The 124,413-nt window shown below is 45.3% G+C and overlaps 1 protein-coding gene across 2 annotated transcripts; it reads right to left on the bottom strand.

Annotated features, from left to right (window-relative positions):
- Nucleotides 1–13,938: 13,938 nt before the first annotated feature.
- Nucleotides 13,939–121,211, bottom strand: ETFQO (electron-transfer flavoprotein:ubiquinone oxidoreductase). 2 transcript variants are annotated; one of them, XM_086784778.1, is made up of 17 exons: nucleotides 120,793–121,211; nucleotides 120,451–120,527; nucleotides 120,186–120,292; nucleotides 119,847–119,928; nucleotides 119,392–119,503; nucleotides 118,364–118,410; nucleotides 118,194–118,268; nucleotides 117,967–118,083; nucleotides 98,094–98,162; nucleotides 97,851–97,943; nucleotides 97,646–97,748; nucleotides 81,021–81,157; nucleotides 55,015–55,064; nucleotides 52,553–52,699; nucleotides 52,273–52,401; nucleotides 43,165–43,226; nucleotides 13,939–14,169 (listed from the first exon to the last, which is right to left on the bottom strand). In XM_086784778.1, exons 1-17 carry the CDS (start codon nucleotides 121,073–121,075, stop codon nucleotides 14,162–14,164), a joined length of 1,698 nt encoding a protein of 565 aa, XP_086640904.1. In that variant the 5' UTR covers nucleotides 121,076–121,211; the 3' UTR covers nucleotides 13,939–14,161. The 2 variants fall into 2 exon arrangements, with proteins under 2 accessions (XP_086640904.1, XP_086640903.1); XM_086784777.1 differs by having other exon boundaries at nucleotides 43,160–43,226; nucleotides 120,793–121,210.
- Nucleotides 121,212–124,413: the final 3,202 nt, after the last annotated feature.

The following is a 124,413-nucleotide window of genomic DNA, read 5'->3' as shown; positions in this document are numbered from 1 at the left end:
TATGGTCTTGCAAAATTTATGCTAGATCTAGTCTGCGAGGTGAGCATAAGGAGTGATATTGATCCACTCGTTAAGGCGACATGATTAGCCATGATGAGCATAAGGAGTGATACTGCAAGTGAATGTAAAGTTCAAATGAATGAACCCACTAGTATTTATACATATTATACTTATAACTATACTTATATTAAAGGCAATGTGATTAGCCATAATGAGCATGAGCACAAGAGATCAAGGTAGAATCTAGGGAGCGGAGAGCAAGTGAATGTAAAGTTCAAATGAATGAACCCACTAGTATTTATACTTATAACTATACTTATATTTATTATAAATAGAGTACAAGTATAGTTATATGTATAGTTATACTTATATTTGTACTTAAAAATAAAGTGACTTATAAATATACATATAATTAAAATTCTTATAGAAGATAACAAAAATTACATGTTAAACATAGATTTGGCTTGCACTTATTTTTAAAGAATTTTAAATATAGTTATAAATTTTATAAAAGGTAAAAATATTTTTATTACTTTTAGCTGGTGACCACAATGACTCCACAATCTCAAGGATATGGGGCTGATACATTTCTTGCACATTACAAAGTTTTCACATCTACTCCTAACCTTCTTGGAATCTTCAAGTCAAGAGCTTACCTTAGCCTTGCCAAAGCATATGTCATTGGGCCTTGTCCTTCATGATGGTTCTCTCTGGGGGATAAATGGGGAAGCTAATGCAAGTAGAAACCTACAACCAATCCTATTGAGAAAGCATCCATTAAACATGCAAGATTCAATAGCATACATGCAAGCAAGAAGAGGAAAGAGGAGAGCTCACAAGTCTTCTATTGCAAAAAGAAAATGATTGCCCATCATTTTTTATTATAAAAATGACATATATAAGTGACTAGTTTTCACAGTAGGTCGACCAAACTTAAAAATGGTATGGGATATATTACTAATCTTAAGCAAGTATGTACAAGGAGTCTGTAGACTTTCCCTATTTATCGTTAAAAGCACAAGGTAGGGCTGTCTTACATATTCCACCACCGTCTTACACACAAGGTAAGTCCTCGTTCAATTGGATAAGATAGCAAAGGGCCTTATGGTAGGTTAGGAAGGTGAAACCACGTTAACCTATAGGGTGGTTTAGCATAACCCTCTTCCGTGTCCTTGTGTCAACCCAAGTTGGTGTGGTGAAGTTTCTCTAGTAGGGTGGAAAGGTGTGGATGTTCTCGAATACGCCATGAAGTTGTTATGTAAAGTTCGGTTATATGGTTTTGTTCCGATCCACAGTCCAATGAATGGTATATTGGTGAGAAGCTTTGGGTACTAGTGGTCGGCATCGTGTTGGGGTGGCATGCAAAGTGATAGTGATGAAGAGGTTCTTCATGTGAGGCCTCCTTTTGTTGTGCAAATGATTGGGACCCTTCAAAATTAAATAGTTAGTAGAAGCAGTGTGCACCTTGTGATTAGCGGAATGTGTGCTAGGACCACCACGAAATTATTGGCATGGGTAGCCTAGATCTTCATGGCATGACATGAGAGTATGTATCGATCTCACAGTGTGATGCTTAGAGATGAGTTTTCTTCGTGGCAAATACATTGGCCAGGGCCAGGTTACATGCATTGAAGCTCTTTCGAAGTACTTGTAAGATCAAGGGTTCTCTAGGCGGTGGGTCGTACCATGGGCTAGGCTTGCGGCCTGCGATGGTCCCTCCATCGAAAGATGGACCTAGAGGATTCTCCAGGTCATACCATGGGCCACACTTATACCCCCACCATTGTCCCCCCTTCCATAGATAGACGTAGAGGGTTGGTGTTGAGGATGTTAGTTTGTAGGTGCATGTGCTTGTGGGTACTATGAGATGCGAGAAGTGAAAAAACTATGATGCTAGTAAAATATGCATGGGCAATGGGGAGAAGGGTTCATGATCCAATCTAAAATAGTGGAGCATCAGGGGAAGATCATCTTCCATCCCCAGAGGGTGCTTGTCATCTAGAATTTTAGAAAGGTGGTTGGCATGGGCATGCACATACCTTTTTTGCACAATGAAGGTAAAATCAAACTCCAAAAGAATGAGCAATCATCTAGTGATGCATGTCGTGGTGCAAGGCTTATTCACTAAGTATAATAATACTTGATGGTCGATCAAGATAACAAATTTGCTAATGCTTATACTTCTTCATATAGCATATACCATGACTGTCTCTCTTTTTTAGTGGTTGCATAATTGTGTTCAGCATCATTGAGTTGATGGCTAGCAAAGGTCATAGGGAAGTCCATGTTGTGCTCCCCCGACTAGGTTAACACATATCCAATAAATGTTGAAGCATTGATATGCAAATGGAAAATGAGATCCCACTTAGGACATCTCAGAATGTGCGTGCTTGCTAATGCATTCTTCAATTTATCGTATGCCCATTGGCATTTGTCTATCTATTCGAAGATAAAATTGGTAGCTTATACAAAGGTTTAGAATATATGGCAAACAAGAAGATGAACCTTCTAACATGCCCCTTAAATCTATTCACCCCCTTGGATGGGTGGTGGTAAGTCTAAGATCACATGGATATTGTTCTCATCCGTGGTGATGTTCCTGGAGACGATGTATCCATGATAAAGTGAGCATATTTTTGTGACACAACATATGCTTAGTAGAATGAAATTAAAAGTGGGAAGCTACAACAAGAGAACTATGTATCTTTCCCAAAGCATTATTATAGGTTTGCTGAAGTTCAAAGTAGATGGAATGCATAAAGTATGTGAAGCATGCCAATTTGGAAAGCACTCTAAACATGCATTTCCACATGATAGGAGTGTAAGTCAAAAACCATTATGTGGTGCATTTTGATGTTTGGGGACTAATAAAAACTACATCAATTTTAAAGAATGTAACATCAATGCATCCTTCATTGATGTCCACACTAGGAAGGTGTGGGGTTACTTCATGAAAGAGAAAAGTGAAGTGTTTACGCACTGTCAGAGCTTCAAGGTAATGGTTGAGAAAGATAAAGGCATGTACATAAAAAGCATAAGATTAAATGGCATGGGAGAATATTTCTCCAATGAATTCAATGAATATCTAAGAGAGCATAGGATAAAGAGGCAATTCACACGCATGTACACCATGCAGGTAAAATCTCGGGGGGGGGGGGGGTCACTCGTGTAAATATGTAAGTATCACGTGGGTTCAACAGAAGGACATTTTAAATATTTACAACTTACAGAAATATATTTACAGAGGGGATTTATTTATTGTATTTTAAAAAAAAATTACAGATTTGAATAGAAAAGGATACATTATATTCACTAAAAAATTCACAGATAAGGGACTTTTTAAATAGGCCTTGAACGCACGTGATATAGAGGATTTACAAATAGTGACCCCCCCCGAGGGTAAAATGGGGTTGCAAAAAGGAAGAATAGATATATTACAAAAATTTCTCGTGCATTGATGATGAATGAGAAAGGAATGCCTCATTATTTTTGGGATGCCTCATTATTTTTGGGATGAAGAAGCAGTAGAGAAACTACATTTTACATTATGACCAAAATCCCCCACTTTGCAAAAGTTTATTACATGATGCCTGAATAGAAGTTTACTTGCAAAAATGAGATTTGGCACACTTGAAATTTCCTCATTGAGAGGCACAGCCGTTGATTCTTTTCCATAGAACAATTTTTATCCGGGATTTAGTGTTCTCAAGACTACTTTGGCTCTTTATACACCTAGTGTAACAATAGTTATTAGGATATGTATGAAACTCCTCATCAAGGCTCTGTTCAGAGCTACCATCCTCATCAATAGATGAATGGCCTACTGAAACATCAGATATTATGAGAGGCTGATCCACATTCTCTTTTTCCTTTCATGATACATGTGATACCACCAAATGCTATATAAAAATTCCTAGCATTCTCTCTCAACCTTCCCGACCAAGGTCTAACAATAGACCCACTGTTAGAAGTCTCTCCAGGTCCACTAAGAACATGTGATTTGTACTCTCCATTCGTAGCCACATTGTTGTTTATATCAGCCTCTATCAGGCTGGTGTACACCAGCGATGCATATAAAAAACAACATACTCAATAGACCCACTGTTAGAAGTCTCTCCAGGTCCACTAAGAACATGTGATTTGTTAGTCTCCATTCCTAGCCACATTTTTGTTTATATCAGCCTCTATCACACTGGTGTACACCAGCGGTGCATATAAAAAACAACAGCCTCTATCTCATGAGTAGTGGGGTTATAACATCTATAATGTTTCTACTCAAGGGAATATCCATAAACGTACCATTTTTTGCCTTGGGATGATCCAAAGTGTATGCAAGTCTACAAGGGTCAAATATCCAGTGGACATGTTAAGATATAATGGTTATATAACCCATCATTATGAAAAACAATATAGCACGTAGAGCCCACATGTTTTGAGGAGACACTTGGACATAAGTATTGGGAAGATGCCATGGATGAAGAGATGATCACATTGGATGCAAATGAGACATGAGAGTTGGTGCCTTTGCATAAGGAGAAGAAGGCAATTCGATGCAAGTGGGTCTATAAAGTAAATAAAAATTTAGATGGGTTTGTAAGAAAGTACAAGGAAAGATTGGTATAGCCAAGGAATAGGCACAAACCTATGGGGTTCAATATGAGGAGACTGTCAGCCCAATTTCTAGGATGACAAAATCATGAGAGGAGTCATGGGGCTAGCTTAAGAGATGGTATTTACATCAAATGGATGTAAATAATACATTTCTACATGGTGATTTATGGGAGGAGGTCTACATGGTCTTTATGGGAGGAGGTCTACATGGTCTTTATACCATGGTGCAAGCACCATGGTATAAAGACCATGAAAATCTAGATTTTGTTTATAGGTTGCATTAAAGTCTTGTAGTTTGAAACAGGGACCTAAAGCATGGTCACACAAGATAGGAGAGTAGATTATCATTATTAGATAGATTTCATATATCTACAATAGATTTATGTGAAAAATACTTATAGGGAAATTGTTATGATGACTTGATTCACACGAGATAGTGGTCATGACATTTATGAGGTGAAGATGCTCCTTAGGAGGAAGTTCGAAAAGAAGGATTTGAGTGAGTTGTGATACTTCTAGGTATAGAGGTGATTAAATCACATGATGGCATTTGGCTATTATTATAGAGATATAATGCTTTGGATATGTTGTCCAAGTATGGAACGACATGTTGGAAGCCAATCGAGTGCCATTGGATCAGAACACGAAATTTTCTTTAGATAATGGTGATCTTTTGGAGGATCCTACTATGTACAAGCATATTATAGGGGCAAGAAACTCTTATTCTTATATCTAACAAGACTCCTCCATTCCTTTTTTTTGGTTGTCTTGTGGGTGATGAAGGTTGAATTCTTCACCACCCACAAAAACATTGGAGTGACAGTTGAATCCTTCACTCCATTTTTTACATAATGTGTTAATTCATACCATAGAGAAGTGAGAGTAATCATAAGTGGAAATCTGAGTAGGGGTTGACAGTGCCTTATGGGAGCTTTTCAAAGTTAAAAGCAAAGTGGCAATGGGGTAAGCTCTGAGCATGAACAAAAGGGAGCACATGGGAATTGGGCATATTGAAAATCAAGGCAAGGGACCCAATTAGATAATCTACAATGTTGCATCCATCACTTTTGTTTGGATGATAGCATGTAGGGCTCGAAGATGCGAGTAAACATTTGATTCCATTAAATATAAATAAACCATATTTTGTACTCATCTCAATCGATTGTTAACCCCTTTGTTTATTGAGCATCTATTGTCTACATCATGTGGCATGACCTTGGGGAGTATCAATGCGCCTTCTTGAGTGTCTATCATCTATGTTTGTCTATCTTCTGATGTGAAGTCTTCTACTGGTAGTATTTCTCCTTTCCTAGAGAATTATTTTGTTTGAATAGACACATAATAGGGGGTCCTAGAGAATACTAGTAGTATTTCTCCTTTCTTGTAGAAATCTCTTAATTGTATAGAAACATAACAAGGGGTCCTAGTTTTAATCTAACCAAAGCCTTTGAGTAGGAAAACTTCTTGAGGAGAAAATAGTATACTGCTATGTAGGCATCTCGTTGGCTACATATGTATTTGAGCCTACATATATATAGCATATGCATCTCTTCATACTACAGAGAACATCTTGCTCAAATGTGACCTGTATAGCATGGCCACTCCTCGACCCCTTGACTTCTCTAGACATTACTCCCTTGTAGATCCCAATACATGGGGTAAGCCACTTCTTAGGCTTTGACGAGTCTATGCATAAAAGGTAGTGCCACAACCCTTATAAAAGTCTATGTGAAATTATGTAGTGTGGGAACCATCATGTGCCACTAAATCTTATAGTGATGTGGAGATGACCTTTTTGGTCGCACATGTCACACGGCCCTATTTGGTATCTTTATTGTCTCTTTTATCCAAAATGATAACTCTACCATAGAGGTCTACAACCCACTTGTTTTGATCTTTTTTTGCTTGCACTTATTTAAGACATTTTTTCAGTGTGCAATCTACATGGGTGTCAAGTCTCCATCCATAAAGAGAGTTGGTCTTTCTGGTCACACATTTCACACACCCCTATCTAGTGTCTTTATTTTCATGATGCTCTCTTTTATCCAAAATGATACTATACCATAGAGGTCTACAACCCACTTGTTTTGATCTTTTTGTAATTGCACGTGTTTAAGACATTTTGCTGCTTGCATGTATGATATGTCCAAGAGAACCTACCTTTATAGCCCCGTCCGTAGCATACCACTCAGAAGGAGCTATCACCAACACCACCACCCAAACAGAAAACACCAAAAACAGGGCACCAACACACCCAACTGACATCCCCCTGATCCTCGGCTGACACGATTGAACACTTCAATACCCTCCCAACCTCCCTATTCAATCTAGCTTCTTACTCAAACTGTTCTCTCAAGTTAGCTCTCACCTCTAGCACCTCTAATTTTCCAACTAAAGTCCCTCCTGACCTCAAGTGACTCCCAGTTGACCAAAATGTTCTCTAACTGCCACAAAACTTCTTATAAACTACCTTCGAAGTCCTCTACTTGTTCCTAGTTAGAAATCCAACCTCCAAGCTCCCAAACTGACCTCCTATGTTAGCTAGCCTCAAAACCTTGTAGTAGAACTCTCTGAATTAGGCAGCTACCCTCAACTGACTAGTAGGTCACCGCAAATTTTCCTACCTGCCTCAAACAACTCAGATACCAATTGTCCACCTGCTTCCGAATTTGGATAGCTTACCTCAGTCCAAAATGGGTCCTCCAGTATCCTCTATGATCGTCCAGCGTCAACCGACCTTATAGCCACACTCCCTAGACCTTCTTAGATGACCTTCTGACCTTTTCTCTAATCTTCACTTTCTGTGTTCTTCCTTGCTATCCAAATCTTCATGCATATAGGCCTGCTAATCAGCTTCACCGTCACTTGTGTCATCAGAAAAAGGCAACTCTGACAGGCTCTCCACCTCACACTCTTCCACACATCAAACAAACATGTAGGTTCCACATTGGCATCCCCAAACAAAGTAGTCCTCATATCAGGCTTCTGTAGAATCTCCAGCATACTACGGACCTCCTGCCCCTCCTCTACAATAGATTCACCATCTGGGCATTCCTCCTCCACTTTGGGGTTGTTGCAAGATCAGGGTGTCCAGTTTTGTCCAGTTTATGCTGGACTGAGACAATTCTTGGACAACAAATTTGGGGGGGAAAGGTACTTTAAACGAGATCAAGAAACTAATAGAAAATGCACATACACTCAAATTTAACCCCAATATAACTTAAATTAGTATAAATTAGTCCAATTTATCAAAATTAACCAAAAATATGATAAAACAATAAAAAATCATCTTTCCATACTTAGAGTGATCTAATTTTTTTCCCATAGATGCACCAATACAAGTACACTATTCCCTATAGGTTTTAGATGATTTACATAAAAAATGTAATTTTACTAATTAGATTATTAGTATTTGCAGGCCTTCTGATAGCCTGGAAGAATTTTAGAAAAGAGATCATTAAAAATCAAACCATTGGATTTGCAATTTTGACTGACCACCACATTCTACCAATGTCTCACTATCTACCACTCTTTTGATCTACAAGATTATGCATTTTTAAGTGGTAGTTATTGTGGGTGCAAAAAGTCGCATATATTATAACACTTTAAAGACCTTGAAATATTTAAAGAAAATAGACAAATAGCTTAAAAATTTCTCAAAAATCAAGTTAAGCTCTATATTATGTGAAGATCTAAGATGCAAAGTGGAAATCTCATATGAGTTTATATGTGAAAGATATTAGCATTTTATGGAACCAGCCCAAATTTGGGACATGGTGTATACATTGAGCTTGTACCTAAGGAAATGAGGACTTTTAACTATCTAATGCTTAATTAGATTATGCAACTATATTTCCAACTTTGCATGTGATGTTCCAACAAAAGAACTTGAAAGGAAATTCCTTCATTAGCTAGGAGAGATTGGCCACTAAGGTAAATAAATGCCTGTTTTTTACTTTTTACAGGGTGCCTGAGTGGACAAAACTGGGCACCCTGATCCTGCAACCACCCTTTGTTAGCATCTACCATCTCCAACTCTAGGTCCCCAGTCATACAAATTGCATTCACTTCAACCTCAAAAACACACGGTTCCACAGCCTTTGTATCTTCTGTTATACAGGGATCTATACCCTATACAGTGCTCCTAGTAGGACACATATTAAACAGGAATCTATAACCTATACAGTGCTCCTAGTAGGACACATATTGCAGCACTTATACAGGGATCTATAGCCTATACAATGCTCCTAGTAGGACACATATTAAACAAATCAAATGTACCGACTTCACCTAGTGCTTTCCTAGGCTGCCTCTCTTTAGACTCCTGAGTTATCTCTTCTTTTCTCCTGACATCTTGTATATCTTCACTTCTAAATAGCAGTGGAAAGCTATAACCACCCATCCTCCTGGTAGGTATACCCTACATTGATGAGACTATTGGAGTAGTCCTTCCTCCTGCTCTCCTCTCCCTATGCATAGCTGCCCTTTCTTCAATCTGAATTGCCCTCTGCTTTAGAGCCAACCTCTGTAACTTCCACTCCTCTCTAGCTATCCTCAGGGCCTCTTCAAAGATTGTATGTCTCTTCAGCTTCATCTTCTCCTTCAGATCTATATGTAAGGACTAGATAAACATATCTTTCTTAATTAAAGCCGACAAATGCTCTGTTCCCAAGAAAACATCCCATCTGCCCCACAAGTCCTCAAAATGTTCCACGAATATATCAAACACATCGGTCAAATTATACCTTAGCTTCTGAATTCACCCTTCTTGTAATGTTGCACTAGAGACCCTTTGACATATTCGTATGCCATCGGTCAAATTATACCTTAGCTTCTGAATTCACCCTTCTTGTAATGTTGCACTAGAGACCCTTGATGTGGCTGGCCTCTCCAAGTTTTGAACCACCTTTTTGCATCTCCTTCCACCAACATGGACAACAGTGTCAATTTGTCCTCATCTCTATCTTTCCCAAAGGTGAAAGCTACTAGCTCCATCCCTGCCAAAAGATCCTTTGGGTCCTCAATAGCATGACCGTGGGAGGAATACGGGATAAGGCATCATTGTAGCCATCTCAACACCTGACACTTCTGAGCTCTACCAACATTCTGAAGGGTGCCTTGAAAGCCCTCCTCAGTGGGGGCACCAAAACAATGATGTGTCCAAGAGAACCTACCTTTATAGCCCCGCCGTCCGAAGCACACCACCGTGAGAATGAACTATCACCAGCACCACCACCCAACAAAAAACAACAAAAACAGGGCACCAACACACCCATCCTGATGTCCCTTGATCCTCAGGTGACACGATTGAACACTTCAGTACCCTCCGAACCTCCCTATTCAATCTAGTTGCCTACTCAAACTGTCCTCTCAGATTAGCTCTCACCTCCAACACCTCTGATTTTCCAACTAAAAGTCCCCTGACCTCAACTGACTCCTAGTTGAGCAAAATGGCCTCCAACTGCCACCACAGAATTGCATGTAAACTGCCTCCAAAGTCCTCTACTTGTTCTGAGTCAGAAATTCACCCTCCACGCTCCCAAAATGTCCTCCTATGTCAGTAGCCTCAAAACCTTGCAGCATAACCTCTCAAAATTAGGTAGCTACTCTCAGCTAACTAGGTGACAACAAATTCTCTTGGCTACCTCAAACAACTCGGATACCAAATGTCTACCTGCTTCCGAATTCGGATGGCTTACCTCAGTCCAAAATGGATCCTTGAGTACCCTCTATAATCCTCCTATGTCAGCGAACTTTATAGCCACACTCCCTAGACCTTCTTAGATGACTTGCCGACCCTCTTCCAACCTTTTCTCTTATCTTCACGTGTTGTCTTCTGCCTCAAAAAGCTGGCACAAAACTGTCTATCTCAGAAGCCTAGAGTGAATCAGAATTTTCTCCAAATGTCTTCAGACACCCATAGACCTTCAGATGCCTCTAAAATTGAAGGGATATCACACAATTATCTTATTGCTAACTACAGCTCGCTTCTAGTTGCCTGCAAAGTGACTATTCCCAACCAACCAAAATAAATTGATACAGCTGATGTGGGTATCCTCTCCTCTACATCAGATAGAACTTCTAGAGCCTCAAGAAAGTTAAACCAAACCAAGACCCAACCTTATAATGACTCAAACCAAACCAAGAGGCAACAAGAACAAGGGGGAATCCACAACAAGATTGTCCTAAGTCTTCAATTCCACAAAACCAGACTCAAAAGGCTCTGCAACCACACCTGCAAGCCACTTTCAACAAACACAGCAGCAGAGAAAGAATTGAGCAAGGTTCAAGTTCCAACAGAGCTGCAGCACCACATAAATCCTAGGGAACCCATCATCCTACAAGATCCTGTATCTCCTTTGCACTCTTCTCTGCTCTGAACAAGCCGATTTATCCCCATTTCTATCTTGCATCGATCGAGACAAACCAGAACAAAACTAGCAAATTGCACAATATATGCTATACGAATCAAAATCTTAGGTCTCCCCACCCCTTCTCAATATTCTCTCTTCTCACTCTCCCCTTCAATTGTTCCTAATCTCCAACACCCTCATCCCCACATATTGCGTCTCGCAACTATTACGTATTTTTTGTCAACCACTCCCACCATATGCACATGCAATAGTCCCACACTTCACTTCACTACAGTTGGCAATAGCTGTACACCTGACGTTGGTGGCCATGCATCATCCCTTGTTCCTAAGGTTTCATACATACTCGACAAGCCTTATTATGTTCGTGGGGTGTGGGCAGGCACCTCCATTCTTGGGCGACAAAAAATTCTATCAACGTGTTTTAAGACATTTTGCTACTTACACTTGTTTAAGACATTTTTTCAATGTACAATCTACATTGAGAAAGCCACTTCTTGATGACAACCATATTGTTTTTTAGAGATAGTATTATTTGTGCAACCACTTGGTTCATCATATTGTTAAGTCCTTTGTCTTGGTTGATAAGATTATACAAATACTTCAAGTAAAAATATTTTAATTTTACATTTTCTTGATGATTGGATGTCTTAATAGACTTGATTTACTCATGCAAGGCATCATTGGTGATAGCTCTCATTTTCCTCCCTGTTGTTCATCAACATCATGGTCGACGTTATGTAAAGAAATGCTTTTTATTTTGTTAATAAAGGCTTCTTTTATTTTGTTTTATAGGCTTGTGCCATACGATTAGTTCTTTTCAAATGAGAACATCCAAGTTAGTCATGTTAGAGAGAGATTGTATCATCATCCTTGCAAATCAAAATATGGTGTATGGAACCCATATGTTGAGTACAAAGAGCATCTAGAAAGTTTAGTACACATGATTCTCTCTCTCTCTCTCTCTCTCTCTCTCTCTCTCATGTTGGGATACTTAATGCTTAGACAAAGGAGACACAAGTATATATGTATGATTTCCATGCAAATTCAGCCATGCTTTCAAAATAGACCTTATGGAGATGGGATGATAGCACTCATCACAAGATATCATTAATTATGGCATGTGTTTCTTTGGATATGGGTGTCATGCACGAGTTGCGATACATCACATTGGTGACATCAACTAGCCTAGTCATCTTTCCACATGGAGCTAGCTAAAGTAGAGCAAATTATTTAATGGGGTCTCTTGCTCTTATAAGACATATATGATAATTCACCATTTCAGCACCACCCATTGGGGCAAACCACACTCACAATATCTTCTATTAACACTAGATCCCTCTATATTCGGCATCCACTTTCACCATCATCTTGTTTTGGCTACATTGATCGTGCCATCGCCACAAATCTCACAATCATCCTATATGAATCTACCCAAGCAATCCTCCCACACACCCACAATGAAAAAACCAATGGGCTCATTGTCTCAACATCAGTGGTGTGATGATGAGTACAAAGTCTCACGGTTTCACCTTCTTTGAGAAAAGGTGACCAAACAAATATGTGCATGTGATAAGAAGAGACTTATGTTGCTTCACTTATATGAAGAAGTAAGCATTCTTAGTAAACCATGCGACAAAATTGTACCAACTCTTCTTGCGCGTAGATAGCTCATATGCATGGCATGCCTTGAAAAAAAGGACATGCACTCCCATTACATACCCCCTTATATGTAGGAGATATGTGCTTGGCATATTGCCATTGCTTATATGACATGCCAAACCAACCCCCACCTAACTTATCTTGCTTCACTTGCCCTGCCAATCCTTTCAGCGCAACTAATCTCACAAAGACCTAGTAGAGCCAAGGACCATGAGGATCTTCACACGGAGCACTTTGCACTTGGTTCCAAAACGTCACATGCATGCATCATATCTACGCAAAGATCGCCTTCCACGGATGGCTTTGGAGTCCTCTAGATAATTGGCTCACCAAGGTCATAGAAGTTAATGGTATGCACACTCTACCAATTAGTTTGTCACATGGCCTTCACATATGGATTGTCTCCCTCTCTTCGACTATGGCTTGGAAAACCCTTTCAAAGGAGGGAAGATCAATTGCATCGTTCACCTATAGGTGACCAATGAGGATATACGCATTGAATATCCTAGATATACCTTTCACAAATATCTGTCCCACACCATGAGGAATTCCATTGGCCAATTAAAGACTAACATGCGAGTTCACCACTGAGACACCCACTAGCTTGTCGTACACATGGAGTCACCAAAAATCGAGTGAAGTCCCCTCAGAGATCCAAGCACCTCCACCCCTCAAGATATACTCCATCCTCTCAACCTCCAAATGTGGGAGATGCTTTAGCACCATAGAGCAAGACATTACCTCCTTGTATATAGGAAGTTTTCATACAATTGCACAGGCATAATAGTACGTTAGCCCTATTTTTCCTTTAAAATTTCAATTTTTTTTTCTCATGATACACTCTACTCATGCAACGTTTTTTTTTTTTTTTTTTTGGGGGGGGGGGGGGGGGCCGGGGGGGTCTCAAACCCTTCAGCCCACAGTGGTAAATTTGAAGGTTGTAAACAACCCCCTTAGAGCCATTTTAACCGTCAAGCAAAAGGCCACAACGAGAAATTGGGTTTCAATCTCAGGCCACTATTAGATCCACAAAACTATAGTAGTAATCGTCCATGATTCCTTAGTGGAAATCGAAATTGAGGATAATAATTAAAGCTCAATATCTCATTTTAAATCTAAAAATAAGGATTTTTTATAACATTCATTCGACGACGGAACTCAAAGCACAGTATGTTAGAAATTCTCACCATTATTATTTTAATAAAATGGACTCATTTTTCATAACTTGACACTGCAGTTGAAATAGAAATAAAGATAATACCATCAATTTTTTTAATAAAAAAAGATGGCACACGATCCTGTTTACATTGATTACAAAAAAATTTCCATTCAAATGTACATGAATATCCAATTGGGAGTTGTTCATCATTACTTGATACAATTTATATAACTTGACCCCAAAAACATTGAATTTGCATGGTAAGCTTGAAAAAACAAAGATTTACATGATAGAATATCTAGGACCACCGCCACCTTCAGGCACAGTCCATTCAATATTCTGAGAAGGATCCTTGATATCACACGCCTGTTAAGACAACACATCCAAATTTGCATTTTTGTTGACAACAATTGTTTGTAGCAACGCACTATGAATCTATCAAGATTAGCTACACAATTTTATGATGAGAAGCATATTGAACGAAGACTTTATATTGAGGAAATGATAAGACTGATGGAAATCCTGGATGAGCCCACATACAGGGTTGATTGACTGTTTTTATTCAGCTCTCCCATATACCATCTAGATTTTTCATCTTGTATAAAAAGAGAGTCTGAGATCTTAGCTTTCAGTTTTCAGTTTTAGTTTACTGTTGTTTTTTCTTATTTCATCCATGACGAGATTCATGGACACTGTACACATCATTTTGGTCTCATAGTCTTTTTAAGATGCTAATATAACTCTCTCTCTCTCTCTCTCTCTCTCTCTCTCTCTCTCGCTCGTTGCTGTAGCATGACCTGCTGCTGTAGCACGATATTTCTTAGAGCTGGGTCTCGTTATCTATAATGAGATGTCCCGATGGCCCTCCTCCGGAGCCCTCACCTCCTCCTCTCACTCAGGAGGTACTAGCACCGTGGACTACCTTATGGGATCTCCGGCTTTGGCACCCCCTTATAAAGCTGACCATGCCTACCTCTCTTTCACTCTCACCTACACACCACCCGTCCCTCTACCACCACCCCCCATCTCACATTACACTCGGGTCCTTTTTGATCACAAGCTTGACCTTGTTTACTCCAACCACATCTACCGCCAACTCCAGGATGTGGAACCTGCTGTCCCCTGTCCACCCTCACACCACAGCTCACCACCATACTCCACACATCCGCCACCGCTTCTTTCATCTGCACGCGGCGGTCTACTGCCAAGCCACCTTGCAGTTCCATGCCCCAGAACTGTTGGTATGATGACGAATGCCGGGCCACACGCTCCTGTCTTAAGCATGAGGTACGGATTGGGCAAATCACGAAGCGCCAAGCACAACGGATTTCTCAACGCCTCACCCAACGCAAGAAACGGGAGTTCTATGCTCGGAAAGAGGATGAGTTATACCGACTTTTCTTAGGGCCGACTTTTCTTAGGGCCAAACTGCAAAGAGGCCTATTGGAAACTCCGAGAACATTGCCCTCCCACACCTATCACCTGCCCAGACACATGGCACTCCTATGCACGCTCCCTCTATCATATCCCCCATTAGCCACCCCTACCCCTACCCCCACCACCAGATCCCCATCCCACCACCTCCATCGTCTTCACAAAGGGCATGATCCTCAAGGCCATTCGTAGACTACGCAATGGGCGAGCCCACGATCATGAGGGACTCATTGCCGAGTACATCTCGCATGCCAATGATACCCTGGTGCCCCTACTAGCCTACATGTTCAATAGAGCCCTTTGTGAAGGATTTCCACGCTCTTGGTCCACCAACACCATCAGCCCCATCCTCAAAGCCGGAGATCCACTTGATCCTAATAATTACAGGACGATCATGATTGGCCAAACTCTATGGATCAATGCTAGAGGCAGAGCTCAGTTCATTTGTAGAGAGCCAGTGATGCAGAGCCTCACGACAGGCTGGCTTTCGGAGAAGCCATTCTAGCCTTGACCACATCTTCACCCTCCGTGCCATCATCGAGGGTAGAGCACGACATCAAAGGGTTTACTGCGGCGTTGTGGATTTCTGCAAAGCTTTTGATACTGTACCCCAAACCCGCCTCCTACACTGTCTACAGGAGATCAGAGTCCCATTTGACATGGTTTGGAGCATCATCGCCCTCTATGAGTCCGTCACCAAACGAGTGAAAGCCCCAGGAGGTACATCACAGGAGATTTCCAGCACTATAGGAGTGAAACAGGGCTGCGCTCTATCACCCACTCTTTTCGGCCTTTACATTGATGAGATTTCGAGCTTCATTGACAGATTAGGCGGGGCTAGTCCCACAATGGCAGGCATATTGATCCCCATACTACTTTATGTAGATGACATCGTCCTCCTCTCAGACTCAGCCGAGGGGCTTCAGATATAGTTGGATGCCTTAAATGACTTTTGCACTCAGCGGGACCTCTCTGTTAACCTTGGTAAAACCAACGTAATGGTCTTCAATACCTCTCACCCCTCCACATCCAGATTGAGCTTCACATATAGAGAGGATCCTGTGGAGATTGTCTCATCCTATGTCTACCTTGGTGTAACTTTCAGTGGCCCACGCTTTACCATGGTTCCCACAGCACATGCCAGAGTGACACGGGGATATGCAGCCTTGAGCTTACTTGAGCAGCAGTGCTTCCAGGCACATTTCCAGGAGCCAAGGACGAAGAGCTGGCTTTTTGACAACCTTGTCACAAAACCCTTGATGTATGGAGCAGCCTTCTGAGGCTCAGATTTATCCGATGAGGATTGGCAGCGAGTTGAGAGGCCTCAGGTCATGATGTTCTCCCATATATGATCTGCAGCAAACCATCAGTCCCACACCAGATTATCCAAGCAGAGTTTGCTACAGCCCCAATGGTAGTGGATGCACTCTTCCAGACAGTCACATACCTCCATCGCATTAGTCACATGGATCCCCACAGGTACCCAAGGCTTGCCCTAGAGTCCTCAAGACAGCTAGCACTTGAGGGCCACTTTGGAGTATGGTATGCACTAGTTTCCACTTGGTTCTTAGTATATGGGCTCCGCATGGACCGCCTACCCCCCCTTCAATACAATTTGCACTCCCCTTCTCTCCGGCTCTCTCACGAGGATACCAACCGGGTTATCCAGTTAGATCTTCTCAGCCTCTACACCCATTCCACATGGATCACACCTCCAGAGCTCCCCACGAAGATGCACTTCTACAAAGATCACTTCCTCACACACTGAGGATGGATTCATCCAGCAGCTGGGCTACTTGAGTGTTCACATGTCCCATGCCATGCGGATTGCGATTGGCTAGATACGGGTTTCATCCCACTACCTCAGAGTGGAGATAGGTAGCTCAGCACATCTTTAGAGCCGGGAAGCTCATACGGAGACCCAGAGAGGAGAGGATCTACCGATTATGCCCCTACCGATTATGCCCCACAGAGGTTGAGACGGAGGAGCATTACATATGCCATTGCCCAGTATACTATGAGATCTGCGGGAGGTTTCACTGCTATTTCGTGAGGGATTTGGTCCACTCTCTAGGATCATTGCCTTCCAGGACCAACGTTGCCTAGGCCTCTTCCTGCTTGAGCTCTGCAACCACAGGGACACCTTCTTGAGGGAGCTTCGGCCCCAGCCACCCCGCCCCCTCCCTCGCCAGCCAACCATCACTAGTTTCTTCCGGACCCAACAGGTGCAGGAAACCAACATAGTGGATCTTGTGGACCCTCCACGAGCTGCTCTGGACCTGCGTCCCCCGAGAGTTACCTCGGACTGAGCCTCCGTACTCCAGCGTGCCCGACGCCCTCGGCCACCCCGTCAGCCACGATCACCACATCAGCTTCAGATCCAAGACATGCTCAATCGAGATACCTTTCCACGTGACATAGTTGAGGGAGACCTCTCGGTCATACTCCTTAGCCCCATGCTTGATATTTTGGAGAGTAGTATACCATCTACTCAGAGCTGATGTTGCTTTCATGTTTCTATTTTCTTAGTATTCCATGATGAGTTTCCATGGACAGTTTTGTATAACCCCGGTGAGATAGATATGTTTATGTTTTCTTTCTATTTTATTTTCCATTCCATTGTGAGATATGCCATGGACATTATTGTATCACTTTGGTCTCATAGGCCCATTGGCCTTTTGAAGGCGTTAATATAACATTTCATCTCTCTCTCTCTCTCTCTCTCTCTCTCTCTCTCTCTCTCTCTCTCTCTCTCTCTCTCTCCGCTGCCCCTTTCTCTCTCTTCGCCCCCCTTCCTACAGTCGTTCTCTCTCTTCGGCTAGCTCCGCCTATCTTCCTCTGTGCACCAGTGACCTGCGCCCTTGCCTACAGCACTCACTCTCTCTCTCTTCGCTGCCCTTCCTGCTATATTTCTCTCTTCCTGTTGGACTCAAAAACCAGCCACCAAACCTCACTAATCACGGAGCTAGAGGCCCAAGTCGTCACCCTTAAAGTGGAAAACGATACCTTGAGGGCATGTACTCAATTCGAAGAAGAAGAAATTCAACTATCCCTCAATGATGAGCTGAATACACTTAGAGAGCAAATGAAGACCCTCCAGGAACAAGAGGAGAAGAAGGCAAACGAGGCAACCACATGGGCCGAGGTGACTAAGAAGACACAGAAACAAGTGGCAGAAGTGGGCAGCTGGATTGAGGTTACCAACAAGCAACGGAACCCACCATCATCCCCAAACATCATCAATGACACACTCAAAGAGGAGAAAAGAAGGATTAGGGCATTGAATGTGAGAGTGGTGGGATGGAAGGAAGGAGCCTTGCCGAACGAGGACGCCATAGCACTATGCTTCTAGAAAGCTGGAAATTGCCGATAGAGGCATGGAGGGTGGGCAAAGACACCACCAAGGAACGCACACTCATCCTCAAGTTTGCGGGCTTGGAGGCGAGGCAAGCATTCCTTACCAAAAGGCGGGCACTAAAAGGAGAAAAGACTTACCTCCAAGACGATCTCACACTAGCACAGGTGGCACAGAGGAGGGAGTGCATGCCACGCATCTTGGATGCACAGAAGGCAAGGAAATGGGCAGTGTACAGAGATGGGAGGGTGATAATCACCGAGCGATGTGCCAAATGACGGTGCGAGATCTGTGAGACCAAGCTAGAGATTGCGGTTTGGAACTGCAATGGTGCCTTGAGGACAGATGCAGGTCTGTTCCAGGAGACATTTAGAGGGAGAGACTTGGTCGTATACATAGAGACACATGAGTGCCAGGGGAGTCGGCTTCCAGAGGTGAGAGGATACAGATGGGAGTCTGTTCACTGCCCACACCCCCACACAGTAGGGGGTACCCGGGGGTCGGAAGGGGTGGCTTTACTATACAGGGAGGAGCTTCAACATGTGATACAAGTGGTAGAACGGGATGAGGCCGCACGGTTTTTGTGTGTGAGGATCCAGACAGAGAGGGCCCGAGACATCTACCTTGTAGTGTGCTACTTTGCACCCTCCAATTCTATGGCGAGTCCCCGTACCTGCCCCTTTATGATGACATTATGAAGTTTTCCAGTCTAGGGGACATCCTCCTGGCTGAAGACTTCAATGCCCGCACCGCAGGTGCATAGGTACCCTTCTTTGAGACAGATGATCCCATGTACCATGAGATCGACACGGTGGGTACGGATCTGGAGCGGACATCATAGGATACAGCAGCCCAGATAGACTATGGAGAGTATCTCTTAGCCCTCAACGGGGCTCATAGGCTAGCCATTTATAATGGCCCGGCTAGATGGCCTAGATCCAACTCCTTCACCTCCGACCCCTTCGGACATGGAGCCAATACAGTGGACTATCTAATGGAATCCCTCTCTCTGATCCCACTCATTTTGCAGTTTACCATCTCTCCTCGCCCCATCGGTGTTGCAGCCGACCAAGCATACCTGGCCTTCTCCCTCACATGCCGATACACCATCCAACCACCTGCTTTTCCCCATCACCGTCCGAGAATACCACTTCACCAGAGAGACCTCTTCCATCTATTCTGATCACGTCTACCGCATCCTCTCCGACCTCAACCCCCACATCCCACTTGATGAGCTTACCACACACCTCTCAGCCACCCTCCATACGTCTACTGCAACCGCCTTCCCGCACTCCAAAGCCACCCCTACACAGGAGAGACTGCCCACAAAATAGCTGGTATGACGAGGAATGTCGTAATACCCGAGCCCGTCTACATCGGAAGATGGCGCTAGGATCCACGACTTGCCAACAGGCGTGAGTGATCTTCCTACCTAGCCACGCTTGAGCAGGAGCTATACCGACTATTTCTTGGAAGGGACTGTAAGGAGGCCCGGAGGATCTTCCAATATATATACCTAGATGAATCCAGGAACATGCCCAAATTCACCTTTTAGGAAGCTGCATGTTATATACTCATGGTAGTCAACCCACAAGTCTATACAACTACTATCAACTCCATTATGCATAGTATGGACTAGATACTACGACATCCCCACTAACGTCATCAATGCCCAATAGTGGGTGTAGAACTCTATATCAAGATATGCTCTCACACGCACACTCCACACACACACACACACACACACACACACACACATAAGAGCATATATTCACACAAAGCCCTTCGTACTGAGTTTCTATCAAACCTCCGGAGATGCAGGGCACACTCAGCCATAATGAAGCCTAGCACTAAGGGGAGTAGCGAATAGAAATAATTAGTACAGCAAATAAGTAGTTGATAGGGAAAATGCACCGCTAAAGATAGAAAGAATAAGCACAATATCAACTGGCCGCATCGCCTTCCGACTCCGATTACTTCACCTGGCACCTAGCACACTTATGCCACCTCTCTCTACCATGTCCCCGAGCAGCCACCTCTCTCCCATCTACCTGAACCTCGTCCCCCACACTCTTCCTTCTTTCACCTCAGCATGGTGAGAGATGCTATTGACAGGATGGAGACTGGGAGAGCATAGGATCATGATGGACTCCTCACCGAGCATTTCTCTCATGCTAGGGACACGCTAGCCCCTTTACTAGTTCACATGTTTAACAGGGCTTTATGTGAGGGCTTCCCCGTCAGCTGGTCATCGAATACTATTGTACCTATCTTGAAAGCAGGTGACCCCATGGACCCCAATAACTACATGACTATCATGATTGGTCACACCTTGGCCAGGATTTATGGTTCGATTTTGGAGCATAAGCTTAGTAGATGGTTCGAGGAGCAGAGACTCAGAGCACCGGGGTAGGCAGGCTTCAGGAGAGGGCACTCCACACTAGATCATATCTTTACACTACGGGGGATCATTGAGAAGGGGAGAGCTCATGGGCATCGGATATACTATTGCTTTGTGGATTTCCGCAAAGCATTTGATACCATCCCACGGGCCAGACTAATGAGGAGACTATAGGATATGGGAGTGCCAGCAGAGATGCTTTGTGGGATCAGTACACCCTATGAGTCAATCACAAGCAGAGTATGGGCTCCAGGAGGTGACTCAGAGATCATACACAGCACTATCGGGGCGAAGCAGGGCTACCCCTTGTCTCCTACTCTATTTTGTCTATACATTGACAAGATCTCAGATTACATAGACAAACAGGGAGGACCAGGAGCACATTTGGCAGGAGTCCTGATACCGATCCTCTTGTATGCAGATGATATTGTTCTTATTTCTAATTCACCAGAGGGGCTGCAGAGGCATTTGGATGCATTACGGGCCTTTTGCGAGGACCGCGACCTCACTGTGAATGTTGGAAAGACCAAGGTCATGATCTTCAACACCTCCTCACAGTGGATAAGTAGATCTGCAGTACAGTTTACATACAGTGGAGAGCCTGTGGAGTATGTTACCTCATATGTATACCTTGGGATCACTTTTGTTGGACCTCAGTTCCCGATGCGGAAGGCGGCCGAAGCTGGATTGATGAGGGGATATGCAACCCTTGGCTTGCTATAAAAGCAGTGCTCACAGATACAATTTCAGGAGCCGAGGACAAAGCTTTGGCTATTTGATACTCTAGTTACACCTGCACTCTTGTATGGTGCCCCCATCGGGAGTCCTAGCCTATACCACAAGAGGAGACAGAGGAGAGAGCCGGCAGAGACAGATACTGAGGACGTATATGATGGGTGGAAGCCGATGGAGAGGCCCCTAGTGGCAATGATCTCACACATGATTAGAAGTAAGCAATCAGTGCCACATTAGATTGTGCGGGCAGAGATGGGGGTTGCATCGATAGTGACAGAGGCTCTATTCTAGACAGTGACATACTGGCACAGGCTATGGGAGCTTCCACTTGATAGATACCCCGGCTAGTCCTGGAGTTCTCGAGTGAAACTCGCGAGTGCCCGGGGGACTATGGCCTTTGACACACTTGTTGATACCATCAATGCATATTAAAACATTTAAACATGGCCACAGCCTTAACACATATCCATAATCACTTTGCATAAAACATTAAAGCTGGACAAAACATCCACAAATGCTGAAAATGGAGCTTGCACATGTGACACCGCATAGAGGTCGGAATGGGCCGACCCGCCCCCCTTGGAGTATTTTATTACCCAAGGAGAATAATATCATGTACAAGCTTTGAGGGCCATAACACAGCCCAACACAAGGCTACCAAGCCGGAACACAGGCTGTAGAAATGCCAAACCGACAATATAATCCATATACCTCCGTGTGGGTACTGATTCTTTCCCAAAAACCACAGGTCTTCATCTGGTACAGCAAGTACAACTCTCCATTCAGTCGGTATAAGTACAATGGCTGGTACAGCCGGTACAGTGGCTGGTACAAGTACAAATGCTTGTACAACAAGTACAATGGTTGGTACAGTTGGTACAATGGCTGGTACAAGCTGGTACAACAAGTACAAGGACTAGTACAATAGGTACAACAAGTACAAATGCCGATACAACAAGTACAAGGGCTGGTACAACCAAGTACCATGGCTAGAAATCATAATAAATGATTAAATACCCTTGCCTTCAGTATTTCTTCGCGATGGAAGCCTCCAAAATAGTCCCCAACAGCCGGTATTCTTAATGGGCAGCCTTCAAGAGAGAGAGAGTAGACATCATTAGAGCAGCCTGTATTGGTGATAGAGGCTAGTGCGCCGCAAGAGAGCCTCCATTAATGAAGAGAGAGGGCTCCAAGTTATAGATTTGGGCCTCCCATGAGCTAAAAAGGCAAGAGAAGGCTACAATGACAAGTGGAGAGCCACACAATAGCTGAAGTGACAAGTGTGAGGCCACTTGTCTCACTTTGATCCACTTTCTAACAAGTGTCAGGCCACTTGTCTCACTTTGGTCCAGTTTCTTGCCACATGTCCCAATCTAAGAGATGGGTCCTTACATAAATTTTCTCTCTAAAAATATCCCAACTAGTAGACATTCTGTCATAGGCACTTTGTCAACTCTTGGTATCTGCTCAATTCAAAATGTAATGACGCGAACAGAATTTCCATCGGAGTCGGGCCAAAAATAGCAACTCTCCTAAATTTTAGGAGTGTGGTCCTTTGTATTCAAGGATAATCCCCCATTCCCAAAGCTTGTACTTTCCAAATATTTAGACATCCTAGAGTCCACCAGACCCCTTTCATACTCGGAAATGTCTAGGCTGGTGACATCAAGACAGTTGACACTCGAGGGAGATACAGAGTGCTGGTATGCACAGGTAGGCACTTGGTTTGGCATGCACGGTATGCAAATAGAGGCACTTCCCCTGTTCCAGTACAACATAGAGGCTCCGTCATTTTCTCTCAGCCGCACAGAGCGGAACAGGGTTATCAGGAAGGACATTGTCAGAGTGGATACTCAAAGGACATGGAGTTCACCTAGTCGTCCACTGGGGCCGAAGATGGCCTTCTACAGAGATCACCTCCTATGCCTGACAGAGGATGGGTTCATCATCCGCCCACGCTACATGGACACACACCTATCCTTTGGGGTGAGATGTACGATCGGCCAGATCCGCACCTCGTCCCACCAGTTGAGAGTGGAGACTGCCAGATATGGCCCTAGGGCGGCCGCACCAGAGGACAAGATATGCCAACTCTGTCACACAGAGCCCGAGACAAAGGATCATTACATATGCTAATGACCTGTATACTATGAGATTTAGGGGAGATTCCACGGCCTCTTCCGAGCTGGGTTCAGACCACCTTCCAGGATCATGGACTTCCCAGATCAGAGATGCCTGGGACTTTTTCTTCTAGAGCTCCGTAGACACAGGGAGTCCTTAGTGAGATCCAGATCAGCTGTACTTATTCGAGCACCAGCACAGAGAGCTCTCACCGACTTCTTCCATACCAACACTTCGAGGGCCGATCCACCCATCATACCCAGACCACATGCTAGTGCAGGAGCTCGGCTGACAGGTGTGACACTCAACACAGCCACTGAGTTATGTAGAGCTCGACGCCCCAGACCCCATGGCCCTCGCCCACGGCCACGCCACCACAGGAGGATCTAGGCCATCATCTCCCATCATCGCAAGACCTTCTCGCGCCAGCTCAATTTTACCACCTTGAGCCCCATGTCACAGCAGCCCATGAGGGATGTATTAGGGTGATATGAGAGCTCTCTGCTCATGTACCTAGATCAGATCTAGATTTTGGTTATCTTTCTTTATTACTATTTTGTACCCAAGATGATGTACCTCATGGATATGATGTAACCTTTTGGTCTCATAGGTCATTTTGGCCTTTTGAAGACGTTAATACAACTTTCTTTCTTCTTTCTTTCTCTCTCTCTCTCTCGTACACAAGGCCATATGTTAATATCGTATGTACAATAGACAAGTGATAGGTGTTTTTCATTTCCTTTCAACTACTTTTTCCATGGCTCAGTATACCCATGGTATCATCGCATCACTCGTTATCTCATACACCCTTGGGGTCTTTTCTAGACGTTAATATTACTCTCTCTCATGGCGTGAAGCTGCGTAGACCCCCCTCCTCTGTTCGCGCTGCGCGCTGGTGGCCCTGGTTGCTGCTTCCTGCCGCGCTGCGCCTTTGTTGCCCCGCTTCTGCCTCTCAGTTTCGAGCGCGCAGACGCTCTTTGCCGCGCTGTGCCCCTGCTTCCGTACTGTACACAAGTGCACTTCTCCTCCGCCTCCCTTGCTCTGCGCGCTGCTCTGTGCTCGTCAGGCTACACGTTTTCCCACCCGCCCTTGCTCAGGCCCCCAAGGCAGCAACTAGGGGAAAATAGACAATGAACCTACAGGAGCTAGAGGCATACATCAAGACAGTGGAGGACAACACCAAGAAATTACTGGGCGAACAAAAGAAGGTGCTGGACAGGGTTCTTGGAAGGCCTCCGCAATGAGATACAGGGAAAGAACAACAGGATTGAAGAACTGACAGCCCAACTGAACCACCAGGAAGAGGTGATTCAGATGTTGAAAGAGACCCAGCTGCAACAAACAGGAATGCCAAAAGCTGCCCCAATGATAGGGGAACTCCGGGCAGAAATGGAAGCCCTAAAGGCTACGGTCAAGAACCATACAGTGGAGGAAGGGCAACTGAATATTCAGGAGGGTTCAAGGACTGACTTGGAGCAGTTGAAAGCTGCGAGTGATAAGCTGCGGGAAGAATTGCAGACCACTAAAAAAGATTGGGTGGAGGTGGTGAAGAAGCACAAACCCCCGCAGAGCATCATACATGAGACTCTCGAGGAGGAGAAACGCAGGAAGGATAGGGCCCTCAATGTGCGAGTACGGACAGGCAGGGGCTTCCCGAAAGGAGGATGCCATGACACTTTGCCAAATGCTAGGAGTGGACGGGATCGCCCCCCCCCTTGCAGATACATGGAGGGCAGGAAAGGATATGACACGAGAGTGACCCCTCATCATTAGATTCCCTGACGCCACCAGCAGACAAGCCTTATTAGACAGGCAGGCTGCCCTCAAGGGCACACAGGTGTACATAGGAGATGATATCACTCCAGCACAGGTGGCACACCGGCGTGAGGCGATGGTGACTGTTCATGAGGCCCACAGAGCAGGCAAGTGGGCACTACAATGGCATGCTGTGGTCGAATCCAGGAGACTTGAGCGAGATTCTCACAGGCAGGGATGCCGTTTTTTATACAGAGACTCATCAGAGCCCTGAGAGGAGCTTACCATACACAGCCAGGTATGAGTGGGAGTCAGCTTCTCGAGGCGACACCCTCACATGAGGAGGAGTACGTGGCTCTGGGGGGGTAGCTGTCCTTTTTACATCCCATCTTCAACAGATTCTCAGCATCGTCCGGAAGGACGAGGATGCACGATATCTTTGGGTGCAGCTACAGCTTAGCAGTGATAGAGTCATCCACATTGCTGTGTGTTATTTAGCACCACGCCACTCCCCTTACGCCGCACAGCATGGCCAGTCACTGTACTTACCATTATATGAGGATATCATGGATACCATTACGCCCCACCACCTCCACCTTCTTCACAAAGGGCATGGTCCTCAAGGCCATTCGTAGACTACGCAATGGACGAGCCCTAGCTCATGAGGGACTCATTGCCGAGTACATCTTGCATGCCCATGATCAATGCTCCCAGTACATTGCCGAGTACATCTAGCGCCCCTACTAGCCTACATGTTCAATAGAGCTCTTTGTGAAGGATTTCCACCCTCTTGGTCTACCAACACCATCACCCCCATCCTCAAAGCTAGAGATCCACTTGATCCTAATAACTATAGGACGATCATGATTGGCCACACATTGGCCAAACTCTATGGATCAGTGCTAGAGGCGGAGCTCAAATCATTTGCAGAGAGCCAAGGATGCAGAGCCTCAAGACAGGCTGGCTTTCGGAGGAGCTACTCTACCCTTGACCACATCTTCACCCTCCGTGCCATCATCGAGGAGGGTAGAGCACGACACCATAGGATTTACTCCTGCTTTGTGGATTTCCGCAAAGCTTTTGATACTGTACCCCGAGCACGCCTCTTACACCACCGTCTACAGGAGATCGGAGTCCCCCCATCTGACATGGTTTGGAGCATCATCGCCCTCTATGAGTCCGTCACCAGACGAGTGAGAGCCCTAGGAGGTACATCACAGGAGATCTCCAGCACTATTGGGGTGAAACAGGGCTGTCCTCTATCACCCACTCTTTTCGCCCTCTACATTGATGAGATCTCGAGCTTCATTGATGGATTAGGCCGGACTGGTCCCACACTAGCAGGCATATTGATCCCCATACTACTTTATGCAGATGACATCGTCCTCCTCTCAGACTCAGCCAAAGGGCTTCAGAGACAGTTGGATGCCTTAAATGACTTTTGCACTCAGCAGGACCTCTCTGTTAGCCTTGGTAAAACCAAGGTAATGGTCTTCAATCCCTCTCACCCCGTCACATCCAGATTGAGCTTCACATATAGAGGGGATCCTATGGAGATTGTCTCATCCTAAGTCTACCTTGGTGTCACTTTCAGTGGCCCACGCTTTACCATGCTTCCCGTAGCACATGCGAGAGTGACGTGGGGAAATGCAGCCTTGAGCTTACTTGAGTGGCACTGCTTCCAGGCACATTTCCAAGAGCCCAGGACGAAGGGCTGGCTTTTTGACACCCTCGTCACACCAGCCTTGGTGTATTATGGAGCAGCTTTCTAGGGCCAGATTTATCCGATGAGGATTGGCAACGAGTTGAGAGGCCCCAGGTTATGATGTTCTCTCATATGATCACCAGCAAACCATCAGTCCCACACCAGATTATCCAGGCAGAGTTTGCTGCAGCCCCGATGGTAGTGGAGGCACTCTTCCAAACAGTCACATACCTCCATCGCATCAGTCACATGGATCCCCACACGTACCCGAGGTACAGTTTGGACTCCCCTTTTTTTCGGCTGTCTCACGAAGATACCAACTGGGTTATCCGGTCAGATCTTCTCAGCCTCTACACAGATTGCACATGATCACACCCCCAGAGCTCCCCACGAAGATGCACTTTTACAGAGACCACTTCCTCACTCTCACTGAGGATGGATTCATCGAGCAGCCAAGCTACTTGAGTGTTCACATGTCCCATGCCATGCGGATTGCGATTGGCCAGATACGGGTTTCTTCCCACCACCTCAGAGTGGAGACAGGTAGAGCTGAGCGCATCTTCGGAGCCGGGAAGCTCGTACGGACACCCAGAGAGAGGAGGATCTACCGACTATGCCACACAGAGGTTGAGACGGAGGAGCATTACATATGTCGCTGCCCAGTATACTATGAGATCTACCGTCTATTTCGTGAGGGATTCGGTCCACTCTCCAGGATCATTGACTTCCAGGACTAGCGTTGCGTGGGCCTCTTCCTGCTTGAGCTCCGCAGACACAGGCCCCAGGGACACCTTCTTGAGATACAGGCCCGAGCCACCCCGCCCCCTCCCTCGGCAGCCAACCATCACCAGTTTCTTCCGGACCCAGGAGGTGGAGGACACCGACATAGTGGATCTTGTGGACCCTCCACGAGCTGCTCTGGACCTACCTCGCCCGAGAGGAGTTACCTCGGACCGAGCCTCTGCACTCCCGCATGCCCCCCCCCCCCCCCCCCCACACGGCGGCCACGATCACCTCATCAGCTCCAAATCCAGGACATGCTCAACCGCCATCGAGCTACCTTTCCACCCAACATAGCTGAGGGAGACCTCTCGGCCATACTCCTCAGCCCCATGGTTGACATTTTGGAGAGTGGTATACCATCTACTTGGAGCTGATGTTGCTCCCATGTTTTTATGTTCTTAGTATTCAATGACGAGTTTAGATGGACAGTTCTATATCACCCTAGTAAGATAGCTATATTTATGTTTTCTTTCTGATTTATTTTCCATTCCATGATGAGATATGCCATGGACATTATTGTATCACTTTGGTCTCATAGGCCCATTGGGTCTTTAGTAGACGCTTAATCTCTCTCTCTCTCTCTCTCTCATGGATGCAACTGGAGCACAAAAGATTATGCATGCCGAACATCAAGGCGGCACGCAAAGAAGGGAAGAAGGCACATTATAGGGATGGTCACATCTACATTAATGGGAAGAGGGTCGAATAGCGCCATCTGGCCTATGAGACACGGAGGAAACAACATGAAGACAAAGAGATACACATAGCAATCTGGAACTGTAATGGAGTCCTATGGACACATCCAGGGAGACTTGAGGAGGTGATGGAGGGCCGGGATATCATCTTGATGACAGAGACACATGAGAGCCCGAAGAGGGGCTTACCACGGGTTGAGGGTTATCAGTGGGAGTCAGCTCACCGACAGGGGATGAGACAGGCCACCTCCCGAGGTTCAGGAGGTATTGCAGTGCTTTTCAGACATGGGTTACATGAGCATGTTCGAGTCGTAGCACGAGACTCGGAGGCGAGATACATGTGGATTAGCTTACGCCTCTCGGAGACCAGATGGATTTATATCGCCCTTTGCTACTTTCCTCCGAAGGGGTCGCGGTTTGCCACCACCGAGGAGCCGGGTGGAGGAGAGGCTAGTGAGTCTCCATACTCTGTCTTATCTGAGGAGATCTTACACTATTCGACACTGGGAGAAGTCTTCTTGATGGGGGACTTCAATGCACGGACTCAGAGCAGACAGTGCGGGATCTATGACTTTGAGGATCCCTTGAGACTAGAGCCGCTAGCTACAGAGGATACAGGGACCACTCGGATCTCCGCTAATGGAGGAGCTGACAGCACTGGATATGGGCAACATTTGCTGGAGCTTGGGGCCCGACACCCTCTCGTTATTTATAACGGGATGACTCAGTGGCCAGATTCAGGTGGGTTGACTTGCTTTCCAGTGGGAGGCGGCAGTAGTACAGTGGATTATGTGATGGGATCCCGGGAGGCAGCAGATATGGTGTCTCACTTCACCGTACCACCATGCCCCATTGGGGCGGATCATACATACCTATCCCTCACTTTCAGGAGCTTATTGGAGACCCACCCACCCATCATACAGCCACCACGCACTATTTATCACTTCACTCAGGACCTAGCCAAGGTGTACGACTATCATGCGCGACAGCTTGGCAGACTACTACTAGAGCTTCATAGTTCTCGAGAGAGACTCCTCCAGACACCCACTCCCACTAGGGGTGGGAGACGGTCCCAGCTCACAGATTTCTTCCAAAGAGCTATGCCAGTGCTAGCTGATGTACCACGTGGGGTGACCGCACAGAGAGCAGAGGAATTGAGAGCCAGGAGAAGACCTAGACAGACTGGACATAGAGCACCCCGACTCATAGTTACCACGGAACGGGAACGTTCCGGGAACGTCGGATGCTAGAACGGGAGCGGGAACGGGAACGGGAGCGGATCGGGAACGTCGCGGAACGCCACGTCATATGACATGTCAACATATGACACAAAAAAATGTAACTTTTTGTATACGGATAGCCAAATATGCTTCCTAATATTTGCTCCCCCAAGACATGAATATACAATTCTGCAAGCAAAACAAACGTTCCGCAAAAAAAAAAAAATAATAATAATTTTTTTTTTTTTTTGCGGAACGTTCCGGCGTTCCGGGAACGTGCCTTCGCCCGGAACGGCGTTCCGGCGTTCCAGGAAGGCGGAACGACGTTCCGTGGTAACTATGCCCCGACTCCGTCACCGAGAGAGAGCAGCTATCCGAATGAGACACCAGATGGAGACACATGAGAGGCTAGCTCGCTTTCACTCAGACTCAAGGTACATGTTCATGCCATTCACAGCCTCAGCATCGACGATGTATGATATCTTATATCCCTCTTATGGCACTGGATGGAGTTAGACATAGATCTGCATAGCATGCTTGTACTACCCCTTCAACATATAGAGATGCATCTTGCCTTAGCACTCCATCCACATCCCCACCCCCCCTTATATTGTTTGTATATGGGCTCCACCGATCCATGATGATTCACAGTTGTATCCAGACACATGCACACTTTTTCTTTTGTTTCTTTTCTTCCGATGACCGGAAGAACACAGTTGTATTATTTTTTGTCTCATAGGCCGACTTTGGCCTCTCGTAGACGTTAATATATCTTTCTTTCTTTCTTTCTTTCTTTCTCACTCTCTTACACACACACACACACAAACAAACAAACATTTGCCTTTTGTATTAACCCACCTCTAAAAAGACCCTAAATATGAAGCAAACACCTACATCCATAGGGCTTGGCCAAGTCTTTTGAAATGCATCAACTTTTTTTGTTTTTCGAGCCAGGGTAAGAAGCGAGCAAGCTCGTTCCAAGACTCGAAAAAAGAAACGCTTTTGTCATTAGCTTCGTCGTCTCTATCAACATAGAAGGTTTCACTACTTCCTTAGGCATGACCCCGGAAGATCCATGAACTAGGCACGACTGCGACCAAGAACTCCCAGAGGAGCCTAGGTACTGTGGGACTTGTCCTCAGGCTCACCCACTAGAAACTCTGTATACTCGGCGGTTTCTGGAGAGGAATTGCCCTGCCCACAAAAGGCATCAACTCTATCTTTAATGTAAAGACTGATTAAATGGGTTGGTGTAAAAAGTGCGTCCACAAGCATCGGGCCTGGAGAGAACTCTACCTAAACGATCCCATGTAGGACCAAAGGCTTGTTGCGAATCATGCGAGAGAACATCATAACCTGGGGCCTCTCCACACACTACCTATCTTGCTCTGATACATCTGGTCCCTAGAAATGTGCTCCATACAGCAAGGCTAGTGTGACGAGGGTGTCCAAGAGCCAACCCTTCCTCTTGGCCTCCCGGAAATGGGCCTAAAGGCACTGTCGCTCAACTAGGGCAAACTGCAATTGCTTCAATGTGCAATCAACTACCCAATTTTCACAAAAGCCCCAAATTTTTGCAACTGAAAGAGACTCAATTTACTGATTTTGACCTCAATTTGGAAAACCCCCAAAATCCAAGCAAAGCAGCATGTTCAATTTTGCCAATTTTGCATCAAATTGGAAAACTCCCAAATTCTTCACACAATACTGCTCTTAATGTGCATCGAATTGCTCTAATATCAGAAAAGCCCCAAATTTCTGTACCTGCAAATTGAGCAAACTGTAACTTGTATGAGGGAGTGGTAACTGTCGAGTGCAGGGGGTACACAGAACAAGTGAGTAAGCCAACTTTACATTTGGGAGATCTGCTATTGTTTACGACAGCAGGGTATTGCCAGGGGCCACTGATGGAACTGCAGAAGGTTTGGTTGGCTGGTGATGGTGACGGGCGAGCATGTGACGGAGACGGTGGCAAGGGAGCTGCAATCGTCTATGTGCGAGCTGCAGCTTTCGTGTGAATTGCAGACGGCGGGTGTCGAAGGCGGGTACCTTCCGGTGCAACTTCGGCTGGCGACGGGGTTGGACAGCAACGGCAAGTAGTGCACAACCTGGATCTGCCTACGGCAGCGAGCTGCAAGCTAGTCGACGACGAAGCGTAGACAGCCGACATGGGGACGGCCGGTGACGGCCCCAAGTACCCAAAAAATCACGAATTCAGTCCGATGCCACCTAAGCCACAGGTGTGGTCGAGCTCCGCTGGGGGCCGCCCGCTGTGGTGATAGCACCACCAGCGGTTGGCTGGGCGGAGGCGGAGCACTTAGCACTAGTGCTGCCGCCTATGGAGGCAGAAACGAGCTGAGCTTGGCCGGTCGAGCAGCGCACAGAGGGGGCGGAGCAATCGCGGGCGGCGGACGGATCGCCTGAAGGAGTAGCCGGACCGGACTGTCAACGGAGGCCTATTGCTGGAAGGAGCAGCACCCGTGCAGGAGCAGGAAGGCTCTGATATCAAATGTTGGGACTCACATACTCGCACACAAAGTAGAGTTTCCTGCAGACTAGGGTTAGTTGCAGAAACAGGAAGCTCACATAAAGAGAGAAAGAAAGAAAGAAAAAGAAAGAAAGCTGTATTAACGTCTACTAGAGGCCGAACTCGACCTATGAGACAAATCAATGTACAACTGTCAATGTCTTCTGGATGTCCTGAAAAAAAAGGACAAAATGAACATGAAATAAACTATGAAAGTATTGAGCTATTGTGGGGGTGTGACGGATGGAGCACTACTGCTAGAGGCTAAGTATGCAACCTATATGCATAGGGTATACAAGAATGCAATGCAGATCTGTCTAGCTCCAACCAGTACCATAATGGGGGTGTAATATGTGATACATAGGCGATGGCGAGGCAAAAATACCTCGGAGCATGATCTTTGGGTGTGAGTGTAAGTGAGCTAGCCGCTCCTGGATATGGTGCTGATGTGGAGCCCGTATCTCTGTGATCTCCCTTTGATGTAGTCTGGGAGTCTGGTAGCCTGGTGCTCTTGGTCTCCGTCTGGCTTTGAGGTCCGCAGCGCGCTGAAGTGTAAACCCCCTCCTGTGTCAGGGTAGGCACTGGGATAGATATCTGGAAGAAATCAGTGAGCTGGAGCTATCGCCCACCTCTCCCTGTGGTATGAGTCCGTATCAGTGTCTCTCTGTGACGCTGTGTCTCTAGCAAGAACTGGCCAAATCTCCGCTGGTCTGCAGACTCCATGATCTGGCGGAGTGAGGGATGTCCATTGACGATGGTGGTGTATCTCTCTCTAATGACACTAAATGCTCTGCATCTGCATACATAATGTTCCTCACTCTCAACCTCCTCCTAGCATAGTCTGCATATCCTCTCTGCTCTGGGGATCCGTGTTGCCCTACTTGCCTCAATCTCAAGCTGGTGTGATGACACTCTGAGCTAGCCAATCGCCACTCGGGCACTGTGAGGCATGTACACATCGATGTATCCAGGTCTCTGTATGAATCATCCGCTAAGATACACATAAACTGATCTCTGTAGTATAGCATCTTCGGCGGTAGAGGCTGACTGGGTGTAATCCAAGTCTCTTGAGTGTATCGCTGCCATAAATCTTGCCGAAGGACTCTGTTCCTCTCACTGTGAGAGAGCTGGATGTGTGGTGCATGTATATCATACTGGAAAGGTGGCAGGTGATCTATGTCGAGACCATGCTGAGTGAGCCACTGTTTCATCTGTGAATACCATGATCTCCTATCTCCACTCTCTGCGAGCTGCCTGTATGTCTCAAAAGCTCTATGTGAGAGTCGATCTGATGGCATATCTATGATCCTCTGTATGAAGCATATCGTCTAGAAGAGGGCCTCTACTAGCATAGGAGGTGCAGCAACCTCCGTCCGGACAATGTCATGTGGAACGGAGGGTTTGCTGCGGATCATCCGTGGGAGCATGAGAATCTGAGGCCTCTCTATATGAGACCATGTGGAGGTGGCGAGCCCAGGTGCCCATACTGCTGCAGCATACATCAAAGCAGGGGTGACTAGTGTGTCAAACAACCACCCCTTCGTGCGGGGCTCCTAGAAGTGTGCCTGGTGACACTGTCTCTCTAGCATGGCCAGAGCCGCATACCCTCGTGTGAGTCTATCCCTGGCTGATTGTGCCATAGTAAATCTTCCTGGCAGAGTCGTAAATGTAATCCCCAGGTACACATGAGTCTACCACCTCAACCTGTCCTCCTACTAGTGTGAAGATGGCCTATCGTCGAACTCGCACTAAGGTGTGGAAAATCATGGCCTTGGTTTTCCCAAGGTTCACTGTAAGCCCCCTCTGTGTGCAGAAGTCATCGAGTGCATGGAGATGGTGCTATAGTCCCATCCGCGACTCAGAGACCAGAATAATATCATTTGCATATACCATAACGTGGACTGTGGTACCTGAGATGTCTACCCAGTCCCCACCACCGTGACCAATGAAGTTAGCCACCTCATCGATGTATAGCCCAAATAGTGTAGGAGAGAGTGGGCATCCTTGCTTCACACCTATGGTGCTAGCAATAACATCAAATAGCCCCCCAAGGCATCGTATGCACCCGAATACCTGCTCAATAAGCATAGATGCCCCAAACCATCTCTGATGGGATCCCCAATGACTATAGGCGCTGGAAGAGTCTCTCTCGTGGCACCGTGTCAAATGCTTTGCGGAAATCCACAAAGCAGCAGTATAATCTCTTCTCCTGCGCCCTAGCCTGGTCAATCAGACATCTCAGAGTGAATATATGGTCAATAGTGGAGAAAGCAGTCGGAATCCAGCCTGCCCTAGTGCTCGCAGTCCCTCCTTCTCTACATATGAGCTCAACTCTACCTCAAGCACTGCACCATAAAGTTTGGCCAATGTATGACCAATCATGATAGTCATGTAGTTGCTGGGGTCTAGCATGTCTCCCGCTTTGTGGAGAGGCACGATGGTGTGCATAGTCCACTCAACTAGTAGGCCCTCCACTAGTGCCCTATTAAAGAGGTGAGCAACAAAGGGTCCCAGTGTGTCAGCTGCATAAATAAGATGCTCACTCTGTATACCTGTGTAGTCAGCCGATCTCCCATGCTGTAACCGACGGATAGCTCTCTCTACCATCGAGGCGGTAAAGAAAGTAGAGGTGGTAGGGCGGGACTCCTGTGGGGGGCTGTGGTATGGGTGGCTGCTGAGGGATATGGTAGAGGCTCTTTGCATGTGTGCCATGTGTGTGGATCCTCAATCGGGGTACGAGGGCAAGGCTCTTTCATCCTGCGCCATGCAATGGCCGCATCTCTGCTCATGAGTAGGTGGTATATATCCCAGTATTGTGCCTCCTCATATGCACGCCTCTTACGGCGCGTGAGAGTCCTCATCTGTCGGCTCGCCTGTCTCCAGTGCTCTCTGGGCACAGAGATGTCTATATAGCTCTCTGCACTCATCATCATACCAGCGATTCTGGGGCACGCTCCCAGATCTATCTGTGTGTGCAATGTTTGTATGATGGGGAAAGCTGTGGGTGGCGGCCGTATGTAGTAGAGATGATAGCTGGGTGGTAAGTGTGTCTAGACGTGACAGGGGATCCATCTGGAGTAGCCCGTCATATACATGATGCTCATATATGTCTGCCAAGTCATGGGTGAGGTAGAAAGTTGTATGCAATGCCTGTGTGGGCTGTGTGGGTGCTGGTGTGGAGCTCGCCAGTGACAATAAGAACCAATAGGACAGGGGGGGATGGTGAAAGATGCCACTGCCTGTGTGGTCTCCATGGACCCCATGATGTAGTCCACTGTGCTACCTCCCCCTGATCGTGGAACGCATGTCAGTGCTCCTGAATCCTGCCACTGTTTCATCGCGTTATAAATAACGAGATGGTGTCGCGCTCCCAACTCAAGTAAGTGATGACCATCATAGTCACAAGGAATGGGCATTTTTAGTCTTGGGAATGTTGGGGATGGCAGCATCTTCCCGTTCCCATTCCCATCCCATGTCACTCTATAGTCACAGGGAATGGCCATTCTCAATCTTTTCCGTCCCCATTTCGCATCCCATGTGACTATGATGACCATATCTGGTGTTATCCGGCCCCATGTCCTTTGACACCGTGCAAGCTCCCGTGTCCTCCACCTCTAGTGTGTGCATCACCTCGGGGTGCTCGAAATCATAAATGTCGCACTGTCGGCCCTGTGTCCGTGCATTGAAGTCCCCCATAAACAGGACTTCCCCCAAGTTGGAGTAGTGATCTCCTCTGAAAGGGCTGCATATGGTGACTCTCCCAATGAGCCTGTGTCCTCCTTCTCCCCTCTACTCTCCTCCTCTGCTGTCATGGCATATCTCGATCCTCTAGGAGAGAAGTAGCATAGAGCGATGTATAACACCCTGTCTGCTGAGAACTGCAGTCTAATCCACATGTATCTAGCCTCCTGGTCACGTGCTACCACCTGTAGGCGCTCCTGTAGCTCTCGCTTGAAGAGAGCCGCTATACCTCCAGATCCTCTCGATGTGCTCTGCCGTGTGGTTCCCGTGTATGTAAACTCCCACTGATAGCCCTCTACTTTGGGTAGCCCTCTCTCTGGGCTCTGGTGCGTCTCTGTAAGCAGTATGATGTCCCGTCCCTCCATGACCTCCTCCATCCTCCCAGGATATGTCCAAAGTGCTCCATTACAGTTCCAAACTGCTATGTGTATCTGTGAATCTGGATCCTCCATAGCCGATGTTCCATAGGCCGCCTGGTGCTAATCGGTGGCCTTGCCATCGATGATGACACGGCCATCGTGATAGAATGCTCCCAGATCTATCTGTGTGTGCAATGTGTGTATGATGGGGGAAGCTGCGGGTGGCGGCCGTATGTAGTAGAGATGACAGCTGGGTGGTGAGAGTGTCTAGAGGTGACAAGGGATCCATATGGAGTAGCCCGTCATATACATGATGCTCATATATGTCTGCCAAGTCATGGGTGTGGTATTTACAAATGCAAGTCAACCCTTGCGTGTGAGTCACATCCATATAATATCCAAGTACAAAAGTTATATGGATAGAGTGTCCTTTCACTTGATATCCAAGGGGAAAAACCACATGGAAAAAAGTGCCCTTGGTTAAGCCATGTTCACATGTAGCACTACTATAATTGATATGCCTACAATTGTATTAACATATACTACATACCCCATGGATCTGTGAGACCAAGTGTTACGTAAGTTCCATGTGTAAACTCAAAATCATAAACATGGAGATAAAAAGTGCCTAAAGAAAAATGGACCCGCGTAGCGTAGTATACGAGTCCTACATATATGTGAATGTGAGGTCAGTAAGGTGGGTGGTGCTCATGTTGTGTCATCCTTTTCTATGAGAAAGAAAGATATATTAAGTGTCTACTAAAGACCCAATGAGCCTATGCGCCAAAGTGATACAATAATGCCCATAGCATATCTCATCATGGAACATAAAATAAAATAGAACAAATCAAAACTATCTCACTAGAGTGGTTCCTCCTCCTCTGTCTATGAAGTCCGTGACCTCATCTATGTACAGGCCAAAGAGTGTCGGGGAGAGTGGGCAGCCTTGCTTCACCCCCATAGTACTATGTATCTCCTCTCACAGACCACCTAGGCATGTGGTTCGTCCCGTCAACCTCTCATATAAAGCAATGATCCCCTAGATCAAATCTCAAGGCACTCCAAGAGTCTGCAATCTCTGTAGGAGTTGGTCCCATGGCATGCTTTGCGGAAATCCACAAAGCAACAATAGAGTCTCTGATCCCATGACTTGGCCTGCTCAATCAGGCTCCCCAAGGTGAAGATACGATCCAGTGTACAAAAGCTACCGTGGAACCCAGCCGGTCCTGGAGCAGGAAGACCCTCTCTCTCGACTAGAGAGTACTCATCCATATATCTTGGCCATAAGGTGGCCAACCATGAGAGTCCTTTAGTCCCCGAGGTCCATCGGGTTACCTGATTTGTGAATGAGGGTAATGATATTCATGCTCCATCTGTGTGGGAAGGCCTCTACAAGTGCCCTGTCGAAGAGATGTGCAAGAAAAGGAGCTATGGTGGTAGAGGGCATAAGAGAAGTGCTCACCTCGTATGCCTGTATGATCTGCCGATCTCCCATGATGTAGCCTCTTAAGAGCTTTCTCTACCATACGCAAAGTGAAAGAAGTAGAGGTGGTGGGTCGAGGATCAGATGGAGAGGGTAACGGGGGCTGATCTAGTACATGATAGAGGGACTTTCTATAATCATGCCAGGTGGTCGGATCAATGATGGGTGTGGGTGGTCGTGGCTCACAAAACCGCTTCCAAGCCTCTTTCGAGTTAATGCTCAAGAATGGTTGGTACAACTTCCAATATTGTTCGATTTCGTGTTTCCTCCTCTACCGACTAGTCAGAGCTCGGTTTAATCTTTGAGCTTCACGCTCAAGGATCGTGTTTGAGGTGAGCACGAGTCTCACGACACTCGTCGTCGTACCAACCATTCTGGGGCATCATACCTACTTTAGCTTTAGAGGGGGTATGGGTGGTATGAGGGAAGCTGGCAATGGTAGAGGAGGGGAGTAGATCAGTCAACTGTGATGTGAGTATCTCCAAAGGTGCCGCGGGCTCCACGTCAAGTAAAGGGTATCCTGATATATGTGATCACATTCATGAGTGAAGTGGACAGTGGTGTGATGGGTGGAGGTGGGTGCTGAGGCGGGGGGAGGGGGGGGTGGTGAAAGATAAGTATGTGTGATCATCTCCAATGGGTATGGGGAGTACTGAGAAATCATGTATGAGCTAAGCTGTCTCCCGGGAGCCTAGGATGTAATCCATTGTGTTACTTCCACCTCCACGTGGAAAGCATGTAAGTCCTCCTGATTGTGGCCATCTCTCCATCCCGTTATAGATGAGGAGACGGTGACGTGATCCTAGCTCCAGAAGCTCCCGTCCATAGTATTTGACTGCCTTAGTATGTGCACACCCTGAGTGATCTAGAGTCCTAGTCCTCTAGAGTAGGTAGCTGTATGGGATCTCCCTCAAAATCATATGCAGTGCACTGTCTACTTGTCGTCCTGGCATTGAATTCTCCCACTAGTAAGACCTCTCCCAGTCTGAGGTACTGTGTAATCTCATCTGAGAGCGCACTGTACGATGATGTAGCTCCTCCGGTCTCCTCCCTCTCCTCCACCTCCTCTATCTCCTCTCCATCCTCTATCTCCTCTATATTCGTGGCATAACGTGAGATGTCTGGTGGAAAGTAACACACAGCAATGTACATAGTCCTGGCCTCTGTTAGCTGAAATCTTACCCACATAAAATGGGCCTGTGGGTCTCTGCTGATAATGCTGATCCTCGATTGAAGTTCTGTTCTGAATAGAATGGCCGCTTCTCCTGATCCTCTAGCTCTACCTGCTCTCCGTGTGCTCCCTCTGAAAGCTGATTCCCATTGGAATCCTGTACACGTGGCAGACAGCTCTGGTGTGTCTCTGTAAGGAAAATAATGTCCCTGTTCCTGATCACATCATCCATCCGGCCTAGGTCTGACCATAGTGCTCCATTGCAGTTTCAGACTGCAAGCTATATCCATGTCTCACAGGCCACCTATCCCTATGCGATCACCTTGCCATCAATGATGGCATGGCCATCTCTGTAGACTGCTTTCTTCCCTTCCACTGGGGCTGCCCGTACTTTTGGCATGAACTGTTTCCGGTGCTCCACCTAGGCCTATGTGAGGTCCTCATCTAGGTGAATGGGGCTGCAAAAGAGTAATATTAAAGTTCACAAAAGACCCCAAGGTTCTATGAGACCATAAGTGATACAATGATACCATGGATATACTGAGCCATGGAAAAGTAACTATTACTAGTGTATACATATGTGATATCGATATGTGACCTTGTAGAGGAGAAACTAGCCATGATCAGCTAATAACGATGCCCTTGTCAACCAATACAGTTTTGATGGCCGAGAGAACTAGCCTATGTGATGGAAGCATGTTATAGCATTGAAGAATGTTACCAGCTTGGACATTGCCCAGTATGAAAGGAGTCTAGAGAACTCCATGACGTCTAAATATTTGGAAAGTATAAGCTTTGGGAATGGGGGATTATCCTGGAAAACAAAGGATCACAATCCTAAAATCTAGGAGGATTACTATTTTTCGCTCGACTCTGATGAAAATTCCATTCGCGTCATTACGTCTGTAATTGAGCAAATGGGCGGACATGTCAAAGCACATTTGGCAAAAGGTCTACCGACTAGGATATGGTATTTTTAGAGTTTATGAAAGGACCCATCTCTTAGATTGGGACATGTGGCAAGAAAGTGTACCAAAGTGAGACAAGTAGCTTGACACTTGTTAGAAAGCGGATCAAAGTGAGACGAGTGGGCCTCACACTTGTCACTTCAGCTATTTTGTGGCTCTCCACTTGTCATCATAGCCTTCTCTTTTCATTTTCACTCATTGGAGTCCCAAATCTATAAATTGGAGCCCTCTCTCTTCAGTTGGGGAGACTCTCTTGCCACACACTAGCCTCTACCACCATTACAGGTTGCCCTAATGATGACTACTCTCTTTGTCTCTCTTTTGAAGCCTGCCATGAAATATATCAGCTCTTGGGGACTGTTTTGAAGGCTTCCATCACGAAGAAATACTAAGGCAAGGGTATTTATTCATTTTCTTATGATTACCAACCGTTATACCTGTTGTACCAACTGTTGTACCTTTTGTACCAGCTGCTATACTTGCTGTACAAATCGGATGAATGGGGGGCTGCACCGGCTGAATGGAGAGTCGTACTGGCTGCACCAGCTCTATTGCATAAAGACCCGTGGTTTTTGGGGAAGAATCAGTACCCACACGGAGGTATATGGATTATATTGTTGGCTTGGCATTTCTACAGCCTGTGTATTGGCTGAATTTATGGTGCCTCGTGTTGGGATGTGTTGTGGAATTTGTATATGGATAATCCGGCACCTCCCATGGGGAGAGTTAAGGCCCTCAAAACTTGCACATGGTATTTTTCTCCTTGGTTAATAAAATACTCTAAGTGGGGGGGGGTCGGCCTATTCAGGCCTCTATGTGGTGTCAACTGTGCACACATCTCTTTTACACTTTTGTGGATTCAGTGGCATATGTTTAAGGCTATGGCCGATTTCAGTGTTTTTAATTGCATTAATTTTCAAGTGTTTTGCAAAACCCCTCGGCCCTTCGGAAGTTACATAGAACCTCCAATATCCGCATATGTCCGGTGGTGGATGGTCGTGATGCTTTGGGTTAAATGACTAGGAACGCTTCTAAGGCAGAGGGGGCTGGACCGCTAGTGTGGGTGGTGAGCTCTGATGTGGATGCATGAAAAGTTAGAAATCTATAATGACCCTCTGGGAAGTATCATGTTGGGTCTACCTCTTGGTATATTGTCTCAATACAGCGTCCCTATGACATCTGAGCTCCAGTAAGTACATGCCCATGCATCTCTAATCATCAAACTGAATCACCTGTGCGAGTGGACCAAACCCTTTATGGAAGAGGTAGTCCCGCATATCTCACAATAGGCTGGGTAGCTAAGCATGTAGTGGGCCTCACCTTCCACCTACATCTGAGCTCCAGTAAGTACATGCCCATGCATCTCTAATCATCAAACTGCATCACTTGTGCGAGTGGACCAAACCCTTTATGGAAGAGGTAGTCCCGCATATCTCACAGTAGGCTGGGTAGCTAAGCATGTAGTGCGCCTCACCTTCCACCTGTCATGTAGTGCATACTCTGTATATCCGATCCTCGTGTGGGGTATCATCAAGTCCCCCACTCTCGACTCTGAGACGGTGAAAAGACGCCCTGAGATGGCCAATCACGATACACATGGCATGTAACATATGGATCTGTACGTATCTGAGATCACAATGAAACCATCCTTGGACACTCTCAAGAAGTAATTCTGTAAAACTGGGTTTTCATACGAAGCTCAGAGGAAGGAGAGACACCATCATTATCCTCACCAGCATGGTACTCAGAGGTAGTCAACTAGTTTGATGCACATGGCCTCCAGATGGATCGTTTTTCCCCTTTTGAGGATAGTCTAGATTCTCCATTCTTGGACATCTCACCGTAGGAGATCAACCAAGTCATCTGGTTGGATCTACTGCAGCTTTTTATACATCACACGTGTGTGTGGAAACAGCCTCTAAAAAGGCTGAAATGTGTGTCATGAAAAAGCGAGGACCCATAGAGGTCACTCCGAGGTATACATACCTCTTGACAATCTCCACAGGGGCATCCCTATACAAGAAGGATAGCTGTGATGCAACATCATAGGATGTGTTAAAAAACCATGACTTTGGACTGGCCAAGTTTGACAGTAGGGTCTTTCTCCCTGCAAAACCTCTCCAATGCATCCAAGTGTCTCTGTAAACCCTCGGTTGAATGTGAGATCAAGAGAATGTCATCTGCATACAGCAACATGGGCTCCACTACATTAGCAAGACATTACGATCAGAGTCAAATGTGCCTCATGGCACAAAAGACCCTTCTCGGTCTCTGGAAGGCATTGTGACATGAATTGGAAACCTTATTATTTCTAATACATGTTAGAAACCCTCATCCTCATCTTATTAGAGAAGACTTACGGATTCTAGTGTTTCCTTATCTTTTTGATCTTTTCTAGTAGGATTTTATTGGTGGCTTCAATCAAAACACTATCGTTCATTATGTAATTATTTGGGACCCCTTTTCACACCCCCCTCCCGCCCCCCCCCCCCCCCCCCCCCCCCCCCCCCAAAAAAAAGAAAGAAAGAAAGACTGGGCATCTCTTGTTCTCCCTTAGTTTCCCTCTCCCCCTCTTGTAAGATTTGGATACTTACTTCAAAGGATATGCCAAATCGCACAACATAAACAAGAGTGTAGGATGTAGAACTCAACGGTTGAATGAGCAAAGAAGAAATCTCAGAAAGACTTGTGGACACATAATATCACGGCCCAATACCTCTACCTTCATTGTCAAACTTAGAAAGAAATTATTGGGAAGTAAAGCTCATTGGGTTCACCAATGCAAGCAAAAAAAAAAAAAAAAAGCCTCGTATATTTTTCACAAAAATATTGATCAAAAATGATTATGTTGTTAATCATAAAAAATCAAACAAATCAAAGAGAAAATATCGATGTGCACAAACCTTACAATGAAGGCAATTTTGAGCATTGATGTGCAGCTTTAGTTCCCCATCATCATTTGTGGCATACCTAAACAGGCAATAGAAAGATATTTAGCTCCAAGGATAGAAAGTTGAAAAAGAACCCTCGCTCCATCCCCCCCCACCCCCCCCAAACCAAAACACAAACCCACCTGACGTTGGGTTGAGGTGAATGTATTTGATGCTTCGCATCATAGCTTTATTAGATGATGATTAGTAGGACTTTTGAAGCTTCTTTTTTGCTGGCCTAGGTAATTGGGTTAAGACCTTCATGGTCTTCATATTGTGTATTTGGTCTCAGATGCACAAGTAACTATGTGTTTTGATGCCCACCCTACTATAAGATCCGAGGGAGATTTCATTCTCTTCCACAATAGATTCAGCTCCAATACACCAGTTCTGTATGCATCTCGGATGTTTGTATGGCGGGTATGATACCGATTAGACTACCTGTGTCATTGGCCATCCTTGCTTGATCTTCTGAAAGCTTCTGTACAGTTTTCTTCCTCTGTCATTTCTTCAAATTGCTGCGATGATCTGGCTTCTCTCTGCATTTGATCTTGTCTTCTTTTCTTGGCTATTTGTTCTTCCAAAGGCTTCCATGTCTTTGTTCTCTTGTTACATCTTCTCCTTTCCTTTGTCCTTGCTTGACTTTTCACTGCCCACGGGTGGTTCTCTTCCTGAATTGTCTTGGCCCTGATCTTTGCCTGATCCTTCACTCACATTGCCTCAGTTGGAAGCTTCTTGGAGTTCTGAGGTGCCTGTTTTTGGGCCTCGAACCCTAACCCTAACAATATGGAACTTCAATGGCATGCCGTGATCAAATCCAAGAGATTTGAGAGAGATTCTCACAGGCAGAGATGTCATTTTCTATACAAAGACTCATCAGAGCCCTGAGAGGGGCTTACCATACATAGCAAGATACGAGTGGGAGTCAGCTTTCCGAGGTGAGACCTGCACATCAGGAGGAGTATGTGGCTCTGGAGGGGAAGCTATTCTTTTAAGGTCCCATCTCCGACAGATTCTAAGCATCGTCCAGAAGGACAAGGATGCACGGTATCTTTGGGTGCGGCTTTCAGTGAAAGAGTCATCCACATTGTTGTGTGTTATTTTGCACCATCCCACTCCCCTTACGCTGCACGGCATGGCCAGTCACCGTACTTACCATTATATGGGGATATTATGGAGTTCTCGGGAAGTCCTCCTGCTCGAGAACTTCAATGCCAGGACGGGAAGTAAGCAAGCCCCACTAATCTATTTGGACGACCCTATAAGATTACAGGACGGGAAGTAAGCAAGCCCCACTAATCTATTTGGACGACCCTATAAGATTACAGGAGCTCGACATCACTGACATGGGGCTGCAGAGATCATCACAGGACCGTGAGGAGGTCACAGTGTATGGGAGATATTTCTTAGAGCTGGGAGCTGCAAATTGTCTCATTATCTATAGCGGGATGTCCTGATGGCCCTCTTGCGACAAACTCACCTCCTTCCCTCACTTAGGAGGTACTAGAACCATGGACTACCTTATGGGATCTCCAACTTTAGCACACCTTCTCCCCGACTTCTCCATCCTGCCACCCCCTATGAAGCTGACCATGCCTACCTCTCTTTCACTCTTATATGCACGCCACCCGTTCCTCCGCCACCACCCCCCGTCTCACATTATAGCCAGGTCCTTTTTGATCACGAACTTGACCTTGCTTACTCCAGCCACATCTACCGCCAACTCGAGGATGTGGAACCTATTGTCCCCTACCCACCCTCACATCACAACTCACCACCATACTCCACACATCCACCACCACTTCTTTCATCTACACGCGGCGGTCTACGGCGGTCTACCGCCAAGCCACCTTGCGGTTCCATGCCCCAGAACTATTGGTATGATGACGAATGCTTCCCGTCTTAAGCATGAGCTACGGATTGGGAAAATGACAAAGCACCAAGCGCAACGGATTCCTCAACGGCTCACCCAACGCAAGAAACGAGAGTTCTACACTCGGAAAGAGGATGTTATACCCACTTTTCTTAGGGCCAAACTACAAACAGGCGTCGAGGAAACTCCGAGAACATCGCCCTCGCACACCTATCACATGCCCGGACACATGGCACTCCTATGCACGCTCCCTCTATCATATCCCCCATCAGCCACCCCTACCCCCATCACCAGATCCCCGCCCCACCATGTAACTTGGTTGAACACAATGCTAATCAATACACTTAAATACACTAAGATTTGAAGGACACTTGCTCAAATACAAGAAGTAAATTGCTGAATTGACAAGAGGCACACAATGAGCCGGAACGGCCGACCCCTCCCTTGAGTAAATTGTATTACTATTGGAGAAATTCAATACATAGCTTCACGGGCATCCATTGCCAAATCCTCCATGCCAATGCATAAGAAATTCAGCATTTAGAAAACAATGGTATGTCGATGTAGATCACCAAGGAGCTGCCTTGATGCTCGGCCCGACTTCAGTGCCCATATTCTCTACCATTGGCTCTATGTTCTACCAAGCAAGGTAGCAACATCTTCAAGAGCACATAGGACAAGAGAAATACTACACAGGGCGGCTAAACAAGGAGTCCTGCCCTTCTACTGAGTAAGTAATGACAATACATTGTCCAATTACCTTACCAGTCTTCATAGAAGTTGTTGCAAGCGGAAGCCTTCGCGTTGGAAGCTTTAGAAGTGTTGATATCTTCGATTTGCCACAATCCTTCGCGACAAAAGTCTTCAAGAGGATGAAGGGAACCTTGGGAAAGCTTCCCCTATGGTTCAACTTGAGAAAGGAAGGCTGAAATTAGGGTTTTCAGCAAAAAGACCAGAAATTACAGCAAAAATGAGAGCTGTTTTGCTGAATTTCAGTCATTGGGAGTGAGTAGGAGAGTGATTAGCACTTGGAAACACTCTTGGAAGCTTGGAAAACACCCTAGCAAGTTGGGTATGGCTATGGAGAGCTTGGAAATGGAGAGAAATGGTGGAAAAACAGAGTTTTCAGCCTCCAAAAATCCTCATGAAGAGAAAACACGAATTTCTCTTAATAAGTTAGTGAATTGGGGTCCAATCAAGTGAGTGGACATGGGAAGATGCCCATTTATGAGTAAAAGGGGAGGATCAGGTCCTGGACATCGAGTCTTGTCCGCCCGGGACTTCAGTGAGTGTGAACTTGGAAGCGGTCATAATTTATAAGTGACTTTTGGGCGCCCAAACTTTAATGAAATGGGAACGCACTCACTTATAAATATTGGCTAAGTCCTAAGGGCTATTTGAGCCTAGATTAGGAAATACTTACCACCTGATCACATGCCACACAACCATGTCAGCAGACAGTTTCACACACACGGTTCACGGGCGGGCGTCCCCTTACCCGGAACTACACATAGGTCATGCACGCATGAAAACAGCATGCAATTTCATTTGCAGGCAAGCACATAAAGATGCTATGCAATGCAGCATTGGCATGAGCGATTTCCGTTCATGAAACCATATAATACCAGGCGTTTCCAAGCAAGTATGTGCGATATCAGACCCAGTGGAAAGCCAATCCTCCAGGCGTTTCCGGGCATGTACACAAAGGCACAAGTCCCAGCGGAAAGCCAAGTCCTCCAGATATTCCGGGCATGATAACATCAAGTCCCAGCGAAATATCATATCCAACTATACAGCATGACACGTGTCAATCACCTGCATAGGCACATTCCATAAGCCATGGACACCAATCCAATATGTACATAGCGTGAAAGCAAGAGTGAACCATTCGGGTGGCCAAATGGTGACACACCACCTCCACCTTCTTCACAAAGGGCATGGTCCTCAAGGCCATTCGTAGCCTACATAATGGGCGAGCCCAAGATCACGAGGGACTCACTGCCAAGCACATCTCGCATGCCGATGATACCCTGGCGCCCCTACTAGCCTACATGTTCGATAGAGCCCTTTGCAAAGGATTTCCATCCTCTTGGTCCACCAACACCGTCACCCCCATCCTCAAAGCCGGAGATCCACTTGATCCCAATAATTACAAGACGATCATGATTGGCCAAACTCTATGGATCAATGCTAGAGACGGAGCTCAATTCATTTGCAGAGAGAGAGGGATGCAGACCCTCACGACAAGCAGGCTTTCCGAGGAGCTAGTCTACCCTTGACCACATCTTCACCCTCTGTGCCATCATCGAGGAGGATAGAGCACGACAACAAAGGATTGCTTTGTGGATTTCTGCAAAGCTTTTGATACTATACCCCAAGCCCGCCTCCTACACTGCCTACAGGAGATAGGAGTCCCATCTGACATGGTTTGGAGCATCATCGCCCTCTGAGTCCGTCATCGGACGAGTGAGAGCCCCAGGAGGTACATGACAGGAGACTTTGAGCACTATTGGGTTGAAACAGGGCTGCCCTCTATCACCCACTCTTTTTGGCCTCTACATTGATGAGATCGTGAGCTTCATTGATGGATTAGGCGGGGCTGGTTCCACACTGGCATGAATATTGATCCCCATACTACTTTATGCAGATGACATCGCCCTTCTCTCAGATTTTCAGCTGAGGGGCTTTAGAGACTGTTGGATGCCTTACAGAACTTCTGCACTCAGCGGGACCTCTCTATTAGCCTTGGTAATACCATGATTGAGCTTCACATATAGAGAGGATCCTGTGTAGATTGTCTCATCCTATGTCTACCTTGGTGTCACTTTCAGTGGCCCATGCTTCTCGCAGCACATACCAGAGCGACACAGGGATATGCAACCTTGAGCTTACTTGAGCGGCAGTGCTTCCATTTCTAGAAGCCCATTACGAAGGGTTGGCTTTTTGACACCCTCGTCACACCAACCTTGATGTATGGAGCACCCTTCTCGGGACAGATTTATCCATTGAGGATTGGCAGCGTGTAAGCCCAACGGGGCGTGCCGTGACAGATTCTACCATGTGTTCAACAGATAAAGATATCAAGAGAGAGGGGAAAGAGAGAAGGGAATAGGGATCTCACACAGTACACCACACTGAGCGGGGAACAAGCCCCGCTCCCTTTTAGGAAATTATTTAGAAACAATCCAAGGGCATGCTGGCCAGGACCAATACAATCAATGAATACAAAACAAACAAATATGCCGATGTAGGATATCCAAGTCGAGGTCAATGTGAATGTCGATGTCGAGGCACGAGATCTTTGATGTCGAGAACACCACGAGAATGACCCACAAGTATCTCTCACCGGGCTAGTACCAGATCCAATATCCAGATCCAACAAATCTAAGTCCAGATCCAAGTCCAAATCCAAGTCTAGATCCAAGTCCAAGACCAAGTTCTATGTTCATGTCCAAGCTTCATGCCCAAGTTATATGTCCAAGTTCCATGTTATGTCCAAGCTTCATACCCAAGCTATATGTCCAAGTTCCATGTTTATGTCCAAGCTTCATGCCCAAGCTATATGTCCAAGTTCCATGTTCAAGTTCCATATTCAAGCTCCATGCCGATGGTCTATATCCAAACTCCATGCCCAAGTTCCATGTTCAAACTCTGTGTTGAAGCTCCATACGAGGAACATACGTGAGGTATGTATAAATAACAAACTTCTAGATGTCCAAAACAGCTTTGTAGGAGACGGCGGTGTTCCAAGAGGCAGCAGGCAAAAGGGGCAACGGAGCTGTAGGAGGCAACAGGCCGATTTTTTGAGCGGCGACAGCAGGAGGTGGTTCTAGGCAGTGGCTCAGCCGGCGGTGGCGGCGGCAGTGACGACAGACCCAGGAGCGGCGGCGACGGCGGCGGCGGATCCAGGCAGCAGCTGCTTAGCCAACGACAACGGCGAGGGCGGTGGATCAACTGGACAAAGCGGCTCTTGGGTGGCGGCTCAACCGACGGGCACCGGTGGTTCTGAGGCAACAACGGCTCTATAGGCAGGGCAAAGGCAGAGAGTGGAGAGAGAGATTTTGATGATGAAGATGATAATCAAGCCTTCCAAGATGGCTTATGATCTTTCCAAGCTTCTTATATACTTGATAGGGATGCTTGCTTTTCCCAAGCTTTGCTTTTGTTCTATCTTCTTGCTTTTTCTTTTTCTTTATTAAATATTATTAATAATAGCCAAAGTTCTTGATTTGTGCTTTTACAACTTCAGGGCCTTGCTTTTTGGCCCTAGAGCTGCTTTTTGAAAAAGTGGCTTTTAGCTTTTTGATCCAGTTCAATGTCCACTTTCCAATGGTGCCCTCAGCTTTTGGTCAACACAGTTGACTTTTTTGCTTTTCTTGCTTTTTGACCAAGACTAATGCTTTTTCCTATGCCAACTTCAAGAACCACGTTTCCATGTGTCTGGGCATGAGTTCCTCATGTGAAAAAGAGCTCACACGGCCAAATAGTTACATAGCGAGTTGAGAGGCCCTAGGTCATGATGTTCTCCCGTACGATCTGCAGCAAACCATTAGTCCCACACCAGATTATCCAGGCAGAGTTTGCTACAAACCCAATGGTAGTGGATGCAATCTTCCAGACAGTCACATACCTCCATCGCATCAATCACATGGATCCCCACATGTACCTGAGGCTTGCCCTAGAGTCCTCACAACACAGCTAGCACTTGAGGGCCACTCTGGAGTATGGTATGCACTAGTTTCCACTTGGTTCTCACTATATGGGCTCCGCAGAGACCTCCTACCACCTCTTTAGTACAGTTTGGACTCCCCTTTTCTCCGGCTCTCTCACGAGGATACCTACCGGGTTATCCAGTTAGATCCTCTCAGCCACTACACCAAGTGCACATGGATCACACCTCCAGAGCTCCCAACGAAGATGCACTTCTACGGAGATTACTTCATCACACTCACTAAGGAAGCATTCATCCAACAGCCGGACTACCCGAGTGTTCACATGTCCCATGCCATGCGGATTGCGACTGGGTGATACGGGTTTCATCCCACCGCCTCAGAGTGGAGAGAGGTAGAGCCGAGCACGTCTTCAAAGAAGGGAAGCACATACGGAGACCCAGAGAGGAAAGGATTTGCCTATTATGCAACACACAGGTTGAGACAGAGGAGCATTACATGTTGTTGCCCAGTATACTATGAGATCCGCGGGAGGTTTCACTGTGTTTCATGAGGATTTGGTCCACTCTCCAAGATCATTGACTTCCCGGACCAATGTTGCATGGGCCTCTTCCTACTTAAGCTCCGCAGACACAGGGACACTTTCTTGAGAGAGCTTCGGCCCCAACCATCCCGCCCCCTCCCTCACCAGCCAACCATCACAAGTTTCTTCCATACCAAGGAGGTGGAGGACACCGATACAGTGGATCTTGTGGACCCACCTCGAGCTAATCCGGACCCACCTCGTCTGAGAGTAGTTGCCTCGGACCGGGCCTCCGCACTCCAACGTGCTCGACGCCCCCAGCCCCCAAACCGTCGGCCACGATCCCCTCATCAGCTCCAAATCTAGGACATGCTCCACCACCATCGAGCTACCTTTCCACGTGACATAGCTGAGGGAGACCTCTTGGCCATACTCCTTAGCACCATGCTTCATATTTTGGAGAGTGGTATACCATCTACTGGGAGCTGATGTTGCTCTCATGTTTCTATGTTCCTAGTATTCCATGATGAGTTACCTTGGACAGTTTTGTATCACCCCACTGAGATAGCTATGTTTACGTTTTGTTTCTGTTTTGTTTTCCATTCCATGATGAGATATGCCATGGACATTATTGTATCAGTTTGGTCTCATAGCCCATTGGGTCTTTGGTAGATGCTTAATATATCTTTCTTTCTTTCTTTCTCTTCTATAAGCTAACCCCATGCTCAATATCCTTGATGGCCCCCTCCCCATTTTATGATGGACATTTCAGTTGTATATACCATCCTTTTATAATGTTATTTCGTCTGCACTCTTTTGATCTTTGTACTCAACATAATGTAATCAGTGTTCTGCACTTTTATATTCATTATATATCAGCATATTGTAACCCCTGCATGCATGCATATTCAGCATACTGTAATCACCCCATCCTGCATAATCCTCATCTCACGCAAGGACGGTGAGCACTCTAGTGGTGGGCGACCTGTAGCCACCAAGGGTGCCCACAAGCCTGGACTGTCCACCGAGATGCAACCTGTATTGTCCACCAATGTGGACTGTCCAAGGCAAAGCGTGACTGGTGAGTCAACAGAGGCGCCAAGCATGGATCATCAAGTGGAGATGCACCACCACACAAGGAGGTACATTGAAGGCTCCAACGGCACCGACTGACACTCCACCACATCTCCAGAGATAGGAGATTCCACCAAAGGCTACGCTGCCACCCAAGGCATCCACTAAGAATAGGAGATGCCACCGTCTCGACCTCAGCCATATATGGCCCTCATCCCACCTTAGAGGACATCCTTATCCTCGGCATCATCCTCTCACCTTGAAGGACATCCTTACGCTCTTCCCTCATACCACTTGTACCACTGTCATACCACTCGTACCTCTGTGTTAGTCATCCGTCTTTGAGCTGTGTCGTCCTCTTCACTGTGACCTTTGTTGAGTGTGCATGGCACAGTGAGGGACCTGTATCAAGTGTTCTCCGATTAGTGAAAGCGTTTTCTTCCTTCCACAGTCTCGTCTCGTCTCTTTGTCTTGTGTTTGCTACGTAGGGTCTCGTGTGTTGTGTTGTGAGCTTATGTGATGCTGTAAGCATAGAGGACTCCTCCAGACATACTGTCCAGAGGAGAGCCACCACAGTGTGTACTGGGCAACCAGCCTTGCTACAGTTTAACTTCTTTTGTTAGTTTTTATTTGGACTTCTTCCATGTCACTTGACACATACTATTACATCATCTTTGTATTACTATCAGCTCAGCATTGTACTACTATGGTCTCACAGATCCTTGTGGTCTTAAGTTGGATGTTAATATAATCTTCTTCTTTTTTCATGCATTCAATAACTTATTTGTTTCTCATACTGTAGAACATGTTTTGGTCTATGGAAGAGATCGACCTGCAGTGTACATGCCAAAATTTTCTAGCACAAAATTGACAACCCCAAAAATTCTAAGAGAAAACAGTCAAAGATGTGAAAAAACGCTCCGGGTTTAGGAAGAGTGTTACTTACTCATACACACGTGCAGGGCAATAGCGTGACTCGAGGCCTGCAAACTTGGGAACATTCAAACTTTCTGGTATACTTGGATCCCGCAAGCGTAGATGTGTGGGTTGGTCATGTTCATGGTTGGTGTTGCTTCTGGTATGAGATAGTGAATAGTTAGCGCTCCACTTGGTCCAATTTTAATGTAGAAAAATTCAGTCAAAAACAAAAGCCTGTTCGTAATCTGGAATAACACTTTTGAAGTATTGCCACTGATAATATATGAAGCAAGACCAAAGAGACGAACCTATACAAAGAAGTTAGCAAGTCAAAAGAGATCTTTCCATCAGGTTTTGGATATATTATCTCTTCATGGAGATCTGCAACCTGTGTAGCTGCATTGTCAGGCTTGCCATGCTTCAAAGTCCAGGGAAGCTGCCCTCGGGAGATATACCTGTCCCACATCAAAGAAGGGTGTAGCATCTTCAATAGTAAGCTTAAATAATGAACTTTCTCAAATTAAATTTAAGAAAACAACAGTCCCCTCAACTTCTGAGTTTGAAAATGAAAAGAATCACCCACGGCATTAATGCTGTAAGCTTCAAGATACAAAAGGAAACCGTCACTTGATCAAGGACATTTAGAGAGACAATTGCCTTACAGTTAGGCTGGCTGCTTCGGGACAAAGATTTAATACAAGTGGGTGGGGGGGAGACTGAAATTAGGGCAGACAAGGAAGGTCCCTGACACTCTGGTGTCTGTTATGTTCAAATTACCTTTTGTTATTAATTTTTCAACAGATCCTCTTGGCACGTCCCTTTCTAGTATTCCACGGGCAATGTATTGTTTTGGTTATATAGGTTATTGCGGCTGCAATTCAAAGCAGAATCGGCATAGTAGCATGCCAACCAGCTGGCCAGCCCCACGTCCAGAAATGTCTCTCTTTGAAGTCCTGCTGAAAATCCATTGTACATATTCACATTCAGACACCAGTCCCACAGCACCAATGCACCCCAAGAACTTAGCATCCCATCTATAGTGCCCTAGTCCTGGAAGTGAATTTCTGCATTCTAGTAAAAGAAATGGATAGATTTTCTTTGTTCCCAAAATTTTACACCTCTATTTCAAGGTTGTTAGAGGCGTCAAAGGCGTTTGGTATGACGCGGGTATGGTACGCGCCTCGAAAGACTCGTATTTTTTAGAGACGTTAGAGGCGTGTTAGAGGCGTCTATCATATATATATATATATATATATATATGGAGGTCTTACCAGAGCCCATAATGAGCTTCTCCGCCGCAACCTTCTTGGCCACCAAGATGTCCACTTTGTCCTTCTTGCCTTTGCGTTTTCTCTTCTTTCTGTTGCATCCGGTTTCCTCCTCAACGTCTGACTTAGATTCTAAGTCTTTTGATTTTAACTCACTTCCAAAGTTGCTATTTAAAGAGTCCTACTTCTTGTTTTCTTTTTCTTGGACTTCTTTTCTAAGCCCATGTTTTGTTCCGCTTGTTTAGCCACTTCAATGAGCTTATATATATATATATATATATATAGTGAAAGTTGAGAGAGAGAGAGAGAGAGAGAGAGAGAGAGAGAGAGAGAGAGAGAGACTAGACTGTGTATGTATGAGCCTTGAGGGAGGGAGAGAGAGGGTGTGTATGAGAGAGGGAGAGAGAGAGTGTGTGTGAAAGAGAGAAAGCTGTATTAAACGCCTGCCAAAGGCCAAAATGACCTATGAGACCAAAATAGTCCATCCTCATCATCTCGATACATCATCAAGATTCAAGGGTATAAAGTAAAATGAAATGAACTCAAATGAACTGGTAGAGTATAGAGAGAGCTCCAAAAGTGGGTATAAAAAACATCATCATCCTAGTGTGTTTGAAGTTTGAACTTTGGGTCTTGAGAAAGGCTTAAGGGAGGGAGGGAGAGAATGAGGGAGAGAGAGTGTGTGTGAGAGGGGCTGCCTTGGGCCCTTAAACTTTAAAGCCCCCCTCTAAAGACTCACACCAGCAAAATAAAAATAAAAATAAAAAATAAAAAAATTTGTGGACACCTCGATTAGGCAGTCGTATGCCTCGAACTGTTAGAGGCGCGCCTCGTAACAACTATGCTCTATTTGCAATTCTATTAGGAGAGGAAATGATGTTAGACAAATGGTTACAATGCACTATACAAGAAAGGACTAAGGTGGAGCGGGGGTCACTTTAATCTTGAGGGAGGTTACACATATGGGGAAGGGGGGGAAAGCCACACTGAGGATTTATAGCACCCACCTAGGCTCATCAACTTGGGCTCTGTTCAAGAAAGGGCCCACGCTCCAAAGCCCATACAAATGGCCCTAATGCGAGAATTTCCTTGAAAGTGCCCCCATCAACTGAAGAGCACATGTAGAAGATGTTCATATGAAGAGCACATGTAGAAGATGTTCATATGACCCAGATGATTTACACAAAAGAGGAGGGGCACAAGTTGCAATTGTAAAATTCCCTGGTGAAATAAAAACATAAAAAGGTTGCAGCGTTTGTTACTTCTTGGAATGCTGTTTTGCTTTGGATATGCATAGTATGCAACACACACGACCAGGAGACAGAGGAACCTGCTATTCTCCATGGTGCACCATTCAACAATGGTATCAATGTCTGTTCAAAGAGGGGTTTGGTCCTCCCTAGAGACACTGATTCAACTTTCTTTTTTTCTTCTTCACCCCACACCACCCCACTTCCAAAATATATATTTGTATTTATTAATTTTTTCTTTCAAGTACTTACCGCTCAAATGCAGAAACTGCCAGTCCTGGAAACAGCCCATAATGAAATGCCTGCAGAAAAAACATAATACATCATATTGAGTTTTTTTTAAATGTAGTTAAACTGCTGACAAAATGGTTTATTACAAATACATCTTATTTAGATGAATGAAATTGAGTAATATGAACTGCTCTCGTCTGTGGTACTCACTCAAACTCTTTACAAGCATCGTTTGTGCTCTTATCGTGCCTTTACCTTCTCAGACTAGAGACTGGCCTCTATACAGAGCGACACTCACAACCTAGTACATATTACATGCCACTTATGTGACATGGGAGAGGTGGACTGAGAGGAGAAGATGCTTATTTTACGTAAGAACTAAGTACTTAGATCAGAGATCTGGACTGAACAAGAAAAAAAGCCATTCAGAGGCAACTGGGCATTTCATCCGGCAGCATAAATTGTCCCACATCCTCCCATCAGAACAAACTGGCTGACAAATTCGAGTGCACATGTCATATGCTGGGTTCTCGGCCTCGTCTAGCCTGGGGACCTTTAGCGGCAGGCCCAGCACGTAGTTTTGGAGACTGGCAGGCCTTCTGCAGTCTCCGAGAGGAGATCCAGGTGGAGAGGCTGAGTCACTTCAGAGGGGGGTTGATTATGAGGGATGATATTCAGGAGGCACTCACAGAGGAGTGGTTCACGCCTTTCAAGCCAGTGACCCCACGGTGGATGGGAGCCTTTACACAGTTGGAGATCCTGATTGCTGTCAGAGCTTGCACTGAGGATGGCAGATGCCTCTACTATGAGATCCAAGATGAGGGCAGACTTCAGAGAGTGGAGATGGAGTCGCCTTTGGTTGCAGAGTGCACCTTTCAGAGGATACGGGTTGTGGCCGCCGCTTCTCGGAAGTGGCATATTGACCCCGACCCTGCTGATGTGCTCCCGGATTGGCGCATATGGGCATATGCAGCGCGCCCCTTGGCCCGGCTACAGTGGGACCCTGGGGAGTACGAGTGGCATGATCCTTATGCATCCCTTGAGGCCACAGAGATCACCTTTTTCCAGTATACTATTCGGCTGGGGCGGCATATTTTGACGGCGAGGAGGATGGTCTCTCCAGCTGCAGCAGGGCATTGGCGGCTACAGGGACTCTCACAGGAGTTCCTGGAGGATTTTTGGGCTCGGCTCTGGGCTAGTCGACAGGCCCGCAGGATCTGGACTTTCCAGTGGCTGGTCGCCCACACGGTCTCAGCAGTTGGCACCTGGCTTGTTTACAGCGGTCTTCCGGCGGCCTGCGTCCGATGTGGCTACCCTATGGAGACACAGAGACATTGCCTTTGGGATTGCCCTCAGGCGCAGCAGATTTGGCTGCGGATGCTGCGTATTCTGGCCCCCCTCTCTCCAGAGGGTATGTTTACGTGGGGTGCCGCTGCTTGGTCGACTTTGTCAGGGCCTGCTATGGGCTATGAGATGGAGCAGGACAGTCAGGCCATCAGATTCATTAGGGGCAAGGCTCGCCTGGTTCCGGCACCGGATTTCTCGTCCGCCAGCTGGACACAGGAGAGGGATTTACGATGGGAGCTCCTCAGCAGCCTCACCATCTGGTTCACCTGGAGGGCCCGGTGTTTCACAGCCTTTGAGGGGAGACTGGAGCCACCAGCAGAGACTGTGCGGGGGATTTGGCAGGAGTTGATCCACACCCTGCGAGGACAGTATGACCGCATCCGGGGCGACTCGGATGAGGCGATCTTGCGGCGCCAGGCTTTTCACACCACCTGGCGCAAAGGCCCCTTTTACACCTTACACACGGGATCCCCCCGTTGGCATTACAGGCCACCTGTTTGGCTTTCCCCCCCCCCCTATTGTATGATCTAGCCCTCAGTCCTCTGTACTGATGCTTGTATTTTGCAGCACCTAGGGAGAGTCTCCTAGGCTGCCTTGCTGTATTCACTGCTCTGTTTCTCTTATGAGCAGGAGAGATCTTTTGTAGCCCTACGGGCGTTTTTATTTAACTAATGAAAGGATCTTTTCTCGGAAAAAAAAAATTCGAGTGCACATTAATGTAGCCTAATAACGAATAGCAAAAGCTAGAGTTCACACACTCTCCCAAGTTGCCTCAATTTAAGCGATCTCTCCACTTCATCAGATACTTGTAATAGATGGCATCTCTAGACTATTTCATGCCTTGATCTAGAACCAACTTACGCTTTAAAGAAACATATCTGGTCATCCTCGAGGTTAGGATTCTCCTCCACAAGAATAACAACATCAACCCTCACCCAAGCATTCTTTCAAACGACTGATGTGGAACACCGGGTGAATCCGGATTCCTTGCATAGTGCCAACTGATAAGCCACAGCACTTATCTTCCTCATGATTTGGTAAGGCCACAACACCTAGAAGGCAACTTGTAATGTTTACTATTCCTCATTGTCTTAGAGTCCTTGGGAGATTTGAGGTATACCCACATGCCCTCTTGTTGCAAGACACTCGAGTTCTTCCTTGATTAGCATAATAATGGACTCTATCTTTAACACTCTTTACACTTTCCCTTGCAATGTTCAGCATGCCTTGCAAACCTTCCAAGAAGTCCCTTGTTGATGATAGCATGAAGGGTTCATGGTAAAACTAGGTTCTTCCCCGTTTGAAAGAAAGCTATCCACTCATGTGAAAGACTAAAAGCATGCAACAAACTAGATTCCATCATAGTTTGGCAAAGACCTCAAAAAATTAAAATTGTTACTTAGGGGTTGTACAAAAAGTTATGTGAAAACAAGTGTCATGACTTAAGGTCTCTGAAGTCAACACTATTGAGCCATTCCTAGACCCACCAATGTGTTGTAGGGATTGAGCTGTTAGGGTTAGGGTTTAGAAGGCACTTCAACAAGAGGCGTGAGAGTCAGAGAGAGGAACACGACTGCTCATGTATTGAGTGTTGATAAAATGAAGTACAATAGCCACATAAAAGATGTGACCTAAAAGGTGTGTTCTCATGGTCCGGCCATAAAGTGTGCCAGGTGGACCAAATCACTTATAAATCATTATAAGTGAAACTAAGCTAAAACTGGGGGAAAAAACCTCCACTAACTGAAGTAAAAAGTGCCCCAGTAACCTACTGATGATCACTAGCACTCCTCTGGGTGCATACACAGCATAAAACCCAACAAACCCCCTTGGAGTGATATGTGATCACTGTACATCATCCACCAAAAGGAAACAAATTCAAAGCAGTGCGGAATGCTTTGAATTTCGGACGTGGTAATGCCTTGGTGAAGATGTCTGCCACATTCTGATCTGTAGGGCAATAAATCAGACTGATATCACCTGCCTGGAGTCTCTCCCGAACAAAGTGATAGTGAATCTCAATGTGTTTCGTGCGAGCATGAAACACAGGATTCCTGGCCACGGCAATGGCACTCTGACTATCAGTATAGATAGGTGTAGGCTCCTCCACTGAAATATCCATATCAGTCATGAGACGACGCAGCCAGACACACTCAACGGTAGTAGTGTAGGCTGCTCTGTACTCTGCCTCACAAGACGAAGTGTGGTCTGTTTCTTGCTTAGCCAAGAAATACATGAAGAGCCAAGAAAGAAACAATTTCCACTAGTGGAATGTCTGGTATCAAAATCACCAGCCCAATCTGAATCGCTGTAAGCATATAACTGCATGTCACCTCCCTCAGGATAAAGCAATCCAAGAGACAAGGTACCCTGCAAATACCGAAATATACGCTTCACAGCTTGCCAATGTGACAATCGTGGGCTGTGCATGAATATGCTCAACTGAGATACGGCATACTGAATATCTGGCCGTGTAGTACACAAGTAAATAAGGCACCCAACAACCTGAGCATATGTAGTGGCATCAAATAAAATACTGTCATCCTGTAGTGACAGTTTCATCCCAAGCTCCATAGGAGTACTAATAGGCTTGCAATCCTGAAATTTAAACTTCTCCAGAAGTTTAGCAACATACCGAGATTGCAACAACCGAATGCCTCTGTTATCCTGCACAAACTGTATGCCCAAATAGTAGTGTACGGGCCCCAAATCAGACATGTCAAAAGTCTATTGCAGTATCTCTTTAAAAGCTGCAATTTTGTCATCATTTGATCCCATGAGCAAAAGATCATCTACATAAAGACTGATGACCAGCAGATCTTTCTCTTCTTTCTTTACATACAAAGTGGCTTCTGATGGACTGTTCACAAAACCTTGAGTGAGCAGGAAAGCATCTATCTTTGCATACCAAGCTTGTGGAGCTTGTTTCAAACCATACAAGGCCTTTTTCAGCCTGCATACTTTCCCTTCATGACCATGTTCTGCAAAACCTATGGGCTGATGTACATAAACTTCCTCCTCGAGGTCCCCATGTAGGAAAGCAGTCTTGATGTCCAACTGATGAACAACCCAACCACGATGTGCAGCCAATGCAATGACACACCTAAGTGTCGACATACGGGATGTAGGAGCAAATGTCTCCTCATAACCAATGCCCTTCTTCTGTGCATAGCCCTTTGCAACTAGACGGATTTTGTACCTGTCAATGGATCCATCTACATGTCTTTTCAACTTATAGACCCATTTAGTACCAATGGCTTTCTTGCCTTTGGGCAGATCAACCAAATCCCATGTTTGATTATTTTTAATAGAATCAAGTTCATCCTGCATGGCTTTGTTCCAATGCACACTGTCTCGTGCATCCACAAATGAATCAGGCTCATCATCATCCTGTAAACTGGCTGCCATAACCAGATTTAAATCCATGATGTGTGCATGCTCATTGGTACGTGTCTCCCTACGAGTACGGCCAGCAAGAGGAGTCTCTAGATGGCTGTCCTGTAATGTCCTCAAATACCATCTAGGTATATGTCTGACCTATGGAGCCTGTTGCCCCATATTTGGCTCAACTTCTGGCTCAATCTCCTGCTGAATTTCCGCACCACCTTCATGATTAGCTGGCTGTCCTGCACCCTCATGGATTGGATCACCAACTGTGGAATGAAACTCCATAGGTAGTAGACCTTCAAACACATCATTTTCAGCCTGATTTGAATCATAACCAGCCATGGATATTTCTGATTTTTCATCAAAAATCACATCCCGACTAGTGAATATCTTCTTGGACAGTGGGTCATATAACCGGTAGCCCTTGCTCTCACAGCTATACCCAACAAAAATACATTTTGTGGCTTTATCATCCAACTTCCTCCTCAACTCTTTGGGTATGTGTGCATATGCAAGACACCCAAAAGTACGAAAATGTGATACCGAAGGCTTGCGGCCATGCCAAGCCTCAAAAGGAGTAATGGAAACCAATGCCTTTGTGGGACATCGATTCAGAATATGACAAGCACACATAACAGCTTCCACCCAAAAGACATGTGGTAGCTTCTTTGACTTTAACATACATCTGGCCATCTCCATGAGTGACCGATTCTTCCTTTCTGCAACCCCATTCTGCTATGGAGTATAAGGAGTAGTATATTGATGCTTAATACCTCTACTCTTAAGAAAGGAATTCAACATGTGTGACACATATTCCCCCCCTCGGTCAGAACGGAGAGTCTTAACCTTGCATCCTGACTCTGTTTCAGCAAGTGCTACAAAGGCAATAAATGCATCATATACCTGTGATTTCTGTGTCAACGGATAGACCCAGTATATACGAGAGAAGTCATCAATAAATGTAGCAAAGTAGAAGCAACCTCCTAATGACTTCGTCTGCATGGGCCCACAAAGATCACTGTGTATAAGCTGCAACTTTGCAGTTGCTCGTAGAGCATGATCACGTGGAAAGGAAAACCGATGCATTTTTCCCAAAATACATCCTTCACATATGTGATCTGGAGGCTTCTCCATAAGAGGTAGGTCTGTCAACATGTTATGTCGCTGCATAAGCATAAGACTACCAAAATTTACATGCCCCATGCAAGCATGCCATAACTCCGCATCAACCATAGCTGGAGTAAGAGTGAATGCATTATAAGCAGACCGATCCACTGGCTGAAATGCATCCAACTGATAGAGTCCATGACATAATGTAACAGTAAGCATCAAGGTCAAAGCATTAGCTTTGTCTCTGACCATGCATTTGTCATCATCAAAGTTGACTTGCATACCACACTGTGCTAAAGAACAGATTCTTCTTTATCCCTGGTACATATAAGGCATCTGTAAGGCGAAGAATAGAGCCATCAATGGCTGTGAGCTGAATCTCCCCAATGCCACGAACTGGATATGAAGCATTATTGGCACACTGAATAGTCTTGCCAACAGGGGCAGGGCATACATTACAAAACAAATCCCTGCGAGATGTGATATGCTTTGAAGCACCACTATCAAAATACCATGTACATGCATGCTCAGTCACAGTGAGTGCCTGTGAAGACCAAGAGGCATCATAACTGCATGTGTAGAAACAGTAATCCCTGTCTTCAACAAAAGAAGTAGTCTCCGGAGGAGCTTTAGAGGCATCATTTACAGACATCCCAGATTCCTTTGCCTTCTCTTTGGCAATCCTCTTCCTACACTCTGTGATGTAGTGACCTGGCTTCTTACAGTAATGGCATTTGCCCTTCTTCTTGGGCTGTCCATCACCTTTCTTGGTGTCCTGAGATGAACCACCATCACCTGAATTCTGATTTGAACTCTTTGGCTGAGATTTGCCTTTCCCTTTGTGACCTATCGTAAATGCTTGTTCAGCACTTGTGTTCATGTTCATGTTCTTCCTGATTTGCTCTTCCTGTAACAAGAGAGCAACAAGTTCCTGATACTTAAGGGGCTCAATAGCATTCCTCATGCTGAGGTTCAAAGAGGTATGAAAAGCCAAGTAGGATCTTGGCAAAGAGTTTGAGATGGTGGATACAAGCTGTGTCTTAGGAATAATCTCATCCACATTGATGAGTTGCTCTCTCAAATCCTGCAGCTTGTTCAAGTGGCTAGACATATCATCTCCTTCATGCATTTTCTGATTTTCCAACTCTCTTTTCAAAAATGAGATCCGTGCCTCATTACGAGCAGCATACATCTGCTCCAAAGTCACCCATGCATTCCGTGAAGAGCCAGCTGAACGAATATGAGGTATAATAGACCTCTCTACTGACAATGCAATAAGTGACAAGGCTTGTGCATCTCTGGCATCCCATGTCTTCTGAGCATTTGTTCTTTGAACAGGCAATGGCTGACCTGGTGCCTGTACCTGTTGTCCTCTTCCACGAGCACCCCCTTGGGGAGGAGTCTCTAGAGCCAATGGACCTAGACGTGGTTCATCACTACTAACAAAATCCCAAAGACCTTTTGCCACGAGCACATTTCTCAGCATAAAACTCCACAAGGAGTAATTCATGCCATCCAACTTGTCTTCCTTAGACAAGTACGTGAACACATCACTCTACTGTTGATTTGCCATCATTATGCCAATGCACAATGTTGTACCTATGTATCAAAAAACCCAAAAGCAACAACCCTGAAAGCAACTGTACTCCACTGAATACAGTTTACCCAAATATGCCTGCACTCTCAATCCTCTGAATGTGCAACACAATGCACCACTGACTGAGTAGAGCAACAAAAATGGCTCACACAATGCCAAAATGCCCAAAATTACTGCACCCAAAGCCTTGCAAAAACTTGTAGAGATTTCTTGGCAAGAAAACCTCCCTGTATCTGCCAAAAAACTTTCACAAAGAAAATGCCCAAATTTCAAAACATGTAAAGCTTACCAAAAATGTGATTTTGCAGGTACAGGCAGCTGTAGGCTGTACAGAACAAGTGTACGGAACAGTGCAGGTACAGATCGACTGCTGGCTGTACGGGACAGCAGTACGGAAACAGGTCGACTGTACAGCGACTGTACAAAGCAGTATTGTCCAGAGCACAGTACTGGTCAACTGTACGGCGGCTGTACGGAGCTGCAGGTACACGCAGCAGGTGCTGGTCGCCTGCTGTCTGCTGTACAGAGCAGTGTACAAAGAACAGCAGGAGCCTGTACGGACAGCTGGTGGCGCTCCTGTACGGGCAGCTTGTGGCAAAATGGTTGTACAGGCGACTGTGTACGGAGCAGCTGTGCAGGGTACGGAACAGAACTGCAGGGGAACTTGTACGGGCAGTCGATGGCGACTGACTGAGTGGCTGCAGAGCTGAACTGAAAACAGGCGAACTGATGGCTATGGCCTGGACGGACAGCTTGACTAACCTGCTCTGATACCAAATGTAGGGATTGAGCTGTTAGGGTTAGGGTTTAGAAGGCACTTCAGCAAGAGGCGTGAGAGTCAGAGAGAGGAACACGACTGCTCATGTATTGAGTGTTGATAAAATGAAGTACAATAGCCACATAAAAGATGTGACCTAAAAGGTGTGTTCACATGGTCCGGCCATAACGTGTGCCAGGTGGACCAAATCAATCATAAATCATTATAAGTGAAACTAAGCTAAAACTGGGGGAAAAAACCTCCACTAACTGAAGTAAAAAGTGTCCCAGTAACCTACTGATGATCACTAGCACTCCTCTGGGCGCATACACAGCATAAAACCCAACATGTGTGTGCAAATTCAGACATGAATCCCACTTCGCAAAAGCCTCCTTACACCACTTAACAACCCCACGGTCATTGGTTGGCGATGGCATGGAGCACTCATCAACCTTGGGTCCGACACTATCCTCCCTCCGAGGATCCTGGATAACGCGCTCATGTTTATCTTCCAACCTTACTGCTGGTAATGGCTAAAATCTTGGCCGTCCCAATGACTTCACTTGCTCAAAGTTATCATCACCAACCGACTCCACCTTGTTACGGCCAAATGACTTTACGGAATCGTTATCCATCGACTCCATATATCTCCGATGCACACAAAATCCTGCATCCTAACTTGGAGAAAAGCAATAACGGCTTACGGCCCGGAATAAGTGAAAGGTAAAAGAAGTATTTTAGTGTGGATGAGAGGACTACAGCCAAGTTTGCAACTTTCGGAGACAGCTTGGAGATGGCATACGTAGACCTTGCACGTGTATGTATAAGCAACCAGGAAGGGAGAAGCAGAGAAACGAGTTTAAAAAGCACACTTGCTTTAGTTTTGTGCTTTTTAAAAGCCAAAGCCTACGTAGACCTTGCACAACGTGTATGTATAAGCAACCAGGAAGGGAGAAGCAAAGAAACGAGTTTAAAAAGCACACTTGCTTTAGTTTTGTGCTTTTTAAAAGCCAAAGCCTAAATATAAGCCCCCTCCTGCTTTAGCACTTCACTTAGGCTTTTTCTTTAACTCATTCGTGCTTTTTCATGTTTTAACATGCATGTCTCTTTTAGCTTTCCTTGTCCCATATGACCCCCTACATCCTATGTGCACATCAAGCGTGTGCACGTCCTCCACCTTCTCTACAGTCCCTATTACATCTCAACCGGCCTAGGGTAAGGGCTAGGGCCGTGTGTGCTAATCCAAGATTAGGCTTAGGATTAACCCATGATTAGGGTTAAGACTTAGCCAAGGGCATGGGGGCTTGGAAGGCTCACACGTGGGCTAAGGGCGCTAGCACGAAGAGGTCTAGATTGGTAAGAGCTTATAAATAATAGCCTAGGCCTAATAATGGCAAAAAGCTTATAAATAAAGCAAGAAAGCTTTTATAAATAAAGGCAGGCCACTTATAGTAGGGTTATTACTATATAAGTGACCCTGGGGTCACTTATTAGACAAGAGATCAAGAAGCCATGGAGCTGTCAACGGGTGGCTACGGTTTGGCGGTATGGGATGCCATGTTGGGGTCATCCGTGACTGGCATGCTCGCGCTCGCGGCAATCTGACCACAAGCTCAAGTTCGAGGTACCGAACCTACGATTGGGTGTTGCTAGCCACAATCTATCGCCGTCACGCAACGTGTTCGACGTTCATGTCTTTCTCCTACCTTGATCCACAATGATTTGATGTTAGATTATCCATGGGCACGGTCTAGTGAAGACCTTACATTGGTATCCAAGCCTTAGTGAACTTACATTGGTATAAAAGCCTAGATGATCTTACAAAGCATGAACCAGTCCATGGAGAAAGTACAAGATTGTGCTCTCATGCAGGTGTGCAAGAAAAGTAGGCGAGAAGAAAGAAAGTTTTTGTCCTCCTTGGCTGGTTGGTTCGTGTATGCAAGGGGGTGTACTGCTCTAGGCATGTGCCATGAATTCTGCCTTTTGCATAGGGCCTTGGGAGCCTGAGCAGGCCATAGGCAGGCTTGGGCTGACCAGCCTAATTAGGCTGTGCTATCCTTGTGGCAGCATGGTGCAGCAAAGAGCACAGCCTGGGCAGCACAAGCAAGCCAGCACACAGCCCGGGTAGTGGGTGCAACAGGACAAGATTGAGGTGGCCAGCAAAGGCGGCCAGGCCCCATGGTGGTTGGGCCTAATGGTGGCCAAGACCAGCTCTCAAACGGCCTTATCCAGAGCAGCCAGCACTCTGGCAGGCCGGCTGGCAAGGACTTTGTGCACAGTAGGCTGCGCAGGGCAGCAGCATGCACAGGTCCGCACCCAGACCAGGGCTGCATGGTGGACTGCACACAGAGGCCTGGCACACACGCAGGGCAGTGGGCAGCCTGGCAGGCAGCATACATGGGCAGCAGATCAGCGGCACACAACAGATCGGTTCAGGCCAGAACGCGAGGAGAGAGAAGAAAAGCTCTATGACAGGGGGGAGAAGCCGGACAGTGAGACTCATGCGCAGGAGAGAGAAAAACGCATGGATGCACTTGCATAGAGAGAGAATACAGTGAATAAAAAGGTAAAAGCACGGTATTATGTGTTGTTTTTAGAAAAGCAAGGGGCCACAATTTTTAGCAAAAGCTGAGCTTTAGTTTTTTTTTTTTATAAAAGCTAAGCACCATGCTTTATAAACAAAGCAAAGGGTTAAGCTTTTAAAAAAACTGGAGACCAAACCTTAAATAAAAATCAGGAAGCCATCTTTTTTAAGAAAAAGCAAAGCTTTTTTTTAATCCCGTATAAAAAGGTCTGGACTCTCAATGTTTGAGACTCTTCTGGAGCAAGGTGGTTGTGCCGGTCTTCACCCAAGCTCTCATTCACGTGGGATTCGTTTGCCTCTTCTCGACCCTTCTCATGGGCAATAACTCCGTAAAGTCCATCGAGAGTAAGGACGTGGAGTTGCGTGTTGTGCATAATGTCCACCATGTTGTGCTCTAGCCCCTCTCAAATCATTTTGTTTGCGAAAACAATCACGTATGGTGACTTTGAGCACCTGAAGCCACCCGAATGGCTTGGATTTTATCCAACACCAGTTGCACAGCTGCAAACTGCTCAGGAGCGTGTTAGCCACGATCCCCTCAGGGAGGATAGCATCGGGCCCAAGCTTAATGGGTGCTCCTTCACCAGAAGCAGATGACCATGAGGTTATCCAGTGATGTCAAGACGCTATAACTCAATGGGATTCAAGTTTGAATTCGCACATATTGGTGGGTCCATGAATGGCTCAATAGACTTGAGTTCACGTAACCTAAGTCGTGACGCTTGTTTTCAAGTACTTTTCCGTGCTTTTTTTGTAAAACCTCTACTTAGTAATTTTAAATTAAAACAAACGAGGTCTTTGCCGAACTTCCCTGCCCCGAAAACATTGATCCAGGGCAATCCATACTGCGATGTCCAAATCCTTGATAGTTATAGCATCTGATTTGTTGCATGCTTTTACTTTTCCACGAGTGGATAGTTCTTTTTTAGAAACAAGGCTTTACAAAAAAGACATCCAAAATATTCAGATTTTGGGAGATTTCCTGGGCAGAGAACCCTCTAGAAGATGATTCTCGAGTTTGAAAAACTCCCCACACTGGTGCAATGCCGATGAAGTTCATCTTTTGACGTTGTTGCTAACCTCTGTTGACACTCGGGCTATCATTTTACGCTCAGGGGCCTAGGCAGAGTACCTGTTAATGCTCAATTTGGAGGATGTAATGAAATATCCCCAAAAAAAATTTATGTAGAAAGTCAATTTGATGCAGAAGCCTTTCTTATTGAAAACCCCCAAAACTTTGTCAGTGCAGGGTCTTCACTTTGATGAGTTTGAGAAAAGCCCCAAATTCTTGATGGGGTAGAAACTGCCATTAGGCCAACTTTGCCCTGATTTTGACAAAAGCCCCAATTTCTTGTGGCTCCGGGAGCTTCAATTTGTTGATTCTTTCCAGATTTGGGGAAAGCCCCATATTTTCGCTGAGACAATGCCTCTGATTTGATGATTTAATCAACATTTATGTGAAATCCCAAATTCCATTTACTGAAAAATTAAAAAAATTATGCAAACTTGATGAACAACAGCTTTGATTTTACCATGTGTGGTAATCTCCAAATCTGCTGCTGACGTGAATCTCTCTGGTTTCATCTTCTACAAAGGTGTGCTATCTCCAACTGGATCTTTCCCACTTCTCAAGTTGCTTGCTGTCCACAGTGCTGGACAGAATTGGACCTGTTTTTGGGCTCAATCTGGCTGTGTTGGCTGCCCCTATGTGCTGCCCTCATCTCCTGCTCTAGGTGCGTTTTGCTGCAGATATGGCCGCCTTCATTGTGTGTTACTGCTGCCCTGATCTAAGCTGCAATAGGCTGTGCTAAATGCCCTGGAGCTGCCCTCTTCCTCTTTTTTTCTCCGAGAAAAGATCCTTTCATTAGTTATAAAAAAAACGCCCACTGGGCACAAAACCCTCTCGTGCTCATAAGAAGGCAAAGCAGAGAGCCAATCAAGGCAACTAGGGAGACTCTCCCTAGGTGCAAAAAAGTACAAATAACAATACAAATAACTGAGAGGCTACAATAGGAGGGGGGAAAATCCAAACAGGTGGCCTGTAGTGCCAGCGGGGGGGTACCCGCGTGTAGAGTATAGAAGGGGCCGCTGCGCCAAGTGGTGTGGAAGGCCTGGCGCCGCAAGATCGCTCGATCCGAGTCGCCCCGGATGCGGTCATATTGTCCTCGCAGGGTGTGCATCAACTCCTGCCAGATCCCCCGAACAATCTCTGCTGGTGGCTCCAGTCACCCCTCAAAGGCCCTGAAACAACGGGCTCTCGAGGTGAACCATATGGTGAGGCTGCTGATCCCTCTCGTGTGTCCAGCCGGCGGACGAGAAATCCGGTGAAGGAACAAGGCGAGGCTGGCCCTTAATGAATCTGATGGCCTGGCTGTCCTGCTCCGTTTCGTATCCCAGAGCAGGCCCTGACGAAGTCGACCAAGCAGCGGCTCCCCACGTATACATGCCCTCTGGAGAGAGGGGGGGCCAAAATGCGCAGCATCCTCAGCCAAATTTGTTGCGCCTGTGGTGGACAGTCCCATAGGCAATGTCTCTGTGTCTCCAATGGGTGGCCGCATCCGACGCAGGCCGACGGAAGGCCACTGTAGACAAGCCAGGTGCCAACTGCAGAGCCCCTGTGGGCAACCAGCCACTGGAAAGTCAAGATCCTGCGTGCCTGTCGGCTAGCCCAGAGCCTGGTCCAAAAATCCTCCAGGAACTCCTCTGAGAGTCCGTGTAGCCACCAATGCTCCGATGCAGCTGGAGAGACCATCCTCCTCGCAGTCAAAATATGCCTCCCCAACCGAACAGTGTACTGGAAAAAGGTGATCTCTGTGGCCTCGGGGGACGCATAAGGATCATGCCACTCGTACTCGCCAGGGTCCTACTGCAGCCGGGCCAAGGGGCACGCAGCATATGTCCATATGCGCCCATCAGAGTCCACATCTGCAGGGTCTGGATCAATATGCCACTTCCGAGAAGCCGCGGCCACTACCCGTATCCTCTGAAAGATGCACTCTGCAACCAAAAGCGACTCCGCCTCCACTCTCTGAAGTCTGCCCTCATCCTGTATCTCATAGTAGAGGCATCTATCATCCTCAGTGCAAGCTCTGACAGCAATCAAGATCTCCAACTGTGTAAAGGCTCCCATCCACCGTGGGGCCGCTGGCTCGAAAGGCGTGAACCACTCCTCAGTGAGTGCCTCCTAAATGTCATCCCTCATAATCAGCCCCCCTCTGTAGTGACTCAGCCTCTCCGCCTGGATCTCCTCCGGGAGACTGCAAAAGGCCTGCCAATCTCCAAAACTGCGTGCTGGGCCTGCCCAATGGTCCCCAAGCTAGACAAGGCCGGAACCCAGCATATGGCCCTGCTCTGTGCGTACCGCAGGGCTCCAGATGAGCGGTTGTCTGGCCCGCTCCTCATCACAAGTGGGAGATCTCTGAGAAAGCCCCGGTCTCACCAGCTCCCAAGCTCGCAGGATACTCAAGGCAAATCTGTCCTCCCATCCTCTATTGAGGCTCATCCTCCTCGTCTCTATGAAGATCCACCGTATCTCTGGTGCCCAAGTGCCCCCTGCTGGGGGAGCTCTAGCCTGCAGCCGCCGCTGAAATAGAAGCTCCTTCCAAGGCTCAGCGCCTGGAAGCAGCCCCCGAGCAATAAGCTTCCCCAACAAGGCTCTACTCTGATCAGCTGGATCTATAATGCCCAAGCCTCCCTGGGCCAACGGAAGAGTGATACTGCCCAAAAGCAACCTTAGCCCGGGCCGGCTAACCATCCCGCCTAGACCACAGAAAGTTCCTGATCAGCCTCTGTACCTGGCTGATGCAAGAGCTCAAGAAGATCCAGCAAGACGTGATGTACCACAGTCGCTAAAAGCACCTGATTTGTCACCACCACAAAATGTATGTCAAATGCCATTACCGGCTGAAAATGTGCATGCACAACACATGCAACATGGGCTACAATTTTCTGTTGGCGCAGGTATTCCGCGTATCTCTCATGCCACTCATGCCTTCGAGTGTGCTCGTGAGGGAGAAGTTATGGCTGAAAATGTATCAATGCATGTTGAGGGGCCAGCCATGCCTCATGCTTATAGGCCACATGTATCTATGCCTTATGCATCACCTTTTGGTCCAAAAATGATGCCAGTCACAGGGGCTGTCCCAATGGACAAACATGGGGGAAAACATGTTGAGATGCACACACATGCATCAAAGTCTCGTGACTTCAAAGCCGGCGACAAATCTGTGAAGTTTGACACATATCATGGGGAATATGATGCATCAAAGGCACTTGCTTTTATTGCCCAGTTTGATATTGCTTTCAGTGATGAGGATTTCACTCAGAAATCCATGATCCGCCATGTAAGCATGTTCATGAAAGGCACTGCTGCCCATTGGTGGCTCACGGAGAAGCTCTCACCGAATCCTATTAGATCGTGGGAAGAGTTCAAGGAGAGGTTCTATGCTCAATTCTTGCCTCCCAATGCATTGAATGAGATAACAATGAAGTGGGATTGGATAAAGCAAAATGAGGGGGAATCGGTAAATGCATATGTACAAAAGTTTTGGAAAGTGCTTTTGGAGGTGTCTCCATTTATGCATGTCACCGAGGCGGAAAGGAAGAGAAGGTTTCAATCGGGATTGCAACCCGTGTACAAAGCGGGATTACAAATGTATCCTGGTCATACCTTACACCAATTCGTAGCCGCCGCCGCCACCGCCACCGAGCAATTGGAACTCAAATTGAGTCGATCCAATAAGGCTAAACCCTCATTTCAAGGCAAAGAGAGGGCTGTCCAAAACCTGCAAAATGATGGACAGCCACCTAAAAGAGACCAAAACCAAGCCAAATCAGGTCCAAAAGCTGAAAAAAAGTTTGCTAAAAAGCGCCCTTATAAGCCGGCAAACTTTGGTCTTAGTGCTGAGAAGAAGGAGCAATATATGCGTGAAGGCAAATGCTTTACTTGTGGCAGCACTGAGCACATGGCAAGAGCATGCCCAAATAAGAAGAACAAAGCTGAAAATGCTAATGTACCAAAGCCTAATGTGCATATGGTTCCGGATGTGCAGGGCAACACTTCACATGATAGCAAAGATAGGGTTGTATGTAAAGCTTGGGGACAGCTCAAAGATCAACCCGCTTTGTTCATGTTTGATGATTGTGCATCTGAAAATTTCATATCCACTTAGATGGCAACTGCTTTGGGTATTGAAGTGGAGGACATGGGTCCTCAAATTGAAGCAGGGGCTGCCTTTGTTGGTAGAGAAGTGCAGGTCATGCCTATTTTTGGCAAGTTGCGCATCATGAGGATTTTCTTGTGGCGCCTTTGAATGGCTATGATGTATTGCTTGGAAAGCCTTGGCATACACGTATTGATCCGTGCAAGGCTTACAAGACTAACAGGATCACCTTCATGCATAAAGGCCGAGAACATGTAATTGATGCTGGTGAAGAGGGTGATACCATTCCCCTTGTATCTCATGTACAAATTAAGAAAGTAATGAAAAAGAGTATTTTTGCGTACTTGATTTTTGTACGAGATCCTGTTAAGGAAAATAATGTACATGTAAACACTCTTTGTATAATAGGCTGAAATTTTTGCAAGAGCACAATGATTGTTTTGCTGATGAGTTACCAAATGAGTTACCACCTGTACGACCGGAGGATCATCGCATTGATCTTGTGCCGGGTAGCTCACCACCTAATAGGCCAGCCTATCGTGTAAGTGCATCCCAAAAAGAGGAGATCATGAAGCAAGTAAATGAGCTTCTTGAGAAGGGTTTGGTTCAGCCAAGCTCTTTCCCATATTGTTCACCTGTCCTCTTAGTTCAAAAGAAGTATGGATCCTTTCGTATGTGTGTGGATTATAGAGCTTTGAATAAGCTTACCGACCATCAAGAATCGGTTTCCGATTCCACGCATAGACGACATCCTTGACAAGTTGGATGGATCGGCATTCTTTAGCCGAATTGATCTCAAGAGTGGATATCATCAAGTGCGTGTAGTGCCTCAGGATGTACACAAAACTGCTTTCAGGACAGCATTTGGGCTTTATGAGTATCTTGTTATGCTTTTGGTCTTACAAATGCCCCGGCTACATTCAATAGAATGATGGATCGCATATTCCGTGGGTACAGGAAATTTACAGGTGTCTTCTTTGATGACATCCTAGTCTTCTCGAAGACCGAAGAAGAGCATAAAGCTCATTTGGCTATTGTTTTTGAAGAGCTCCATAAGCATAAACTCTTCATAAATGCAAAGAAGAGTGAGTTCTTCTTGTGTCCAAAGATGGAGTGTGGATGGATCCTGCAAAAATTGATGCAATTCGGAATTGGCCCGAATTGAGTTCGGTGCATGAGATCCGTAGTTTTCTTGGATTATGCTCTTACTACCGCAGGTTCATTCGGCACTTTGCATGGATTGCTTCTCCTTTGCATGATTTGACAAAGAAGAAGGCCGTATTCAAATGGACTAATGTAGAGAGAGATGCATTCCTCAAATTGAAAGATGCAACTACTCATGGTCCAGTGTTGATCGTTCCGGATTTGCAAAAGCCTTTTTGTGTGGAATGTGATGCATCTGGAAATTGCAAAGGGGCTGTCCTTAATCAAGAGGGACATGCCGTGGCTTATGAGAGTCGTAGATTGCATGATGCAGAGCTATCTCTTGGCATTTATGAGAAAGAGCTCTTGGCTGTAATTCATGCACTTACTATATGGAAACATTACCTTCTTGGGACTGATTTCACTGTGAAGACAGATCACCAGAGTTTGAGGTATTTTCTTTTTCAAACTAAGTTGTCAGAGAAGCATATAAGGATGGCCAATTTTCTCTCTATGTTTCATTTTCAGATCTTGCACACCCCGGGAAAGAAGAATGCAGTGGCCGATGCATTGTCACGAAAGCCGTATGTAGCAGCTATCTCGGTTGCCTCTCATGGGGACTTGTCTACCATGCGTGATTTGTATCATACGGATGCTGATTTTGCCACTATTTGGGCTGATTTGATGACTGGTCATGCACATGCCTCATATGTGATCAAAGACGGCTATCTCATGAAAGATAATTGCCTATGTGTGGTGTCTGACATGAGGCAAAAGGTTTTGGATGAGTGCCATGCTCCTCCATATGCTGGTCATAGAGGCATAATGCCTACTACGCACATGATTGAGTGGTATTTCTTTTGGCCAGGTATGCGGAAGGACACACAGGCACATGTACGTGCATGTATCACCTGTCAAAAGGTCAAATTTGATAGGCAAAAGCCACCAGGTTTGCTTCAGCCATTGCCTATTCCCACGCAGCCATGGGAAAGTATTACAATGGATTTCATTATGGACTTGCCACGTACCCAACAAGGTAATGATGCAATTTGGACAATTGTGGACAGGTTTAGCAAGCAAGCTCATTTCTTGCCGGTCAAAAAGACCATCAAAGCTGAGCATATGGTTAAAATATATCTTGCACAAGTGTTCAAACATCATGGAATGCCGAAGTCCATTGTGGGGGGATAGAGATCCCAGGACTACAAGTCTCTTTTGGCGAGCCTTATTTGATAATATGGGCACCAAATATGGACTTCTCATCAGCTTATCACCCTCAAACGGATGGGCAAAGTGAGGCTGCAAATTCAGCCGTGTTGGATCTCTTGAAATGTTATGTGGCGGATCAGAAGTCTTCTTGGGAGAAGTACTTACCGCTTGTGGAATTTGCATACAACAACACAATGCATGCATCTACGGGAAAGGCCCCGTTTGAGATTGTTTATGGTAAGGTGGTTTTGCCACCCATCCTTCGCACAAAGGATGAGATATTTGCAGCTGATGAGTATGTAAGAGACTTGGCTATTGCTTTTGCTCAGGTGCGGACAGCCATTGCAAGGTCACAAGACAAGCATAAAAAGGCTGCCGACAAGCATAGAAGGCAATTGGATGTTAAAGAGAATGATTGGGTATTGCTGAAATTTGAGAAAGCAAGACTTGCAAAGAGGCAAAGAGGGTGCATATCCTAAGCTTGCACAATGCAACCAGGTACTATGGGCCTTTTCGAGTGATCGAGAAGATCAATGAAGTGGCTTTCAGATTGGCATTACCTAGTCATTGGCACATACACAATGCTTTTCATGTGAGTCTCCTTCGCAAGTATGTAGGGCCGGGGCCCAGTGAAATGGTCATTGAGGATCCACGAGAAGTGGATGAGCTGAGGAGATCTTGCAGCCAGAGCAGATTGTGTATCACAAGGAACGCAAGCTTGCTGCAGGCAAAGCATCCCAAATATCGCACTGCTCTGCCAGGAGGGATCCATCTAAAACCGGGGTCTGGGCTCCATGCCGGAGTAGGAGCGCTACTAATCCAAAAGGCCACTATCTTGCGCCAATTGATCAATGCTCCCCAAGCTGCACTAAAAACCTGGAGCGACTGCTCTGCCTGAATAAGATTGGCCTCATGGCCATGCAAAAATAAGCCCGTGTCGTCAGCAAACTCGGCATCGAGCAGGTCCGCCCCCCGAACTGGGAGCTGGAGTCCTCTCAAACCAACCTCCTCTGCCGTCAAATACATGCTCATAGCTTCAGCAAAGAAGAGAAATAGAAACAGGGCGAGAGGACATTCCTGTCGGACTGATCTGGTCAGCTCAAAACTCGGCCCCCGTCCTCCTGTAATCAACACCTGGCTACGAGCTGTGGAATACAAAGCCGCCACCCCTCTAATCCAACCTGGCTCAAAGCCCAGGCGAAGCATAGTGCCCTCTAAGAAACCCCAATCGACTCTATCGTATGCCTTCTCACAATCGAGACGCATCACGACCAAGTCCTCTCCAAGAAATCTAGCTCGGGCCGTCGCCTCCCAAAAGGTGAAAATGTTGTCAAGGATACTACACTCCTTGACGAATCCTGTCTGGGTAGCATGAATCAACTCCCCCAGGAAGGGCTGGATCCTCAAACTCAAGGCCTTTGCTAAGACGTTGTAGACAGTATTGAGGATCGTAATAGGTCTCCAATGCCGAATATCATCTGATACTCCCTCCCCCTTGGAGATAAGAAAGATCAAGCCCTCTGAAAAGCTGTGGGGCATCACCCCAGTGTCCAAAACATACTGAAAGCCCTTGCGGAGGCCTGGCCCCAAAAGGTCCCAATAGCGCATAAAAAAGGCAGGCGTCAATCCGTCCTCCCCTGGGCAACTATGGCGCGGCAGGACCCTCAAGGCCTCAGCAAGCTCAACCTCTGAAAGAGGCGCACCCAGAACTGTACGCATACGATCTGTGACCCTCCTCTACACATGGGCCCACACAATCTGTCTGCAAGCATCCCGAGCCTCAGTGGCTGGCTCCGCTGAAAGTAGGTCTCTATAGAACCCAATGGTGATGGCTCTGATCTCCCCGGGCTCAGTTCCGTCCCGCCTCCCAAGCTGACGGACTCCTGCTCGAGCATGGCGGGGTCCAGTGATCTCAAAAAACTCTCCAGTCACTCTATCACCAAGCTGCGTCCACTGAGAGGCCTGGCGGCGATAGTAAAACTCATGTCTCTGCTCCTCTGCCTCTCTAACCTCCTGTCGTGCCTGGCTCAGCTGGGACGCCACCCACTCACATGCAGGCTGCTACTCCTGAAGGCGCTGGAGCGAAGCAAGGCTGCGTCTCAGCCGATGCTCCCGCTCGCGAGTCTCTCTCAGCCGTGTCAAAGCTGCCGCGTGCAGAAAAGAGCTAAGCTCGATGAGTCCCTGGGCACACTGGCCTGCTGCATCCTGGTCAGAGCACTGACTATCATGCCAGATCCTCTCAATGTCCTCAGCGAGACTAGGATCTGTAAGTACCCTCTCTGGGATCCTCAACTGCAGGCTGGGCTCCCGTGTCCTCTCCTCAAGTGTCAAAATAACTGGCGCATGGTCTAAAAATGAGGTGCCAGCGAGAATGCCAACGGAGCCCCCTCGCTCCACTAACCAGTCGCCCACATAAAAGCGATCAATCCGTGATAGATTAGTCCCTCCCTGCCCCCGGCGATCCGACCGAGAGAAACTAAGACTGTCCTGAGAGCGGGAGAAGGCCCCATGCTGCCATGCCTCAGTGATCCTCAGTGACATGCAAAATCGCTCCCAAGCTGCAAGCTCCGTGCCGTGCATTGTAACATGACTGCCTCCCACCCTATCGGCCAGGTCCTCAAGCATGTTGAAGTCTCCCCCGACACACCAGTGTGCGGCCTCTGGCAATGCATCCGTAACCTGGGTCCAGAACTCTGCTCTGGCACTAGCATGGTTGAGCACATAGACGTTAAGCACGCCCAAGAGCTCATCATGCATCCTCAGAATGACATACTGTGCTCTACCAGGCACAATGATCCCTCGAACCACAATGGCCTGCCGCCATACATCTGCAATGACCATGCATACTCCTCCCTGTCCACCCAAAGGGCCGAACCCTGCAGACCAAAAGGTGTCCCATCTACCAGGCATCACTGAACATATCTCCGGATCCTGCTCTCACCCAAGTGGTGCTCCTGCATCATCAAAATATCAATACTGCCACCAACCAGGCATCTCTGCAGCTCCTCCCTCAAGCAACCACGATAGCGTATGTAATGTGCTCCGTCGAGGCCCTGTACATTCCATGAGATGATCCTCATGGATGACCTGCTGAGGTGGATGCTGTCTCAGCCGTACGGCGGGCCTTCGCAAGCAGCTTGGATGGAGAATAGTCCCCATCCGAGCGGCTACGAATCTGCCCGTCCGGTGTGCTGCAAGAATCACGGATCAAGCGCCAGTGGCTGTGTCCCATGGCGACTGCTTCTCGCTCAGACATAGCAACCTCGTGAATGCATACATATCCAGGGTCGCGTGCTAAGTCTGCCACTATGCGAACGACCAAATGGCGAATCCCTGAGGCATCCACACTCCTGGGATCCAAGAAAAAATGAGCCAACTCCCATAGTCGGCCTATCACATCTGTCACCTCCAGATCGCTCACATGATGTGAAAACTCAACTGCCTCAGTCTTCAAAGTGCTAAGAGCGAGCTCCAGAGTCCACTCCCGGTCGCATGGGCCACAGAGGGGGAACGAGAAGGCCACCGCTGAGTCAAGTGCCTCCTCCCCGCGGGCCGGAGGTATCACTACATGAACTCGGATGGGTGCTGGCTCATGAGGGCCCTCTGCTCCAAAAAGCCGTGTGAGGGAGTAATCAGAAGCCTCCGAGCGCTGTCTAGTGCCGAGGCGACTCAACCGACTGCGGATAGATGATATCCGTGAATCCCGAATCGGCATGGTAAGTCTCCTCTGCGGTGCTCAATCAAGATCAGAGCTCAGAGCCCTCCGGACTGCAGGGGGACTGCCAGGGCCTCCTGGGGGGCTGAGGCTGGCGGGGGGAGAGGAGGGGGGGGCGAGTGGGGTGGAGAAGGAGCCGCTGCCGAAATCGGAGCGGGCGCGGGAGGCGGCGAAGGAGGAGGCGAGGCGGTAGGGGGGGATGGGGGTGGGGGGGGGTGAAGGAGGGGGTGCTGGCATCTCCTGGTCCTCAGTCGTCGCAGGGGTCTCCTCCTGTAGGGGAGCAAAGCTGTTCCTCACGGGAACCCAGTGGTGCTGAGTCTGAGGCTGCGGCTGCATCGGTCTCTGGGCATGCTGCTGCGGCTGTCTCTCTCGGCGGCGCCCCTGTCCAGGCTGCCACTTCGAGGTCTCTGTGGCCTGAGCAGGTGTCCCGGAGGCTGCCTACCGAGCCGCATCTGTGGGCGGGCCATCAAGGGGCTGCTGCTGCGGTGAGGGTCGGGGTCTCCTGCGAGGACAGGCCTTGGCCAGACGGCCGACCTGTCTGCAAATAAAGCACTGGTTCGGGAGCCCCGAGAACTCCACTCTCTGATCAATCCATCCCCCCCCTATCCTCGGTAGCTGAATGACCTTCGGAAGGGAGGAGATGTCCGGAACCAAAACTCTGACGGAAGGTAGCCCAGCTGCTCTGGCCACCACTGAAGCTGCTGTGGGGCCAGTCTCTAGCACCGAACCCACCAATGCTCCCAGCCTAGAAAGGAGTGGCAAGTACTCACGGCGGAGTCCAGGGAAGCAAACTGTAACATGGAAGAGGCGCTCCCCCTGCTCGGCCGCTGCTGGGTCAAAGCCATGCTGCCAAGGTCTGAAGAATGCCCGAGCACCCCTGATGTCTAGGGGACTCATGGCCAAGACCTTGGCCACGCTCTGGGCAGACTCGAACTCGATCTGGTAGTGACCACGGCCCAATAGCTGAACGTCCAGGATCTTGCCCACATCTGCAAGAAGGCGGGCCTGGAGAAGATCCCGGATCTCCCCTCTGCTGGGGCGAGTGCCGACTATACGACAGATGGTGGAATGCGCCTGGAGGCGTTCCACCTCTGCGGTGAGGCTCGCTTCCTCTTCTGGCGAAAGAGAAAGCCTGATTGGGGTATCCTCAGGGGCGAGCGAGGGGGCTGCGGGAGAGTCCCTCTGAGGTGGGGTGGGAGGAGCCTCCATCAGAGTCTGAAGCTAGGTCGAAGGCGGAGCGAAGCGGAGAGTCCTGCAAGAGCCGAGCTGCACACAAGGGCGGAAGGCAAAGACGAAAAAAAAAAGGGGGAAAAAGCCCAGGGGACGGAAAAATCAAAAAAAAAAAGGAGGGGGGGGAAGGTAAGGCAGCGAAGACAAAAAAGGGGCCCTAGGGGGGAGGCGGAAGCAACGCGAATGGGGGGGGGGGGGGGAAGAAATGGCAGCAGCGGCGGCGAATGGGGGGGGGGGGGGCGGCAGGGGACGGCGGGCGCTGCAACGCTGGGGCGCGCAGGACAGCCAGGCGGGGGAGGGGGGGCGAACGCGAATGCAGGCGGGGGGGCGGGAGGGGTGAGCAAACGCGAAGGCGGAAGACGGGGGAGGTGTGCAGTAGCGCGAGCAGGGGGGGAGCGCGAGCAGGGGGGGAGCGATAGAATAATCCTTGGAATGTGCCTATTCTTTTAGTGGACAAGAAACATAAGACCAAGAGAATGTGTATTAGTTTACTATTAAGGAAAAATATCTTTTGCCAAGGATGGATGACCTTATTGATCGGCTTTGTGGAGCGTGGCACTTCACAAAGATTGATCTAAGGACAAGTTATCATCAGATTAGGATATTTAAGGATAATGTCTTTAAGACTCGGTTTAGAACTAGATATGGGCATTGTGAGTTCTTGGTTTTACCATTCAGACTGACGAATGTGCCGACAACTTTCCAGCAAACGATGAATGATTTATTTTGTCCGTGTCTGAGAAAGTTTGTGATCGTCTTTTTTGACGATATCCTCATGTATAGTAAGACCCTTGAGGAACATGCTCATCATCTAAGAATTGTGTTAGATAGAAGTCATGTTTGCTAATGAAAGCAAATGTGATTTCTTCAAACAAGAGTTGACGTACCTTGGACACATTATCACTATTAATGGTGTCCACATTAATTATGAGAAGATTAGGAAGGTCTGTAAATGTCTAATCCTAAAGACCATTACCCAAGTCAAATCCTTTTTAGAATTTGTCAAATTCTTTTAGACTTTTATTTGGAATTATGCAAAGATTGCTTCGGCTCTTTCGAATCTTTCAAAAGGGGTGAATAAAGGCAAGTACAATAAGTACCAACCTGTTGAGTGGACTCAAGAGTTGGATGGGTGCTTTACTGAATCAAAACATTAAGCAAAATCAACTCTCATTTGTGGAGATTCAATCTGACCTATTTGCCTCTCTCAAGGGCGTGTATCCCCGTGATGGATTCTTTGGTAGGATCTGGGATATTGTTATTGTCGAGGCTGGGACGGCCCCTATTTCTGTTAGTAAGAGGGAGTATTCTATTCGGAATGGTTTGCTCTTTCGAAAGGGAAAGGTCTATGTACCCGAAGTTGATGGTGCGAGGAGTCGCATCATGGTTGAGGGTCCTGCCACGCCTTCTGTTGCACATCCAAGTGTGCTGAGGACTGAGCATCGGGTAAGAAGAGATTTCTTCTAGCCATAGTTGAAGGTTGATGTCGAATAATGTGTTCGAAAATGCCAACAATGCCAAGTCATAAAGCTAAGCGCTTGAGACGAGGTAACTTGTTGATGCCACTAGAAATACCTGAAAAGAAATGGTAAAGTATTTCTATGGATTTTGTGGTTGGTTTACCACGGACTTTGAGGGGGGATAATGCCATTTGGGTGATCATTGACCGACTCACCAAATTGGCTCTCCACAAAAGCGAAAATCTTAGCTATACAGCTTGCTCATTTGTTTATTGAGAAGTTATTTGCCTTTATGGCTTGCCACTTGATATTATTAGTGATTGAAATCCAAAGTTTACTAGACATTTCTGGCATGAAGTATTCAAGAAATTGGATACTAAGTCGAGTATGTGTTCATTTCGCCATCATAAGTTTAATGGCCAGACAGAACGTGTACATCAAACCATAGAAGATATGCAGCGTGGCCAATTGTGGAGCTCTACCTTGGGACTGGGGCATCCCAAGGGTCCAAGCTAGTGGTCAGCCCACTGGTGGGCAGTGCTAGTGAGACAGCCGTGATGGCTCGGAATGCGTGGTATGGACACACATGCTTTGTGGGCACGTGCTTGCTAGGGTTGTGCCGGTGTCTAGCTCAGTGGGTGGCTTACTACCACGTGTGGTGTGGAGCCTACGGTTGGGTGGCATATTTTCCCTTTATTGTATTGTAATATTATGATGATATGCAACAGTGCTAAGTATTGGACGAGCTTTTAGCATGGTATAAACAGTGAGAGTCAGTCTTGGTGAGCACACAAGTAAGTGGAACTTTATGCTGGTGTGTTTCACTATGGAATCCTCTCATGTGGAGAGAGAGAGAGAGAGAGAGAGAGAGAGAAGCAAGTGACAAAACGTACTTCCCTAATCATCAAGCAATTCCTCCAAAGCTTGAAATTCTACTGCACCAAGAGGATCTATTCTCCAATCTTTTGGGGGGGGGTGTGTGTGTGTTGGGAGGGGGGGGGGGGGATGGGATGATGGATGTTATTTATCTGTATTTTCACTATAACTTGTTTTTTAGGGTTTTAAAAATTCTAAACTTTATTTTAACAGTTATCACATCCGAGTAATAAGGTAAGGTAACCACCACCTTCCCAAGTCTTACAACACACTGAAATTCTAAACTTTATTTGAAGGGTTATCACGTCCGAGTAATAAGGTAAGGTAACCGCCTTCCCAAGTCTTACAGCACACTGAAATTTGTTATAAGAAATATGAATAAAATTAGCATAAAGGCCAAATCAAGCTCAATACGCTCCTTCATTTTTGAAATAAGCATCATGCTCTTACCGGTCGAAAATTCCGTGCTTTATAAAGCTCATCCCAAATCCATGAGTTCTTCAAAGCACTCCAATATCCTTCCATATTTGCCTCAGATTCTGGCGCTTCAAAAAATGTTGAAAAGGCTGCTTCAGCCGCCAGCATTCCTGCACTTTCAAAGTGAGACTCAAGAATATGCATCAATTTCCATAATCAAGGTCTTATAAAAGACACTTCAATAAATCAAATACATGATTCATAAGACATGCACACATGCACTCTAAGAAACCCTACAACATGTAAACCTAATGTGTCTCTTCTGACAAGTTCACATGTTCGGACTCTAAGAAACCCTACAACATGTAAACCTAATGTATCTCTTCTGACAAGTTCACATGCACAAATGCACTCTAAGAAACCCTACAACATGTAAACCTAATGGGTCTCTTCTGACAAGTTCACATGTTCAAAAATGCATATGAACAGTCACAACAGTTGTTCTTCGCCACGCTTGCACGCCGTAACTATGTAGACATGCCTTCCCATAGTATGGGAGTGAGTTCAATAGCCATCTACAATCCAAACACCAGGAAGCATATAGTTGCCAGGGAAGAGGTAATGGCTGAAGCAATCCTCCTGCCTTTTGCCGGTCATTCTTGACCCTTTGACAAACCAAGCACTCACTAGCACACTACTCCACATCTCTTTGCAATCATGCCAACCAAAAACAATACCTCAAAATGGCCTGCACAATAGCAAGTATACCTCAGTTTTTGTCGAGGGTTTGTCGCAATCAAACCCTCTCCAAGATCCCCTAAACACATGTTTATCCAAATTAGATTCGGCTCACCGCCCAACCATAAATCCATAAACCGGATCACCCGGAGCACAAGGGTAAAGTCTCCAGTCCATACAGACCATACCAGTAAGCCCTAGTGCCCCATACCACCAAGACCCACCCTAAAGGACCATTAGCAAACCATCTGCACCACTATGGACAAGCAGGATTGGGTTAGCACTCATGACCCATGTTAAGCACAAGGTTACAACAATACAATAACCCACTCCACCCATGGCCCAGGTAAGCACAAGGCTACAACAATAAAATAACCCAATCCCCTCATAACCCTCACTTATATCGCTTTTTTCCATAAAGCTATACTTATGGGAGTATTCACCTATAACTCACTTACGAGTTATTTATAAGCCTTGCCCCTTATAATCAGCACGCTTTCCTAATCTCTCGGCCCCCTAGCCCCCAAGTTATGTCGGCTAACCCTACAATTAGCATCAGGTACATAACATACTTCCCCTCATATATTTCTGTCCTCCAAAAAGAAGTCGGAGAATCTATGCTTCAAACTAGCAATTATCTCCCAAGTTGAGTCCTCCTTGCCCCTATCTTTCCACTTAATCTTGTATTCAAGAATCAACTTATTTATAAGCTTCCAGCTCTGGCTCATGTGGAACGAAGGACAAGTCCTCCACATCAAGAAGTTTCTAAGGTGACAGGAAACCATACACCATCTGAATTTTCAATTATCCAGAAAAGGATGGATGGAGCTCAAAGTGAGTGTTCCATCTATTCAACCAACAATCTACATACTCCTCTCCATAGGAGGGAGGTTGGGAGTCTATTTACATGGAGGACACAAAAACATCTTTTTTAAAAGCAAGGTTTTATTAAAGATTTCAAGAGTCAAAACAAAAATTTAGTGTGCACTTTTCTCATTAGAAAGTGTTAAAAATAACACTAACTCATGGCTCTCACGTTTTCCCTACGCGACCATTTTTTTTTTTTAATGCTTTTCTACGAGTAGAGACTAGGAGAGCTGAGAACATCCAACCAAAGGAGCGGATATGCAGAATATGCACCATAGAGAGGTAGAGGACCACGCCCACTATATGTTTAGATGCCCATTGTTTTATGAATTGCCTCTTCCGGGAGGGGTTCGGGCCTTTAGCATGTGTGATGCAGTATGAGGACCAGAGATATCTCGGGATGTACCTGATAGAGCTCAGATGACATAGGGATAGAGTATTGAGAGGACATGCCGAGAGACAAGGCCAGCCGATACAAGACGTTGCCTAGAGATCCATATACCTAGATGAATCCAGGAACATGCCCAAATTCACCTTTTAGGAACGTGCATGTTATATACTCATGGTAGTCAACCCACAAGACTATATAACTATCAACTCCATTATGCATAGTATGAACTACATACTATATAACTATCAACTCCATTATGCATAGTATGAACTAGATACTACGACATCCCCACTAACGTCATCAGTGCCCAATAGTGGGTGTAGAACTTTGTATCAAGATATGCTCTCACAGACGCACTCCACACACACACATAAGAGCAAATATTCACACAAAGCCCTTCGTACTGAGTTTCTATCAAACCTCCGGAGGGCAGACTCAACCATAATGAAGCCTAGCACTAAGGGAAGTAGCAAATAGAAAGAATTAGTACAACAAAGAAGTAGTTGATAGGGTAAATGCACCACTAAAGACAGAAAGAATAAGCACAATATCAACTGGCTGCAACTCGGACGAAAACTTTACAATGTGAAATCTGCATGTCCGCTAATACGACTAAATTATATACCTAGATGAATCCAGGAACATGCCCAAATTCACCTTTTAGGAACGTGCATGTTATATACTCATGGTAGTCAACCCACAAGACTATATAACTATCAACTCCATTATTCATAGTATGGACTAGATACTACGACATCCCCACTAATATAGTGGGTGTAGAACTCTATATCAAGATATGCTCTCACACACGCACTCCACACACACACACACACACACACATACACACACAAGAGCATATATTCACACAAAGCCCTTCGTACTGAGTTTCTGTCAAACCTCCGGAGATGCAGGGCAGACTAAGCCATAATGAAGCCTAGCACTAAGGGAAGTAGCAAATAGAAAGAATTAGTACAGCAAATAAGTAGTTGCCTAGAGATCCATCACTGATTTCTTCACAGCACAAGCATCCACATCAACCACCCAGGCCAACAATGGCCAAAGTGGATGTTGACGGTTTCGAAGGGAAGATGAATGAGACTTGAAAACCAGAAAAAGGTTCAGACAATTGGACCTTTCAATTGTGTTACACCAACCCTAGTTGAGAGGAGTATTGTCACCAATTGGCCGACCATTTGGTCCATTCCCACATTTTTGCGTCTCGTTCACTTGAGGCCAGGCCAGTGTCTCATGTGAAGAGGCCAGTATTTTGCTGACATGGACGGGAGCCAGACTGGTGCCACCCGTGTGTTAGCAGGATGGTGTCGTATGGACGGGAGCCAGATCAGTGCCACCCGTGTATGACCTGGACTGTGTTCGATCCATGGGACTGTCACGCCATGGAAGGGCCAGTATTCGTGCCGTGTTTTACCTATGGGACTGTCACACCTAGGGAAACTCGTGCCTGGAACTGCGTCTTACCTATGGGACTGTCACTCCATAGGAAGACCAGGTTTTTATGTAATAAATGTCGTGCCAGTTTTGTGCCGACAGATATTTTGTACATGTTCCATGAACGGGAGATATGTCCATGTTACTTTTGCACATGCACACATATTTTGCATGCTTGAAACTGTTTTCGCATGACCTGTATTTGTGTGTTTGCCTGTCTGACGTGTTACTTACTGAGCGGGGACGCCTGCCAGTGAGTCGTGAAGACTGCTCTGTATTCTGACGAGTTTCAGTGCATGTGAACAGGTGGTAAGTATATGGTACATGTTGTTTTAATGTGTTATATTCTAACCCTTTGATTTATAAGGTTAGGGGTTCACATTCATTTAAAAGTGGGCACCCCCTTTGGGCACCCACTTTGGGGCCAAGGTGGGGAGCCTCACTTTTAAGTGAGTGTGGGGGTGGGCATGGTCACCAACCCCCACTAATCCCCCACATGCATGGTGGGTATCACTAAGGTTAACTCCACATGAATTTTATTAAGAAAGGGCCCTCCTCTTCAAGCGTGGCATGCATCGCTTCTCTCTTACGAGGAGAACCAGGCGGCTACCATCTCTGCGCTTGCTCTTCTACCGGCTGGAGTTCATCTTGTTGCTGCTTCAGGATACTACAGCTACACAAGAGGCGACTGCCCCTTCATAGGCTGGCTGCAACTGCCCCTCTACAGGCGACTCCTCCCATCTCTATTACTGGCGACTGAATTCTACTGCAGGTGGCTGCGTTGAGTTACCTACAGGCTGGGCTGCCTTCTGTGCACTGGTATTACCTACAGGCTGCGCTGCCCTCTACTGTGCGCTGCCCTTTACTGTGCGCTGGTATTCCATACAAAAGCTGCCATCACCTGAAGGCTGCGCTGCCCCATGTGCGTTGGTGTTTACCCTCTACAGGCTGGCTGGAACCCTCTCCTACAGGCGACTGCACCATAGGCTGCGCTGCCCCTACTCAGTGCTGGAGTTATCTGCAGGCTGCACACTACTCCCTCCGTCCTCTCCTATAGTCGGCTGCCTACCCTGCACAGCAGCTGCCACCTCTGGAGGGCTACGTTTCCCTTCCTACAAGACAGCCAGCTCTTCACAGCAAGGTAACTACACATACTACTCTTTCTGCTCCCCTTGCTAGTGGGCACTCCTACTCTCACAGCAGGCGGCTGTGGAACTTCGTGGTGGTGCTGGTCTTGATAGTTCCACACTAGACAACTCTTTCTCCAACAAAGGTGGTTTCATCCTCAGCAAACACTACTAGTTTTGGTCTTCTATCATCCACCTACAAGTAAGTGATTTTCAGATTTGAGTAAAGTTCTATATGTTTAAATCTGATAAAAGATTCGCCCCGCTCGGCCTACACCCGTTCGGTGCCGGGTTGTCCAAGCTATATGGGCGAACCTCGGTCCAAAGGTGCTGAGATCGGGAGAGCCAGGCGTTAGTACGAGAGCGCCTGTCTGTGCGTGGTCTCGGAACACCAGTGTGGTGCTCTCCGCGGAGTCCAGTGAAAGCACAGGACCGTAGTGATTGGACCACACTAGTGGTCGTTCTGCTCCGAGTTTTTCTACATCGAAATTCGAGTTATTTGTTTAATACTGTTTTCATATGTACATGGACATGATCTGGTTCTCAGAACCCATGGAGCATTGTATTCTTTAAATACTCCCAATAAATATATCATATATTGAGGGGGGGGTCGGCCCGTTCCGGCCCCAGTGCTGGTGTCCATCTTTCCATTTCTGTTCATTCAAATTTCAAGTTGTTTTAAGTTGTCTATTTCATATTGGTGGTTTTAAAAGTTGTGCTATTAAACGTGTAGGTGTCCAACTGAGTCTTTCCCACTTGACGGGATCGGTTTCATTGGTATCAGAGCACGGTTGTTTCCCTCTTCCTAGTGGGGAAACGAACCTGTGTATTGGACATCCCGCTTATAGCAAACTTTGAACACAATGGACAGCCAAGGCAACCCTTTGGAAGTACCAAATTCGAGGGGTCTCTCTAGTGCTTCTCGTGGGTCTGATGCCCTGCGAGGTAGACACAAGCCTCTTGAAAGGGTTCTGGATAGTGAATCCAAAGGTCAACTGTCTCCAGGAAAGACAGTTATGCTTGAACAAGACCCTGATGCTATGAGGGCTGAAATGGAACATATGAGAAAACTTTTGCAGGCTCAAGAGCAAGAATTGAAGTTTTTGCATGAAGATCCTCATCTGCAAAGTGCTATCGAAGCCAGGAAGGCTGATGCTATGGTTGATGTAACCTTTGAATCTATGGCTCGTGAAGTGGGCAAGAAACCAAGGGAGTTGGCACTTGCCTATCTCCTTCGCAAAGGTGATATCAAAGAGGGGGATGACGGAGAGCTAAAATTCAGAAATCCACCTCGTTTAAAGCATGGAGATCCTGCATCCCAGAGGCTGAAATCTTATATGCAAAAGGAAGAGGTGACTGTCACTTCTCGTCATGCATCCTCTCCCCAAGGCACTAAGCCTGACAGAAATATGTATGCCAGTGCTCATGGAGGGCACGAAAGTCACATGCATGCAAGATATGTATCTCATGGTGACAGGTCTGCTTCCAGGAAAATTTTGCCTTCTGAGTTGTCTCATGGAGAGACCATGCCATATGCAGGTAAGTCACATGCATCTGAGCTTCGAGTTCGTGGAGCACATGCCACCGTGCCCCATGAAGCTTCTATGACGGCCCATGGAGCCCATGCAGACAGGGCTACCCCGTTGGATAAGGGGAAAAGAAAAAGAGAGGACCATGAGCCTCATGCCAGGAAGCTCAAGGAGTTCAAAGCAGGTGATAAATCTGTTAAATTTGATGTATTTCATGGTGAACATGATGCTTCTAAGGTGTTAGCGTTTGTGGCACAGTTCGACATTGCCTTTAGTGATGAGGATTTCACAGAAAAGTCGAAGGTGCGCCATGCTAGCATGTTTCTCAAAGGCACTGCTGCTCATTGGTGGATCACCGAAAAGATCACCAAGGATCCCATCTCTACTTGGAAGGAATTCAAAGACAGATTTTATGCTCAGTTCTTGCCACCCAATGCAGAGCAAACTCTCACTCAAAAGTGGGATAGGCTGGAACAAAAAGATAATGAGAGTGTGCAACAGTATGTGAACAAATTTTGGAAAGTGTTGCTGGAAGTGACTCCCTTCATGCTAATCTCTGAGGAGGAAAGAAAGAGGAAGTTTCGTTCTGGATTGCAACCTGCTTATAGATCGGGTATTGAATTGCACCCAAAACATACGTTGCAACAACTCACAGCTTCTGCACTTGCTACAGAGCAATTGGTGCTCAAGATCAAGCAAGATCAAGGAGGTTCCAAGGCGAAGGACAAGGCTGCCCCAAATCAGCAAAAGGGTGGACAGCCACCTAAAAAGAACTTCCGGGAGCCTTACAAGGGTGGTAAAGCTGAAAATAAAGAACAGGGCCCAAGAAAGAATAAATTTGGATTAACCCCGGAGCAAAGAGAGCAATATGCTAAGGATGGAAAATGCTTTTCTTGTGGTAGCAAAGACCACATGTTCCGGCAATGCCCAGATCGCAAACCAAAGCACGAGGACAAGCATACCAAAGCAAATGTTCATGCAGTTCCTGACGTGCAAGGTAATACAGGTCATGATGCTAAAGAGAGAATGGTTTGCAAGGCATGGGGGCAAGTTAAGGATCAGCCCGCACTCTTCATGTTTGATGACTGTGCAACTGACAATTTCATCTCTATGCAAATGGCAGCTGCATTGGGTATTGAGGTTGAAAACATGGGACCTCAGATTGAAGCCGAAGCTGCATTCATTGGTAAAGAGGTGCAGGTTACCCCTTTGATTGGGAAGTTGCGTATTCATATACAGGGCTACCTTGACAATGAGCATTTCTTAGTTGCTCCTTTGAATGGATGTGATGCATTGTTGGGCAAGCCGTGGCATCATAGGCTTGAGCCCCGCAAAGACTACAAGTCCAATATGATTTCTTTTATGCATAAAGGCCGCATGCACTTTATTGATGCTGGCAAAGAAGGGGATTCCATCCCAGTTGTATCACACATCCAAATTAATAAAGCAATGAAAAAGAGTCTTTCAGCGTACTTGATTTTTGTGCGTGATAGTCTTGTGCCAAATCATCAAAGTGTGGATGCTATGTCTAATGATAGGCTGAATTTTCTTAATGCATTCAAAGACTGTTTTGCTGACTCATTGCCAGGTGAACTACCTCCCCAAAGGCCTGAAGATCATTGCATAGATCTTGTGCCAGGTAGTTCTCCACCTAACAAACCCGCATACCGAGTGAGTGCTGCACAACAAGAAGAAATTATGAAGCAGGTTAACGAGCTTTTAGAGAAAGGTTTGGTTCAGCCCAGTTCCTCACCTTACTGCTCTCCTGTGCTTCTTGTTCAAAAGAAGGACGGATCATTCCGTATGTGTGTAGACTATAGAGCTTTGAACAAGCTTACCATCAAGAACAGATTTCCTATTCCACGTATTGATGATATCTTGGATAAGCTTGATGGCTCAGCTTGCTTTAGCAGACTTGATTTGAAGAGTGGTTATCACCAGATACGTGTGGTACCGCAAGATGTCCATAAGACTGCATTCAGAACAGCCTTCGGATTATATGAATTCTTGGTAATGCCTTTTGGTCTCACCAATGCTCCTGCTACTTTTAATCGTATGATGGATAGGATATTCCGATCCCATCGTAAGTTTACAGGAGTCTTCTTTGATGATATCTTGGTTTTCTCCAAGAATGAGCAGGAACACAGAACTCATTTGGTCACAGTGTTCGAAGAGTTGCGGAAGCATAAACTTTTCGTCAATGCCAAGAAAAGTGAGTTTTTCCTTTCAGAGATTCATTATCTAGGACATATTGTATCCAAGGATGGAGTTACAATGGATCCTGCAAAGATAGAGACTATTCGGAATTGGCCCGAACTGCAAAACGTACATCAAGTACGAAGTTTTCTGGGATTATGTTCGTACTACAGGCGTTTCATAAGGCATTTTGCTATGATTGCCACTCCTCTACATGATCTCACGAAGAAGAAAACTGTTTTCAAATGGACTTCAAAGGAACAGGATGCTTTCTTGCAGCTCAAGCATGCGATCATATGTGGTCCAGTATTGATAGTTCCTGACTTGCACAAGTCATTCGTGGTTGAATGTGATGCTTGTGGTGATTGCATAGGAGCTGTCCTAAATCAAGAAGGGCATGCAATTGCATACGAGAGTCGTCGTTTGCATGATGCTGAGCTTCATATGGATATCTATGAGAAAGAGCTCTTGGCTGTAATTCACGCCTTAAAGATTTGGAAACACTACCTTCTTGGGGCTGAATTTGTGGTCAAGACAGATCATCAAAGCTTGAGATACTTTTTATCTCAAACCAAGCTTTCAGAGAAGCAAATGAGAATGGCGAATTTTCTTTCCATGTTTCATTTTCAGATTGTGCATACTCCAGGAAAGAAAAATGTAGTGGCCGATGCACTATCTAGGAGGCCTTATATTGCTGCAGTCTCAGTGGCCTCTCATGGAGATCTATCTGCTATGAGAGATTTGTATCATTTGGATGCTGATTTTTGCCATATATGGACTGATTTGATGGCTGGTCATTCACATGCCTCTTATGTTATCAATGAGGGTTATCTCATGAAGGATAATTGCCTATGTGTGGTGAAGGATTTGCGTCCAAAGGTTATGGACGAATGTCATGCTCCACCTTATGCTGGTCATAGAGGTATTATGCCTACTACTCGCATGATTCAGAGATATTTCTTTTGGCCAAGCATGCGTAAAGACATTGAGGCTTATGTGCGTGAATGTATTACTTGTCAAAAGGTAAAATTCGACAGGCAAAAGCCTCCAGGTTTGCTTCAGCCATTGCCTATTCCCTCGCAACCTTGGGAAAGTATCACGATGGATTTTATTATGGATTTGCCTAGATCCCAGCATGGGAATGATGCTATTTGGACTATTGTGGACAGGTTTAGCAAGCAAGCTCACTTCTTGCCCGTCAAGAAAACCATTAAAGCTGATCACATGGTAAAGCTTTTTCTTGCTAATATTTTCAAGCATCATGGTATACCTAAGTCCATTGTTGGGGATAGAGATCCCAGGACTACAAGCCTATTTTGGAGGGCTTTGTTTGATAATATGGGTACTAAGCTTGAGTTTTCATCAGCTTATCATCCCCAAACGGATGGCCAAAGTGAAGCTGCGAATTCAGCTGTGTTGGATTTATTGAAGTGTTATGTGGCAGATCAAAAGAGTGCATGGGAGAAGTATCTTCCACTTGTTGAGTTTGCTTACAACAATACAATCCATGCTTCCACAGGAAAGGCTCCATTTGAGGTTGTTTATGGCAGAGTGGTCTTGCCACCCATCCTTCGTACCAAGGATGAGATTTTTGCTGCTGATGAATATGTTCGTGACTTAGATGTTGCCTTTGGTCAGGTCCGGACAGCCATTGCAAGATCTCAGGATAAGCATAAAAAGGCTGCTGACAAGCATAGAAGGGACATGGAAGTCAAAGAAGGTGATTGGGTATTGCTGAAATTTGAGAAGGCTAGGCTTCGAAAGAGGCCAGGACGAGAAGGATCATATCCTAAGCTTTCTCCTCGCTATTATGGACCCTTCAAGGTGATTCACAAGATCAATGAAGTGTCATACAGGCTTGCTTTACCTAGTCATTGGAAGATTCACAATGCTTTTCATGTGAGTCTATTTCGGAAATATGTGGGGCCAGATCCTGATGAGCCTGTCACAGAAGATCCGCCAGAAATTGAAGAGCTTGAGGAGATCCTCCAGCCAGAACAGATTGTTTTTCACAAGGAGAGAAAGCTACCTGCAGGAAAGCTTTCCAGGAGATACCTTGTGAAGTTTAAGAATTATTTGCCTATTGATGCCAAGTGGGTAAATGAGGATTATTTTGCAGATTATCCGCAATTGTTGCAGGCATATCTTGAGGCTTTTAAGTTGAGGTCAACTCTTTAGAAGCCCGGGGGGATGTCACCAATTGGCCGACCATTTGGTCCATTCCCACATTTTTGCGTCTCGTTCACTTGAGGCCAGGCCAGTGTCTCATGTGAAGAGGCCAGTATTTTGCTGACATGGACGGGAGCCAGACTGGTGCCACCCGTGTGTTAGCAGGATGGTGTCGTATGGACGGGAGCCAGATCAGTGCCACCCGTGTATGACCTGGACTGTGTTCGATCCATGGGACTGTCACGCCATGGAAGGGCCAGTATTCGTGCCGTGTTTTACCTATGGGACTGTCACACCTAGGGAAACTCGTGCCTGGAACTGCGTCTTACCTATGGGACTGTCACTCCATAGGAAGACCAGGTTTTTATGTAATAAATGTCGTGCCAGTTTTGTGCCGACAGATATTTTGTACATGTTCCATGAACGGGAGATATGTCCATGTTACTTTTGCACATGCACACATATTTTGCATGCTTGAAACTGTTTTCGCATGACCTGTATTTGTGTGTTTGCCTGTCTGACGTGTTACTTACTGAGCGGGGACGCCTGCCAGTGAGTCGTGAAGACTGCTCTGTATTCTGACGAGTTTCAGTGCATGTGAACAGGTGGTAAGTATATGGTACATGTTGTTTTAATGTGTTATATTCTAACCCTTTGATTTATAAGGTTAGGGGTTCACATTCATTTAAAAGTGGGCACCCCCTTTGGGCACCCACTTTGGGGCCAAGGTGGGGAGCCTCACTTTTAAGTGAGTGTGGGGGTGGGCATGGTCACCAACCCCCACTAATCCCCCACATGCATGGTGGGTATCACTAAGGTTAACTCCACATGAATTTTATTAAGAAAGGGCCCTCCTCTTCAAGCGTGGCATGCATCGCTTCTCTCTTACGAGGAGAACCAGGCGGCTACCATCTCTGCGCTTGCTCTTCTACCGGCTGGAGTTCATCTTGTTGCTGCTTCAGGATACTACAGCTACACAAGAGGCGACTGCCCCTTCATAGGCTGGCTGCAACTGCCCCTCTACAGGCGACTCCTCCCATCTCTATTACTGGCGACTGAATTCTACTGCAGGTGGCTGCGTTGAGTTACCTACAGGCTGGGCTGCCTTCTGTGCACTGGTATTACCTACAGGCTGCGCTGCCCTCTACTGTGCGCTGCCCTTTACTGTGCGCTGGTATTCCATACAAAAGCTGCCATCACCTGAAGGCTGCGCTGCCCCATGTGCGTTGGTGTTTACCCTCTACAGGCTGGCTGGAACCCTCTCCTACAGGCGACTGCACCATAGGCTGCGCTGCCCCTACTCAGTGCTGGAGTTATCTGCAGGCTGCACACTACTCCCTCCGTCCTCTCCTATAGTCGGCTGCCTACCCTGCACAGCAGCTGCCACCTCTGGAGGGCTACGTTTCCCTTCCTACAAGACAGCCAGCTCTTCACAGCAAGGTAACTACACATACTACTCTTTCTGCTCCCCTTGCTAGTGGGCACTCCTACTCTCACAGCAGGCGGCTGTGGAACTTCGTGGTGGTGCTGGTCTTGATAGTTCCACACTAGACAACTCTTTCTCCAACAAAGGTGGTTTCATCCTCAGCAAACACTACTAGTTTTGGTCTTCTATCATCCACCTACAAGTAAGTGATTTTCAGATTTGAGTAAAGTTCTATATGTTTAAATCTGATAAAAGATTCGCCCCGCTCGGCCTACACCCGTTCGGTGCCGGGTTGTCCAAGCTATATGGGCGAACCTCGGTCCAAAGGTGCTGAGATCGGGAGAGCCAGGCGTTAGTACGAGAGCGCCTGTCTGTGCGTGGTCTCGGAACACCAGTGTGGTGCTCTCCGCGGAGTCCAGTGAAAGCACAGGACCGTAGTGATTGGACCACACTAGTGGTCGTTCTGCTCCGAGTTTTTCTACATCGAAATTCGAGTTATTTGTTTAATACTGTTTTCATATGTACATGGACATGATCTGGTTCTCAGAACCCATGGAGCATTGTATTCTTTAAATACTCCCAATAAATATATCATATATTGAGGGGGGGGTCGGCCCGTTCCGGCCCCAGTGCTGGTGTCCATCTTTCCATTTCTGTTCATTCAAATTTCAAGTTGTTTTAAGTTGTCTATTTCATATTGGTGGTTTTAAAAGTTGTGCTATTAAACGTGTAGGTGTCCAACTGAGTCTTTCCCACTTGACGGGATCGGTTTCAAGTATAGAATGTAATCATTTGCACAAAGCTTGAAGAAGATGTGTCTGCCACTACTAAAGGTGCCTGCTGCAGCTTGGATATGCCCACATGTAGGGAGAGGGTGGTTTCACAGATCTGCTGATACTGCCTTTTTGTTGGGTGGGGGCACCAATATGTCTTATTGCTAGATGCCATCTTGTCAGCAACCCTTCCTGAGAGGCATGGTAAATAGGCAGATCAATCCTAGTTATAGCAAGCTGTGTCTCCTGATCGGGTTGAAATCCACCCAGCACACGAGAAAACCCTAACCCTAGATGCGACGTCAAGTATAAACCTGGAGAAGAATGTAATCATTTGCACAAAGCTTGAAGAAGATGTGTCTGCCACTACTAAAGGTGCCTGCTGCAGATTGGATATGCCCACATATAGGGAGAGTGTGGTTTCACAGATCTGCTAATACTGCCTTTTTGTTGGGTGGGGGCATCAATATGTCTTATTGCTCGATGCCATCTTGTCAGCAAACCTTCCTGAGAGGCATGGTCAATAGGCGGATCAATCCTAGTTATAGCAAGCTGTGTCTCCTGATCGGGTTAAAATCCACCCAACACAGGAGAAAACCCTAACCCTAGATGCGACATCAAATATAAACCTGGAGAAGAAGTTAGATGAAGAGTGCTCCCATAAAAGATGAAACCCTAGCATGCCATACTTTGTCTAACAAGCCAACCGCATATATATACCCGTGACCCTCGGCATCTAGTTTGTACCTTACAAGCCACACACCATACTCACATGCTCCCTATGTCTTGTTGGCATTCCCATGCTACACATCACTAGGTCTTAGGCCTACATCCGTCACCCAAACACCTTGTCAGCTACGGACAAGCATTCACACTTATTAGCTAAATGGTGATGTGTCATCATATGCCACCAATGGGTCCCACACACTTCGGTCAAGTACATGGACTCTCATGACAAACACGGCTCCCTCAACCTTGAGTAATATACACCCCTATTATTGGTATAATGAATCAAAGTAGAGTTGACTCCTCATTTATTTAACAAAACATGATATGCCACTTATTAGCAACCTTAGTTCCCCACACATGAACTACTAGTTTCTTAGATCACTTGTCCTTTGAACTTCAACTTGGGTTCTCGAGTCACTTGCTTCTTGAACCAAAACACACACCTAGATCGCGTGATCTTTGGTGTTATCTCAAAGCCAAATCAAATGCACCAATGGCTACAAAATTGCACTACCAAACGACAAATGGTTGCAAATAACTGCATTCTATACTCCCTTCAACAAAGGCTGGTGTAACACAATCCAAAGGTCCAGTTGACTTAACCTTTTCTTGGTTTAAGTCTCATACATCTTCCCCTCAAAACCATCAGCATTGATGGAAATTGGGAGAGAGGAGAGAAGGAGATTAAAACATATAACATGAGCTTAAGGAGGTTCAAAGGTTAAGAACTTCATAATGGATAATTAAGCATAATCAATGGGATTAACATAAGATTAAAAGAGCTTAATCAAGACACAAGAGATAATGATAATCACACACACACACGATGTGCATTGCATTAGATGTGAAAATTTATAGGCAAGAGATACAAGCTGTGATACATCATCGATGAGATATGAAAACTCCACATTCTCCTCCTTGATTGTAGGAAAACGGTGGAGAGAATGTTGGAGTGAAAGAGGTGCCTCCTTTAATAAGGATAAAAGTAAAATGTCCCATATTACTATTGAGACCTTAGGAGAACAACCATATGTTTGGGTCACTATTTCTAACACCCTCCCATGAACCAAACATGGGTAAAGACCCAAAAAAAAAAAAAAGGCTAAGATGACCTAGACTTGAATGCCCTCCCACAATCAAAGGTAGCTACAAAGCTTGAGATACAATGGTTATGATGACCAAGGTAAAGACCGCAAACAAAAGTGGTTGTCTCACAAAGAAAGATATCCATGTGAAAGATGGTACATCAAAGCAAAACCTTGGTTTACAATGTCATGGAAAAAAGTACCTAAGCTTTAAACAAAATGTGAGAGTAGAGTGGACCAAGTCCATCAAAAGGCATAATCACAATCATCAAAGCAAAGGTTGGCCTCATGGGTGGCCTTCAATGGAGAGTCTTCTTCTTTCTTCTCTATCTTGGAGCTAGAGCTGGTGTCGACAGAGATTTTGTCGATGTAGAGCTTGCTAACGATGTGAAAACAATCATCCAATGCAAGAAATGTTTTCACCTTCTTCCTTTTACCCATTAAAAACATTATAAGCCATGCCTTAAAATAAATATAAAGGTCTTTTCCATGAAGGCCAATCTCTAATCCCTTACACAAATTGAGATATGGCATGATTGATGTATTTATGGAAACCAATGTTATCTCTCACTGTCACTTTTGTACTCCCCCATATTCATGTATTCATGTATCCATGTACTCATGTATCCCATTTTGACTAGTAGCATTAGCTTCCCACTCTCCCTAGTTGCTGCTTCCGGATGCCCCCTACTGATGTATTGTGGGGCTAGATACTTACCTTCAGTTCTTTCTTTTCTTTTCCAGACAGTGTATTAGATGTCACATGGTTGTAACTTTGGTCTCATAGGTCACTTTAGCCTTTTGAAGACGTTAATACAACATTTCATTTCATTTCATTTCTCAATGCATGTGAGCGGATCCAAACTTTTGGAGATGATGCATAGGATTTGTCCATCTAAACAGCTGCTTAAAGAGCACAAAATACTTCCCTTTTAAAAATTTGATTTTTTTTTGTCCAAAATAGATGGGTGGCAGTGGCCTACAACGCACTGATCGGATCTCTGAGCTTTGTCTTCTTAATCACTTTTGTGTGCCGATTATAATGTTTTTCTAGTTGCTGCCGGCGGCTACACTGCGCTGGTGCTACACTATCTGTTGTGGGGCTTGTGTGAGCTACACTCTCCTTCTGCTCAACTACTAATGTTTACTAATTCCAGCACGCTTGTGCGAGTAAGTGGGAGCTGCTCACAACCACACTAGTAGTATGATGCATCATGCCATCGTATGATGTTGGCGTCTCTGTAGATAGAGCACTTTGATGCTGCTGTTGATGACTGGCCTGCTATTGACGACTGGGATAGCGCTATATGAAATCCGACTAGGGAGCTGAGTGGACTGAGGGAGAATAACGAGATGAGGTGTGGCTAGTTTGCACACAAGTAGGCACAGGCTCTTATACCATTTGATGGAAATTAGGAGAGAGGAGAGAAGGAGATTAAAGCATATAACATGAGCTCAAGGAGGTTCAAAGATTAAGTACTTCATAATGGATAATTAAGCATAATCAATGGAATTAACACAAGATTAAAAGAGCTTAATCAAGACACAAGAGATAATGATAATCACAAACACACACAAACACACACATGATGTGCTTTGCATTAGATGTGCCAATTTATAGGCAAGAGATACAAGCTGTGATACATCATCGATGAGATATGAAAACTCCATATTCTCCTCCTTGATTGTAGGAAAACGGAGGAGAGAATTTAGGAGTGAAAGAGGTGCTCCTTTAATAAGGATAAAAGTAAAATGTCCCCTATTACTATTGAGACCTTAGGAGAACAACCATATGTTTGGGTCACTATTTCTAACAAGCATCCACTTTGGCCATTACTTGGATCCAAAGTAACACTCAAGTCATTTGATGTCGCATTCATCACCCGTGGCCTTATGGAATGCTACTAACTTGCATGGGCATGTGTGAGCCTTTACCATGTATGAGATGGCGAGTAAAGAAGGCATACATCCGAAGACAAAAGGTTTCTTGGAGAGAGAAGCCATGAAAACTGCCACAAGACTAGTTTACCTAATGCATGAGGGCCATGGCAGCATTATAAGAGTTGCTTATACAACAGGCCTGAATGAGAATCACAAAAGGACTCAGACACCTTCTATATTAGGGTACTCCCAAGGAACAGCAGCAGTAATGTTTTCCAACGTGAAACAAGTGCAGTACCTGATTTCATTGCAGTATGGGTGCCTTTGATTTTTGGCACGTTAAGAAAACCAGCAGAGCAGCCTATAAGGGCACCCCCTGGAAAAACGGGTTTTGGTATCGACTGTCAAACAAATGTACACTCTTTAGTAGTAAAAAATAGCAAAGCACCTCTCCAAACACCACATAGAATCTTGCAGGTAATGGACCTCTATCCCATGAGTACCTGGAACCCACCCTCATTCAGGGTGCGAGCTCCATACTGTACAACAGTACCACCCTCAAAAAGAGGCTTTACTGATGGATGCTTCTTGAATCTCTGGCCAAACAAATGCCAAAAAGTATTTTTGCCATGATAACGTTGGAAAAAGGCCAAATAGAAAGAAAAAAAAGATATGAAAAGCTAAGTCACTTGATAATTACTCCATTTGGCATGGAGAAAGGTACCATATGATGTGGAGAAAGGTACCTGAAACTCCTCATAAATATTTAAATAAGGATTTCTGTAATCAAGAGCCACAACAAGTCCCACTGCCACCTGAAAAGCAATACAAATGACACAGCTCAAACAAAAAACCAACACACTTATCGTTTTGAAAGACAACAGTAAATTTTATTTTCGCAATCAGTGGGGTGTCAATGTTGAAACTCCATGCAGCTCTCATGAACAATCTCAAGGCCCCAGCTCACAAGTAACTACACAAAATGCCTTGGTGTGACTCCTGCTAACTGAATTTAGGATCCAGAAGCACACCATCTTTGTTCTCTGCTTTTCCTCAACTACCGCAAGCATTGCCTCCTCACACAATGCAAGTACTAGACAGAGATCTTCAAATCAATGACAATCTTCACCCAACTTGTAGCCATATCATGACCTATGACATACCAGGACAATAGGCCTGCCAAAGGCCCAATCAGCTCACATATATGTGCTGCAACAACCCTCCTCCTATCTTGGGACCCATTCACAGCCAAAAATTGATGATGCCATGTTGTGGGGCTGCCTTGGAAGCGTGAATAGGCCGTACACAGATCAAGAAGCTGAGAACTAGCCAAAAAGCACAGCGCTCAGCCCAAAAAAGGCATTATTTAAAAAAAAACCAATTAGTGGACTTCTACATTATTATTAAGGTCACCAGCTAAAACTAAGGTTAAAAACAAATGAAAAGATTAAAAAATGTTAATATTTACCACCTGTAAAACCCACAAGCCAAATACTAATGCATAGAATAAATAAATCCCTTTAGCCACTCGCCATCTTTGGTTCCATGCAATGTCCAAGTCCAAAAACAAGTCATGTGCGCATGTTCAATCCCTAACAACCGCCAGGTCAAGACACACGTCACATAAACAATTTATCATAATAATCTCCCTATGTCATAGAGCTTTGTAAAAATATGTAGGAATCCTCGCACTTCAACTTAAGAATATTGAACTCCAACTCAAGAACAAGCCTCTTCTACTCCCAAAGAGGAACATGCCTCTCTTGCTACAACCTAAAAGCATATGTGTATCTTGAGCTCAACTCAAACATACAAGTTTCCATTATGTACTCAACTTAGAAGCTTATCCTCAAGTTCGGGAAAAAAGCCTTTATCTTGTACTCAACTTAGGATAAACCCTTATCTTGATCTCAACTTAGAGAGAAAAGCCTAATCTTGTCCTTAACTTAAACAAACTACACTTAAAAGGTTGTTACGTAGCCTTACTTTACATATGTAAGGTTGTTAAATAATATGTTGGTCCATGTCATAGGCTCATGTCCTCCATACACTTCATAAAGGTAGCCTTGCTCACTTTCTTCTTCCTTGGAGGGGTCACATATGATCCTATCCGTTATTCAAGTAAAAGCTCAAGAATCTACCAGAAGCAGGCACCTAGCTCAAGTGGGAGTGTAGGAGATTCTACTGCATTTAATGCACAAGAATATCTTGACTTTGAGCTGTAACATGATTTGTACTTCAATCCTATATAAGAGCCTCCATCTTAATAAAAACTCGTGTGCCATTAATCTATTTTTTGCCTCTATCATGTGATTAATTCTGTCATTAACACTCTAATCCCTTTGCTCACAAATCATGTCATTAACAATCTAATCTCTATCACTATTTGGGCATCTTTGCGTTTCAAGCTTATGGATGAGTTCCACAAGATGGATTGGCATGGCCGAGGACTTGTTGTCAACACCAAGAGCCAATAGGCTAGTTATGTGGGCTGCAGATATTGATCCATGCCCATATCCAGAATATGGTACCATGGGTTACTAGCTAATGAAATAGGAAACTCTTCCATCGTTGAAGTGTTTTGTTGCATGCGTGAATTGTGCGTGCAATTCATAAGTTGGGGATGCCCTCTTGTGAACCATGTGAGTGAAACTGTCTTTTGACCTCGCTTGTGGAATGTAGACAGGTGTGGTAAGACTACTACTTTACTCTATGTTGCTCATTTTATGAGCAAATGACAAATTTTTTTGTTTTGCAGGTCCACACTCTAATAAGTGTGTCCGCCCAAGTTATAAATGAGTTTGGGCGTCCACACTTCATTAAAGTTCCAACAGACAATTCATAAAGAGGTTGGATCAGGTTCCGCTCCCCATCGGCTAGGCACATATTCAAGCACCCTTTTCTCCATGTTATGACCTTTGAGAGACCTCCCACGTGTCAAGAGGAGGGATGGTTTCGACGGGTGGCCCAATAGGCACCCTCCACTCATCCTCTACATGTTAGGAAAGCTTATCTTCCCTCTCTCTCTCTCTCCTCTCTCTAGAATTGAGCGCCAACCGTATGGGGGCTTCTCTTTTCATTTTTGGACACACACTTATGAGAAAGCTGATTTTCTTCTTTTTCACGATTCCCATAGCCATGAAATCTTGAGAAATCTTGTCTTCTACTCATATAGTCTCCATATGATCATCAATTTACAAAATTCCTCTCCATTCATGAATATGGAGCGTCCTACATATTCTATCTCCCCTAATTTTTTTGTAAACCCTAATTCTGTCAAAAACCCTAGTTTTGGAGAAACCATAGTACATCTATAGCCCTCTGCTTTGGACAGCTTTTGCATCCAAAAGCCCCAATTTTGGAGTCCAAATACCTACTGAAACCCTAATTTATGAAAACCCTAATTTCAGTCGAGAATGGAAATAGAAGCGTGGACATCAACCATACAATGGTTGTACTCAAAGGCAAGAAATAGAATTGCGGTAAGAGCTTATCTAAGCTCTCTTTCACTTACTCAAGATCCGAATACGTCATTATGGTCCTATGTCTCAGTCTTGGCACACACAATGTTATGTATGGATGCCAATGGAGCATAGTTGCATTTTCAAATGGAAGCTATGGAGGCAATCAACCGCATAAACAACTATGTTTACAATGCTGTTTTCATTTGCATAAATGCCTCTAGACAGTTTGGCATGTAAATGCCCGTGAAGCTTGTAAACAATAACCTTGATAATACAATCTATTACAAGGGGGGTCAGCCCTTTCTGGCCCTAGTGTAGTATGCAAGTGATTCAATTTTCAGCTTTGTTAAGCTTCATTTTGGGGTGCCATTTTCAACTTGTTTAATTGTGTTAATTGCTTAATTGTAAGGCAAGATTGTGCTCAACCCCGAATGGAGAAGTCTCATTGGTATCAAAGCCTAGGATCTTCTCTCTTCTTATGAGGAAGACAATCCAAAATCTAGCAAACACTAGCATTTCATTGTTAGACAATATGGCAAGACACACAGGTACCATGTGGAATGTAAATGCAAGACAATATGTACATGTGGAGCATGGAGAAGAGAATGTAAACAGTGATGCTCATATGCATAAACAAGATATGGCTGAAAATGTCTCTCATACATTTCATGATGGCAAAGTGTATGGTGGACAGCCGTCCCATGCTAGAGAGGAAGAGCATGTATTATATGTACATTTGGGACAACCGTCCCGTGGCAAGGAGAACGCTTTGGAGAAAACCAGACATGATGCTATGCAGGCTGAAATTGCAACTCTAAGAAGCAACTATGTGAAATGCAAGGCCACCTCAAAAGCATGCATGAAGGTTCACAAACTAAGAATGTATCTCATACGTCAAGGCAGCCCGCCTTTGTGAATGATGCATTAGAAAATATTGCATTGGAATTGGGAGTGCAGCCAAGAGATATGGCCATCTCTTATCTTAAGGGACAAGGTGATGTAATCACAGGTAAACAAGGTGGGCTTATGTTCAAAAAGCCACCTAATGTAAGTCCGCCTTCTCTTGTGGCATCAAAGTTGAAATTGGTTGTGCATAGGAAAAGAGAAGAGGTCTCTGCAACCTCTCATTACGCCACTACCACACATGCCACTTCCTCTCGTAGGCCGCCTCCTCTACCACTTGAAAACCTTCCCAAAGAGCATATGCATAAATCAACCCCTCTAAGTATGAAGCATGAATGATATGTGCCTACTTTGGATACAGGGAAGCGGCCAGCCATGGCACATGAAGAAGAAACCCACTGCCATAGAAAGAGAGCCAAAGAATTTGATGTGGGTGACAAGCATGTAAAATTTGAGGTTTATTATGGGGAGTATGATTCAGGTAAAGCATTATCTTTCATCTCCCACTTTGAAATTGCATTCCATGAAGCCGACTATTCCGAGAGTTCAAAACTCGGACATGTAAGAATGTACATGACAGGCGCCGCTACACATTGGTGGTTGGCCGAGAAACTTGCAAGCAATACCATTGCTACATAGGCTGAATTTAAAGAGAAGCTTTATGAGCAGTTTTTGCCTCCAAATTTTGTCAAAGACATGCCGAAAATGGGATAGGTTGGAACAAAAGGAAGGGCAATATATTTCCTCTTATGTGTCAAAGTTTTGGGAGGTGCTAATGGAAGTACGTCCCTTCATGAAGATAAATAAAGAGGAAAAGAAGAGGAAGTTTGAATCACGATTGCAACCCATCTTCCAACGAGGACTGCAGGTTTATCCCAATCAAACTTTATGCCAACTTATAAACTCCGTCTTGGCTTCAGAAGAGCTAAATGTTAAGTGCGTGCAATCCAAGATTGATGTAAGCTTGGGAAAGGGCAAGGACAAGGCTGGCCCTTTTGTTCAAAGGAGTGGACAGCCACCAAGAAGAGATTTTGGAAATGCAAAAGGTGCGCATAAGGCAAAAATTCTAGTTTTAAGGATACTAAACGCATGCATAAGGCCGAAGATGCAAAGGAGAAGAAGCAACCACCCAAAAAGAGCACTTTTGGGTTATCTCTGCAGCAAAGAATGCAATATATGCGTGAAGGGAAATGCTTTAGATGTAGTAGTAAAGACCACATTTCTCCTCAATGCCCAAACAAGAGAAAGAAAGAAGAAGATCCCAAACCACTTATAAACATGATACATGATGTACAGGGTAATACGGGCCATGCAAGCATGGATAGAATGGTATGCAAAGCATGGGGGCAACTCGAATACCAGCCTGCCTTATTCATGTTTCATGATTGCTATACTCACAACTTCATCTCCACTCATATGGCTGCCACCTTGGCGATTGAAGTAGGTGAAATATGACCCGAAACAAATGCATGTTCAGCCTTTATTGAGAAGGATGTGAAGGTCACTCGCTTATTTGAAAGTTGAGAATACACATCCAAGGCTATCTCGACCACAAGAACTTTCTCATTGCGCCTCTTAGTGAATGTGATGTGTTACTTGGAAAACCATGGCATGCACGCCTTGAGCCCACCAAGAACTACAAAACCAACAAGATCTATTTTATGTACAAAGGTAGAGAGCATTGTATAGATGCCGGTGTATTGGATGACACTATGCCCGTAGTATCTCATGTACAAATCAATAAAGTAATGAAAAAGAGTATTTGTTCGTACTTGGTTTTTGTACGTGATAAAGTGGAAAATGCTAATGTACATATGGATACCCTTACACATGATAGGCTAATTTTTTTAAGTGAGTTTAAGGATTGTTTTGATGACTTTCTTCTAGATGATATACCTCCCATTCGACCGGAAGACCACTGTATTGAATTAGTGCCGAGAAGTTCACCACCAAATAGGCCAGCATATCGTTGCCAACAAAAGACGATCGTGAAACAAGTTGGGAAGCTATTAGAGAAGGACTTAGTGCGGCCAAGTTCATCGCCATTTTGCTCACCCATTCTCCTTGTGCAAAAGAAGGATGGTTCATTTCGCATGTGTGGATTACAGCGCATTAAACAAGATAACCATCAAAAATCGGTTTCCAATTCCGAAGATAGATGATATCTTGGACAAATTGGATGGATCATCATGTTTTAGTCGCATTGATCTAAAGAGCGGCTATCATTAAGTTCGAGTGATGCCAGAGGATGTACATAAAACGGCCTTTCTCACTTCTTTTGGTCTCTATGAGTACTTGGTTATGCCTTTCGGTCTCATCAACACTCCAGCTACTTTTAGTCGCATGATGGAGGACCGAATTTTCAGAAATCATAGAGCATTTACAGGTGTCTTCTTTGATAATATTCTTGTGTTTTCCAAGAATGAGGACGAACACAAGAAGCACTTGAGAGTGGTCTTTGATGAATTGAAGCAACACAAACTTACGATAAATGACAAAAAGAGTGAATTCTTCCTTTTGGAGATCACTATTTGGGAAATATAGTATCCAAAGATGGTGTGAGAATGGATCTCGCAAAGATCCAAGCCATCAAAGATTGGCCAAAACTCAAATCCATACATGAAGTACGCAGTTTTCTTCGTTTATGCTCATACTACAGGAGATTTATCTTCCATTTTGCAATGGTTGCTTCGCCATTTACATGAGCCATTCATTGTTGAATGTGACGCATATGGCAATTGTATTGGTGCTGTCCTAAATCAAGAGGGACATGCAGTTGCATATGCAAGCATGAGATTGCGTGATGCCAAGCTTATACTTGACGTTTATGAGAAGGAATTATTTATTGGCCGTTGTTCATGCACTTACAGTGTGGAAACACTACTTACTGGGAGCTGAATTTGTGGTCAAAACCGACCATCAAAGTTTGAGATACTTTCTTACGCAAACTAAACTCTCCGAAAAGCAAATGAGGATGGCCAATTTCCTCTCAATGTTTCATTTTCAAATTTTGCATACTCCAGGCAAGAAAAATGTGGTGGCCGATGCATTATCAAGAAAGCCATGTGTGGCTGCAATTTCAATTGGCTCTCATCAAGAATTGTCTACTAAGCGAGAAATGTATCATTTGGAACCTGATTTTGGGGATATATGGGCTAATTTAATGGCTGGTCATGCACATCCATCTTCTATGGTTAAAGATGGCTATCTTATGAGGATAATTGCCTATGTGTGGTAAAAGACTTGAGGCCAAAAGTTTTGAATGAATGTCATGCACCTCCGTATACACGACATAGGGGAATATTTCCCACTACACAAATGATTGAAAAATATTTCTTTTGGCTAGGCATGAGGAAAGAGATAGAAACTTTTATTCGTACATGTATCACCTGTCAAAAGGTAAAGTTTGATAGGCAAAAGACCCCTGGTTTACTTTAGCCTTGGCCTATTCCTAACCAGCCATGGGAAAGCATCACAATGGATTTCATTATGGATCTTCCTTGTACACAATATGTTAATGATGCAATTTGTGGACCATTGTGGACAGGTTTAGCAAGAAAGCAGATTTCATACCTGTCAAGAAGACCATAAAAGCTGAGCATATGGTCAAACTCTTTATGTCACAAGTGTTTAAGCATCATGGAATGCCTAAGACAATTGTAGGGGATAGAGATCCCATAACAACGAGCCTCTCTTAGAAAGCTCTATTTGAAACATGGGCACCAAGCTGAATTTTTCATCGGCTTATCATCCTCAACTTGATGGACAAAGTGAAGCTGGAAATTCAACTATATTGGATTTGCTTAAATGCTATGTGGCAGATCAAAAATCTTCTTCGGAAAAGTATCTACCACTTGTGGAATTCGCATTACAATAATACAGTACATGTTTCTACAAGCAAGGCTCCTTTTGAGATCATTTATGGCAAAGTGGTATTGCCACCCTCAAGCAAAGCATAAGAAGACTGCCAACAAGCATACAAGGCAATTGGATATCAAAAAAAATGATTTGGTATCACTGAAATTTCAGAAAGACAGGCTTAGTAAGAGACCTGGTAAGGAGGAAGCATGCCCTAAGCTCTCTAACAGGTATTATGAACCCTTCAAAGTGATCAAAAAGATAAATAATGTGGCTTTCCGGCTTGCTTTACCGGATCATTGGAAGATACACAAAGCGTTCCATGTGAGCCTCTTTCGCAAGTATGTGGGACCTCCACCTATGGAACCAGTCCTAGAGGATCCACCGGAAGTGGATGAGTTGGAAGAGGTTTTGCAACCCAAACAAATTGTCTTTCACAAAGAGCGTAAACTTGCAAGTGGCAACCTACAAAGTTGCTATCTTGTGAAATTCAAGAATAATTCTCCCATGGACCCACGGTGGATGGATGAAGCTTACTTTCAGGAGTATCCGCAGCTCCTTCGAGCATACCTGGAAGCACTTCAGTTGTGGTCAACTATTTAGAAGCAGGGAGGGGATGTCACTATTTGGGCACTCTCTGCGCTTCAGGCTTATATAAGATAGACTGGCATGGTCGAGGACTTGTCGTCAACACCAAGAGCCAGTAGGTTGGTTATGTAGGCTGGGAATATTGATCTGCACCCATATCTAAAATACGGTACCATGGGTTACTAGCTAAATGAAATGGGAAACTGTTCCATGGTGCATTCTTGTATTGCATCCATGCGTCTAAAGCTGGACTGTGAAATCAAATGGAAGCTATGGAAGCAATCAACCCCATCAACAACCATGCTTACAATGTTGTTTCATTTGCATGAATGCCTCTCGACAGTTTGGCATGTGAATGTCGATGAAGCTTGTAAACGGGAACCTTGATAATACCATCTATTACAAGGGGGGTCAGCCCTTTCTGGCCCTAGTACAGTGTGCAAGTGATTTCAATTTTCAGCTTTGTTAAGCTTCATTTTGTGGTGCCATTATCAACTTGTTTAATTGTGTTAATTCTTAATTGTAAGGCAAGATTGTACTCAACCCCGAAAGGAGGAGTCTCATTAGTATCAAAGCCTGGGATCTTCTCTCTTCTTATGAGGAAGACAATCCAAAATCTAGCAAACACTAGCATTTCATTGTTAGACAATATGGCAAGCCACACAGATACCATGCAGGATATAATGCAAGGCAATATGTATATGTGGAGCATTGAGAAGAGAATGTACACAGTGATGCTCATATGCATAAATAAGATATGGCTGAAAATGTCTCTCATGCATTCCATGATGGCAAAGTGCATGGTGGACAGACAATATGTATCTGTGGAGCATGGAGAAGAGAATGTACAGTGATGCTCATATGCATAAACAAGATATGGCTGAAAATGTCCCTCATGCATTTCATGATGGCAAAGTGCATGGTGGGCAGCCGTCCCATGCTAGAGAGGAAGAGCATGTATTATATGTACATTTGGGACAACCGTCCCCAGCTCAATCCCAAACGGGGGAGTCTCAATCTCTTTGCTCACTAATCATGTCATTAACACTTTAATCCCTTTGCTCACTATTCATGTTGCTAATCCTCTTTGATCCCCTACGAGCACATCTTGATCTCTTTACTTAATCTAACAATTGGTATCAGAGCCATAGAATCATCTCTAGGACTTTGCATTAATTATGTTGGGGTAAAGGCATTATGCCCACCCTTATAGTGTGTACAAGCCCATAAGTTATAGTACATAGTACACTTAGTACTTTTAATGTACTAAGTGCACTATGTGTACTAGTGCAATATACATGTGTGATAGGGGAGTCACACACTCATCTCGGTGAGTTGACTTATCCCCACAACTCTCCCATTCAACTGGTATCAGAGGCATAGCCAGCCGCACTTATTGAAGGCGTTGCTATTCATCTCTGCGGTGATACACACACACAGGTTTTCGGGTTTTCTCTGCTCGAATAGGGTTTCCTGCATTGATGGCTTTTACGGGCAGCCAGTCTTTGCATTTGGGAATCCAGCAACAGCAGCTGCCCTCAGATTTCCCATTGGTGCGGTGAGCGTGGAGGGGGCCTGCGCGAAGTGGTGAAGTGGCGTTGAGGCGTTGGTCCAAAAAAGCGTAGCGCTACTAGGCGAAGGCAGGCGGGCATCCCTGGCAGGCAGCTTCTCGCTCTTTGACACGTGCTATGCGCTGAGCTCCACGTCACCTTCTACAAGGCGTCAGACTCCTGGCAGGCGAGCGAAGAAGTCAGGTGTGGTGCGTGTACCAGCGAAGCCCACGCTGCCTAAAGAGCAGGTAGCCAACAGCCAGGCGGAGGCGGCGAAGGCAGCAATATGTGAACGTGGGGAAGCGTACAGAAGCGCTAACCAGTAGGCGAAGGCAGACTGCGGAGCTACCACATAGTGCGGTACACCTGCACGAACCCCAGCCAGCAGCGTAGGCTGCTCAGCCAACCAGGAGCAGCCAGCCATCCGTACACGCACAGCAACGAGCAGGGCCATCAGCATGAGATTTCTGCAGCAGCACCAAATTCATCACCCTTTTTTTTTCTGCAACAAAAAATCAAAAAATTACCTGAGGTATTTGCTTCAATTTTTTGGAATTTGCATGTCCAATTCGCAATTGAGCAGGTACAATCATCAATTGAGCAGGTCAGGTGCCGAATTGCTCAATTTTTTAGCAAAATTGGCAAAATTGGGTGACATTGGTCACAATCAGGATCAATTTGCAGGAAATTGGATGTCGAAATTTGGGGCTTTTGATGTAATTGTGCAATTAAGCACTCATACATGCTGTATGATGTGAGAAATCGCACATTCGGGCAAAATTGCAGTGCAAATCAAGGGGCTTTTGTGCCGATGGAATTGATTTGCATGCAGGCAATCGCATTTGATGCTTTGGGCAACGTGTTGATGCCTGTCAAGCACTCAATGTGCCTGTAAATCAAGGAGTTTTCATGTATTGGATGTATATGTGGCCAGGGGGAAGCATCGCGAAGACTCTGGATGCCTTCATGTGCGTCAATGTACCATGTATGATCAGCAATTGATCTTAAATCAAGGGGCTTTTCAAGATCTTATGCTTGTTGAGCTTGGCAAAGCAGCAGGCAAGACTTTTATGCCTTGAATCCTCAGAAATCAGCTTGCAGTCAAGGGGCTTTTGCCCAATTTTTGTTCGGGACTGTTGTATGCAGTGTTCGGGACTGTAAAAGTCTGATTTTCACTCATTTGGACAGCCAGGAGAGCATTTATTGCTACTGTACCTGCTGGTACAGATTTGGTACAGCTTTGTACAAGTTTTGGCATGGCTGCACATTGATTTGAGTGAGCAAAAGGTTCAATTTCAGCTGCTATACTTGCCGGTACAGGTTTGGTACATTACAGGTGAGCACTTGGTACTGTTGTACAGTACTTTGGAAGGGCAACAGAGCACATTTAAGGTGCTGTCCTAAATCTGCAGCAACCAGATTTTGGTGATTTCATCACATACAGTGGGAGTAGAGTTGCATTTGTGCTTCCGCAGTGGGAGATAAAGCTTGGGAGAACAACTGTGAGCACTTTGTATGCTTTTGGTGCAGTGTTTGCACATTTTGCAAGGAGTGAGGTATTGACAGGTTGCATATTGCTATGGCAACCACAGGTGAGAGCTCTTCATTGCTTCACATCAAGAAGCTTGAAGACTCACATAACTATGACATTTGGCAAACCCAGTGCTATAATGTGTTGCTCTAGAAGAAGCAGCACAGGCCTATCAAAGAAAGGGGTGTAATGCCCGCTTCTCTTACTGCTGAAGAGTGGGAAGATATGGATGAGCTAGCAAGATCCACCATCATGTTGTCTGTGTCAGACACTTTACTTTTCAGCATTCGTGAAGAGAAGACAGCTTGGGGAATGTGGCAAAGATTGCAGGACTTGTATGCCCAGCAAAGTGCCTCAAGCAAAGTGTATTGGTTGAACTCATAGGTCTTCAGATGAAGGAAGGGGCGTCTATGACAGCCCATCTAAATGAGTTTAATGGTATTGTCAGCCAGGTCATAAATCAAAAGTTGGCACTGGACGATGAGTTCAAAGCCACTTTTCTCTTATGCACTTTGCTAGAGAGTTGGGACACATTCAGGACAGCCACTAGCAATTCGAATGCTATGTTGTCATATGCAGATGTTGAGGGTGCTCTTCTTCAAGAAGAGATGAACAGGAAAAACAACTCTGTTGGAAAGTCCAATGCAATGAATGCACGTGGGAGATCCCAGCAAAGGGGAAAAAGCCAAGAACAGGGAAGGAGCAAGTCTCGCTCCAAAAAGGACTTGGAATGCCATTATTGTGGCAAGAAGGGACACATTAAAAAGCAATGCTACAAATGGAAAAATGATCAAAAGGAAAAGGGAAAAGGCAAAGACAAAGACAAAGACAAAGACGAAGCCAAAGATGTAAAGCCAAAGGGCAAAAGTGGAGTCAAGATTGAAGAAGTCAATGTGTCACATGCCGGTGACAGTGAGGATGAGGTCCTATTTACGTCTTCACTTGATGCCCATTCACTTCTTACAAGTGGTCATCGTATGCACTCATGGATCATTGATTCAGGTGCCTCCTTTCATGTCACAGGTTGCAGAGACTTGTTTGTCAGGTATACTGCTGGCAATGAAGGAGTGGTTTATTTGGGTGATAACCATGCATGCAAGATTCTTGGCAGAGGTGATGTGAGGCTTGTGTTTTCAGATGGCTCACAGCTTATGCTCCATGATGTCAGGCATGTGCCTGAGATCAAGAAGAATCTGCTTTCTACTGGACAGCTTGATGATACTGATTATGTTACCACATTTGGTCGTGGAAAGTGGAAGATTAGTAAGGGCTCACTGGTTGTTGCCAGAGGCCCTAAGGTGGACACTCTTTACTTCATGCATGCAGGTGTTTGTCACCATGCTAATGTAAATGCAACCGAGCTGCCGGAAATTTCTATGTGGCATAGCCGGTTGGGACACATGAGTGTCAAAGGAATGGAGCAATTGTCTCGTTTGGGTTACTTGCCTTCTCTAAAGTTTTCAAGTTTTCAGTTTTGTGAGCATTGTATATATGGTAGGCAACTACAGTGCCCCCACAAGAAAGCTCTTGGACAGAAAGATACTCAGTTAGAGCTTGTGCATACAGATGTATGTGAGATGCCTCAGCTTTCTTTGGGAGGGGCAAAATACTGTGTGTCTTTTATAGATGATGCCACACGCAAGGTGTGGGTTTATCCTCTTCGTTTGAAGAGTGATACATTCTCAGTGTTTGAGAAGTTTGTTGCTCTTGTTGAGAATCAAACTGGCAAAACACTGAAGGCTTTGCGTTCCGACAATGGTGGAGAGTATATGTCCAAACAGTTTCAGGACTTTTGTGATGCTAAAGGTATCAAGAGGGAGCTCTCTACTCCTTATGATCCTCCACAAAACGGGACAGCAGAGAGGATGAACAGGACCATTCAGGAGAAGGTCCGTTCTATGTTGTCACATGCTGCATTACCTCATGGTTTTTGGGCTGAAGCTGTTATGACAGCCGTTCATCTAATAAACAGGTCACCTAACACGAGGCTTGGTGGGAAAGTGCCAGAGGCTTTTGAAGGCAATCTATGGCTACGAGACTTGTACAACTTTTTGTACATTATGAATATACTGCATACTCAGCTATCTCTTTATAACTTTTCTCTATCTTCTTTATGCGTTTTGCAGCAAGCATGTTCCAGGATGGTGTTTAGAGCTGAAATAAGACTCCCAAAGCTTCCAAATGTGACATTGGTGGCAAAGGGGGGTGTCATGTGCAAGACATGCAGGCTGATCCCAAAGCTGACCCTTGAGGGGCAACAGATTAAAGACAAGATTAGAACCAGATTTTGGAGCATATGTTGCTGGTGTGGCAGGGAAGGACTGGTGGAGGACAAAGGAGGCTGTTGGCCAGTGCATGAAAGGGAACAAGACCAATCGGCTACAGCAAAGTGGCATGATTTTGTCCAGAACCTGGCCGACAGCAGGTCAACCAATCCACTAGGAAATTCCAAAGCCTATTTAAAGCATGTTTGCTCATCGTTTTTTATTATTCAACCCTTCAACAAGTTGGGTCATAGACTTAGGGTTAGATTAGGTATTTTCTACCTTTTCAAGGTAGCCTATGGTTGCAAGATTTGTACATCCCTTTTGTACTATAGAATATACTGAATACTCAGCCGTCTCTCTCTCTCTCTCTTCTCCATCTTCTGTATGCGTATTACATAAAGCATTTTCCACGATGGTGTTTAGGGCTGAAGAAGACTCCTAGAGCTTCCGCATGTGACATTGGTATCAGAGCATCAGGCTCAGCAAGGCTAAACACTGATTCAATCCCAAATGAAGGTGCTCAGTCCAAGGAAAGGAACACAAGACATGGAAGAAGTTCCGAGGAGGTTGGTTGGTGGTGTTCCACAAGACCCAAGGGGAATGTCACTCCTGTGAGTCGGATGCCACTTGGGGCACACCAAGAAAGGCTTTCAAGCAACGGTTCCAAGGGAGGATGATCCTCCAAGGGGTGGAGTGAGAGTGCCAAACTCAATACTCACGAAAAGAAGACCAAAGAAAGTGTTCAAGGACAGGGCATGAAGGGAAAGGGGACGGGATGGAACAGATGCACACATCTTCATCAGATTTGGAGTGGATTTGGAGACCACGCACAAGTTTTCAGTGAAAAGGTTGCCAAAAAGGGAACGATGACAGGTTTGGGACTCCAGGAATAGACAATGGGATGATGACAATCATCCAAGAATAGAATTTGGAATGCCGTCATCAAGTTTAGCAAAGAGGGATGTCATGTGCAAAACATGTGGAGGCTGATCCCAAAGCTGACCCTTGACGGGAAATAGATAAAAGACAGGATTAGAACCAGATTTTGGAGCATATGTTGCTCGTGTGGGCAAGGAAGGACTGGTGGAGGACAAGGGATATCGACCAGTGCATGAAAGGGAACAAGACCAGTCGGCTGAGCAAAGTGGCATGATTTTGTCCAAGACTTTGCCGACAGCAGGTCGGCCAATCCACTAGGAAATTCCAAAGTCTATTTAAGGCATATACCTAGATGAATCCAGGAACATGCCCAAATTCACCTTATAAGAAAGTGCAATTTATAACCTCATGATAGTCATCCACAAGACAATAAACCATCAACTCCATCATGCATAGTATGGACTAGATACTATGACATCCCCACTAATGTCATCAGTGCCCAATAGTGGGTGTAGAACTTGGTATCAATATATGCTCCCACACACCCCCCCCCCACGCGCACACAGCATATGTAAACCAACCTCAGTCTTCAGACAAAACCAAAGGGCGGTGTGAAACAAACACTCGCACACAAAACACTTCAACACCTTTGAGGACCAAGAAAAGGAAAACAAACAACGGGAGCTAGAGTGCTCTTGCAAACAGTACAAGGACACCGATTGGCCCCAAAACGCAATGGCGCCCCTTGCGGTATTTCTTTAATTGATTATAACAGAGCTTTGATTACAATAAGGCTGGAAACTCAGCAGTCACAGCAGAACCCCTGAAGCCTGCAAAGACCCTGCATCATGGCTTCTTGTCCACTCGACATCCACAAACAAGTCTAGCCATTGTTCACATCGAAAGACTCTCTCACATTGAGTCTGCATACAGAAGCTTTCTCCCATGATCGGGGCTGCCACAACCATCCATAGCCTCTCACCCTATGAACAACATCACACCCTGACACGTCCAGTGCTTCTGCATCACAACACAGACTCCCAAACTGTCTCCCAAAAGAGAACTCGCATCACAGCACATCATACCATACAATTGACACACCTGTACCAACCCTCTCTACCTTCCAAGGGTACTATCCATCTCTTTCATGGATTCCCTGTCACCTGTCTAATCAGTAGCAAGGCTGTACCAAACATGTGTCCATTCCTGTACCTTATGCCTGCATGTGACCTATCTCAAAGAGAACCATAAACATGTTTCCTTGAGAAACCTACGACCTGTTTCCACGTGAAACCCTTAGGCCTGTTTCCCTTTGAAGCCTTTGTCCTGTTTCCATACAGAACCATTCACAGCACCATTCAACAACGGTGCCAACAACAGCATACATCTAGTTACCTGTTCCCTCATGAAATATCTGGAAACATAGAGCTGCCCATAACTGTAGGTCCCTCTGTTCCTTTCCAGCAGGAAGAAAACAATCTGCTCCATGAGCATGCAGCCATGCGAGTTTGCACCACTCCCATGCCAAGGAACACATTAAGAGACCTATACTTGCAGCCAACCAAAACAGCCCATAGACAGCCTTAAAGCAGTCCCGGCTATGCGCATCCTTGAGCCCGACCTGCTGGCAAAGAAAGAGAAAGACAGGGACCTGTAGTCCTGCGCCTCCCTTCCTACAACCATCTGTAGCTCGACCAACCCACCAGTCCTCCCAAGAGAAGAGCACGTACCTCTGCTGCTTCTACCCAACCCACCAGTCCTCCCAGGAGAAAGAGAAAGACAGGGACCTGCAGTCCTGCGCCTCCCTTCCTACAACCATCTGTAGCTCGACCAACCCACCAGTCCTCCCAGGAGGAGCACGTACCTCTGCTGCTTCTACCCGACCAGCTCTCCTTGCAGAACTGCCCGTTTTTCACCAGAGAGAGGGAGAGAGAGAGAGAGAGAGAGAAAGAGAGAGCAAATTCAGTTCTCCTGTGATCCCCCTTGCGCATGGAGAAAAGCGCGTACTGTTCTGTCCAGCAACCGCCTACAGTTCCCCTTGTGCGTGGAGAAAAGCATGCACTGCTCTGTCCAGCGCTGCTTGCAGCCGCTCGTTTGCCGAGAGAGAGAGAGAGAGAGAGAAAGAAAGAAAGAAAGAAAGAAAGAAAGTTATATTAACGTCCACGGGAGGCCGAATCCGACCTAAAACTGGAAAAAAAAATAACTCAAAATGAACTCTTAAGACTCTTAAGAGTTTAAATTACAATGGGTTCTATTGCATCTAGTTCGAAATTGAGGTTCAAAATAAAAATAGCTATATTTCATCCATGGATGGATTTGCTCGAGGGGGGTGGGGTACGGAATTCTTTAATGATTGCTTGTCCTCCTCTGTATATTGCCCATTTGCCATTCTTTCTTGCTTCTTTAACTTTATTCAGCTCTGCCGATCTGTTCTTGAGTTGTAGCGGGGTGAGTTCATCAGCTATCCATACCTTTGTCCCTTGGAGAGACCTTGTTTGCTTCATCACTGCTATTTTCTCATTGTTGTCCATATAGGAGACTTTAGCCTGTGTAACCTTTACTATAATAGCGATAGGGTCTCCTAAGTCCACGAAGGGGACTACTTTGCTCAGTTGTGCTGTAAGTACATCTGTATCTAATATGTAGTCTTCTCGAAGCTCTTGAGCTATGTCTGCCCTATCCCAGCCTTGAGGAAGACCTGTACCTGCAGCGGCTGTTCAGTCCGCCTGCTGTGCAGCCAGTCCAGCAGCCACCTAACACCTTCCCTCTTCTGCAACCCGTCAAAAGCCTGTAGAGCCTGCTGTCCTTGCAAAGGAGAACCATCCCACATGTGCTCCTCTGTCCAGCAGCCACCTCTGTGCAAAGGAGGAAACCGGCGTGTATGAGCAGTCCAACTCTCCGTGTGCCAAGCTCAAAAGGGAGAGAGAGAGAGAGAGAACATAAGCTGTCGCTTCAGCCCGCCAGCCCTCCTTCAGAAAAAAAGCACACCCTTTAGATTCAGCAGGCGCCTACCAAAGAGCATGAGATAGAAAGAGGCGTGTTTTCCAAAAGTAGGATAGCCTCCCAAATTAGCTTTTTGGGCCACCAAAGGTTATAAAACCTTTTAAATTAAAATCTCTTTGTCCCCTTCACACTTGGGGTTGTCCACACATGGGTTTCCTTTTCAACTCCAAATTGATGCCATTCACTCTGTCCACCATGTCCCCGTGCACACCTGCATACTTTCCAGAGAAAAACACAGGGTCGTGACAACATACATTCATACAAAGGCCTGTGTACTGAGTTTCTGTCAGAGCTCCGGAGATATAGGGCAGACTCAGCCATAATGAAGCCTAGCACCAAGTATCATAACAAATAGAAAGAATTATTACAACAAAAAGGTAGTTGATAGGGCATATGCACCAACTAAAGATAGAAAGAATTAACACAATATCAATTGGCTGCAACTTGGACAAAAACTTCACAATGTGAAATTTGCATGTCCGCTAATACAGCATAAAGATATACCTAGATGAATACAGGAACATGCCCACATTCACCTTATAAGAAAGTGCAATTTATAACCTCATGGTAATCATCCACAAGACAATAAACCATCAACTCCATCATGCATAGTATGGACTAGATACTATGACATCCCCACTAATATCATCAGTGCCCAATAGTGGGTGTAGACCTTGGTATCAATATATGCTCCCACACACACACACACACACACCACGCACACACACAGCATACATTCATACAAAGGTCTGTGTACTGAGTTTCTGTCAAAGCTCTGGAGATATAGGGAAGACTCAGCCATAATGAAGCCTAGCACCAAGGATCATAACAAATAGAAAGAATTATTACAACAAAAAGGCATGTGCACCAACTAAACATAGAAAGAATTAACACATAGAATATACTAAATACTATCTAGACGCCTGAGGGTTCGCGGATCCTCACATCGGAGACGGTGCCTACACCGGAGGATTTAGAGCATCATTGCGAGGCATCGGGCTCGTCCGACCAGGCATCTCACTATGGCAAATATCCAGGCCATCCGCCGGCAGAGACCCATGCTAGAGCTCCTAGGATGATTACGACTCCAGCCATATACTATTGTACTCACTGTCACTTTTGTACTCCCCCATATTCATGTATTCATGTATCCATGTACTCGTGTACCCCATTTTTGACTAGTAGCATTAGTACTGATGTATTGTGGGGCTATCTCTTTTCTTTTCCAGACAGTGTATCAGATGTCACATGGTTGTAACTTCGGTCTCATAGGTCACTTTGGCCTTTTGAAGACATTAATATAACATTTCATTTCATTCATCTCTCTCTCTCTCTCTCTCTCTCTCTCTCTCTCTCTCTCTCTCTCTCTCTCTTTGTACTAGGTCATTTTGGCGTTTTGAAGACGTTAATACAACTTTCTTTCTTTCTTTCTCTCTCTCTCTTAGAGATGTTAATATATCATTTCATTTCACCCCTTCGCCCTGGCCCCTCGCCCGCCCACTTTGCACTAGGTCATTTTGGCGTTTTGAAGACGTTAATACAACTCTCTCTCTCTCTCTCTCTCTCTCTCTCTCTCTCTCTCTCAGAGATGTTAATATATCATTTCATTTCACCCCTCCACCCTCGCCCACCCTTTCGCCCTTCGCCCTCCCCCACCCCCCTCGCCCTCCCCTTCGCCTATCCTCCTTGCACTCCCCTCGCCCAACCCACCCCGCCATCCATCTCTCTCTCTCTCTCTCTCTCTCTCTCTCTCTCGTGGGTATGATGAGTGGATCGGCCCTCAGAGTGCTGGTATGGAAGAAGTCAGTGAGAGCTCTCTGTACTATCCTCGAGCAAGTAAAGCTGATCTGGATCTCACTAAGGACTCCTTGTGTCTACGGAGCTCTAGAAGTAAAAGTCCCAGGCATCTCTGATCCGGGAAGTCCATGATCCTGGAAAGTGGTCCGAACCCAGCTCGGAAGAGGCAGCGGCACCTCCCCCGAATCTCATAGTACACGGGGCATCAGCATATGTAATGGTCCTCTGTCTCGGGCTCTGTGTGACAGAGCTGGCATGTCCTGTCCTCTGGTGCGGCCGCCCTAGGCCCATATCTGGCAATCTCCACTCTCAGCTGGTGGGACGAGGTGCGGATCTGGCCGATCGCACATCTCACCCCAAAGGATAGGTGTATGTCCATGTAGCGTGGACAGATAATGAACCCATCCTCTGTCAGGCATAGGAGGCGATCTCTGTAGAAGGCCATCTTTGTCCCCAGTGGACGACTAGGTGAACTCCATGTCCTCTGAGTATCCAGTCTGACAATGTCCTTCCTGATAACCCTATTCCGCTCTGTGCGGCTGAGAGCAAATGACGGGGCCTCTATGCTATACTTGAACGGGGGGAGTGCCTCCATCTGCATACCGTGCATGCCAAACCAAGTGCCTACCTGTGCATACCAGCACTCCGTATCTCCCTCAAGTGTCAACTGTCTCGAGGACCCCAGGGCTAGCCAGGGGTATCTATCAAGTGTGGTCCCTAAAACATGAATCTACTCCCACATGTGAAAGAGCCGACAAAAAATAGTTACAAGAACTTGCCTTACAATTATCCATGTGATAAACGAAAGATCCACCATATGTTTTGGTATCCAAAGGCCATCCTATTGTGTGCAAAACCAATCCAGGGTGGTGCTTGCTTTGATCCACTTCCCATACCTAAAGCGATCAATCAAAAAAGGTTCTATCACTTCATGAAAAACAAGGATACAAAATGGAAGCACTTCGATCTCAAGATGTAAATGCTGAGAAAATCTTAAGAGTCTCACCTCCTTTATTCCCAAAGCATAGGTTTGATGTTGAGCTCCTGCAAGCTCCCGCAAATGGAACTTCTTGAGAATCTTCTGTAAAAATGTAAAACACAATTTGAAGGGATTACAGTTCCAACTTCCATCGCATGTCTAAATCTTTGCTCCCAAAAGGAATGACATACACTGACCTGAGAGAGAGAACCTCGGCAGCCTTCACCAAAGAATGTAAGCCGCCCTAGAATCACAGTACAACTTTCCACATTAACCTTTCATTGTGCACATTGGGCCTCAAACCCTCAGTGCTGAACCCAACTCAATCAGACTCTCAACCAAATGAAAAACCCAGACAAGCTCTGTCCATCTCACTAATGCTTCTCTTCGCAGTAATGAGAAAAGGTTAACAACATGGTTATTGATGGCATGATGGATTACCATGACAATATCAGATAGCTTCTGGTTGAACATAAAATAGCAAGCATTACTGAACAAAAAGAACCAGTAAAGTTTTTGAAACAGCAACAGAAAACTATTAGAACGCCTCTTCATCATCAAAAGCGTTAGGATTATGTTTTACCGACTAGACCTAAAACTTCTGCAAATCACTACATCTGAAACACTTTAGCATGGACTGCAGAGGCATAAAAGGGTGCGTATAGTCTTATTTTGGGCAGCCAGACAGTCCAGGAGGTATTCTGCATTTCTGCAAAAGAGTCTAAAGTCCATAGTGCTGATGCCATAATTTGTGCATCTCCACAGGTAAACACAGGGTGAGTGTGTAAGGCCCACACACGTTTAAAAAACAGGAAAAAAGCATTAGTTCACCCCAGATGCAGACCAACCAGGCTGATTTGCATTAAGAGGCTAGTTGAAGGCCTTTCCTTCCTTATTCAGCACATCAAGACTAGAATGCACAATTGCCTAGGGATTTCCGCATCCAAAAACAATGCCAAGTTAGAGTTCCCTGTTTTTCATCAGTTTTCAACCTGTGTTTTGATTGCAACAATTGTATATCCACTGTACAGCATTTGTTAGCAATTTGTTTGGGTTATTTGCTTTATTTTTTAAATGCGCTTGTAGTAATTATTAGTCCTCCTGTACTTGCTCAACCTTGCATCAATAGAATCTTTAATCAAATACAAAGGAGACTCCATCAACACAAAAGGTGAGCAAAGGCATCCAGAAGCAGACAAAATTGATAGGTTGGATAAACGCAAACCTCTCAACTCAACACCCCGCTGAAAGGTCGACTTTCTATTCCCGGTTTTGGAGATGCCCATATCATTTGTTGCAATGCCCACCACTTTGTTTCCTCCCCCATCATAAAGTATCTGTATAAGCTAAAACTACAGTCAATTACCAATAACATAAATACACTACTCAATAACATAAATGGTCACTTAACCAAAATAATTTAGAAACAGAACCCCTGCCCATCTAACACTGGGCAGAATCGGACGGGGGATATTCCTCGCCCATGAGGAACAGAGCAGGTGAAATCTTCCCTTTTCCAACAGGGTTTATGTTTGTAAAGGCCCTTATGCGGGCTTGTCTTGGAAATTTCCATAATCTTGAGAGTGAATCTAGTATGCTTTGATACCTTGAGACAAAATTACACATTGTTTAGGGAAAGAACATAAATAATGTACCTAAGTTTTGAGCACAGCACATTACCTCACTGGCGGCAAAGCCTGGATAGATCTCAACTCCAAGGTCTTCTGCCCTTTTTGCAAGCCATCGCACAAGTTCGCTCAAACTAAACAAAGATAAATGTTGTTGAGTTCATGTGCATGATAAAAATTTCAAAACTAGTTTTCTAAAAAATGCTTTATGTTCATGAGATTTTATGTTATGTTCTAGACAAGTCACAAATGTTGAGGGTGAGTCATGCAGGAGGTTGGCTGCCAATAAAATGCTGCTCCAGACAAAGGGTGAAATTGGCATCCCGTCCTCCTCATGCCCCCACAATGAAATCTAGCTTGTAATAAGAGAATGTTAAGTGTTGTACACTACCTTATTACAAAATTGCCATGGTTCTTGAAGGGAGACGGTAATGGCACGGCGCGATTGGCAGCAAGCCACCAGAACTTGTCTGTGGAAACAGGTACTCTAACTGGTGCCTGTGACAAAATTTATCTTCAAATAAAAATACGCATTTAGCCGAAAAGAACTGGCATCCTTACTCATTGCGTGGATTCTTCACATGAACTTTAAGATTTGTACATCATTGTCATTCAATATATACTTGTGAAATGTGGTCTTAGTCGCGCATACATACTCCTTGATCCTTCCAATCTGGGAGAAGCTCATCGAGCGCACGTGTTTCTAGAACGTTGCCGGAGATGATGTGAGCTCCTGTGGGGTAAATTGGATCAACTAGTCATCTTCTTCATGATTTGAAGCATTGAAAGCCTCTCAGGAAACAGGATGAACCTCTTTTCTTAAAAATTCCAATTATATATACATACTTACATGTGTGTGCGCACACGTGCATGCATGCATGTATGTATGTATATTTTTGTTTTTGCATGTTTTTGTAAATATATCAGGAAAAAAAAAACAAAATTTTCTTATTGTGCATCATGAAAGATGAAAGAGAAGCAAGAGTAGAGGAGCTAACCGATTTCTGCGCCTTTCTCGACGATGCAGACAGAGAGCTCTTTGTTTCTCTGTTGAGAGAGCTGCTTGAGTTTGATGGCTGCAGAGAGACCGGCAGGGCCTCCGCCGACGATCACCACGTCGTACTCCATGCGTTCTCGGTCCTCTGTTGCCTGCGAGCAAAACCCTAGCTCTCGCAGAGGCCGCCATGAAAGAAAACGGTATGGAAGAGTGTGAGGCTGCTTCGAGAGTAGGTTGCGACGAGCCCTCGAAGCAGCAAGCAGCCATGGGATCCGCTGCATCATCACGGTTCTATTATGTATGTATATGTATATGTATGTCACGTGACTCTTTTAGTATTCCTTTTTGGAGTCAATAATGTTGTGATCCAATTGTCTTTCCAAGTCCTTTCAACCCGCGCTTTGCTGCTGTATGTAAAAGACATTAAGAAGCAAAACCCAGGAATGAAAGCCGGAATACAAACGGTCAATTCAAGAATGGAAGCCGGAATACAAAGGGTCAATTCAAGAATGGAAGCCGGAATACAAAGGGTCAAATCGAATGGATTTTATCCTCGTATTTTTTAGAAATCCAGGATTTCTTTTTTCTCTCCTCTCCTTGTGCCTTGGTTGTCCATGGTTAATATGTAATAGATAATAATCTTGTGATCCATTGGAATTTTGTAATATTTTTCCAAAATATGGTATAGATACTTTATCAATGTCATTCATTGGTCTAGAGAGTGGATGGATCCTCACTGCACATTTGTTCTTCTCTATTTTTTAATTGAAAGGCTCAATTATTTTTTAGTTTTGTTTCTTTATATTGTATGTTCAAAGGCCTGGTCGTGTCTTTACTTCGAGCATATTTGCGTCATTAAGCACCTTTATCAGGTGCATTAGCCAACTCATGGCTAAATTAGGTATTTTCTACTTGTTTCTTGGCGTGCAAATCTAGTTTTTGAAGTCTTCCTACTACAGCCTTACAAAGATTAGGGATAGAATAATTTTGCCAATTTTTAAAAGGATTTTGTGAAATTTCATATATTTTTTTCTCTATTTGAGTATCGTTCATTGCACATAGGAGGTAGAAGAAAATTGGTGTTGTTACTACAATGTTGCACAAGGAATGTTGGAAAAAAGTGGCTTTTCCCATCTTTATATAAGGCCGCTTCATATATTTTAGTACCATCTTACAAAAGATAGGCTTTCATTACATACAAGTAAGATGGTGCAATCAACATAAATAAAATGTAAGACCGCTTCATATGTTCCAATGTTATCTTATACAAAAGATAGGCTTTTGTTACATACATTTAAGAAAATTCATATAAAAGAAAATTGGTGTTCTTGCTACAATGCTGGACAAAGAATGTTGAAAAAAAGTGACTTTTCCCATCTCCATGTAAGGCCACTTCATATGTTCCAATGATGTCTTACAAAAGATAGGCTTTTGTTATATATAGTTAAGAAATTTAAATTGGTGTTGTTACTACAATGATGCACAAAGAATGTTGGAAAAAAGTGGCTTTTCCCATCTCCATCTAAAGTCGCTTTATATATTTTAGTGCCGTCTTATAAAAGATAGGCTTCGACGGTGTGATCAACATACATAAAATGGTTTTTCCCATCTCCATGTAAGGTTGCATATATTCCAGTGTTGTCTTGCAAAAAGATAGGCTTCTGTTACATACACTTATGATGGTGTGATCAATATACGTAAAGTACATATACATTGTGCCTTCTAATTTAAAGCATGTACACATTGTTTCAAGGGAAAATGGAGTTTTAAAGCTTTTTGTGACAAAATTACGGCATGGGTGTCAAGATAAACTCTTCTATAATAAGGGCACATGTGCCGCATGCATAGAAGGGTTTCTCTTGTTGACACTCATGTTGCAATTTTGGCACTCTTGAGCTGAGGACTCTTACTTGGAATGTACTTTTAATAGAGGTCCCAAATAAATATTAAGAGTCCTCAGCTTAAGAGTGCCATCAATCAATAAGTTAGTGATTGATTTACACATTTTATTTCTTATCGTACACAACTCCTTTCCCTCGTGCCCTTTATGCAATTTGCTAGGTAGTAGAAGAGCTTTTGCAAATGGAAATTTGCACTTTTTTTTTCAAAGCTTCAAATACCAAAAAAAAAACTTACATTAATACATGTAGCACATTAACCTAATCCCATGCTAGGTAGTAGAAGAGCTTTTGCAAATGGAAATTTGCACTTTTTTTTTCAAAGCTTCAAATACCAAAAAAAAAACTTACATTAATACATGTAGCACATTAACCTAATCCCATGCTTAAATCATGACTACAATGCTTGGGCAATTGTGTGTTTGGTTTTTTTGTGTACATTTAAACTCCATGAGAGATGCAAAGATGTGTTATAGTGTTTGATTAGACACAGTGTGACTAGCCTAGTCAAATGAAATCACATTTTGAAGAAAAAAGGCTTTAATGTTACAATATGAAAAAATAAGGCTTTGCCATTACTCACAATTTGAAGAAATGAGACTTTAATGTTTAAGCACATTTCATTCAAAAATCACACTAGCCTTTGTCAATCAATTCACACGACTGTCATTGCTTGATGGAAATAAACACGAGAGATCTATTTTGTTCAAAAAAATATTGTATAAAATTTCACTTGTATACACATGATCCTTAAGGAATAAGGATATTTAGTTTTGATTGCTCATTGACACAAAAACAAGGATATTACTAGATGTGTACCTACTAAAATTTCAAGAGTAATTAGAATGAGATAGATACTCCGATTGTTAACACAAAAACAAGGATATTACTAGAGGTGTACATATTAGGATTTGGAGAGTAATTAGAATAAGGCAAATATGCTCCGATTGTTGACACAAAAACAAGGATATTACTAGAGGTGCACGTACTAAAATTTTGAGAGTAATTAGAACGAAGAAAATACTCTAATTGTTGACACAAATACAAGGATATTACTAGAGGTGTACATATTGTTATTTGGAGAGTAATTAAAACAAGGTAGATGCTCTGATTATTAAATATAGAATTATAAAGTTAATCAATTTGACTATAATAGCACTTCTTCTATGCATCATTTGGAGTGGGGAAAAGGGGGGGTGGAAAAGAAAAAGACCATACATAAGGTATGGTAGGGTGCTACTACTTCTATGCACTATGTGTGAGTGGGGAAGGGGGGATGGAGAAAAATCCCATACATAAGGTATAGTAGGGAGGTGACATAATTATTCCCTAAAAATTATAATTGTAGGAAGGGTAATATGCCATTCCCCCATTTAAATAAGCACTTTCATTGATGAAAGTGGGGGATATCGAACTGTAAGGCATGGTGGGGAGGTAGCATATTTCTTTATTTAAAATTATAATCATAGGGTAATATGCCATTCCTAAATTTAAATAAGCACTTTCATTGATAAAAGCAGAGGCTTCTATAAAGCTGTATAAATGTTATTAGAAGTGCAAATATGTTTAGGAGTAGTGAATTGTAAGGCATGATGATAGGGTGGTGCCATAATTCTTCCCTTAAAATTATAATCATAGGGTAATATGCCATTCCCAAATTAAAATAAGCACTTTCATTGATGAAAGTGGAGGATAGTGAGTTGTTACAAAGCTATATAGATGTT

Source organism: Cibotium barometz, chromosome 47 (genome assembly GCF_041138505.1).
Source record: "Cibotium barometz isolate CiBa-2024 chromosome 47, ASM4113850v1, whole genome shotgun sequence".
In the NCBI taxonomy this organism is placed as follows: domain Eukaryota; kingdom Viridiplantae; phylum Streptophyta; class Polypodiopsida; order Cyatheales; family Cibotiaceae; genus Cibotium; species Cibotium barometz.
Note: the sequence above shows the minus strand (reverse complement) of the source record. Positions and strands in the feature narration are given on the sequence as shown.

Bases quoted from the DNA above. Each gene is read 5' to 3' on its own strand.
- ETFQO (XM_086784777.1), bottom strand. From the start codon at position 121,075: ATGATGCAGCGGATCCCATGGCTGCTTGCTGCTTCGAGGGCTCGTCGC. The intron at 120,528-120,792 runs GTTAGCTCCTCT...TTTACCCCACAG, and splicing joins CGAGAAAGGCGCAGAAATCG to GAGCTCACATCATCTCCGGC. The intron at 55,065-81,020 runs GTAAGAGCATGA...TTTTTTCTGCAG, and splicing joins AAGCACGGAATTTTCGACCG to GCATTTCATTATGGGCTGTT.